The 142,125-nt window shown below is 52.6% G+C and overlaps 1 protein-coding gene and 1 pseudogene across 1 annotated transcript; one reads left to right on the top strand and one right to left on the bottom strand.

Moving 5' to 3' along the window:
- Positions 1-2,787: 2,787 nt before the first annotated feature.
- On the top strand, positions 2,788-3,119 carry LOC132671300 (selenoprotein W pseudogene; annotated as a pseudogene).
- A 35,416-nt stretch (positions 3,120-38,535) lies between these two features.
- DISP3 (dispatched RND transporter family member 3) lies at positions 38,536-96,517 on the bottom strand. Its single transcript, XM_060622655.3, has 21 exons — positions 96,104-96,517; positions 75,623-76,721; positions 74,478-74,697; positions 64,734-64,870; positions 63,725-63,859; positions 63,260-63,420; positions 61,624-61,763; positions 60,523-60,671; positions 60,139-60,300; positions 58,937-59,098; positions 56,618-56,731; positions 55,708-55,844; positions 54,449-54,633; positions 52,528-52,658; positions 52,276-52,448; positions 51,182-51,308; positions 50,520-50,665; positions 49,118-49,277; positions 48,434-48,547; positions 47,809-47,975; positions 38,536-47,015 (listed from the first exon to the last, which is right to left on the bottom strand). The coding sequence occupies exons 2-21, from the start codon at positions 76,716-76,718 to the stop codon at positions 46,653-46,655; spliced, it is 4,179 nt and encodes a 1,392-aa protein (XP_060478638.2). The 5' UTR covers positions 76,719-76,721; positions 96,104-96,517; the 3' UTR covers positions 38,536-46,652.
- Between the last annotated feature and the right edge of the window lie 45,608 nt (positions 96,518-142,125).

The following is a 142,125-nucleotide window of genomic DNA, read 5'->3' on the forward strand; positions in this document are numbered from 1 at the left end:
AGTTGGCCTTGGTAAGTGGAAGTCATGTTGCCGAGCCCAGAAACAACTTCCATCCATGCCACCATGGCCATTTTGTTCATGAGCCCATTGGGCAATGACAAAGTTGTCTAAGGAGAGAGGCTGACTGGTATTCATAGAAGGTGTTCTCCTAGCCACTTGGTCATTAAAATCATCCTCTGCTGAGATTACCTTTTGGTAAGCATTCATGTACAACACAAATATCTTCACATTTTTTTGCCCATTCAGAGAGGACTATCCACATACCTCTTCCTCAAATTTCTTTGTCACCAATTTTTATTTTATTTTATTTTATTTTATTTTATTTTATTTTATTGTTTGTTTGTTTTTGAGAGACAGAGAGTGAATGTGAGCATGCGTGGGAGGAAGGGGAGAGAGAGAAGGAAAGAGAGAGAGAGAATCTTAAGCAGGCTCTATGCCCAGCATGGACAGGGGGCTCAATCTCACAACTGTGAGACCATGACCTGAGATGAAATCAAGAGTCTGATGCTTAACTGACAGAGCCACCCAGCTCCCCCTGTTTTCACTTTTTTTTTTAATGTTTTTTAACGTTTATTTATTTTTGAGACAGAGAGAGACACAGCATGAATGGGGGAGGGGCAGAGAGAGAGGGAGACACAGAATCGGAAGCAAGCTCCAGGCTCTGAGCCATCAGCCCAGAGCCCGACGCGGGGCTCGAACTCGTGGACCGCGAGATCGTGACCTGAGCTGAAGTCGGACGCTCAACCGACTGAGCCACCCAGGCGCCCCAGTTTTCACTTTTTAAAATATTTTATTTTTAAGTAATCTCTTTACTCCATGGGAGGCTCAAACTCACAGTGCCAAGATCAAGAGTCACATACTCCTCCAACTGAGCCAGCCGGGCATCCTTCTCACCAGTTTTTAAGCCATGTTCATTCCAACCATCCAGCTAAACCATTGGCCACAGCTCATGAACCAGTATATGTGTGTATGGTCACACATCTGGCCATTTTTTCTTCCAAGAAAAGTGGACAACAAGATGCCATGGCCAAAATTTTGCCGTTTTGTCTTCCCACTTTGGGAGATTTTGCTTCACCATGTCCTTCGGGGATGTCCCAGGGAGGGGCGGTCGTGCTGCGGCTGTCCACTCTGAGTATTACCTGCATGTTGCACACAACCATCTGTAAACCAGGCCTATGTCTCCTCTTCCTCTGTCAACCCATCATAGGGAGCTCCCCATGAGACCATAGATGCAGGCTGGGTGAGAGAAAGTGGTGTAGCAAGTGGGGACCTGGGCATCTGGGCCATTTCTTCATGCAATTTGCCTATGCCTTCAGGGCCTGCTTGGTCCTGATCTTGTATATACCACTTCCATTTGATGATGGAGTGTTTGTGCACCCCCAGCTTCGTGGCTGGGTGGCTCACATCACTCCCAGAAATAATCTTTGCCAGTTTTCCGGGTACCCCCTTAGCCCAATTGACACACCAAATTAACCCATCACAATAACTGGAAACAAAAATTTATTATTAACTCTCACATTGCTGTGGGTTGACTAGACTCAGCTGGGTGGACCTCTCTTGGGGACTTTCATGTGGTTACAGCCCCGTGGTGTACAGGTTGGCAGGGCTGGATTCTTCATGCACACACCTGGTGCCTTATTTGAGATGCTAGAATACCAATCTCTCCCTCTACATGCAGCCTCTCCATGTAGCTAGCTTGGGCCTCCTCACAGCATGGAGGGTAGTTGGACTTCTTACATGGTGGCTGGTTTTCCCTGGAATGAGTGTTCTAAGAGTCTTAGGTAGAAGCTGCAAGGTTTCTTGTGACTTGGCCTTGAATGTCACACAGCATCACTTCCATCATGTTCTGTTGGCCCACGGCAAGTCACAGTCCAGCTTCGATTCGAAGGGAGGCACCACATAAGGGTGTGGATGTTAGGAGGTGTGGTTACTGGGGGTCATCTCTGGTCATACTGGGGACCAGCTATTATGGGGGGGAGAAGAGATGTGGTGAAGTAGGCAGGTCAGAAGACCTTGGTCTTCGCTCTACTGGTCACCCTTGGACAAGTCTCTGGACCTTTCTGGGACTCAGCTTCCCACAGTATAAATGACAGAAGCAGGCTAGATGATCTGGAAGTTTCCCCTGGTACCAAAAGACCTGGGCTTGCGTCCCTCAAAGCTCAAGGCTGGCCCCCCACTCCAGGCTGGGTCTCTGGTGGAGTGGGTGGGTCAGTTGCTCCCCTCCAACTCCCTTGACCCCCAGCTAGGCTCCCAGACATGAGAACTGGGAACAGCTGGAGATTTAAGTCCTCGGCTTGAGGAAAAAAAAAAAATCACCCTCCCTAGCCATCTCTGGGCACATTACTCACAAGTTCATTACTGTTTAATTTAATCACCAAATGTCATCCGAATGCCATTTATTTTGCCTTCTCACCAGAGATTTACCTATTTATTTTACATTTCAAATGAATTGCTCATTATTCTGTCATTTGGGGTTTTATTTTGTAATTCATTTGGCAAGTTCTGACAAGTTGAAAACGATGCTGTATTGAACACGGTACCTTCCGGGCCCCCTCTCAGGGGTCCCTCCCCTCAAAGCCCCCCACCCCGTGCCTAGCATCTCCCCTCAGGAGGCCAGCCCAGGACTCTCCACCTTTCTGACGGGAGAGAGACACAACATTCTGGACTTTCCTCCTCAGGTCCAAACCCTCTGTCCATGACACTCAGATGCATGCCAAGGACTGAGCTCTCCTGTCTGTGCCTCAGGTAGGTCACCTGTCTGTGCCCCTGCCCAAGCTGTGGTCCCCAGCCATGGCCCTTGCCACCTGAGTCATTTATTGTGGTGCTTGAAGCTACAAATCCAAGTACCTGCAGCACAAGAAGTTAGAAGATGAGCTCCCCAGAAGCCTGGACATCTGCAGCAAGGGGACTCCGCAGGCCACCGGCTTTGAAGTGATGGTAGCAGGGAAGTTGTTTCACTCCAAGAAGGGAGGTGATGGGTACACGGACATGGAGAGTAAGTTCCTGAAGTTGGTGGCTGCGATCAGAGCCGCCTTGGCTCAAGGCTAATGTGTCCTGAAGGCAGAGTCCAATGACCTTGGTCCAGCCCCTCACGACAGACACATCAAGATAGGAAGGACTGAAATGTCTTGTAGATGCCTGATCTTTCTTTGATGTCCCTGTGGTCACCAGGTGGGGCAGAGACTGACGCCCGTGGTCCTTGCCTGTGTGTGTGTGTGCATGTGTCCCTGGGAGTGTAGCCCTGCGTCCTGTCCTCCCTCTCCCTGCTTTTCTCGTCCCTCTCCCTGCATCCCCTATCCCTCTGGCTTCTCTCTGGCTCCCGGCTTCCTTCTCAGGGGGTGGCCAAGACAGGGATCTGGGTGGGTGAGTTGCAGATTTCAGCAGTGTTGGCAATGGTTCATTATCCAGTAAACATTGGATGAGTTTTTGAAAAAAAGAAAGAAAGCTCAGGACGGGCTCTGCAGTGAACAACCTTGATGAGAGTTCTGATTTTGCCACTTGGTTATCAGTCTTGGACCTTAATTCCCTCGGGCAAATGGCTTAACTTCTCTGAGCCACAGTTCCCTCATCTGTAAAATGGGACGGTAGGGCTGTTGTGAAGGTTTAGTGGGACTGGGCACATCGTTAGCGCTCCCTGAAGTAGTCGGGAGCTCATTTTATCCTAAACCCAAGGTAGACCAAGTTGACCCAAAGCAGCCCTTGCCACGAAGCAGGGGACTAAAGGTCAGAGGGCTTGAAGAATTAGTTGACTGCAACAGGCAGTTCCAGGGCACCGGTGCTGTGCAGGGGCCTGCCAGGGTGGTGCTGCCCCCCTCCTTCAGCCTCAAGTCTCGTGGGGAGGCTTTCATTCGTGGGCTTTGCCCCAGCAGCCCTCCCAGGCTTCTTTGCTGCTGCCTGAGAACAGGTGTGGAGCCAGCAACCCCAGAAGGGCCCTCAGTCTAAGACACTGATAGCCTCTCAGCCTGGACCCAGTACTCACATCTGTGTCATCACATCTGGTACCTCCAGGCAACTTTACGGGCTGCGCAGCAAAGCCAGAAAGGCTCTGAGCTTGGCTTCCTCCAAATAGCTGGGGAGCCCCCTCCTCAAGATTCTGATTCTTCAGCCTGGGGTGAATCTCCAGGGGACTCAGAACAACTGCCTTCTGTGTGTCCTTCTCCAATCCAGAAGCTCCTCAGGCCTCTTGGAGTCTTGAAAAAAAATTTTTTTATTTGCTTTTCTAATTACAAGATCAATACCTATCTGTTGGAGGACCCTGGGAAAGCACAGAAAAACCTGCACTGGGGAAAGTTCAATGCCACTCCTGGAGAGCGCTAAAGTTCCTAGTGATTCACTCCCAGTCTTTGTGTGTACATGACATAGCTTACAGTGTTCCCCTGCACTGTTCCAGCCTGCCTTTCCAGTTAAGGGAACAATGCTCGTAGGTATTCCTCTTCAGTGGGACTTTCAGCGTCTGTTTCTGTCCCGCATCCCCACTCTGGGACTGGTTCAATGTATCTTCCTCTCTCTGGAAGATTTGCCTTCCTTTTCGTGTATCCTAATCTTTACCCAGCATCTTCAGATTCCCCACCCTTAAATATGTCTCCTCTTCCCCTCCCCTCCCCCCAAGCCATTGTCCTTGTTCCCTCTTTACTGCCAGTTTTCTGAAAAAAGTTACCTTCCCAGCCCATCCCTGGATCTCCCTTTAGTGTCTTCATTTCCTGACCCCAAAAGTGAGGCTTTTGTCCCTCCCCATCTCTGAGATGCTTTAGGGTAGGGCCATCTAATCGAAATAAAATGCCAGTTACACATGGAATTAAAATTTTTCTAGCGGCCACCTTCAAAAAGTAAAAAGAGAGGGGTGCCTGGGTAGCTTAGTCGGTTGAGCGTCCAACTCTTGATTTCAGCTCAGGTCCTGATCTCACATTTTGTGAGATCGAGCCCCAAGTCAGGCTCTGGGCTGACAGTGCAGAGCCTGCTTGGGATTCTCTCTCTCTGCACCTTCCCCAGTCATGCTCGCTCACTTGCTCTGTCTCTTTTTCTCTCTCAAAATAAATAAATAAACTTAAAAAACCCAAAAAGTGAAGGGACAAGTAAAATTAACTTTACTTTTGAAATAAATATGTTTCATTTAACTCAATATATCCAAACAAGTATCATTTCAACCTGTAACATGTATTCATTAAAAAAAATTATTAGTGGGACATTTTCCATTCTTTTTTGGTTTTTTTTTTGTACCAGCTTTTTGAGATCTGATGTGTATTTTACACTTTCAGCACATCTTAATTCAGAGTAACCATATTTCAAGTGCTCAGTAGGCAGCGACCACTGTGGTATCAGATGACATATAGCTAGAGGACTCAGTGATGAAATCCAACCATCTCTTTTTAGGGAACTGATTGCTAGATGGGGTTCTTGTGTCCAGTGTAGCATCCTACACTGCCTTGTGTCCTACCTTCACACGTTATACCTTTATTTCTGGAACTTCTTTTATGATATCGGTAACACAGGGTAGTAAACATCAGAAAAATGCAAATATGGTGATCTAGATCTTTGAAATCAGATCTTTGTAGACAAGCTGTCCTGTTCAGGCAGACGGATCGCCTTGCGCTAGGATTAATTATGACCAGAGGGTGACAAACAGACTGGAATAGTCACTGTTGAGATTTTGGAGAATCAAAAGACCCCAAGGAAAGCTGGGTTTGGAGTTTCTGCCGTAAAATATGTGGGGCGAGGCGGGGGCCGGGGACACCCAGCTCCTCTGACGGGCATCACGAGGTGAGGACACCCAGGCTAGTTTCAGGGCAGAGAAGGGGACATTTCTCAGGGGACTCAGTTGGTCTGTAGAATCATCAGGGGCTGAAGAGCAGATTCCAGCTGAAATTTTCAGCATTGATTTCTACAACCACACAGCAGAGCTCGGCCACCAAGGGGGAAGCTGTTCTTCTAGAGGCCGGTGCCAGATCCACAGCACCGCCACCCTGACCCGGCTGCTGAATCAGGGCACGGCTGCCCCCATCCACACCAGCAGCCCTGGGGCCCTGAGCCCTGCCGGGTCGCTGGATTCCAGGGCACCGGAACTCCCCAGAAATGGAGCTACAGGCAACAGACAAGAATAGCCAAAGCAGCCAAGCCCCGTGGAGATCAGAGCATTTAGAAACGAAGTTTACCTTTAAGACATGAAAGGGAATCAGACTTCAGAAGTCTGGCTTGCCATATAAAGGATGGAAATCGTATCTGCACTGGCCCAGGCTGCTCTAACACAACACCACAGACTGGGGGGCTTAAGCCACAGACGTTTGTCCCTCATGGTTCTGGTGGCTGAGAAGTCTGAGAGCAAGGTGTTGATCTAGTTGCTGGTGAGGACTCTTCCTGATGGCCGCTGTCCTGCTGTGTCATCACATGGCAGGGAGAGGGTGAGGGGACGAAAGCTGTCTGGGGTCTCTTCTTACAAGGGCACTAAGCCCATGATGGGGCCCCGCCCTCATGACCTCATCTAACCTAATCACCTCCCAAAGGCCCCACCTTCAGATCCTGTCACACTGGGGGTGAGGGCATCCATGTATGAATTTGGGAGGACACAATTCAGTCCACACAAGTATTCAAAAGCTGTAAGGTCATTGAGGTGACTGAGATACAAGGGAGTCTGTGAGATATAGTGGGTTTTTTTGAGGAGACGGCAATTCCAACATCTGCAAAAGGGATGCACATTAGAAGGGGTTTGAGTGGTGCTGGCGTCACCTAAACGGGCGTCACCTGAAGGTCTTAATGGACCACATGGAGGCGATGCCCCACGGCACAGACACCCTCAGCATCCATCACCAAGAGGACCCCCCCACTGATACTGTGTTGCAGCTCTTGTATATTTTAATCAGTATCTACTTAACCAGAAAAAATATGGAGATCATCCTTGACATATAGCTCCATGATTTGTTTTCCCGTTGGCCGTATTTGTCGAATCTTCTCGCATATCAATAAACATTCACACCATCAATTTAAGCAGCTCTCCCGTTATTTCAGTCTTGATAAAACCATAATTTGTTGAACCAATATTGCTGGGATTCTTTTAAAGTTTATTTATTTTCAGAGAGAGTGAGTGAGAGAGGGGCAGATAGAGAGGGAGAGAAGGAGAATCTGAAGCAGGGCTCTGGGCTCCGAGCTATCAGCACAGAGCCCGACGTGGGGCTCGAACCCACGAACCGCGAGGTCATGACCTGAGCTGAAGTCAGAAGCTCAACCGATTGAGCCACCCAGGGGCCTCCCATTTCCCCCTGTTAGAAACAAAATTAGGAAGAACATTTCAAAAACGAAATCTATCGGTAAATGGACGAGAGAAAAATTGCTCTGGGATACACATGACTTACTATATTGTCCTCCAGAAAAGTTGTATCAAGTTACAACCACAGCTCATGGTAGAGATTGCTCGACTCCCCATGTCTTCAACAACACTGTGTATTATCATGAATTTCTTTTCCAATTTGATAGTGGAAAATCTCCCCACTCTGCCCCCATCTCTTTGATGTACTTCCTCTGACTTGGCTGGTGATTCTGTCTGGGTCCCTTCCACTTCCCTACTTGTCTTACAAAGGTCTGCGCTCCCAGCTGTCTGTCCAGCCACTTTCTTCTCTTCCTCTGCATTCCCTTGAAAATTTGAACAAAACCAACCTCTGCCATCTCTCTTTGGCTGACGCCCACCCTCAAAGCCACCAGCATCCTGTCTGTCCCTCCCTTGGCCCCAAATAAATGTGTGATGAGTAAGTGCATGAGCAATAACCCTCTTAGTGAGGGCTTGCAACCAAAAGTGGGGGGGCATCCCCAGGACTTGTTGAAACCTCATTGACCTTTAGGAGAAATTGTTCATGCTCAGTACAGTCATGATTACATCAGCAAGAACAAAACAGAAAGCCATATTTAAAGAATCAGCTTTTAAGAGCCTTCCTGTAGTTTCCCGGGAGAGCAAGGACAGGTTTGGAACAGAACCAGGTGGTAGTTCTTAGGAACCACATTCCCCACAAGAGGAAGAAAAGTTCACTATAGGTTTGTTATAAAGATCTCCTGTAATACAATACTTTCGGGAATGTACTTTGGTTCGATCTAAAACAGGTTTTGTTTCTACCCCCAACCAGGGCCTGACCAACTTATGTCTGTTTCTGTAAATCTTTGGGAAGTGAAAACCCAACAATAACGAAGCCCCCCCACCTCGTCTCTGCGGGGGATCCCCAGTGGTCTCCAGCCAACTCTCTTAGAGTCTTAGAAGGGACGCTAACTAGATGTCTGCTAGGATCTCAGCCTCAAGATGCTGCCATATTATTGGCCCCTCTTCTTCTTACTATTTTTTTTAAAACTTTATTTTTAAGTAATCTCTATACCTACCAGGGGGCTTGAACCTACAACCCTGAGATCAAGAGTCACCTGTTCTGCCCACTGAGCTGGCCATGCTCCCCTTCTTACTATTTTAATAGCCAACATGTATCGAGCCCTGTCTTAGGTTAAGTTTCCCCAGAGGCGGGCCCAGGGAACACTCATTGGGGGAAGAGAAGTGGGAAGAGGTAAGGGAAGGAACCCAATGTAGGGGGCGTTAATGAGCAGGTGATGGGCGTGGGCAGCTGGGCTCACTTCCTGGGGACCTCTGGGAACCTTCTTTGAGTGGAATTGCCCTCCGAGGGACAAAAAAGCCAGGTATGCCTCTGCCAATTCTTGACTGTCATCTGTGTGATTGCTGCAAGGGTCCAGGCAGTGAGTGAAGGCTCTGGGGAAGGACCTGCCAAGGCCTGTCTGTAGGAAGCCATTGGCTTTGGCAGGAAGGGTACGTGCCAGTGAGCTTCGAGGGGTGCCTGCAGCTTCCACTATGAGAGCATCTTATGTGCCAGGCAGGCATCGTGCTATTTGGTTGGCTCACACCATCTCCTAGGAAGTAGAGACTCAGGAACCCGATTCACAGATGGAGAAACTGAGGCCTGGAAATGCCAAAAGATCAGCTCAGGCTCACACGCACCCAGGAGGTGAGCAGGGTTTGGACCGCAGAACCTGTGCAGCCCACTCCACACCCTCTGCACACCGTTACATGGCTGTGCTCCCTGGGATCAGGCAGTTCCTTCCAGGGTGGCACCTGGGAAGGAAACGGAGGCAGATGGAAATCAGGCGCTTGTTTACCGCCCATGCCGCGTGTTTCCTGACATCACAGGTTTCTTGCAATTTTCGGAGCTGTCAGTTCCCCACTTGGCGGGATTTTAGACTCTATGGAGGGATTTGTGCTTGCGAAGTCCTGTGGCGGGGGCATGAATGGGGGCAGCATTCAGAGGCTTGGTAATTGCCTCAGCTTGATTTTGATGAAAGAAGATATGTGTGCATGTGTGATATGTTATAATGCTTGCTTTTTTTTTTTTTTTTTTGCTGGAAAACAACCATTTTCTTGTGCTTTGATATGTTCTTTTTTTTTTTGTTAACATTTATTTATTTATTGAGAGAGAGAGGTTGAGAGAGAGAGAGAGAGCACAAGCAAGGGAAAGGGCAGGGAGAGAATCCCAAATGGGCTCTCCCCCCGGTCAGCACAGAGCCCGTCGTGGGGCTCGATCTCACAAACCGTGAGATCATGACCTGAGCTGAAATCAAGAGCCTGTGGCTTCACTCACTGAGCCACCCTGTCTCCTCTTGAATGATATGTTCTAAATGAGATTTCTTTTCCATGTACTGGGTTCAAAACCTTGGTCAAGTGCATGAGACGAAAGGTATTTTTATTCTGATTTCTTTTACTTCCTCCCTCTGCGATTCCCTTTGGTAGAATGGAAATAGGAGTAGCGGGAAACTGGCAGGGGACTTATTGCTGTAAAATGATATCTATATGTGCTAAATTGTAGATGTGCTGTATATAAATACGCATATGCACTATTATACCTAAATATCTAAATGCAAATACATAAATATTATATTATTTCATGTCCACAATAACCTTGTGAGATGTGTATCCCATTTTTGTAAGAGCTGAAACCCAGGTTAAGATGGCCAAGCTCACTTAGTCCGGAGCCCGGAGCCTGGAGCGGAGATCAACTGCCCACCATCTGGTGCCAAAGCCCCGGGCCCCCACCCTGCCTGCCCGGCCTCCCTCTCGCCCACCCAGCATCCCTCTCGTCCTGAATGTGCTGCCTCTGTGTTTTTCAGGCTTTGGTTGCTCTGCCCCATTTTCCAGATGGGACCTCAGTGGAAGCTGGCACCGCTTCTGCTCCGGCTCATCTGGCACATTGGCACTGAGGCTGGGGTCTCCAAGGGTGGTCCTGTAACTTGGTCCCCTGCTCTGTGTCCCTGGAACCACTGTCCCCAGCCTCTGCCCAGAGCCTGTCATCACAAATAAATATGCCACAGTGCGATTTGTGAAGGATGTCAGGACGGTGGGTGATTTTTTTAGCTTCTAGTCTGATTTCCATTATTCTTGTTCTAGTGTAGGTGCACCGAGAAATGAGTAACAAAGGCATTTTTCTTCTCTCTGTCCTCTCCCCTGGCTGCCTCCCTTTTCCATCTGTGGCTTGTCTTAGATGTGAACAACCCTTCGCTGGCCCCAGCAGTGGCTTAGAGCAACTCCCCCACCCCCACCCCAAATGCTACTCCGCCTGGGGACCATGGTTCTCTCTCTACTAGTAGACAGTTGCTCCGTGAAAATCTAAATGTAAATGGCTCAGAAAAGATGTTTTAAAAATCTGAGCAGCCACAAAATAAAAGGCAGGGAGACCCAGATCATGTGCCCTCTTACTGAGCTCCTGCTGTGGGCACATGGAGAAACCATCCAGGGGTGAGAAGGGAGGAGGAAAGGAGCTGAATACGGCTTCTCTCCCTCCAAGCTCTGCTGGGTCATTGACTTGTTCAACATTCACTGGGCACCTGCTATGTTCCAGGCACAGTTTCAAGCACTGGGGATGTAGCAGGCCAGTATTCCTGCCTTTGTGGAGCCTAGATTCTAGTGGAGAAGAAAATACATTTACTGATAAGTTAGTAAATGGGAAAGAATAATAGTTTGTGAGACAGTGACGAAGTAGGAGGGGGTGAGGCTGGGGCTGGTTGGGAGTGGTTTGCAGTTTTAAGCAGAGTGGTCAGCCTAGGCCTCGCTGAGGAGGTGGCCTGTGAGCACAGACCTGAAGCAAGGGTAGGTGTGGGCCAAGTGGATCTGTGGGGGAGAGCATTCCCAGTGGAAGTGGGGCAGCAGGGTGGCGTTGGAGGGACATCAGGAATCTAGTGGGGCCAGAGTAGGGCGAGCGAGGGCAGAAGTTCAGGTGAGAGAGCGGCTGGGTGCCAGAGCACGCAGGAACTTGGGGCTACCATAAAGATTTTGGCTTTGATCTGAGCAAGACGGGAGCCATCGGAGGGTTTGAAGCAGAGCAGGGTCATGATCTGACTTACATTCAGCTGGATCCCTCTGGCTGTTGTTCCTGGAGAGGAGGTGCAGGGGCTAGAGGGGAGACCACCCCGAAGGAGTGCAGGGTGCTGGGGCCCGCGCGGCAGGTGGGGGCTGCGGAGCCAGCAGACTCCGGGTGCCTTTGAAGGTGGCGCTCGTGGGGCTTGCCACTGGGTCGGCTGACACTGGAAGAGAAAGAGCTGAGTCAGGATGACACTAAGGTTTGGGGCCTGGGCATCTGGAAGGATGGAGTTGACTGAGAGGCACAGGCTAGGGGAGCTGCCGGTGGGGGGGGGGGGGGGGAAGAGGGGACCGCTCTGGCAAAGCAGGAAAAGTTCCTGGCGGGTAGTAAGACAGCCTGGCTCCAATCTGCACCCCCCACTTGCACTGCAGGTGGAACTCAGCTCCCCAGCAGGACACAGGACACAGTCTCTTCCGCAGGAGTTATCACGGGGATAATAACCACACTAATGTCTATCATGGGCCTATGGTGTGCCAGATGCTCTGCGTGCTTTACGAGCCTTAACTCACTTACTTTTCATAGCAGTCTTATGGGAGGTATACTTATCATCTCCACTTTACAGATGAGGAAATTGAGGCACGGAAAGGTTAAGTAGCCTGCCCAAGATCACACGGCAAGTGAGTGTCAGAGGCAGGGCTCAAACTCAGGCAATTGGCTCCAGAAACGGCCCCCTTTCCTGCCTTCCTTCCTTGCCTTTGACATTGAGTAAGATACTGGGTGGAGTGCGCTGGGGGCCCAGGGGAATCCCCTTCTCTCTGTTCTTGTCCCTTCTTTTTTTGGGGGGGGGATTTTTTAATCAAGATTTTATTTTATTTTATTTTTTAATATATGAAATTTATTGTCAAATTGGTTTCCATACAACACCCAGTGCTCATCCCAAAAGATGCCCTCTTCAATGCCCATCACCTACCCTCCCCTCCCTCCCACCCCCCATCAACCCTCAGTTTGTTTTCAGTTTTTAAGAGTCTCTTATGCTTTGGTTCTCTCCCACTCTAACCTCTTTTTTCTTCTTCTTCTTCTTCTTTTTTTCCTTCCCCTCCCCCATGGGTTTCTGTTTGTTCTTGTCCCTTCTTAAACAAATGTTTATTTATTTTTGAGAGAGAAAGAGAGTGAGCAGGGGAGGGGCAGAGAGAGAGGGAGACAGAGAATCCCAAGCAGCCTCCACTGTCAGTGCAGAGCCCAATGCAGGGCTTGAACTCACAAACCATGACATCATGACTGGAGCTGAAATCAAGAGTCAGATGCTCATCCGACTGAGCCACCAGGGCACCCCTGCTCTTGTCCCTTCTGACACCCTCAACCCTCTTTCCGCAGGTTCCTGCATCTCAGATGAAGCTTGGACCGGTGGGGAGTGTGTGTGCAGGGGCAGGAACGGAGTGGGGAGGCCGGAATCTGATCGGGGATTATCAGCGGGAGTGAGTGTGTGAGGTTGCCCACCACAGCTAAGGGGACAGCTGTGTCATGCAGGCCTCACCCTGCAGGTGTATGTGTGCAAGAACACATTGTCTGTGTCCTATAATGAGAAAGGGAGTCAGACTGTTGATCAGTCAACTAACAAAAGGTCTCAGATGTACCTCGAGGCAGCAGGTGTGTGGGTGAATGTGGGGATGGGTGTGTGCACGCAGGTGCGTGTCTGTGTGTCCGTGTTTGTCTGTCTGTCTGTGTGTGCACGTGCACACTGGAGCTGGGGAGATGGCGGTTGGGGCAGACCTGAATATGGGATTCTCCTCTCTATTCCACCCGGCCTTGCTATATTCTAGAGAAAAATCACCATTTGACCATTCCATTATTTGGCCATTTCCCCTTTTTTTCTGTAGAGCCAGAACTCAAGAATTAATAATAATAATAATAATAATAATAATAATGAATATCGGGGCACCTGGTGGGTCAGTCGGTTGAGCATCCAACTCTTGATCTCAGCTCGGGTCATGATCTCACGGTTCATGGATTCGAGCCCCATGGCGGTGCTGACGGCGTGGAGGCTGCTTGGGATTCTCTCTCTCTCCCTCTCGCCTCGCGCCTCCCTCGCTCTCTCTCTCAAAAATAAATAAATAAACTGAAAAAAAACCCCACAATAAAAACCCACCACTGATGGAGTGCTGCTTCCTTAGTGCTGTGCTGAGTGCTGTGTCCTTAACACCTCACTCATGGCTCCCTGGAGGTCCTGTCCTGATGGCTGTTTTCCAGACAAGGAGGGTGTGGACATTGATCAACTTGCCTCAGGAGGAGATGCCAGGACCTGGCTGACTGCAGGGCCTGCTGGGTTGCAGTGGGGTCTCAGGGGGGGTCTGTGGGAGCAGGGAGATACACACAGCTGGCGGCGCTGGGCCCTCCACCATAGAAACACCTGCACACGCCTCCCACTGGGTCAGACCGGGAGGTGAGCAGGTCAGTGGCTAGCGTTCTGTTTCCCTCCCTGGCTGGGAGGCAGCGGTGGACAGGACACCAGGCTTGAAACAGCAGTGCTGAAAGTTTGGTGCCAGGACCAGGGACATCGGCATCCCTTGTTAGAAATGCAAATTCTCTCGGGGCGCCTGGGTGGCTCAGCCTGCTTCGGATGGTGTCTCCTTCCCTCTCTGCCCCTCCCCCGCTTGTGCCCCCCCCCTCTTTCTTTTTCAAAAATAAACATATGGGGCGCCTGGGTGGCTCAGTCGGTTAAGCGTCCGACTTCGGCTCAGGTCATGATCTCACGGTCCGTGGGTTCGAGCCCCACGTCGGGCTCTGTGTTGACAGCTCAGAGCCTGGAGCCTGTTTTAAATTCTGTGTCTCCTTCTCTCTGTGACCCTCCCCCGTTCATGCTCTGTCTCTCTCTGTCTCAAAAATAAATAAACGTTAAAAAAAATTAAAAAAAATAAACATAAAAAAAAAGAAATGCAAATTTTCATCTGGGGCGGGGCCCAGTGTTCTAAGGAGCCCTCCAGCCAGAAGATCCAGCGGCTGAGATCAAGACATCCACCCAGGACACGATGTGTGCTGAGCCTCACGTAGGTGACCTCCAACCCAATGAACGGTCGGTGTCTCCCAAACTCTCCCCCCCCCACTCCTGTTCTCTCTCTCCTTCTTCCACACCTGCTCCCGGGGGAGCCCGTTGGCAGTGGTGAGAGCTCCCATTCCTAAGCAGGCCCCCGAAATGTGACAGGTGAGGGTCAGCCCCAGAACCCTCGAAAATGTCAAGTCCTAGCTGAAAGCCACAGGACGGGGGAAGGTATCTGCAACGCATTTATCCTACCGACGACTCACATCCCGGATATACGAAGGACCCCTACAAGTCAGTACAAAGAAAGAGGCCCCCAAAATGGCCAAGGGAAAGGCGACAAGATGCCCCATTTCATTAATTATCAGAGAAGCGCAAATGAACACCATTAATAGGATCCCACTACATCCACCACGGTGATGAAAATGTGAAAAGGAAGTACGGGGTGCTGGCGGTGATGTGGAACGGCAGGAACGCTCTCACACGCGGCTGGTAGGAGTATAAATTGGTGAAACTCCTCAGGGAAATGGGCAGAATCTCCTGAACCCCGAACTCACATGACCTGGCGACTCTATTCTTAGGGACCAGGCTACCCTTGCGGTGTGCAAGGCCCAGGGCAAGTATTTTTTTGTTTAGATAAACAATTTTACTAAAAATATATTACAATGCCTCTAGGCCCACACGAGGCGTGGACATTTACTGGTGAAGTTTAGAATAACCGACAGAGTAACTTACGTCTTTGTTTATCACCTGTCAGTTTCTTTATAGCATCCAGGCACCGTCTCTTCCGTTTAGACCCAGAAACCCTCACTTCGTGTTCTTTTTCATCAAATGTGCTGTTCCTGGCTAACTGTATTTCTCCCTCCAGGAGGACAAGGTAGCAATGCTGTTATGATTCACAGTGCTGTGGTTTTCTGGAACTTGTCGTTCCTGGAACAGTATAGATCTTCTCATCTCTGCAGTCCCCTGATGCATTCCCTCCGTGCTGCTGGCAGCACGGCTCACGCTCCTGTATCGTCCACGGTGTCACCCCCGAATCCTGACTTCTCATGACTCTCTCAGAGGCTGTTACTGACCTTTGGCGACGATGCGCGCAGACGCAAGTCTTACCCAGCGTGCGTTCTCGGGAAGGGTTAGGTCTACGTTTGGACGTTCGTAGCATACGCGTGGCATAGCACATCTTCCGACCTTCTCTTCTTTCGAGTTTTTTGGGTTGTAATCATTGCGTTCCCAGAGCGCAGTCTCTGTCAGTGTTGACCGTGCTCCTCCAACAGGATGCCACGCCAGCATGGAGAAAAGTAAGGCGCGGGATCCAAGCAAGGAGAGAGGTCCCTTTCATGCAAGGAGTGTTGGCCCTCTGTCCAGCATGACTTAAGACCGGTGGAGCACAACATCCCACACTGGCAGAAAAGGGAAGGTGGGGAGACACCAGCAAGAGGGGTCCACTGGCCTCACGGAGTAACCGTCTCAGAAGCCCTCGAAGGAGGTGGGTGCAGCCACCCCCAGACTGCATGACACGCGAGGACGGGTGCGAGGCTACCCTCCCAGGACCAGGGCCTCGCCACTGAGCCACGGGACAAGCCATAGGTGTGAGTCCCAGAGCCCCATGGGGCGTCTGCCTCGTCCCACGTGCAGGATGGGGGGCCAGGAAGAATACCAGAGAATACCAGGCTGGTCTGGGTTTGGGGTGCTTTGTCCAGAAAGCACTGCTTGCCCTGGAGGTCCCAGCCACCAGAGGGGGCTAAAGAATTCCAAGGGAAGTTCTCCAAAATGTGAGTTTCACCCCCGCTCCCCAGGGCACAGGACTCTAGCCTGGGTCTGAGGGTAGTACGGTCAGGGTCTCCCCTTGGGGGTTGTTACTGGAAAGGGGCATGAGGGGGACCTCTGTGGTGCTGCTAGTCTCCTGTATTTTGATTGGTTGTATTTGCCCGGGTCTGGGTTTGGGAAAATTCATTGAGCTGAACGCTTAGAATGTGCACTTTTCCATACGCATTTTAAACTTCAATAAAAAGTTTATCGGGGCGCCCGGGTGGCTCAGTCCGTGGAGAGTCCGACTCTTGGTCTCGGCTCAGGTTGTGATCTCACAGCAGTGAGACTGAGCCCCGCATTGGGCTCTGCACTGACAGTGTGGAGCCTGCTTGGGATTCTCTCTCTCCCTCTCCCTCTGTCCCTCCCCTGCTCAGACACTCACGCTCTCTCTCTTTCAAAATAAAGAAATAAACATTAAAAAAAGAAAAAAGAAGAAGTTTATCGGCATGCCTGGGTGCTGCTTGAGTGTCCAACTTCGGCTCACGTCATGATCTCACGGTCTGTGAGTTCGAGCCCCGCGTCGGGCTCTGTGCTGACAGCTCGGAGCCTGGAGCCTGCTTTGGATTCTGTGTCTCCCTCTCTCTCTGCCCGTCCCCTGCTCATGCTCTGTCTTCCTCTCTCAAAAATAAATAAACATTAAATAAATAAATAAATAAATAAATAAACAAATGTTTACCAAAATGAAAAGAAAAAAAGAAATCCCAGTCGAGCAGTCTCCCCGCTATACCCCCCACCTGGAGCTCACCCTGCAGGTCCTGATGCCTGAGACATCTCCCAGACACCGGCGGGGACACCACACTGGAGGTGGCCAGGCTTCGAGAGTCAGAGGCACCTGACTCACTCCCAGGGGGCAGCTGGGGCCCAGGGCCAACTGCCTGGGCAATTAGAGACCCAGAGAGGGAAAAATCCAGATGTGGCCAGGTCTGCAAAGTTGACTCGTCTCTATAAGAAAGTGTTTATATACAGTCTGTGTATCTATTAAATGCCTCACTTGGGGAGGGCTTTTCTTTCTTTCTTTCTTTCTTTTTTTTTTTTAAAGCAACCCACTTTTGGGGATTGAAGAAGAGGAATTTCTTCCCACGGGGAAGGTTGTGGGGAGGGCGAAGGAGGAAATATAAAGGGTCTTGTACTGGTGTTGTCTCTGACCTTGAACCCGCGGTCGGGGCTGTGAGGAGGGAAGGTTGCCTCCGGGAATGTGGTCGGGCATTACATCCCAGGGCTGCCTTAACAAAGAACTACAAGTTGTGCAGCCTAAACAACAGAAATGTATCCTCTTACAGCTTGGAGGCTGGACATCCCAGATCAAGGTGTCAGCAGGGTTGGGACATCTGGGGCCTGTCTCCTTGGCCTTCTCCCTGTGTCTTCAGACGGGGTAAGTGGGCATGTGGCCAAAAGCAGTGATCCGTCACTTATAAAGCCCACAGACAGGTTGTCACAATTTTGGGAGGCTGTCTGTCTCTTACTTCCTAGCTGTGTGGTTCTCAGTCAGTTATTCAACCTCTCTGAGCCTCAGCTCCCTTCCCGGTTCTGTTCTCCCGGAGATCTGTTGTGAGAGTTTCAAGGATTAATATTTGTCATTTTACAGTGCCTGGCACATGGTAAGGGCTATCTAAGGGTTAGCTATGATTATTTTCAAAGTAACGCAAACTGCTGAAGAAAGTGTTGAAAACAGAGAAAAAAAATTTAAACCCCATTGCCCTACACTAATACACCAATTGATTTGCTTTTTAATGGCGAGACATGCCTAACGGAACATCTAGAGCGTCTCGAGGCTGGATGGGTTCAGAGACCCCTCGCCCCTTGACATCAAAAAGCCCCAAATCGGAGGTAGCAAGGGTGGGAGGGCAAGACTGGTGCTCTCACATGGGCCAGGATAGAAGCTCAGCTCCAGGTGTTCCAGAAGAAAGCCCCCCTAACCTCACCCCTGTGCCCCCGCAGTCTCTGAATCTTTTCAAGCTTGTAATTTCCTCTTCTCGCCATGGGAACCAAAGCCACCCCATTAACCCGCATTGCAGGTGGGCTTTTTTAAAGGATCTGTCTGGTTCTGTGCGGCTCTGACTTCAGCTCCTGGGCAAACGTGGCCTCCGTTGTGGCACCCGGATTGGCTAAATGGTACCCTCGGGAGCTCACGGCGGGACTCTATGATCCGGATCATGGTTAGAAGCATGGTGGCAAGGGTCATTTGCGCCCTGAAGTGTGTCTGCCACCCCCACTCCAGGCCAGTTCTCTGTGTTTGAAGAGGTTGTGTGTGTGTGTGTGTGTGTGTGTGTGTGTGTCACCCCCAACTTGGCCCCCCAGTACACGATCCTGCCACCCTGATGATGAAGCAGCCAGTGAATCGTCTCCACCCCCACCAGGCACGGAGGCCCTGACGTCTCTCAGCCGTCCCTGTGGACCCTCAGGCTCTTGGCCCAGGAGACCATGGTTTCCTTTCTGCTCGAATTGGCACCCCCAGATTTGTTGCCACCCTGCCTTTGTCTGGGCAGCAAACTGACAGATGAGGAAAATGCTCGCGAAGACCGTCACGAGGCCTCCTTGTGAGCAGGCCATGTGCCGCATCCTGAGTGTGGATTTGCTCACTGGATTTTCACAAGACACCTGAATGTTAAGTTCGGGGAGGGCATGGTTCCTGTCATCTCGCACGCAGGGAGCAATCCGTTAATAATTGTTGAATGAAAATGCAGGGCCCTATGAAGCGGATACTCTTGTTATGCCGTTCGATAGATAGATGAGAAAAACGGGCTCAGAGAGGTTGGGTAATGTGCCCGGGGTTGCACAGGTCAGACAAGGCAGAGGTGAGGCCTCTGAAGTACGACCCTGGCCGGGCCTGCTGCTCCCTGGGGAAGAGGCCTAGAGTGAGGAGGGGCTGAACCTCGGCCCTCCTGCCCTGCCCCCCGTGGGGGGCAGCAGGCTGCTGAAGTCGGGGCCTCTGGGGACATGTCTGGTCCAGTCTGTGTCTTGCTGGATAGCTGAGCTGCCTGCCAAGCCACACTGGCCTCCCGCATCCATTCTCCCAGGCACTGTGTTTTGGGTCACGGGCGCCAAAAACTAGGTGTGCTGAGGAAGCGAGTCCGCGAGGACCTTCCTTTAGAGAGGAGTTCCTGCTGCCCATGTCTGGAATATTCTCCTACCCACCCCCCCCTTGCTCACCCTGCCAATCAGCTGATTCCCACTCCCTCCAACCAGATTCCCCAGAACACCCCCGTATCCCTGCTGACATCTGATAGGCAGTTATCCTCACCAAAGCACAGATCTAAGAACATGAAGTGCCAGCAGTGTCTCTTAGATTTGCACAGTGCACAGCCCGCACAGCTGTACGTGCTGAACTCAGTGTACCATATATTTGTTAATGGACCCGTGGTTGTAAATAAAATGTGCTTCAAATGCTCACATATGTAAACTAACTAATTTAAATAACAAACTGAGTGTCTGCTTAGGGCTGAAGAGACTCCAACCTTTGCAACACAGGGAAGAGAAGTGGGTCGGTGATGAACAGATAACCATGAAGGGGCTGTTTAGAAAGCCAAGACCCAGAAGTGGGTCAGGGCTGGATCCTGTGCAAATTAGCAACTGTTTATTTAGCGACATTTCCCCCATTGTGTGTTGCTGCAGGGCTGGAGATTTAACTTATTTGGGGGATTTTGTTTCACGGTAGAATAACACAATTCTCTTAAAAAATACCTTTCATTCTTAAAGTGAAACATTTTCCGCTGAGCTGAGGCTGGCGCTCAGCGTAATTGGCACGCTGGTGTGGTGTGGGCCAGAAGGAGGACAGCAGAAACCTTTGTCTTGACTCGCTAATGACTTGGAGTTGCTTTTTTTTTTTTTTTTTTTTGGAGTTGCTTTTAAATGGGGCCCAGCACCCCGGGCACCTTCATCTGTGTGTGTGTGGGGGGAGGGGGTGGAGCTCTGGTGCCCCAGCGTGGAGGGCAGGCCGTGGCAGTCAAGGGTGTGTGTGCAGGGGTGAAGATGGAGAGAGGCCGCCCCCAGAGCGAGCGTCGTTGCTGCTGTCATTGAACAGACCAGAATTCTCAGTCTCGGGTCGGCAAAGCTTTTCTGCAAAAAAGCCAGATGGCAAATAGTTTAGGCTTTGAGGGCACACGGTCTCCACCAAACCTGCCTTTGTAGCATGAAAGCAGCCATGGACGGCGTGTAAAGAAGTGGGTGTGACCGTGTTCTAGTAAAACTTTATTCACAACAATAAGATGACGCGTGAGGGCTCAGCACGGCTAACCTGCCGCCTTGAGGTCTAACAAAGGGAACCATTCGGTGGATAAGAACAAGGCGGGTGGCGCTTGGATGTGAATCCCATCTCCTCCACTCATCTGCTGACCTTGGCAAATGTCATGACCTCTTTGTGCCTCAGTTTTGTCATCCGCAGAATGGGGACGGTATCCATACAGAGCTGCCACGTAGGATCATGCGAGGGTGCAACGAGCCAGAAAAGCAAGGTGCCTGGCACGTAGCTGGTGCTCTCCAAGAGTGGGTTCGAGCCCAGGGCAGTCTGACCACGAAGCCAGGGCATTTTCCCATGTAGGATCCCTCCCTCTCCACCGCCCTCCCCTCCTCCCCCCCCCCCCCCACTGCCCCGTGAAGAGGCCCCTGGCTGCTCTTGGGGGAGACCTCTCGGCCACTGGCTCCTGAAAGAAGCAGGAGGCAGGGGGGAACACAGCGGGAGACTCACCCCCAGCTTCCAGATCACCCCCCTCCGCCTCCTCCCCCTCCTCCCCTAGGGACCTGCTCTCAGCAACTCCATGCACTTTCTCCAAAACCCTCCAGCTCAGCCCTTTTCTCCTGGTAAGGATGGGGCATGAGAGTGGGGGCGGGTTTGTAATGAGAAGAATCTGGGGTCTTGCTCCCATGCCAGGGTTCTTTTCCCCCCACACCCGCTCCAGGTGACCCGCTCGGGAGGACCTCACGGGCTTTTTGAGAGGTGGGGTCGGCGCGAGGGGCAGCCCCCCTCCCCCCGACCCCGTTGCCGCTGTGTCGCTGCATCGTCCCGCCATTGGCAGATGGCTGTGCTCGGGGCAACTGTGAGCCAAGGATTGATGGGGTGAAGCGAGAGGGAGCCGTGCTGGTGGATTAGCTCCGCGCAGCGCTGTTCAGCATGGGGAGGAGAAAGAAACATAACAAATGAGATGCCGTCCCGGAGAGTCAGCTATCACAGCCCATATATTTCTGCCTAAAAGAGTTTTTATACAGCTCGGCACTTGCTCAGCAGGGCCGCTGTGTGTTTACAGACAGGGTTTTTAAAGGAATGTCTAAAGGAAGGTCTATAAAGTCACAATTAGCCGAACCCTAATTTACGAGCATAATTTGCTGCTGCCATTAGAGCTGGTGATGCCCTGGCTTGCTCGAAGCTGTGTCTGGGGTATGCTAATGGAGGGAGGTTGCACTCGTGCTGGCCGTGGCGGAGGTGGGTGGGGGGATCCCTGAGAGCAGACAGGGTGCAGAGGGTATCCCCAACACGGGGAGGTTATCCAGTGCAAATCTCCCTACTAGTTTTCAAATCCTCAAACGGCCCTGGGGGTAGTTCCTCATCGTCTATCCAACTTGCAGATGAGGAAACTGAAGCTCAGAGACATTCAGTAACTTGTGTGGGGTCACACAGCCTATACATGATAGAGCTAGAGCCTGAGTCTAGAGCTGGGGATCTGGACCGTTAGGGACTCAGGAGGACGGCAGCCTTCCTGCTCGGTGCTGTGTAACCTTAGGACAGTTGCGTAACCCCTCTGAGCCTCATTTTCCCTACCTGTCAGATGCGGAGGACGGAGGAGATTATGTCATTAGACAAACGGTGGGTGTAAGGGGCTTTGCCATGTCTTGCTTTCCCCAGGTTGCCCACACACATGACCACTAACTGGGGGGATTAAACAGTAGAAATTTCCTGTCTCGTAGTTCTGGAAGCCAGAAGTCCGAAATCAGGGTGTCGGCAGGCTGGTTGCTTCTGGAGGCTGGGCTTCTGAGGGTTGCCCACCATTCATGGCATCCCTCGGCTTGTAGACGTGTTGCTTGGAACTCTGCCTCGGTCTCCACATCACCTTCATCTCTGTGTGTCTGTGTGTCTGTCTTCCGTTGTCATAGGGAACGGTGTCATTGGATGCAGGTCCCACCCAGTTAATCCAGGATAATCTCATCTCTAGATTCTATTTTTTTTATATATATACTTTAATGTTTATTTATTATTGAGAGAGAGAGAGAGACAGAGCATGAACATGAGCATGAGAGGGGCAGAGAGAGAGGGAGACACAGAATCCAAAGCAGGCTCCAGGCTCCGAGCTGCCAGCATAGAGCCCTACGCGGGGCTCAAACTCACGGACCGCGAGATCATGACCTGAGCCGAAGTCAGACGCTTAACTGACTGAGCGACTCAGGTGCCCCTCATCTCCAGATTCTTAAGTTAATTACACCCACAGAGACACCTTTTCCAAATAAACCCACATCCATATGGTACAGGTGGATGTATCTTGCGGGGGGCGGGCACCATTCAACCCACTTCGGCCTGTGACAATGGCTCAGTAACGTTGCTTGTTATTATCATGACCAAGGGCTTCCTGAGAACATGTACAGTAGCTTCCGGAACTGCCCCCCTACCCCTCACCCCCACTTCCCCTGATGAAAACTCTTGAGTTCTGTTTCTTTTGTCTTTCCGTCTCTGGGTCTCAGGGGCTCAAGAGGCACAGATGTTCTGCTACCTTCAATTAGCCGCTGCGAATTACTCCAGCGGTGAGCGAGGGGTGTGGGCAGTTCGTCCCTGGGTGTAAGGGGTTGCCCAACTCGCAGGAAGCCCCCTCCCTTGACCACAAAATGTGGCGGTGGGAACGGTCACCTGCGCATCTGCCTTGGGCTTCCAGGGAGAGTCACGGGCTCAGGGAAGCAGCTCAAGTCAGGAAACAAGGGTCTGGGCCCTAAGGAGGCTGGGCTTCGGGCTGGGAAAGCAGGGGTCTGTCCTCGCTCTGGGGACGTCAGGATCGGAACAAGTGCAGGTGGTGAGTTAAGTCTTTGCATTTCAAAAATAAAAAGCAATCGTGCTCAGTATGGAAAATGTGGGAAAGGCAGAATAGAAGGAAGTAGAGAAGGGGATCCCTCAGCATCCGGGGACCACATCCTCACCTTTTGGAGTATTTCCTTCCAGTTTTTTTTTCCCCCTCTATGCGCAATTTCAGTTCACAGGGTTGATGCTGTTCATACTGTTTTGCATCTTGCTTTTCCTTGACTTAGTCTTTTTTTTTTAAAGTTTCTTTATTTTTGAGAGGGAGAGAGAGAGAGACAGAGAATCCAAAGCAGGCTCCGTGTCATCAGCACAGAGCTTGACGCAGGGCTTGGGCTCACAAACCATGAGATCATGCCCTGAGCTGAAGTCGGATGTTTAACTGAGCCGCCCAGGTGTCCCTTCCCTCACTTTCTCTTACAGCCCCAAAGTAGTCTCCCACGTAGGGACGAGTTCCTTGCAAATACAATTTTTCATGGCCAGATAGTACGCCGTGGAGGGGCCGCGGCATCATTTCCCCAACCGACCCCCGCTTGCCAGGCATCGTGGCTGTTTTCGGGCTGTGAGTAGCCAAGGAAGCCAGCGGACTGGGCAGCGGGCAGGCTGGGAACCCCAGGTGTAAGGTCTCAGGTCAGCGGAGCTGTGCTCACCGGCCACCTGTAAGGCCAGGCGCCCAGCCCGAGCTGCTGTAGCTATTGTCAGACCCGTTCACCTGTGAGCAGCTTTATCTTCATTTCTGACGGATCTGCGCCGGGCCTGGGCCCTGACACTTCCTCTTTATGTCTCTCGCTCTTGGAGCCTCTCTGTCAAGTAGCTAATGAACTGTAAATAGACACTCCGGTGCTCTGGGAGGTGGGGGGGCCCTCGGAGGAGCTCACGGCTCACAGCTGTACAGCGAAGAAAGCTTTGGGGAGGCAGGTAAGGCCCGGCCCTGCACGGGCTCCTCTCGGGGGCTGGACGGCAAGTGTCTCCGCCTGTGCTCTCCCTGCGGCTGGGCCGTGGAGGTGCTCCCCCCGCCCCGCCCCGGACAGCCTGGGCCCTCAGCTCCTCTCCCTGTTGCTCTGGAAGCCTCAGAGGGTCCCTGCCCCACCCCCTTCCTCTCCTTCCCCTCTAGCTCAGCCGTTTGGGAATCGGGTTCGTGACTAGTCTTGCTTGCCAAGAGAGCTTTTGGAAACTGCCGATCGCCAGGCTCTCCAGGATGGGGACTCAGCGGGTCACGTGGAGCCCCGCTTGATTAGATTATCATGTCCCATTGGGGGGGCGCCTGGGTGGCTCAGTCGGTTGGGCGTCCGACTTTGGCTCAGGTCATGATCTCGCAGTCCGTGGGTTCGAGCCCCGCGTCGTGCTCTGTGCTGACAGCTCAGAGCCTGGAGCCTGTTTCAGATTCTGTGTCTCCCTCTCTCTCTGACCCTCCCCCATTCATGCTCTGTCTCTCTCTGTCTCAAAAATAAATAAACGTAAAAAAAAATTAAAAAAAAAAGATTATCATGTCCCGTTGGGAACCGCTGGGTTAGGCTGGGGACACCCCCAAAGCACTGCTTGGCACTGCCTCTCAGGTTGAGCTTGGTACCGCTCGTGAGAGCAAGGAGTCCAGAGGTCACTCCACTCTGGGAGGGATGTGTCCTATAAACTCTGGTTTTAAAATCACTGACCTGATGCAGTTCCTTCACTTTATATCTGAATGAGCTAATGGCAGGGGTGAGAAGGGACTCATTCAAGGTCACTATAGCAGGGCTGAACTAGAGCAAAGCTCGCCCATTCCCCGATTCATGGCTCTGTAGCCCCGGAGGCTCCTGGCCCTACTCTTCTTCCTCAGTTCTCTAGCCCTCGTTTGGCTGTGTTTAAGGATGAGGACAGAGTGGTCCCCCCTGCTCCTGCCTGCCTCTCGTACTGTTTAGCTGACTCCTCGGGTCCCCTGCCCATCCGTGGCCAAGCTACTGCCATCCTGCAGTTTCCAAAGGCCGTTGGGTCCTGCTGAGTCCTCTGGCTGCTTCAGTTTCTAGTTGGTTCCACTAGTTGGTTCCACAAGGAGGGGGAAAAAGGCAAATGCCAAATCACCCTGCTGGTGGAGGGAGAAAATGAATAGCAGATCCCTTATCTCTGAGGTCCTTATCATGCTTGAAAATCCCCGATCTTGTCCTAGGCCCGCCTTCAAGGACTCAAGACGTGCTCCCCCACCCCGTGCTGGTTTGCCGACACATCAGGTTTGTGGCAAGCACCAGGTCCCTTGGGGGAGGTGGGGACACCGGGGTGGGGGCACGAGGGAGCAGGAGTGCCTTCCCTGGCAAGGGGGGGAATAGCTCTTCTTTTGGCCCATGGGAAGTGCTGGAAGGTGGGAGCTGGGCTCACAAAGGGGCCTGAGTGCATCATAGAATGTAGGTGCTGTGGGGGATGGGGTGGACTTTGGACAAATGGGCTGTCAGCTCAGGCCCTGCATGTTCCCTTTGGTCCGGGGCCTCCTCTGAGGCAGGGAGGCGTGAAATGGGCCCACTGAAGGAATGGACGGCAGCTGAGAATGCTGAATGCCTGAAATGAAATATGGATGAGTCTTTTCATCCCAGTAAATTGGTGGCCGGGGCTGTGGGCGGTGCTGGCTGGAGGCCATGGGGTTTGTCTAATCTGATAATGGCCATTTTCAGTGACACTCACTCCCTCACCTCTGGTCTCTCATTTTGTGAATTTCCAGGGGGGAGGAGGGTGGGTAGGGATGGGCGCCTGGAGAGAACTGGTTCTCTGGAGCAGAGGCCCAAGGGGTTGAATAACTTTGGCTCTGAGACAGGGCCGGGTGGGGAGGGCCCTCATATCAAACCCGGGAAGCTCATTCTGTCCCCATGAGGATGGGGACGGTTCCTGCCCTGATCGCCTGTATTTCAGTGCCTAGCACAGTGCCTGCATATAGGCTCCACCAGTATTTGCCAAGTGGATGAATGAATAACCTCTGTACCCAGTCCCTTCAAGAACTTACTCTCTTTACTCTCTGCCAGGTATCGGTAACATGATTTAACGTAATCAATGCTCTTTTTAAATTTTTATTTATTTTTATTTTTTAAAAACTTTTTTAAAATGGTTATTCATTTTTGAAAGACAGAAAGAGACAGAGCACAAGCAGGGGTGGGGTGGAGAGAGAGGGGGACATAGAATCCGAAGCAGGTTCCAGGCTCTGAGCTGTCAGCACAGAGCCCTACGCTGGGCTCAAACTCACGAACTGCGAGATCATAACCTGAGCCGAAGTTGGACCCTCAACCGACTGAGCCACCCAGGCACTCTGATGCTCTTTTTTTTTTTTTTTAAATTAAAGTTTATTTATTTTCAGAGAGAGAACAAGTGAGAGAGATCAGGGGAGGGGCATAGAGAGAGGGAGAGAGGGAATCCCAAGTAGGCTCCACGCTATCAGTGTGGAGCCCCATGTGGGGCTTGAACCCACAAACCGTGAGATCATGACCTGAGCCGAGATCAAGAATCGGATGCTTAGCCGACCGAGCCACACAGGAGCCCCTTAATCTATGCTCTTATGTCAGCAGACACTCTTTTATTCATTCAATCCATATTTATTGAGCACCTACTACGTGTGAGACAAAGTGCCTGTGGTCGAGAAGCTCACCCCAGTGCCAAAGGGTCCCTGCTTTCAGGGAATGTTTCAGAGGCAATTTCTTAAACTGAAGAATTAAGCTGAATGGTGGGTATGTCGGAAGCTGTGGTAGGTGGGTAGCAAGGAGATCTCTTGTTGAGGAAAGGGGAAGGGGGACTTCCAAAGTGCTACCTTGTTTGAGCCCCCCAGCAATCTGGGCCAGGAAGGGCAGGCAGGTGAGACCCCAGCGACTCATTCCAATTTGCACTGGGATTTGGTAGCAGGGCCAGCATCCTGGCGGCGGATTGGGATTCGAAGCATCACCAGGCTGTTTCCCAATGTGCTGTGATTAGCTGGGGCTGAGAGAAGCAAAACTTTCTCCCCACGGCAGCAGCCCCAACTCTGTGATTTGCTGCAGTCCCTGGTGAACCGGAGTTGGAGAGATGTATCATAAATGTTAAGTAGGGAACACTGATGTTCCTGGGACGAAGAGAGATACTAGTCATGGAGGGTCCTTGTCACGCTTTCAGGAGTGTGGGAGGACAGAAAGGATTGACCTGGGGGTGGTCCCAGCCTGTCCCTACCCCACACGATAAAGGGTGTTCTGGCATTGTCTACTGGGTTCCTTCCACCCTGTGAGTCCCCCTCCCCACTCCAGGGAAGGCCCTCGTGTTATCAGACCAGCTCTTTGGCTTTTGGGATATGGGATCAGGGAGAATAGGACAGAACAGCTGGAAAATCTGTAGCTCAGGAGGTGGAGTCAGGACCGGGGTATTTGGCAGGAAGGAGTCACCAGGGGAGCCAAATACTGTATGGACGTAGGTGACAGGGATAAGCAAATTGGGAAGTTTCTCCGACCACGTGTCCCCTTCAAAAGGTCTGAGTTATGCAGCTGAAGAATTGAAATGATTTTAAATAACGTTTTGGTTGCTGGACTATGTGCCATCATGACACTGACCATTTGCATTGTGGTTTTAGTTAGGGTTACATGTCAGTAAGAACAAGGACAAAAATAGTACCTACCATGTACTGAAGGTTATTATCCAATATGCCCACATTTCACTTAACAACACTATTCTGCTTTTTTCTCTTTTATATTTTGAGTTTTGACCCCCTCAAGACTGCTTTTTTTTTTCCCCCTTCTGTGCTGACTAATAGAATTCCAATATTGGATCTTGAAACTGTAAGTCCTTATAGCTGCTGGCGAAAGAGATCTCAGCAAGATAAGATGTAAAAAAAAAAAAAAAAAAAAAGGTCCCCACTTTCCCTGCAGCTATAGGAAAGCAGATTCTAGTCTGCATGAGAAATCCATCCTTGCAAATGTTATTTCTAACAAAAGAGCTTTATACGGGCACCCTGAGTTCAGAGGTGGTTGCAATCCTCCCTGGTAAACAGTTTTCACTCTTAAAGAAAACCCCCCATAATTCCAATTGATTGTCTTACTTAAAAATGTATCACCCTGGTGATAATATGTAAGTGGATATTTCCGTGTTCTGGAAGGTATTAAATACTTGTGAGCTGTCTTTGTGAAGCCAGAGGAGGGTGATGGGCACTGTCTCTTCTCCTGCATGAATGAGCGTGAACAAACCTGGCCCTGTTGGAATTTGTATTTAAACAAGGAGTTGGAGAGGCCTTGTGTCATTTCAATTAATAGGAGCAAGGTGCAGTGTCCTCTACCTGGGTTGTCTTGTTTAATCCTCCCAGCAACCCCACAAGATGGGAGCTTCTGTCATCTCTCTTTTACAGACAAGACAATGAGACACAGTGAGACTGACTAATGTGCTGGGGGACACACAGCGGGCAGGCAGCAGAGCCAGGAGTTAGAGCCAGGCTGGCTTGGAGACCACACTCTCAGCCTGGATGCTCTGTACCTGAGGGAAGGGGGTTTCATTTCTTCCTGTGGGTTGATGACTCTGGCAAGTAGTGGATGACGAAACTGGGACTGGTTGAGAATCCACGTGTTCAGAAAAGAGGAGAGTAGAGCCTCAGAAGCAGGGCAGTTTCACAGCACCTGGAAGGAATAAACACAGAAAAGAAAGAAAAGGAGGAGAATTGAGAGATTGTTCCAGAGTCAGAATCCAGGAGGCTGTAGTGAGAGCAGGGGGGTGGGAAGAGCCCAGGAATGGGCTGGAGGGGCTTGGAGAATGACTGGCCTGGGTTTGGCGGGTAAAAGGGACAGGGACCTCAAGGTCTATGTCACTGACATAATACAACTCGGGGCAGGGCACCATTTATAAGGAAAAAGAGGTGAGTGGTAAACCCTGGAATTGAACAACGGAGAGACCCCGCCTGGGGACACTTTGCTTAGAGGAGCAGCCAGCTCACCGCAAAGAAGAGGAGGGAATACACAGAAGAGCTTACTATGTGGTTTAACACTCTGCCCAAGCTAACTGGGCACCGTGAGGCCCAACACGGGAACAGACCCACGTGTACATTGTCTTTATCCTACAATCATTCCTGCCAGCGGTGAAAGTTGGTACGTTCAGAAGTGGTGGGCCCCCATAGGCAATTCTTCAGGGGTTAGATATAGTGCCTGTTTGTCTCATGTGCTTATCTGTCTGCCTTCTAATTCCTATGGGAAACAATCTCTCTAACACCAAACACACACACACACACACACACACACACACACACACACACACAAAGTTCCAGTTATCTTTTGTCGCATAACCTATTACACCTAGACTTTGTGGCTTAAAACAACCATTTTATTATGATCACAGATTCTGTGGGTTAGGAATTGGGAAAGGACATAGCAGGGATGCGTTGTCTTTGTTTAGAGGGTGTCTGGGGCTTTACCAAGGAGGACTCGCTATTGGGGAGGAATCATCCTGACGCGATGTCACTCACATGTCTGGTAGTGATGTTGGTTGTCCACTTTAACCTCCACTGGGGCTGTTCTAACTGAACACCCACCCTTGGCCTTTCTACATACCCTGGGCTTCCCACAACTTGGTGGCCTTGAACTTCTTAAATGGGGGCCCAGAGCTTCAGAGGTGAGTGTCTCAAGAGACAAAAAAATAGAAGCTTCCAGTTTCCTTTCTCTTTTTATTTTTTAAAATGTTCATTTATTTTTGAGGGAGAGAGAGAGAGAGACAGCATGAGTGGGGAGGAACAGAGTGAGAGAGAGAGAGAGAGAGAGAGAGAGACAGAATCTAAAGCAGCTCCAGGCTCTGAGCTGTCAGCACAGAACCCGAGGCAGGGCTTGAACTCATGGACTGTGGGATCATGACCTGAGCCGAAGTCAGATGTTTAATCGACTGAGCCACCCAGGCACCCCAAAGTTGCCAGTTTCTAAGGGCTGGACCTGGAAAAAGAGAAAGAATTACTTTTATCATATTCTAGTGCTCTAAGCAGCCACAAAGTCTGCCCAGATTCAAGGGGAAGGGACCAACGTGACCATGAGATGAAAGGAGTGTCAGTGTTACGTTGTAAAAGAACATGGGAGATACTGGGGGGGCCACGAATGGAAAAATACAATATACATATACTTAGTCTTGGTGTGTTCGTCAATAATGGTGTTCTTCTTGTCTGGGAGTATGAAATCTCGGGCCTGTGATGACCCTCTTGGCTAACTGGTTGGGGCAGGCCCACCTGCAGAATGACTCCAAGCAGGCATAGGCAGAGCTGAGAGTTGGAAAGAGACAGAGTTCTAACAAATTGCTTAATCCTCTGGGTAGAGTCATGCCCCCAGCCAGCTCTTGTCCAGGATTTTCATGTTTCCGGCACAACTGAAAGAATTCTTAACAATAAAGCGAGGGAGAGAGGGATGGTTGTACCACAAAAGTAGTACAAGGGCCAAGATTTTGAGCCCCAAGTCTCATTCTGTGGGGGAGAAACTTCTTCTAGATGGAGGCAGAACATCTCCCAGGGGAGAGATAGTGGGAGACTGCTTTGGGGAGGTTCCACCTCTCACGGAGTATTATCACCTCCATTCCTTCCTCTCCTCTCACCATGGCCCTAAAGAACCCAAGAATCACGGAGATGATCTAGAAGTTGGGCAATTAAAGGTAGCTGCTTTCCATTCCTGTGATATTGAGCAAGTCACTTAAATCTCTCTTAGCTTCAGTCTTCTCATCTAAAAGGTGGAGATTATGGGGTAATGTGAGGATTAAATGAGATGATACTCAGGAAATCCTGAGCACAGTGCTGGGTACACTGTAAGCTCTTGATGACTAGAAACTATTACATGAGCTCTTTTGGTAGTCAAGATTCTTCTGATGTTAACACAAAGATGGAGGTCTTTGCATCTCTGAAATAGCCTCAGGTCTGCCCAGCCTTCTCTCAGTGCAGCCTGTGGAACTATTAGAAATGACAGGATGCTCTCTTGCAGATTTATATGTATGCGTGAGCGGTAATTTCCATAACAAACGCAACCACACACAGGCGGGGCACAGATACCTCCAAGGCCCAGGAGCTGCAAAGGGAACACCTACTAAATCAGGACTGGTGAATAAAGCCCAGGGTGTCTTCCTCCCCTTCCCCATGCTAATGAGCTGGTATATTCCAAATTATGAGCCCAGTGGAAGGGCCTGGCCATGATGGGATTTGCCAGTAGCCTTGAAACTGAAATAGCCATACATACCCACCAGAGGCTACATGGAGTACAGGCATCTTCGTAGTACCAGCATACCTCCTGATGATGACCAGAGAGGTTGCAGAAGAGCCAGAGCCCAGCAGGGGCTTGAAGGGGCTGGGAGAAGGGGAAGGGGATGTCTGGAGTGAGGTGAGGAAGGCTGTGCAGAAGGCACTGCTGTGAGTTCCTTCTGGAAGAGTTAGGATTTACCTGAGTGAGTTGTAATTGCATCTGTGTTCTCTCTCATTCAGTTGGTAGATATGTGAATGGTTCTTGTGATCTTGAGGCCTCGGTTTTCCCATCCTGAAAAATGGGCACAATGATACATACTTACCATACTTTGGGGGGGGGGATTTGGGGAGTACAAGAGGAGATACAAAAGAATGTGGGAAATTGAGGCCATTGCAGATTTAGAGACTTCTTGAGCTAGAAAATCATGAGGTTCAAATAAACCCCTTCATTTTGCATTTGAGAAAAGCAAGGCCCAGGGAAAGGAAAGAATTTGCCTGACATCTTCAAGTGAATTAGTGAATGAGATGAGACCAAGTGTCAGAGACCCTGATACTAAGCCATGTGATCTTTGTTTTTCCTCTCCTTGCTCAGTTTGCTCCCTTCCTGGTGGTCATATTGGATTCCAGTTCCCATATTGGATACTTATGGCTGGTGAACCTAGTTGGATAGAGCATGGACTCACATATTATGCATTTGTGGTCTCTCTAGGTCCCGTGGCTGGTCTGGGAAGTGATATTACTGTTACATTAATGCTTTAAATATCATATACATTCATGCTTTTGTTCACTGAATGATAGTGTATAGTCTCCTCCATTGACATCCCATCAGCATGAGCCTACAATTCCCACTGACTTGGTAAAGCTTATTTCTCAGATGATGAGCTATGAGGAGTGGATTAAGTGCTCTGCACATCCTTTCTCCCCAACAAGTAACCCATGAATTGAGAGAGTGAGAAAAACTGGTGTAAAAGAGGTAATAGATTCTATTTCTAGATGAGACAGGTGGCTCTGAAGCCACCACTTATTCATTCTTTCAATGGAATGAGCCATAATATGTGACTATGTGCGTGTTCTCTCATAATATCTCACAATAACCAGTGTGTGGCACTGATTATAAGAGGGAGTAGAGAACGGGAACATGGATGACTCAGACAAGTGCATCCTTAATTTTGGAGACAAAATTGCAAACTGTGGGAGGTGAGAAGGGTTATCATAACCATTGTCTCTCAGTGGACCTTTGCAACAGTCCAACTTGGTCTGCTAGCTTCCTCTCCCACTTCCCCAGTCCACTCTCCACATAGGGGCTAAAAAGCAGGTTGTTTTAAACATAAATCGGATCACTCCCATGCTTAGGATCCAAATGTCTTATATGACCCACAAGACCCACGTGGACCAGTTCCTTCCTATTTCTCCAACCTTATTCCTCCAGGTCTTCCCCTCGTGCACTACACTCCATCCACATTGGGCTCCTTTCCACACTCTGAACATGCCACATTTGTTTCCACCTGAGCACCATTGCAGTTGTGGCACCCTTTTCTTGGATTGCATTTCTGCTAGCTCTTCATAAATCTGACTCCTTTTCATTGTTCAAAACTCAACTCATTCATCATCTCTTCAGAGCAGCCTTCCTTGACTATCTTAGCCAGAGTAATTCTCACCCTGTCACCATAGCCCATTTCTCTGCTTATTTTCTTCATAGAACTTACAACGAACTGAAATTATCCTAGTTACTGATATATTTATGTAATTTTTGCCTTTTCCTCCCACTAGCCTGTACACTCCATAAGAGCAGGGAATTTCTTTGGCTCATCACTATATGTCCAGTGCTTAGCACAAAGCCTGGCACACAGCAGGCTTTCAATAGTCAAGGAAAGATTTCTAAATAATAACCTCACTTTTCACTCTCTCAGAGAGGAGGTATTCTTGCATGTAGGTTTCAGAGGGAAAATAAGTTTGGTCCCAGGGGTTCTGCTCTTCTACCCATGTACTCCACTGACAACTTTAAAATATGAGAAACTCCATTTACCTGGGCATTCCCTGAAGTGCAGGTCCCTTGGGAAACACGTGGATTGGAGGAAGGAGGTGGAGGTGGAAGGGAGGTAAATGGTGGGTGTTTTCCAAACCAATCTTCTCATCACACATACATTTTTAATGCTGTCAGAATTTAATTTGTTATACAAAGCTGGAAGCAGTCGCGTTGTGTGTAAATAGCAAACTGTGGGAAGATTGCTCTCTGCAAATACGTTTTGCCAGCCCAGTCTATTTCCATACCCATTAAATGCACGAGCCCGCTGTCCCTGGTGCTGAAATAAGAGAACCAGCTGGGCACCAGGGCTTAGCGAGGGTCCTTCCCCTGTCCAAGGTGCTGAAACAACCTCTGGGAGCTACCCCTGGCGTATGGTCACCAAGCATAGCTGTATCACTGCAATGATAGCTGTTGGAAATCACAAGGCTGGACTATAATTCAATTCTAATTTAGTATGTCTTGAAATTAATCCAGGAGCTGCTGCGACAGCCATCCTATTCTGTTCTAGGGAGAGTGGCAGGGCTATGGGATGATGAGACCTTTTGGCAGCTCCAAGGGGCATGTCCAGCCTCAGGCGTTGTGCACCACATCAATAATGCCATGAGGAAGGACAAAGGTGTCACAGATCGTGGTTCACAGTCTCCACTCGCCATGACACCTGTCAGTCCAGCCTTACACTACGTGGTCTGTAGTGATGTCTCTGCTGGAAGATCCCATAGCTCATTATCCTCATCTGTACAATGAACAACTATGTTTCCATTTCCCTCAAGATGGAAAATAAAGAACAAAGGTTTGTAATTTTATAGCCCTTGAGAAGTGAATGACAGGTGATGATTTAAATTTTGGACTGAGGGAGTGGAGTGACCATTTGAAAACATTTATTAATCATTTTGAGGAATAACTTGTATAAAGTACACAAATCTTAAGTATACAGCTTAAAAGTGTGCATGTGTGTATAACCACTATCCAGATAAAATGCATAACATTTTCAGCACCACTTTCTTGTGATGCCTCCCACCAAGGGTAACTCCTTTTCTGACATCTGTCACCAAAGATTAGTTTTTCTTGTCCTTGAACTTCATATAAATGTATTCACTCTTATATATCTGACTTCTTTCATTCAACATCATGTTTTGAGATTCATCCATGTCATTGCATATCAGTAGTTCATTCTTTTTTTATTTCTGTATAATACTCTTTTGTGTGAATAAACCACAGTCTATTGATACATTCTACCATTGAGGGACATTTGAGTTGTTTCCAATTTGAGGCTGTTATGAATAAATCTGTGAACATTCTTGTGCATGCCTTTTGATGGACAAAGCACTCATTTATGTTGGGTACATACCCAGGAGTGAAATTGCTGATTATATGTATATTTGCATCAATTTACAGTCATTTTTTAAAAAAAGATGAATTTCTCCTTTGTGATTTTGCCTTTCTTCATTCTTTTGGTCAACAGAGAAGATGTTCTAGGGAAAACTCTGTTTAAATAATGTGGCTTTAGATTTTTCTGGGACATTTTATTGACTAATATTGATTAGTCAACTATTCCCTACTAATCTTTTCCTAGAAACCAGAGACATTCTTCCCTGAGACCTTTCTTCTCTTTGGTTATCATCATGACTGACCCCTGTAATGGAATGTGAATGAGATGATGCAGAGCTTATAATGAATAATCTTCTCCTTCCTCTGCATCCAGGTACAACAATGTCTGAGAGAAGAATCTGGCCAAGAAGAGCTAGGAGCATCATATTTACCTCCCCCCACCTCCCCGCCAGTGCAATGAAAGAATCTTGGGAGCTCCACACACTCAAAGGTCAATTAAAAATCTGCAAGGAGTTTTATGCTCCAAGAACAGAATGGGGATGGGTAGCAGGGAAAATAACAAGGTCCTTCTCCTTTGTTCTTCTCCATTCTTGTCTTTTGTCCAGATTTTATGAGATTTGGGAGCATTATATTTACTGCTAGTATACAATGTTTAGATAATTTTAGGGTTCAAATTTGGACTGTATTATAGACAGCTCAACAATCTCAAGGGCACACATGGAGTATTTTACAGATTTTCCTAAACATTGATCCATTCATTAGGAGACCAAATGCCCAGTCTGCCTCACCTCCCTGGATGTTCTCCCTGGCCTTGAAGTCACGAGATTTTCCATTACACATTTACTCCTCTGTAAAATTTCTCTCTCTCTGTTGCTCTATGCTCTTTTTTTTTTTTAAACACTAGGTCTGTCATTCTCCTCACTTCTTTCCTCTGGACTTCTCATTTTCCCTCTCTGCTTCCCTTCCCACTTCCTTCTGTCAGGCATACCCTTTGGACAAAAGATCTCTGGGTTCAGAGCAGCCAAAATGACTGACGAAGAATAAAATGAGACTCTGATGTTCTCTTGAGATGGAGATAAAGTTATTACAGCCCCTTTGGAGGTAGCAGTAGAGATGGATAATGGTTTGTGCTTTATGAAATGGAAGCAATCAGAACTATGTCAACAAGAACCAAAGACCTTCCATCCTGCCTTTCTGAGTTGGGGTTAGAGAAGCTCTCAGCTGAGCTGAGGGTTAAAGGACTTGAAACTTAGGATAAGGAAGGAAAGTAGAACACACTTGTGGTATACCTTGGCTTGGATCCCTTTGGCCTAGGGAGTTGGGGGTCAGGAAGTCATGGTGGGACAAGAGAGGGTGCAGTGTTCACCCTGGGGCCCTGGGAATCTTGGAGGGTCACACATATCTTTGACATGCCTTTAGGGAGTCCCTGTAGGACTGGAATTAAGGGCTCTGCCTGCCTCAAGGTTATTTAACTTCCTCATCAGCCATCAAGGCTACCTGCAGGTCATACAAAAAGTGATCTCCAAATCTGCCATAGCTGCAGGATTCTCCCCTGGCCCACCCCACCTCTCTGGCCTGAAGATGGTCACTGTCAGCACTTTCCCTCTCTATGTAGATCAATAGGGCCCTTGGATATGACCTCAAGTTCAATTATGGCTTCAATTATGGAATAAAGAGGCCGTTATTGCACACCTACCTCTTATTAAAAACACTGCACTGGGGGGCTGGCAGAGACTGGACCTGGGGGGAGTCATTAGCCCACTAATTTGAAATCAATTTAAAGTGTATTTGCTTAATGGTATAAGCATAGTGAATTATCTATAAATTGTTAATTTAGTGGAATGTCACACCAGATTTTCGTTTTATAAATTGCATTTTGGGGTTGGCAAGTGTATATGTCCTTTCTCTCCCCTCCACCCTTGCTTTCTCTCTTTTTTATAAAACAAATCTTGATAATCTGTCTTCTGGGATTCAACCCATAACAGGAGGGTTGAACACAATTCAGGCCATAATAGGAGGCCTTGTGCACTCCTGCTCATTCTTCAGGAACCATGACGCTGCCTTGTGAACAAGCCTGGTGAGTGACATATGGCCCTGTGACCCTTGTTCCCCCAGCTTGACAGCTAGCCAGGCCCCCAAAGCAAAACCACTCAGTTAACCCACAGCTGACTGCAGACGCATGAGAGAGTCTCTAGCATCAGAAGAACCACCCAGATTATCCCAGCGTAATTTAATTAGCTTACAGAATCATGAGCTAAATAAATGGCTATTGTTTTAAGCCACTAGTTTTTGAAGTGGTTTGTGAGGCGGCAATGGATAATTGGTATATTGAGACTCAGAGAGATCATGTGGCTTTCACAAGGTTGCACAGCTATAGGTGGAACCCATGCAGCCTGATGGTCTGATTACCACACGATGGGGAAAGGGCCTGCCTCAAGGTATCAGATGTCCCAAAGTCCCCCTGGGTCAAGGGCCCCAGAGTCCCTTAGTGGGACCTCTGGAGTTCAGTGATTCAGGGGGCAAAGATGGGAGGAGTCTTGCCTCAGCTCCGCCATTTGCTGTGAGATCTTGAGAGAAATCACTTCATCTTCCTGAGCCTCAATTTTCTCCTCTGTAAAATGGGGTGCTAATAGGCCTGCTTTGCAAAGTTGTGTGAAACTGGCGAGACAGCCTCTTGTGGGTTGCATAGTGTTATACGCATTTTAGGGTGTCTCTATTTTTATTATAATAATGTCTCCTATGCTCTCTGTTCCCTTTGGTGCTACCTGCACCACTGAGCCACACCAAGTCACTGCTCAGGGTGGAGGCAGTTGCATGCAGTAGGAACTGACCTTGGAGTCAGCCAGCCTGGGTTAGAATCCCACCACTAGGTAAAGATAGGTGACTCACTTTCTTCTCTGAAAAATGGGATACAATCTTCCTTTCAGGGAGGGTAGTAGGAATGACATGATTTCAAGGCATGTGTAAGGGACTCAGTTATATCTCAGCTTCCCTCCACCCCTCCCTGTAGAATTCTGCCTGTTCTCACCAAGGGAAGGCAGATCTGCCCTGAAGGCACTCTGGCAGGCAGAGTGGAGTGACTGTTGCGGCACAGTCTGGTCAGAAACCCTTCTCCTCTCCCCACACAAGCCAGATAAGTACAAGCAGCATCTCTGTCAGGTAGGCTTGTGCAGAACAAAGGCTCCACTGATCTGCTGAGAAACCCGTCCTTCACCTCGAGTCCCTTTGACAAGAGGTGGGGGAGGAGGCTGAAGGCAAGGAAGGATGCAGGGTTTCTGGAGAGTAGAAGGCATCTGTTAATTCATCCCCCTGTAGAGAAGCAGAGCAAGGGCATCCTTCTGCCCCAGTTCTGATGAAATAGTTCCCATTTTACAAGTAGGCAGATGGAGGCTTGAAAGGGACAGGAAATTCATTCAGTCAGCAAATATGTATAATGAATATACTCTATGCCAGGAACTGGGGATATTCAGTCTTTTGCCTTCATGGAATATGCCCTCGTGGGGAGAGAGAGACAAGTAGAAGGTCACTAAAAATATGGGGCACAAGAAATACAAAGGGCTGTGGGGTCACATCCCAGTACAGCCAACTCAGACATGGGGCAGTAGTGAAGGCTTCCTGGAGGAAGCTGAGTCCCAAAGGGTAGGAAAGAGCTATCAAAGTGCAGTAGGGAGAGGAGTATTCCAGGCAGGGAGAACAGCCCACAGTGGAGGCTGGAGGTGAGTCAGAGCACTACATGCATCAGGACTGAAATAAATTTGGTTCAACTGAGGCCCAAGGTACAAAGTGGAGTCAGTAGTGTGAGATAAAAATGGGGAAATTGTCAATGAGACCCTAAAAGAATTCGAAGACTACATGAAGGACCTTCAACTTTATTCTGGAAGTAATGGCCAATGCTTCAGTCAGCTACTGCTGCAATAATGCTGCAAAACAAATCTCCCCAAACCCAGTGGCATCAAACAACAATCACTTACAGTGTCAGCTGAGAGTCAGGTGATCTATGCTAGGACTAGCTTTGCTTGACTCTAGACAACAGCTTGGATCCAGTCTGTTCCACATATCTCTCAGCCTCCTAGAACAGGTGGGCTCCCTGGGACACATCTTTCTCTTGGAGAAGCAGAAGCTCAGAGGGCAAGTCCCCTCAGACAGATATATTTCAAGCCTTTGCTTGCTTCACGCCTGCCAGCATCCCAGTAGACAATGCAAAGTCATATGGCCAGACCCAGCATCAATGGGACAGTAAAAAACATTCCACTCACAGTTGGAGAAAAACTAATTGGGAAGCAAATAGTCCCTATTTATTGAACAGCTTTGCAACTTTAAGCACATAAATGCTACCCTGAGTTGGGAACAATGACAATGGTAGTGATGATGGTTTAGCAGATATCACTATGGCCAAGTCCTTGGCATTATATTATCTCATTTAAAATACAACAAGCATGCACCATGGACTATTCTATTTAATGGATGAGCAAACAGGTTAAGATAGAGCAAGTGACTTGCTCAAATTCACACAGCTAATGGAGGCAGAATGAGGACACAAAACCCAATTTCTAGGACTCCACACCAGCACAGACACATAGCCTGGCCCCGGCCTTTTTCTATCACCCTGTGCCCCTACCAAGCATCCCCTCTGCCTTCCCAACTATGAGGGGGAGAGGAAGAGGCATCAGGCAATGCCACACTCCCGGTCACTCCAAAGCCTCTGATTAAATTCTTTGGCTCCAGAGCAGGTGGTTATCCCATGTTTCTGCTTAGAGGAGGAGGCAGGGAGGCTGCCATTGGCCCCACCAGCTCCTGGCAGTGCCTGGGTTCAGAGCACTTCAGCTGATGTTTGTAGATGCTTTTTCTGGGTGGAGGGTGCTCCCCTCCCTCCTTCCTCACTGCTCACCCTGCCTCACTACACCCTCCTCCAGTCTACCCTCTGCCCTGCAGCCAGAGTGAGGTCTCTAAGGAGTAGATGAAAGCCACATTTCTCCTCTGCTTAAAAAAACAATCATCCAGGTACTACATTCCTGAAGTCAAAAAAAAATCCAAGAATGTGAAAAGATTTATTAAAAAAGTCTTCCTCCAGTGATTGTCTGCCATCTGCCTGGTACCCTCCCCCCCCGCGCCCCCCGCCGCCATGCCCACAGGTAACCAGTGTTTTAGCTTTTCTTGTTTCCTTCAGCATTTCTTTATGCATATACAAGTGAAAATGAGAATATATCCTCTCACCTACCTATTTTTTTAAACACATAAGCTAGCACATTTTACACACTGTTTTGCCATGTTGCCCGATTTGATGTAGTTTGGTGATGTTTCGCCTGTTGGCACTTAGCTTCCTTGTTCTTTCTTTACAGCTATAGAGTATTCTATTGTCTGAAGGGACTAATTTATTTCATTGGTCCCTGTGTTGATGGACATTTAGGAGCCCCCAGTCCTTTGCTATACCAGACAAGGCTTCAGTGATTAATGTCTACACTTGACCAGTGTGTGTTTATCTGCAGGCTAAATTCTCAGAAGTGGGTTTGCTTAGTCAAAAGGATCATGCAGTTGTGATTTTGAGTGTTACTGCCAAATCACCCTCCATTTTGAGTTGTTTCTACTCTTACCAACAATGCATAAGAGAGCCTGTTTCCCCAAACCTTGCCAACAGACTGTGTTATCAAACATTAAGATTTTTACCAATTGGACAAGCCTATAATGGTCTCCTGCTTTAAAGAACCCTTCATTATATCCCCATTCCCCTGGGATAGAGTCCAGCTTCCTTGGGCAGTCATAGGAGTGGGCACAGCTTTTTCCTTTTTAAGAGTACTTTGTCAGCCAGGAAGACAGATGTGGACATGACTCATGGTAACATGGAACATGGTGTTCCAGCAAAGAGCCATGCAAGAGAAGTGGAAGCCTTCATGGAGAAGATGGCATCTGAGCTGAGCCTTGAGGGACAGGCCAGAGTTTGACAAGTGCTAATGGGGGAAAAGTAAGGGGGACATGTGTGTATAGTCCAGAATGGAGATGGGGAATGTCTGGGGCAGATGAAGAGTCTAGGATAGCTGGAGGACCTTGAAGGAGGTGAGCTTGAAGGGAGGCTTAAGGCCAGGTCATTATGGGCCTTGAATGTTATGTGCAAGAGTTGGGGCTTAAGCCTGTAAATATTAGAAGCTCTTGAAGCCTTTGGTGGGGGGCTATTTAGTTAGGACTCTTGATTTAAAGTGAAAGAGAACCTTACTCAAAGTGGCTTAAGGAAAAGGGGATTTATTGGCTTAAGAAAGAAATCTAGGCATGTCTAGCTTCAGGCATGGCTGGATCCAGAGGTTTAAGTAATGTGATCAGAAATTTGACTTTTACCCTTAGCTCTGCTTTCCTCTGATCTGGCCTCATTTCGAGGCAGGCTCTGGGCTCCTCCCACAACCTGGGAATATCAGTCAAAAGACAGTACATCTTTCCCATGATTCCAGCAAGTCCCCAGGAAGACACTCAATGGACCAGCTTGGGTCAGGTGCCCATCCCTCCACCAATCACTTTGGTCAGGAGATGGAATGTGCTTATTGTCCAGGCCTGGGTTACATACCCACTCACCTGGTGGAGGGGTGGGGGTGATGTAAGGGGGTAATTGGGGGAGTGTGTGTGTATGGGGGAGGGTGGCCTCAGCCTCACCTGCACCACATGTCTGGGATGCGGGAAGATCCTCAAAGAAAAATCAAGGTGCAGTGACCAGAGAGGGAAGAATGGGCTTGTATGGGAGACAGATTACATGTGGGGAAGCCAAGAAGGAGACAGTAAAGTTTAGGAAGAGGGTGGGGGAAAGGAAGAGGCTCCCTTTGAGCCCCCTGTTGGGGGTGTGGTGGGGGGGGGCCCAAGCACCTCTTTGTGGCTGGGAAGCACGCTCTGCCATCTGCTGCAACCTGGTCTCAGGATGCAGACCTAGTCTCTAAGGCAAATCCAGGCAGCCTTGGAGGGTGGGGCTGGTCAAAGACATCAAGCCCCATGCCAGCCTGAGCCCCTCAGGCACAGTGATGTGTGGAAGAGGGAGGCTGGGCTCGTATTATTTCACATCCGCTGGGAGTGGCTGGCATTTCACAGGACTCTGCAGAGCCTTGAATGCCAAAGGCAATGGTATTTAGCCTGCTGGAGTGCGTGTGACCACCGCTCCAAACTCCTCTAGAGGCAAAGGAGACTTGGTTCTTCCTGAGGAACTTTCTGCAGGAACTGAGGCTGGCCTGCGAGGCCTGTGCAGAGGGCCACTCTGCGTGCTTCGCCCAGCTCCCTTTGATTCACCTGGTGGGTTGTGCGTGTCACTCTGAGCCAGATGTTCTCTCCTGGGCCAGCGTGTTACCTCTTTCCATGTCTGCTGCCCCCAAAGCCTCCAGCCTTGCCCCCTCGAAGATCCAATGAATCCCTTCTTTTATGCCTAACATCAGCCTACAGTAGGCTGTCCTTTGGCTCAAGAAGGCCTGTGTCTGGTGGGATCAACTCCCCGGAGGCAAGAAAACCGGTCCTCACTCCCAGTCCCAGAAAGGGCCCTTTCTCCTCACTCTTCTTCCCCACTGCCGTCTGTTTGTGGTTATGTGTTTGAGGGTTTTTTTTTTTTTAATGTTTTATTTATCGTTTGAGAGAGCGTAAGTGAAGGAGGGGCAGAGAGAGAGAGAGAGAGAGAGAGAAGGGGACAGAGGATCTGAAGTGGGCTCTGTGCTAACAATCTGACAGCAGTGAGCCCAACGTGGGGCTGGAACTCACAAACTGTAAGATTGCGACCTGAGCCGAAGTCGGACGCTCAACTGACTGAGCCACCTAGGCACCCCGAGGGGTTCTTTTGTTAATTTTCCCCACCTCCACAGTAAGGTCCAGGAGGTCAGGGTCTGGGTCTGTGTTTGTGTTACCTTGTATCACTGAGGCCTGGAATGTTGCCTGGCACACAGTAGGTGCTCAGCAAGGAAGTCGTTGGACAAATGAACACACAGCTCCAATGGGTATTCTTCTGCCTATCAGATGTGAACAATGATGGGAACAAGAGAGACTTGGGATGGCCACCGATGGTGGATGAAGAGGACAGCTGGACTTCAGGAGACTCAAATTCTGCCAGCATAGCAGTGGAAGGATTTGGAGCTCTGGACATCATTTTGTCCCCTGCCCCATTTCCCAAGGGATTATATCAATGTTCAGTGGTTTGTTCAAGGTCACCCAGTCAGGGCTGGAACTAAGACTCGGACACTGGGCTCTCAACTCTAGACCTGGTGTTCCTTTTTCTGAGAGTAGCATGCAGGCAGGGGACAGCAACTGAGGGACATTTGTCAGCTGGCCCTCGGGTCAAAGGTGGTGCATGCTGAGAGGCTGAAGGGGACAGAGAACATATAGTCAGGAGCCAACAGCCCTGGGTGGGAAGCCCAGCTCTGTCTCTCACAAGCTGTGTGATCTCAGCCCAGTTACTTTTTGTCTCTGAGCTTCAATTTCCTTCAGCAGTGAAACAGAACAAAAACATTCCCTCCTGAAGCTGTGAGAATTCCCAAGAATGCATGGATAGGACCTGGGACGCAGTCGGCACTCCAAAAAAAGCTGGCTCTCATTAATAAGTATCTCCTGGCCTCCAAAGGAAGGAGGGAGAGAAGCTGGGGCTCAGGGAACTTTTGCAGGTGACAAGGGTCTCTCTCTGCTGGGCTCCCCTGGTGTCCCGTGGCCCTCCTTGGCCTGCTGAATGCCTGCACATCTTCACAGACCCCAGAATAACTGCTGTGCCCGAGCTAATGAAGGGCATCTCATTAATGCTCAGCAAAAGCTCATTAAGACCGTGAGCTGTGCATCAGTAGCAAAGGAAGGTCAAGGTTCTTTTCATGGGAGTTAGTGCCTCTGGGACTCTGCGTGCGAATATTCACAAACAAGTTAAAGGGCGATTTACTTGTAGACAAGTAGACAGTCAGGTGCGTGGGCCCAAATAGTCACCCACATCCTTCCCTCAGCCTTGCCTCGGCCCCCGCCCCTGGTGAGGAGAGCATTCCTGGCCGGGAGCTGGACAGAGCGGTCACCACACAGGGCCTGAGGGACCAGGACAGGTCAGCTTTGATGAGGAAATAAAGATCCTAAGTTGAGAATGCCACCCACAGAGGGGGAGCCTGGCAGGGAAGCGGGGTGGGGGGGGGGTGGCGGGAGAAGCCTGGTGCTACCGGAAACTGCCCTCCCCTCTGCGTCCCAGGTGTTCATCCGTGAGACAGGAGCCGAGCTCACTGGAGAGCTAGAGGGGTCCCCAGAATAGTGCCCAGGCAGGGCAGCCCTAGTCAACTGCGGGGAGGTGACAGCGACGCCAAGGCCTGGCTGCCTGCTCAACACCCCCACAACACTGAAGAAAACAGAGGCCAAGGGGAAGGAGGAGGAGCTGTTTCTTAAAAGGAAATGGGCTGAGGGTTTCCTTACAAATGGGCATTATTGGACTGCATGCAAATGATATGCAAATGACTTTGCCTCTGCTTTAAAACTACGTTATTGGAGAGGCTATTAGACAGATGGGGCAGTCCTTTCTTAGAGCACCTTCCGGGCTGTCTTGTTGACTTGCCTCCCAGTCACCCCCTCCCACCTGGGCTTCACCCGGAAGCTTGCCTGCTCCTCCCACAGTGCTGATCACTGGAAGGGGCACAACCCCATAAGGGTTCCCCACGCTGCAGAGCCCTGGGTTCACTGGCCTGGCCTGAATCCCTGAGCAGCCCCTTCAGGGCTGTGTGGTCCCAAGCACAACCTGCCCCTGAGAGACAGTGCTCTTTGCTGGGCCTCCAAGGGCTCAGGTTTCACTTAAGGCTGACGAGAGAGTGCTTAAGTGTGAATATGGTACACATTCAACGGTTTCCATCCCAGATTTTCTAACCACAGGCCTCTCGCTCGATGTGACCACCAACCTTGAATGTCCCCATCATCGGGCTTTATTATAATTCTCCCACAGGCAGTATGCCCTTACTGGCCGAGCATACATCCTGGGGCAAGCTGGCTGGGGGCAAAGTCTGGCTCCACCTTAACTAGCTATGTGACCTAGCCAAGTCCATCTCTTAGAGCCTTGGTTTCCCCGTGTGCAAAATGGGTATGCTAGCACCCACTCTGTAAGGTTAATGAAGGATCTATGCAGGCTGAGCCCTGTTCTGGGTTGAAATGTCCCCCCGAAAGATGCACTGAAATTCTAACCGTGGCACCTACACATGTGAGCTTACTTGGAAATGGGGTCCTCGCAGATGATAAAGTCTAGTCATTAAGACAGACCCTCATCCGATACCACTGGTGTCCTTAGGGAAAATGACGTCAACATCACAGAGAAAAGACGAGCACGAGAAGGCGAAGGCAGAGATTGGAGTGATGTGTCCAGAAGCCGACGACCACCAAGGACTGCCAGCAACCAACAGGAGGCAGCAGAAAGGCCCAGAACAAATTCTCCCTTGGAACCTCCAGGAGGAACCACCCTGCCGACACCTTGGTTTTGGACTTCCAGCCTCCAGAACCGCGAGAGAACAAGCTTCTGTTGTCTAAGCGCCGCCCCCGCCCCCACCCCCGTCGGTGGCATTTTGTTATGGCAGCCCCAGCAGATTAATACAAATCCTCAGAAGGACGTCCAGCACGGTAACTGGTACCATTAACTGCTCAGTGTCTGTCTTCACCATAGATGGGGGGGTGGGGGTGGGGAGGGCAGCAGTCCAAAAGTCTGCTGTTCCCGGCACAAATACCGAGTCCCTGCTTGGTAGGACACTAAGTGGGAACATGGTGCTGTGCTGCTGTTGTGCATCCCTGGACCCCAGTTAATATTTACAGATGGCCAGGTGAGCTAGCCCGGACGCCACCCTTGACACCTTTCTCACCCTCAGGGCTCAGTTCCCGCTCAGTCTGTGTGCAGCTCCCCAAAGCCCAGGGGGCAGCGTCTGCCCCGAGGAAGGAGGCCAGTACCTGGTGCAGCACGCGGCATGCCAGACGTGCTCAAAAACGCCCCAGCCGAGGAGCCAGAGGAACCCCTTAAAAGAAGGCACATCTGAGCCCCACTCCCACAGAGCTACCCAAAGCCCCCAACCTCGCCCCTGCACGCAGAGCACTCTGGTACCTTGGTCCCTGGGGGGCCCAGGCCCACCCCCTCGCCTGCGAATAGTTATCACGATTTGAAGAATATGGGGGAGCCAGCGATGTTACGATGCTCGTGTTAATGGCGGCAGTTTCCTGTCACTGGGATTGGAACCATCTGCTGTGAGATGCCGGCAGGCACAATCAGCCCCCATCTCCCAGGGGCTGTCTCCCCCAATTCCGGCCCCAGAGTCGAGTGGGGGAGCTGGGGACTTGGATCAGTGAGGAAGGCTGTGTTGGGGCCCTGCAGCCCCCCGGGGAGAAGGAGCCTGTTGAGACTGGGGCCAGGGTCGGGCATGCAGAACCCCAGGCCAGTCTCTGTACTCTCTGGCCAGGACCAAAAGGCCTGGGAGGGACCACAGGACCACCCAGCACTGGCCGCCATAAAGCTGGGGGAAGGGAAAAATAGGATAGGGGGTGCAAGGCCCCTGCCCTTGAACCTGCTGTGCTCTTCCTGCAAATTCCCCGAGGGAAGCATGGGACTCAGGAGGCGGCTGGGCTCTGTCACCGACCCAGCTACAGGTCAGTCAATGTGCCTCCTGGTGCCTCAGTTTTCACATCTGTAGAACGGGGGCCCTGGAACACCCGCATGCGAAAGTTGTCAGCACTGAGGCAGTGAGAGAGGGACACCCCCGTGGTGACCCGGCATGGAGGGGTGCTGGACTCTTCTGCTATCAGGGGATGTCTGGCACGGTGGTAGCCAGCTTCCCATCCAACTCTGGCTGGGCACCGTGATGAAGGCAGTGCGGGCCACACAGGTGGGCATCGGCTCCCACGCTGAGCGACTTGGCGCCTTTCCAGCTCAGGCCTGGGAACAGAACGAGTTAGAGCCGAGCCAGGAAACATGTCTCTGGGATCAGAGAGCAAGGGCCTCGTCCCACGCCCGCTGGACAAAAGGTGCATTAAGTCAGGACCCAGTGCCAGCGCTATAGGGAGGTCCCAGTGGGCAGGGGGATCTTATAGCCACTCCGGAGGAGCATGAGGCAGGCGGCCAGCCCCAGGGCCCCCGCCAGGAGCACAGCGCCCAGGGCTTTGAGGAAGGAAGTCCTGGTCCGGGTGAAGGAGCCGGGGGCCATGATGCCGAGCAGGGCCGTGCTGACCGTGAGCGTGTAGAGGATGGAGACACCTGTGTTGAGCGCGACGATCTTGCCGAACTTGGCAAACGGGGCGATGATGCAGAAGAAGAGGGGCACCGTGGCGATCACCGTGGTGAGGGCACTGGAGACGATGGCCACTCCCACATGCCGCACGGCCTCCAGTGTCCTCCATTGGCGCTGTGAGTGGGTGTCCTGGTGTGGGGTGAGGGCAAGAGCTGGGGCCAGGGACGGACATGCCAGCGGGATCCCTCCCCGCCTGGGGCCAGCCCGCTCCTAGAGGCCCCCAATTCTGCCTCCATAAATGGGGCCAGTAACAGCACCTGCTCCCCAGGGTGGGTGTGAAGATGAACCAACTCCCTGAAGAGGGCGCACAGGCAGGCGCTTAAAGGTTGCTATGACAACCAGGCTAAGGCTGATTTGCACAGTAGGTCTTCACAAATGGCCCTGATTGGAACGGAGCTCTTTCTTTTGACCAAAAGCACCTAAACACATAGCTGATTCGCGTATTTATGAGCGTTTTCACACCACCACAACTCCAGGTTAGGAAACAACGAAAACTTTACGAGACCCAGAGCTGGTGTGGGCACAGAGTATGTGAGTACATTCTCACTAAGCCGAGAGGTCCAGACGGGTGGTTGGTGGCCTCAGAGTCACGACTGGAACAGCCCGCCCTGCTCCCCAGGCTGGAGAATGAGACTCGACACAGGGAAGCAGGAAGGGCCCTTGGGCGTCAACGGGTCCAACCCCTTATGCTCATTAGAGAAACAGGCTGGGGGATGGACCCGCCCAAGGCCCGGAGCGCTGCTCGGTGGAAATGCCTTAGGACCCAAGTCCCCTGGGCGAGGAGACTGGCCGTGGAAACCTCAGCCCCTGGAACGCAGTCTGATTGGGAGTTGGGCACCGGGGATGTCCAGCTGTCCTGGAGGATCCCTCCGCTGCACCGGGGATGGGAGATGCGTTGGGGTAGGACTGGCAGGTCGCTCACCTCAGCCTGGTGCGGGGGCAGGTTCTCTCCGGCCAGCAGGTAGCCCTCAACCAGATGGACACAGTAATCCACGGAGGAGCCGACGAGGATGGACAGGGAGATGGCCTCCACGGCACCCATCTCCCAGCCGCTCCAGTACATAATGGTCACCACAAGGCAGACGATGCCTGCAGGGGGCAGGGGGGGAGGCAGCTTGGACCCAGCCTCACCCACACAGTCCTGGAGGGGTCCTGGGCGAACTCGGAGGGCCCCTGGGGAATGGGGCCAAGCCTAGAGTGGAGCCCCCACTTCTAGACACAGGAGGGACAAGGAGGGCCAGGGCCAGAGAGAAGCGGACGCTCCAAGGGGGGGACAGGTGCGGCAAGGGGTCACTGGGCCAGGAGCTACTACCTGGCGACACGCGGCTCCCTTGTGGGAGCACACATGCCTGTGGGGCACCGTCCTATGCACGCCTGTGGCTGAGGGTCTTTCTGCCTGGGAGGGAGGTGGGGGTGGTTGGGAAACCTTCACCGAGGAGATGTGACAGTTAAGGGTGGAGAGAAACCCGCCGACCGGAGGCCACTAGCAAGGCCCCTGCCCATTCCTGGCCCCACAGCCTGATGCCTGTTACCCCTCTGCCACATACCCAAGATGCTCAGGAGCACAGGCAGCAGGAGGAGCACGTGGGTGGTGAACACGGCCACGGCGGCCACACAGATGAGCAAGGACAGGGCCAGGCCGTACAGGGCGCTCTGCACCCCTGGAAGGCAAGAGCAGACGGTCCTCAGCTGGGCTTCGTGGGTGCAGCGCCTACAGGCCCCCCTCCCCTCCGTGGTTCCGAGGTTACTGGGGTTCCACGGGTGGACATGGTCACCACTAGCTGTGTCACTCTGGGTAAGCCACGACCTCCCTGAGCCTCACCCGCAAAAGAGGGCAATCACAGCCCCTACCCCACAGGCCTTGTTGGGAGTTTAGAGAGAACGTGGGTCAGGCCCTCGGCATGGGGCGTGGCACCAGGAAGGCCCAGCATGACAGAGACCTGCCATGTGGCGATCACTGTTACTTTCTAGGCGGCCAGATTCAAGATCAGAGAACGTGGCTAGGTACCCCAGAGCAGGAGACACCAATTCTGGCCTCCGATGGGTACTCCTGGCCACCGTGCTGTTCTGGTTGCTGCAGGGCTCTTGGCCAGGACTGAGGAGATGACAGGCTGTAGCTCAGACAGGCCCTGCCCTGCCCTCCCCACCCCAGGTCACCTCCCTGCCCCTGCCCCCTCCCCCACCCGTTGCCACCAGCCCGGCCCCGGCGTGGGGGCAGGGCTGCCACTTGCCTATGATCTCCATGAAGATCTGTTTCCAGTGCTCGCAAGTCTGGAAGCCTCGGCGCAGGGCTGAGCCCTCAGGGAACGTCTGCAGCTGCTGCTGTAGGAAGCTCTCCCAGCGCAGGTAGTCGGAGTATGTCTGGAAGGAGGACTTGCCCTTGTACGTGGTCTGTGGGGCACATGAGTCAGTGAGACGGGCAGGGGGCGGTGCCCACTCACCCTTCCCAGGTGACAGCTGGTCTGCTCTGTGGCAGATGCAGCCGGCCCTTGGCCACCTGCACACAGAGGATGCTGTGCGTGGGGGCGGAGGGTGCCACAGTCCAGGAATACCTCCCACCAGCCTCTGCGTGCACGTGTGATCCTTACAAGGGCAGCAGGCTCTGATGTAACCACAGTCCCCGTCCCTTTCTAGCAGAGCCCGCTGCAGCTCCCAGAGCCCCTGCGCTCTCACGCCGCGCCCTCTGCACACGCTGTTCCCTCTGCCTGCACAGCCAGCTCCCACTTGGCCTTCAAGGCTCTCACTAGGGTTCTGTCTCTTCCAGGAGCCCTTCTTTGATTAACCAAGACAGGCCTCTGCTGGGCTCTGCAAGGCCTCGGTGCTTCCCCATCATAGCTGTTGTCACTGCCCAGCAAGTTGCCCGTCTCCTGGCTGCAGCGTGAGTCTGCTTCACAGCCCCCAGCTCTGAGGAGCCGTTCGGGGGAAGAGGCAGGCACTCACCCTGCTCTGGGACTTTCACGTGTATCCTCACTGACCCCGTTCTGCAGAGGAGGAACCTGAGGCCGGCGGGGATACGTGATTTGTTCAAGGACACGGAGCACACCAGGATCAGAGGTGGAGCCGGACCCTGGGTCTCGGCACAGGGACAGCAGGGGCGGGCTTGGGAAGCCTCGTGGAGCGAAGTGCCAGGGCCCTGAGGTCCGCAGATGCCCAAGTCAGGGCTCTCGTATGCTCACGTGTGCGTGCGTGTGCGTGTGCGTACGTGTGCACGTGGGAGTCCAGGGAGTGTCAGGATGAGAGAGGAAGTAGTGATGTGCGTGGATGGCTGGTCCTTTGGCTTCCAAGCTCTTCCGGGGCAGGCCCAGCACCTGGCTCTGCGACCCACAACCAGGCCCCCCAAAGGGGCCCTCAGAGGGGAGCATCCTAGACTCTCACCAGCCCCCAACCTCGTCTGCTCCCCAGCCCAGAGGCTGCAAAACGACACACACCCTGGGCTGGTGGGAACCGGCGGACAGCCGACATCAGAGAAAGGGCAGCGCCCTGTGGTCAGGTGGCCCTGGTTTAATACCCGATGCTGACACTCATAACCACGTGACCCGAGCAGCCCCTCTGGTCTGGGCCGGGGGCGGGGAATCAGGGGACACACGTGAGGCGAGCCCTCGGCACTGTGCCCGGCTGGCCACGGGAGCTCACCGACTCAAAGGCCATGGAGATCCACTGCACTCGGCCTTCCTTGACGCCCACCGCCCCGTGGGACAGCTGCCCCGGGAGCAGGTTGGGCTCCGGCAGCTCCTTGCATTCAGGGTGCAGCATCTGCAGGACGGAGGAGGTGCTGTAGCCTGCGGGGAGAAGGGGAGAGAGGTGGTCAGGGAGGGGACCCCGGGAGAGCACCCCTGCCCCACCCCATCCCCCCCCACCGGACGTGTGTCCTCACCCGCCGGGTGAGAGTGTGGGAGGGGTGCACGCCCTTCCCCCACCCCCCCTGCTTTCAAATGTGTCTGTAACCAGTGGCAGTGCCATCAGGCAACTTACAACAGTCACTTGCCATTGGGGTGGAAAAGGACATCTTGTGCTCCCTTGAGCAGAGCCCTGGCAGGGCCTCATCTGTGTCAGCCCCGGCCCTGGCTCCCAGTTCTGGAAAAGCTATTCCTGCAGGTGCCCCCACACACGTGCACGTCTGCACCTGTTCACGTTCACGCATGAGCCCACTCGGGAAGAGTCACGCACCCCTCACCCCAGCGCGGATGCAAATTCAGGCACAGATGCCTGTCTGCAGGACACGCGCCAGGCACACGTGTGTGTGCTCACGGCTGTCCACCCGTGGAGCCTCCCCAGCCTGTCCTCCCCCCGCGCACCTGAGGGAAGGCACTGGGCCCCGCCTGGCTTCACCAGCTCCGAGTTCCCCGCGATGGCCTTGCAGAGGCGACACAGGTGCCCAATTTCTTTGAAGAGATCAAAGCTGCTGTCATAGATGACACTGCCCTTTCCCAAGGAGACACAAGCGGGCACAGGCTGCTCAGTGAGTCAGGAACTCGGCCCTGGGCCCTGCCCCGGGACCAGAACCTCTGAAGCTCCCACCACCATCACAGACACTGTGCTGGAGCCCCGGGCACAGTCGCCTGAGGTCCCTGCCCGAGTCCACTCTGTAGGGCTCCCACCACTGCCCACCCTGCACGGTGAGCCCCCCGGGCTCACCCCTGCTTTTACCCATAGGCTCTCACGGGGGCTTCCTGCTCCCTCCCCTCCCTCTGCACATCCAAATCCCTCACCCACTTTCCCAGTGAGCTTTGTCCCCTCCTCACCTCCCCACCCTCCTCTAAACACCTCGGGATCCTCGGTCTAGACTGATCACACAGATCTCAGACTGTTCTGGCTCCCGAATTACTTCGGGAAAGATTCCTGTATACTCAGCTGGACTGGCTTCTCAAGGCAGGAGCTATGACGGTACCACATCCACAGCCCTGCCTACCACGTGCTCAGCCCCCACTCTGTGCCAGGCGTACCCAGCCACGGCTCCGTCCGTGTCTCTCCCTTGCAGACACCTGAGAGCCCAGCACAGGGCACAAGCGTGTACAAGGGAGGAGACAGAACGGAGGGCCCCTCGGTCAGGCACGCAGCAAGGGCTGTGGGTGTAGGGAGGGCCTCCTGCAGAAGGCGGGGATTTACACACTTGCATTCTCCCTCAGCTCTGTTCCAGCCCCTCATGCTGAGGGGGCAACCAGCTCAGGCCCAAAATGTACCCAGATTCCTGGGTGATTCTAAGAGCTCAACCCTGATCACTCCTCAAGAGAAACAGTGCCCTCAAGAGCCCATGGTGGTCCCGTCTGAGCTCGGTGAGCAAAGGAGCCAGGAGGGGGTGTGGGGAGCAGGGCTAGTGGCCGCCCGAGCCTGGTTTGTGAACCTGGTGCAGTCGGGTCCTCCGGCATCTGCTCAAAGTGGGCCCACGTACCGGGTCTCCGATGACATGGTTGTCCACCTGCCGCGTGCGGTTGATGCCAATAATGCCAAAGACCACGAAGACCATGGCCCCGGTGTCCACCAGCGGCCGCACGGCTGGCTTCCCGCAGCCGGTGTTCACGCAGGGGTTGAAGCCGAAGGTGGCCGAGAGGCGGGCCTTGGGCACTGTAGAGGGAGTCACGTCTGTACAAGAGGGTGGGGCCCGGCCTCCCCAGGCCCCAAGGCAGCCTCCCCGTGCACGTACCTTTCTCACTGGGCACATAGAAGAAGCCTTTGGTCGGGCCGTCGGGGCTGGAGCTGAGCAAGCAGCCCGGAGGCGCGGCGCACACACGCCCGTGGAAAGGGGGCTTGTGGGACTGAGCAAAGTACACTTTCCTGTGGAGGCAAAGGAGCCGGGCTGAGGCTGGGAAGGCCGGGACGAGCCTGGGAGGTGAGGCAAGCACAGCCATGTGTGGCTGCGAGCAGGGGCTAGAAGAGTGCAGGGGACAGACTCGGGTCCCCCAGCACAAGGATGTGGTCTCAGGTTGGGCTGGGCTCTGGAGGCCACTTCTAGTCTGGCCACTGCCAAGGCGCTCCCCAGGGCTGCCTCGCAGCCTTCCCCTCTGCGTGTCTCCCCACCTGCTGCATGAGGGGTGAAGACCAGGTTTCCAAACCACCCTGCAGGGGGTGCGAGAGTTCACAGAGGGGCCCCCCGGGCCAGCCTCAGGGTTCCTGCTCAGAGGCACCCTCACCTTAACCTGAACAGTCACTGAGCCTCAAGATTCTGTCTGAAGCAAGGGTTCCGCGGTTAGCTTGTTCACCACTGGACCTGATGGAGCTCAAGGTTCTTTCTAGAATGTTCTAAGCTCGTCCAGGCAGCCTGATCCCAGTTGCCGTTGTGTCCTTGCAGAGCAAGCCCAGCCCTGGCCTCAGGGGAGAGCGGGCAGAGGGACCCCCACTGCCCGAGCCAGGGTACCCGAGGCTGGAAGGACCCAGGGAACCCGTCTCAGTCACCTCCCCACTCCCCTCCACCTCTGCACCACTACCCTCTGCCTCAAGTGGAGTCCAGCCTTTGTGGGTGCCTGGTGCCCTGAGGCCAGGCTGTCAGAGACCTTAGTCCCGTGTGTCACCAGCACAGGGACCGCACTGCTGCTCTCTGGGCACGTATCATCATTTGTAACGACATCGCGGCTGACTCGTTAGCTGCTGTCTCCCGCTAGCCGGCCTAAGGGCAGGACCCACATCTGTCCTGTTTACCACCGTATCCCCAGGACTAGCACGGTGCCGGCACACAGTCGGTGCCCCATGTTTGTTACATGAATGAACGAGAAATACAGCTTCAATGGGGAAATGAATGTGGGGTCAGAACACAGGGATAAAACCTGGGAAAGAGGTGCCCCCAGCTGCTCAGAGACCCGCCCCCCACCTCTCCAGTGCACAGGCACAGAATCCCAACACTCATTAAGTATTTTGGGGCACTTATGTCATACCAGGCACTAGGCAGGGCCTGGGGATACGACAGGCAAGTATAATAGACACAGTCCCTCTCCTGTCTCCTTATGGTCGGGGAGGGGGATGGCGGTGTTTTCTGAATTGATTATATTGGGAGAGAATGTGAAGAGTGCCTTCGAGAGGACGTACGGAGCGCACACGTCCATTCATTCGGCAAGCGTTAGCCGAGTGCCCCCTGTGTGCAAGACATCATGCCAGGTGCGAGGGACGGAGCAGGGGAAGCAGTCAGGGCGCCCGTGGAAGGATGCCTGTGTGCTCCTGACACAACACAGCTTATAAACCAGCCAGTCAGTGGTTTCCAGGTGGTGATGGGGCCAGACTGGGAGCAGGGGGTCCCTCGCAGGGAGAGAGAGCGGGTGTGGCTCTTCTGGATGGAGGCGGGGTGGGGGGACAGCCTCTCCCCAGGGGGGGCATCTGAGTAGACCCCTGAACCCTGGAAAGAGGCCAGCACATGAGGCTCGCGAAGGAGCTGCGGAGCCAGCACGAGGCAGAGCGGCAGAGCAGGTCACGGGCCGTCCTCTGCGCCCACGTTCCCCGCGCCCCGGTCCCGGGCACAGAACCACCTGAACGCGTGTGTGCACGCGGACAGGGGCTTCCTAAAGGCGTCTGCTGACATCCCTGGCGAGAAGGGGGCCGGGCTGGCGGACACCGGCTTATCCGCGATGCTCTGTTACCGGGTGTGCTGCTGCTCCTTGGCGGCCGCGTAGAAGCTGAAGTCAAACTTCCAGCCCCGCTTGGCGTCACAGGCCAAGGTTGTCACCATCCACTTGCGGGAGGGGCTCGCCGCCTGGAGCAGCCCTACTGTAGACATACAAGCGGTCAGCTTCTTGGTGAAGTTACCCAAAGGCGCTCTATACACCTAGGCAGTGGAGCGACAGAGACAAGACACGTGACTCCGGGGGGCTGCCTCGGCCTAGGCCCGGCCTCAGGCTCCGCGCCCTCCCCCTGAGGCTGGTTCCACCCCGTCCCCGCCCCCACAGCTGGGGACAGAGGCTCAGGAGGCCTGGGTTCGAGTCTGCACATTGGGCAAATCCTTCCCTCCCTGTCTGAGCCTCAGCCCTTTTCTGCAGCTGAGCACCTACTGTGTGCCAGGCCCTGAGCACACAGTAGTCAGCAACATGGGCTTGGTCCCTGCCCCCCGGGGGGCTGACGATCACCATGGCTTTGGGTTCTTGCAGGGGCCGTGAATTAAAGAGTCAGGATGATAAGACACGGGATAAACAGGCAGGGGAGGAGGAGGGCGAACCGAGAAGTGCCCCGGCACAGGGCCCTATGAGGAGGTGACAGTTACGCTGAGGCGTCAGTGAGGGGCCTGCCATGCATTAAGCTGGAAGGAAAGCTTTCTGGGCAGTGGGAACAGGAGTGCAAAGGCTCAGGGTCAGGAAACGCCACAGGCATCTTTCAAATGGAAATATAAAGCCTGAACACAGGAACTGACGTAGGTAACTACGTCCCCCAGGGGGTGTAACATGTCAGAGAAACACAGAGGACTCCTGACAGGGCCTGGGTTGGCCCTCAGAGGCTCTTTGCTGGGGTGCGGGAGCGGCTGCCAAGAACCACATGTAACTTGCCGAGCAGCACTTGCTGCGTCTTACGTGCTACATGCCATGCAGGCCTCACGTCGTGGACCTCCGACCCTGGCTGTGCTTTACACACCCTGTTTCACAGATGAAGAAACTGAGGCTCAGAGAGACTAAGTAAGCTGCCCGAAGACACCCAGATTACAGACGGCAGAGCCTGGACTCGAACCCAGGTCTGGCTGACTTGGGAGCCCATGCTGTCCCCGCTCTGTAGGTGCCACAGACCTGGCTGGGAGAGGGTCCTCATCTGCCTCTAGCAGCAACGTCCTCGCAGACCCCGCCTCCCCCTCCCTACATGGCCAGTGCCACCTTCCTCGGCAGCCGCGGTTCAAGTCCCGGCAGCCCGGACTCACCTGAAAGGAGGGCACCTCCCCGTCCCCGGGGGACACGATCTGCCAAGGGGCAGGCAGGCTGGCGTTGAGGGAGAACCTGTACACGGCCGGGTGACCCTTGCTCTTCACCTTGGAGACATACACGGTGCCTGGGGAGTCTGGGAGGCAAACGAAGGATGGAGGAGGGGTGGACAGTCACCCTGACCGGCTTCCCTGACCCCGGAGCAGCCCGCTCTCTGTTCCGCATCAGGGCTCAGCTCTGAATGCTGGCTCTGCGCCTCTCTATTGGACCGAGCCCACGGCAAGCTGGGGATGCTGGTGGTGGACGCGGGGATGGGTTGGTGGCACAGATGAAAGGGAGGTGGCAGTGGTCACCAGGATGGGGTGGCGGCATAGGTGGAGGGAGTGACGGCGATGGTACGGATCGTGGTGACGAGGTGCAAGCAATGTGGGCAGTGCCACCCAGGGCGGGGCGCGGGCTGAGCGGCGGGGCCGGAGCTGGGAGTGACAGTGGTAGGCACAGAGGGGTGACGACAGCCAGGGGATGACGAGGACACACAGAACTGCCCCAGGGTGGGGGCTGATTCCTACACGTGTCCCAGCACCCCATCTGTGACAGAGACCCGGGCAGGGATGAGCCACCCTCCAGGGCTCAGGACACCCCTGCCTTCCCCCAGACACTCAGGGTGGATCTGGTGCACAGCGGGTTCCTAGGGCACCAGAGCCTGGCTGTGGTGCTGGCAGGAGGGGCCCTGAGGTCACCCCCCCCCCACAACCCAACCCCTCCTCAGTGACCCCAAGAACACAGACTGTTGTTCTCCCAGGAGACCCAGGGAATGAATGTCATCTATCTCCACAGGACCTCCACACCCCAGTACCAGGCAGGATCCCCCAGAGCCCCCACCCCAGCCAGAACACATGCCCCACTTACCCTGTGGGGTGGCCTCAGGCCGGCTGGCCCAGGAGACCCCTGAGCCCCGCTTCTTCTTCTCCAGGGACGTCCGGATGTTGTTCTGCAGGCTGTGGGGCTTCTCCTGGAACAGACCTGGCCCCCCCCCACCCCCACATGTCATTAGGGACACAGGGCCTCCCTGGCTGAGCCTGGCAGGGGAGGGCAGAGACTGGGACGGATAACAGCCCCAGGGACGTGGGCCTCAGGGCTCTCAGCTTAGGGGGAGGGGTGTCAGGGGTCTGAAAGAAACAGGATGGAACTGAAAAAGTGCCAAATATCGAATTTGCAGGAATCTTTATTTAAATTTTTTTTTTTGTTTATTTTTTTTGAGAGAGAAAGACAGAGACACAGAGTTCTAGCAGGGGAGGGGCAGAGAGAGAAAGAGAGACACAGAATGTGAAGCAGGCTCCAGGCTCCGAGCTGTCAGCGCAGAGCCCGACGTGGGGGCTCGGGCTCCTGAACTGCGAGATCGTGACCTGAGCCAAAGTCGGATGCTTAACCGACTCAGCCACTCAGACGCCCCTGATTTCGCAGGAATCTTAAGGCGAAAGAAAGGCACCTGTCAGCTCCACCCAGAGAAAGACATGCGGACGCATTCCCTCGTCCTCCTCGCCACGCCTCACGTCCCTGCTCTGGCAAACGGGGTGACCCTGAATCTCCAGAGGGTGGTGGAAGGACCAGACGGGGTGCTGCATCTCGTGCACTTGGCTACATGTCTGGTTCGTGATAAATGCTCAATTAGTGGGAACAATTAGAAAAGGAACGTCATCAACTAGCACAGATGACAGGGGACTGTCTTGTTTTGCCTCAACCACTGCGGATGAATTTTCTGTTTTCTTCGTTGTTTTCTAATGAGAGAAATTTGACACCTTCAAAGATGCAATCTTCACAATAATTCTAGAAGGTCGCTATCATTAACCCCGCTTGACAAAGGAGAAAGCAGAGGTTCAGGGAGGTGCCGTGACCCGCAAAGGAAGTGAGAGGCAGAGCCTCATTCAGATCCAGTCTTGTTGGCCCTGCAAGCCCTTTTTGGGACAACATGAACAGGTCCCTCTGAGAGGCAGTTCAGAATGCTGAGAGCTACAAGGGGCTGGGGGCTGGACTTGGGCCGGCATCCTGGCCGTTCTCCAGATGATTCCAGGAGTTTTGGCACTATCCTGGGTTTTGTCCATCTGTGAAATGGTAGTGGATGTGGCTTTTTGACTCCGGGCCCTGAGGGACGGCAGGTGGCCTCATAGCGGCAGTAGTAATGGAGTTTGATGCATGTGCCCGGGCGGGCAGGAGAGGAGCCGGGGATGTGGCGGGAGTGGGGGGGAGGGGGTTGGCTCCAATTTAGGAGGGGCTCTTCAGGCACCTCCCTGAGCCACACTCGATTATCATGCATTTGGCTAATGCCAATACCAAGGGGAAGGCCAGGTTAATACGGACACCGCCCTAACTAAACGAAGGCAATTAGAGCAGTCAGCAGATCCTCTCCTAGGAACAGGAAGCACTTGCCCAAGCATCTTCTCCTTTGGTTCTAACCGACTGGCCAACTTCCCCTGCCCCCAACCCTGACCTCAGGCTCTCCTCTGGACCAGACTACCTCTAAGGCGAGGAGACATCTTTAACTCACCTCTTTGCTCATCCCTGACACCAACTCCATCCCCAAATCCTATGGCTTTCACCTCCTAAAAACCTCGTGGCTCTGCTGCCCCCATAAGCACGCTGGCCTCAGGCCCACCATCTCAAGTTCAGATGAGGGCACCGGCCTCCTACCTGGTCTCCCAGCCAGCTTGCACCCTGGCCCTACCGTTCACCTCCACACAGCGCCCTCCATCACAGCCCTACTCTGCTCAAAACCCTCCACTAGCTCCCCCTGCCAATTAGAATAAAATGCAGACTCCTCGCTCTAGCCCTCCAGACCGTGGCCCCACCTACCTGGCTGGCCTTAGCTCCCGCGGCTGCCTCTCTCAGACTTGGCCCTGGTCTTGCCCACCTCTCTTCTCTTCTCTCTCGAGCTCCCCAGGTGCCCTGTTCTTCCTCCATCACAGCTCAGATCCACTATTACAACGCTAGCCCCTGGCAGGCGAATGAACTCCCTGAGTTCAGGAAGCCTGTCCTGCCCACTGAGGTCTCCCCAGCACCCAGTAAATACCTGTTTCAGGAAACGCGGAAACACTCAGGCTCAGCGGTTTGCTGAGGTTGCACGGTGACGGACAGCCTGGACACGTCACATCTCTCAGGCTGACAGTCTTGGAGACCCGAAACTCCAAAGAGAGCAGGGAGCCACAGGGGACACCCCGACGGAACTCTCACCTGAACAGGTGATGCACGATATGCCCTCAGCGCTCAGGTTGTACTTGAGATCCAGCAGCACCTGGATGTTGGTATCGGGCCGGAAGAGCAGGGGGGCCCGGCTGGCGGGGCGGAGCCGGCTGGCAAACACCAGGGACAGGATGAGGACTGAGACAAAGAGCCCTGCCAGGAGAGGACGCCGCGCTAGGTGGGGCCAGGGCGCAGGAGGCACCCACAGCCCCAGGTGAGAGCTGTTCCCTTTGTGGGGTGGCAGGGTGGGGCGGGGGCCCAAGGGAGCTGGCAGAGGTATGGTGAGCCGGCCTGGGGGTGAAGCCTTGTCAGGGACTGGTCCTTGGTGCGGGGTGGCGGGGGGTCGGGGGGGTGGATGTTATTTGTGTCATTTGGAGATCAGGCTATAAGCTGCAATCTCAGACTCCTGGATAAGAATTGGCCACTACCTTAGGGCACTTAACAGTTGGTAAAGAGCTGGCACATGCACTTGGTTATATACAACCTTAAATACTCTCAATCATTATCATAACGGCAGCACTGAATGTTTCTTGAGCACTTACTGCACCCCACACACCCGGCTGAGTTCTCTACTTGCCCCACGACTGCCTTATTAGATACATACTGTTCTTTTTTTTTTAAGTTTATTTATTTATTTTTGAGACAGAGAGAGAGAGAGACAGAGAGAGAGAGACAGAGAGAGAGAGAGACAGAGAGAGAAAGAGACAGAGAGAGAGAGAGAATCCCAAGCAGTCTCCACGCTGTGAGTGCAGAGCCGGACGTGCTGCTCCATCCAACCCAGGAACCGTGAGATCATGACCTGAGCTGAGATCAAGAGTCAGATGCTTAACCAATTGGGCCACCCAGGCGCCCCTAGATAGATGCTATTCTCCTCCTCAGAAACAGGATAGGAAAGTGAGGCTCAGACTGACTCACAGCTCAGCCTTACTGGCTGGTCACCCAGTTGGTGGCTGACTGGTCTGACTGGGTGGTCTGACTCTGGAGCCCAAGCATTGGGGGCTCTGCTCTCCCACCCAGCATGATGACTGGCGCATAGTAGATGCTTAATAAACAACAGCTGTTGTGGGACCGGCTCCATTCTACACAGGAAGTGGGGAGGCCCAGAGAGTGAGACACTAACCCAGGTTCGTTTGCAGGAGGGGGCTGGGATCCCACCGCAAGACACAGGGGAAGGAGGGTGGAGAGCCACTTACCCACGATCACCCAGCGGCTCTTGACGGCTGACCACAGAGCCCAGTGGTACAGCAACTCCTGCAGCTGGGCAATGAGCTGGCCCCGGCTGCCCCTGTCGGGTGCTGGCTGTAGGCTCTCCGAGGGCACAGACACCAGGGACACGTCTCCCAGCTCCAGCGACACTGCCAGGCAGAACAGCGGCCCATCAGAGGCCTGGCCCAAACACCCATCAAAGCCCACCCACGTCCCCGCCCTCCCTAGGGAAGCCCAAATGCTCGAGGGGGATCCCCAAGGGCCATCAGGATCCGCCTGTCCTCAAATCACTTCGTCGAAAGTGACCTTCCTGGCAGATACAGCCCCGGGTCCCGCCAGGGTCAGCAGGGCAGGCCTGTGCCGGAACTCACCTGGCTCCTCCTCCACATTCAGCAAGGGGATGTCATCATCGAGGTAGGGCATGGGGCCCTGGGTGGGGCTGCCCCCAGCCCGCTCGGGGGCGGCAAACACGTCCCCGGGGAGGTGCAGGGAGCTCTTGCGGCCACATTTCTGGTGGCAGCTACGGACAGAGTCGGGGAGAGGGGTGAGCCCCAAGGGCCCCGGGTGTGCCAGGAGGGTGGGGCAAGCCCCCCCTCACCTCCAGCCTCCGCCCACCACATGAGCCCGGGCCTCAGACTGCTGCGGACATCTCCCGAGGACACGCGTCACAGACTCCCAGGAGCCTGTTGCCTGGTTCCTTCCTGGTGCCATCTGCCCCCCAGACCCTCGGTGCCCCCCTTCCTCTGGACAAAGGGTGACAGCAGCCATGACCCAGGGAGAGGGACCCCCGCCCTGGTGTGCCCTGCCCCAAGCCCAGAGCCCCTGTCATTCCCAGCACCCAAGCCCAGCCAGCCACCCAGGCCAGACCCCATGTGGCCTCCCCCGCTCTCCCTCCTTGCCCCACCACTCGGGCCGTGAGACCCCAACCCCCCGACCTCTGGCAGCAACCGTGGCCCTGACCCGTTCACGTCTGCACACAGCTCACTGTGTCTAAATATGTTTCTCCACCGAGAGGAGAAGCCTGGGGACATTTAGTATGGCACCTGGGCATGGGGTCTGGTCAGATTACGAGGTTTTAATCTCAGCTCTGCTGCCTACTGAATGGGTGAGCTTGAGAATGCCACCCACCCTCTCTCAGCCCTTGTTTCCTTGTGGGTAAGACCAGCAAAACAAGGGAACCCAGCTCCGAGGGTCCCGGGGACGGGGAGGCGGTGGGAATAAGGTCTTGTGCAAAAGTGCTCTGCCCACTTCCTGGCACGGAGCAGGTAATCACAAATGGCGACTATCAGGGAGGGTTCTCTTCTCCTTCCTTGGTCCCCCAGTAGCACCCAGCATAGAACTGGGCATACAGAAGGTGCTCAATAAAGGATCACAGAGCTTGTAGAAGAGAAGGTGGTATGCTGAGTGGCCCCAGAGGACACGCCTCCTCCCCCTCGCCCCCCTCCCCACCGCGCCTCTGCCCACCTGCTCACCTGGTCTGGCAGGCACTCTCCAGCGGTGCCATGTAAAGGCTCCAGATGCCCAGGGCAGCAGGCATGGTGAACAGCACAGCCAGCCAGCAGCAGGACACGATGAGAGACATGAACAGGCCAAAGTCATGGACGGCCGGGATCTGGCAATGGAGAGGCAAGGGTGGGATGTGAGGCTGGTCAGGCCTGGAGCCCAGGGAGTCTGAGACCCTGCAGCCGGACCACCTCCAGAACGAGATGGGATGAGGAGGCTCAGGCTGCCAGGCTGCCAGCCACGGGAACTAGGAGGACGTCAAAAGGCAAGGGCTGGTGTCAGGGGACCCAGCAGGGGAGGGACACTCCTAGCTCTGGGTCGGAGGCTGGTGTCCATGCTGCAGCCCACTGGCCACAGCGGTGCCTGACTCGGAGCAGGTGCTCGATAGCAGTCATTCCAGGAGCGACTGACGATCAGAGGAAGACAGCACGTTAGACACCAGGCCGTGTGTTAATGAGGGTAAGGAAGAGAATGTTCACATATGCTCCTGGGGCCGAGGAACAACGGGTGTGCTCCAGGGTGTCCAGGGACCCTCACAGGGATGTGGCGCTCAGAAGGAAACTGTAACCAACAGCAGACAAGCCTTCACTGTTTGTGAAAAACTTGGGACAATCATCTCCTTTTAGTCTCTGAATAAGCTACACAGGGGGGAAGTGAGGCTCAGAGAGGTCTGGAGGTCACGTGGCCCATCACAAAGGTGGAACTAGAGCCCAGCTCTGCCTGTGTTCTGGATGCAGTTCTCTAGCACGGCCTGGATAATCCCAAAGCATCTAGTGGTTTCTCGATGGGACACGCGGCCCAGGTCATTAAATGTTTTTTTTTTTTTTTTTTTAATTTTTTTTTAATGTTTATTTTTGAGAGAGAGAGAGACACAGACAGAGCGCAAGTGGGAAGGGGCATAGAGAGAGGGAGACACAGAATCCAAAGCAGACTCCAGGCTCTGAGCTGTCAGCACAGAGCCTGATGTGGGGCTCGAACCCACAAACCGTGAGATCATGACCTGAGCTGAAGTCAGACGCTCAACCAACTGAGCCACTCAGGCGCCCCTCATTAAATGTTTTGAAGGCTCAGGTGGGCTCACTGCCTTTCAGGTTCTGTCAGCACCAAGGCCCTGGCCCCAACACAGACCCTTCTCCTGAGCCCAACTCAGAGGCCTGAAGGAGCATGGGGCCAGGGGAGAGGGACGTCAGCGAGAGGGGTGACAACACAGTGTGAAGCCGGTGGTTGGAAAAAGCTCTAGACGGAGGGTCAGGGGACTTGATAGGCCACCATTTACCAGTTGTGTGACCTTGGGGAAGTTGCTCTACCTCTCTGGGCCTCAGTTTCTGTATTTGGAAAATAAGGATGTAATTGTACCTTCGTCCTATGTCTTGAAAACTAAATGTGGAAGAGCTTTGGAAATTGCCACATACCCTTCAGGGCAGAAGTTGGATGACTACCATTTGTTAAGTTCTGGTAATGGTGACTAGTAGCCAGAATGGTGTCTAGGGACATGGCAAGTGCCTTGAGGCAAAAGCTATGTGGGGCATGTGGGAGGAGCAGAGTCCAGGGCTCGTGGTGGGGGGGAAGAAGGAGGCGGGGCTAGGGACAAAGGCAGTCTCGCACCTGGGAGAAGACATTAGCTGCATAGGCAGCGGCCGTGGTCAGGGAGGTGAAGAAGGTAGCCTTGCCTGCCGTCTGGATGGTGTGGATCATCCGCAGCTGTGGGTCTTCCAGGTGGGTGGCCTGGCGGTAGGTGTTGATGAATACAAAGACATCGTCCACACCTATGGGAGGGAGTCCCAGGCCAGCAGGGGCAGGCTCAGGATCATTTTGCTATATCCTGAATCAGGCCCAAGCTGGGCCTAGCCCAATCCTGAGTCTGCCCCAAGAGGTCAGGCTTCAGGGGAGTCCTCCTTCTCAGTCTGGAGTTTGGAAAGACCCATCCAACTTTGGCTCTACCCACTCGAAATCCAAGCCCTGCCCTTCATTCTCCCTGCCCTCCCCAGCCCCCGTCTCCAGAACGAGGCCCCTGTTTCCAGATCTTGGCCTCCTTTCCACCTTTCCCACCATGCCACAGAAACAACTCACCAATGCCCACTATCACAAAAGCAGCCACCCCGTTGAGGATGCCCAGGTACTGGATTCCAAAGACCACATGGTACAGGAAGAGAGCCACCAAGCAGCTGAGGCCGATGCTGGCAATCCCGAAAAAGGACAGGAACACTGGGCAGGGCAAGAGGGGATACAGTGGGAGGATCCAGCAGAACACACACCCTTCAGGGACACAGCTGGGTCCTGTGGCAGCCCTGCACTACCCTGGGTGTGCCCTGCACAGTTCTCACGCCCAGAAAGAAGGGGCCAGGCAGGAGCCCGAGTGGCAGAGGAAGCCACCTGAGTAGGTGGTTCATAGGCCCTCATCTTTGCAGAACCTACCTCAATCGCTAGTAGGGAATTATTATATGTTTAACATCTGTCACCCCAGTAGACTAGAGGTTCCGTGGGGGTAGGAAATGTGTTGGTGATATTCACCACTGTATCCCTGGCATCTCAGAGCATCTGACACATAGTTGGTGCCCAATTAATATTTGTTACATGGACGAATGAGTGTCTTTTCCATTTGTGAAGGTATTACTAATCTGTTGTTCACCTGGGCAATAGAGAGTACCCACTGTATATGCAGTGAGAAGCAGCCAGGGTACATGGAAAGATGATGCTGTTAAAGTGACCTTGGGGACAGAAGGGCAGCTGCACTGGGACTGTAAAACAGGCTACAGAATAATCCATAAAGAAGGGTCCAGTACTCCAGACTCCCCAAAACCAAATTTTTAGCAAGAAAACGATGGTCAAAGGGCAAAAGGTTAACCACGTGAGGTCCCAGGAGCAGGGGCCCTCAGGTATGGCCCAAACTGCCTCTGGACCTCAGTCCACCAGCCTGGGGTTGGAAGGTGATTTCTGAGCACCCTTCCCCAGAATCCTTTGACACAATGGATTTGAGATGATTTCTGGCATTCTGGAGAAGGCAGGCTTTGGCCGGACAGGAGCACACAGGAAGGAGAGAAAGGGGCTGGCTCCTGCTGGGCCTTCCAAGGAGGCCTACCTGAGCAGGAGGTGAGAATGTAGACGAGGGCAGCAATACAACTGCTGCTGATGAAGGCCAGGAGCATGTCATTGTTGAAGGTTCTGCGCACCTCGTAATCAAAGAGGTCTGTCCCCCCATACAGAACCTGGACTTTGCTGGAAGGGGAGAGGAAAGACAGAAGTGGGTTGTACTGGGGCGCCTGGGTGGCGCAGTCGGTTAAGCGTCCGACTTCAGCCAGGTCACGATCTCGCCGTCTGTGAGTTCGAGCCCCGCGTCAGGCTCTGGGCTGATGGCTCAGAGCCTGGAGCCTGTTTCCGATTCTGTGTCTCCCTCTCTCTCTGCCCCTCCCCCGTTCATGCTCTGTCTCTCTCTGTCCCAAAAATAAATAAAAAACGTTGAAAAAAAAATTAAAAAAAAAAAAAAAAAAAAAAAAAAAAAAAAAAGAAGTGGGTTGTACTGTTGATACTTGGAAGAGGAGCAGGAGCTACCCACCTCCACAGGGCTCTTTACCTTGGCTCCATGTTAAATCACCTGGGGGCTTCCAAAACTCCTGATGCCCAGGCCGTATTCTAGACAAATTAAACCAGAATTTCTGGGGTGGGGCTGAGTCATCAGTATTTAAAAATCTCCCAGGTGATTCAAACATACAGTCAAGGTTGAGACCCTGCTCAACACAGATAATAATCAATTATAATCAAATACTACATCATCTCCCAATACTCAATTATTCACTGCAAAATTCTAAATTCAAACCAGCTTCCACTTATGCAGTTTTACACTGCTATTCAGTGTGCACTTAACACAAGCTATTCTTCAAAATAACAAAAATGTTAACCGGGCTGGTCAAGTAGAGTTTTAGAGTGATATCTGCTTCTGGACACGATGCAGTGATAAGATGAAATCTAGATTTACCCTCTCCATAAAACTAACAAAAAAATAAGAGAAACTATATAAAACAAGAATCGGGACATGAGACAACACAGGATGATGATTCTTGAGAGATGAGAAGCAAAATGGGCCCTATGGTTATCCTGACTAACGGCCTTGAGAGTTGCTGGGTCTCAGTGTAACCTTATACATGGGTTATGGGGCTCCCCAAAGGAGGCTGAAATTTTTCCAAACTTGATGGAAAACTATAAACCCACTGATTTAAGAAGCTTGAGCAACAAACTCCAAGTACAAAAAAAAAAAAAATGAAATGAAATGACAACAATGCACATCATAACCAAATTTTTTCAAAACCAGTGACCAAAAGAAAGTCTTAAAAGCAGCCTGAGGAAAAAGGTGCATCACATACAGAAGGACAAAGATAAGAGAGACTTCTCATCAGAAACAAGTGCTAGTGAGACAATAATGGAGCAGCATCTTTTACCTATTGGGAAAAACATCGACCCAGAATTCTATACCCAGCAAAAATATACTTCAAAAGCAAAGGGAAAATAAAGACTTTTTCATTTTTTATTTTATTTTAATTTTAAAGTTTATTTATCTTGAGAGAGACAGAGACAGCATGAGCAGAAGAGGGGCAGAGAGAGAGAGAGAGAGAGAGAGGGAGAATCCCAAGCCTGATGTGGGGCTTGAACTCATGAAACCATGAGACCATGACCTAAGCTGAAACCAAGAGTTGGCCACTTAACCAACTGAGCCACCCAGGCGCCCCAGTAATACATGAAAGCAGAAGGAATTAATCTCCAGGATCCCTGCACTATAAGAGATGTTAAAGTAAATCCTTCAGGTACAAAGAGAATAACAGAAGGAAATATGGATCTATACAAAGGAATAAAATGGATTAAAAATGGTAATGACATGAACAAATATAAAATATTTTCTTATTGCTTATTTAAGTTTCTTTATAAGATAATTGACCACTTCAGCAAAAATAATAATGTAGTGTGGTGTTGATAACACACATGAAAATAAAATACATGAGAACAATACATAGAGGCTGGGAGGAAAGAAATGGTAGCATACTACTGGAAGTGTCTTACACTATACACAAAGTGGTAAAATGTCATCTGAAGGTAGCCTGTGATAATCTAAGATTATATACTATAAACCCTAAGCAACCATTAAAATAAAAAGTTATAGCTAAAAGACTAACAAATGAGGGGCACCTGGGTGGCTCAGTCAGTTAAGTGTCCTACTTCGACTCAGGTCATGATCTCGTGGTTCATGAGTTTGAGCTCTGCATTGGGCTCTGTGCTGACAGCTCAGAGCCTTGAGCCTGCTTCAGATTCTGTGTCTTCCTACCTCTTTGCCCTTCCTCTGCTTGCTCTCTGTCTCTCAAAAATAATTAAATGTTAAAAAAACTTAAAAAAAAGACTAACAAAGGAAATAAAACATAATAATAAAAAAACACGGAATCAGTCCAGAAGAAGGCAAAAGAAAAGAAAAGGGGAACAAAGAGAGACTTAAGTCTAGCCATATTAATAACTGCATTACCTATAAATGGTCTAAACACCCCAATTAAAAGGCAGAGACAGACTAGATTTTAAAAAAAGCAAGACCTAGAAGCTTACAAGAAACCCATTTTAAGTATAGAAACAAATAGGTTAAAATATTTAAAAAAGAAAAATATATGACATGCTAACTCAAATCAAAAGGAAGCTGGAATGGTTATATTAATAACAAATGAAATAAATTTCAGAACGAAGAATATTACTAGGGATAAAGAAGACAATTTCAAAATGATAAAGCGTTTGATTCATCAAGACAACACAATCAACCAACTTGACCTGACAGGTATTTATTAAACACCCCACTCATCAACAGCAGAATATGTATTCTTTTTAAGTGCACAAGGGAACATTTAGTAAGACAGACCACAATCTGGACCATAAAACAAGACTCACTAAATTTAAAAGGACTGAAGTCATACAAAGTATGTTCTCTGACCACAAATGAATTAAATTAAAAATCAGCCACAAAATGATATCTGGAAAATTCCCAAATATTTGGAAACTAAATAACATACTTTTAAATAACACACAGGTCAAAAAAGAGATCAAAGGGGAAATAGAAAGTATTTTGAATTGAATGAAAATGAAAACACAACATGTGAAAATCTGTGGGATATGCTAAAACAGTACCAAAAGGGAATTTATAGCAATAAATGTCTGTATTGGAGAAGAAGAAACATTTCAAGTTAATGGCCTCAGCTTCTACTTCAAAAAAGTAGAACAAGATAAAAATTACATGTAAAGTAGGCAGACAAAAGGAAATAACAAAGATCAGAGAAGCTAATGAAATACAAAACAAAACCAATAGAAAAAAAAATCAGAGAAATCTAAAGCTAGTTCTTTGAGAAGGTTAAAAAAAATTTGATAAACCTCTAGTCAGAATGATCATGAAAAAAGAGAAAATACACAAGAAAGATGTGACATCACTACAGTTTTACAGATATTTAAAAGATAGCAAAGGAATATTATGAACCACTTCCTACCAACAAATTTGACAATTTAAATGAAATGGACAGATTTAATGTTAGACTCAAAACTACCAAAGCTCATGCAGGAAGCAATAGCTAACTTTAATAGCCCTATCTATGTATATTAAAAAATTCTTCCCATAAAGAAAATTTCAGGCCCAGACAGTTTTATTGATGAATTCTATCACATATTTAAGGAAGAAAGAATACTAGTTCTATGCAAACTCTCCAGAACACTAAAGAGAAGAGAATACTTTCCAACTCATTCTATAATAGCAGAATTACCCTGATACCAAAATAGGACAAATACATTACAAGGAAACTACAGCCCAATATCTATGTTGAACATATTGTGCCCATGAACACAAAATACAAACAGAATACAAAATACAAAATAGAATCTAACACTATATAAAAAAGAAACTATATCATGACCAAGAGCTGGGGGGGCTTGGGTTGCCCCAGGAATGTAAGCTTGGCTTAACATTAAAAACTCAATCAATGTTATTCACTACATTAAACTAAAAAAGAAAAATTGTATGATCTCTCTTTAGACACAGAAAAAACATTTGAAAAAATTCAATATTCATTATTGATTAAAAAAAAAAAAGCTACCAGCAAATTAGGGATAGAGGGAGCCTTTTTAACCTGATTAAGGACATCTACAAAAACCCTATGTACTTTTGATTAGGAATAAGACAAGAATGTCCTCTCTCATTACTTTTATTCAACCTTATGCTGGAGGTTCTAGCTAGTGCAATCAGCCAAGAAAGAAAAATAAAAGGCATCTAACTTGGAAAGGAAGAAGTAAAACTGTTTTTATTAGCATAAGATATAATTAACTATGTAAAAAATCTAATGTAATTTACCAAAAAACTTCTAGAACTACTAAGGGAGATTAGCAAGGTTACAGGATACAAAATCAATTATATTACTATATACTAGTATGAACAATTGAAAATTAAAATTAAGAAAATAATACCATTTACAACAGCATAAAAACATGAAATAGGGATACATCTGACAAAAGATGTATATACTACATTCATGGGTAAGAAGACTCAATATTGTTACGATGTCAGTTCTCAAGTTGATTTATGGATTCAGCACAGCCATAATCAAGATCCCAGCAGACATTTTTTTTCCTGGAGAAACAGACAAGTGAATTCTAAAATTCAAATAGAAATTCAAAGGACCTAAAATAACTAAAATAATTGTAAAAAAGAATAAAGTTGGGAGGCTTAACAGATTTGGTATAAAGACAAGATATGGTATAAAGCTACCAAAATTAAGGCAGTGTGGTACTCATGTGCAAATAAAGAAACAGATTGATGGAACAGAACAGAGAGTCCAGAAATTAACTTATATATCTATGAACAATAGATTTTTGTCCTAGGTACAAAGGCAATCTTTGTTGAAGGAATAATCATGTTGACAGGTGATGTTTGAACAATTGGATATCTGTATAAAAATATGTGGCATCTTGGGGTGCCTGAGTGGCTCAGTTTGTTAAGCAACCGACTTCAGCTCAGGTCATGATTTCACGGTTTGTGAGTTCAAGCCCCGTGTTGGGCTCTGTGCTGACAGCTCAGAGCGTGGAGCTCACTTCAGATTCTGTGTCTCCCTCTGTCTTCCCCTCCTTTTCTTGTGCTCTGTCTCTCACTCTGTCTCAAAAATAAATAAATGTTTAAAAAAATTTAAAAAATGTAGCATCTCCATACACTGGGTTACTGCTCAGCATCTAAAAATAATAAACTATCAATGGCTGCAATAACATGGATAGAACTTAAAGTAATTAGGCTGAAAGGGGTCAACCAAAAGAGTGTATACTATATGATGCCATGGATATAAAATTCTAGAAAATGAAAACCAGTATGCAGTAATAGAAAACAGAAAGTGGTGCCTGGGGTAGGGGTGGAGAGGCAAGAAGAGGCAGGATGGACTCATTAGCCAGGGGACATGAGAAAACTTTTGGGGGTGATGGATATGTTCACTATCTTGATTATGGTGAAGGTTTCATGGTATATACATGTGTCAAAACTAATCAAACTGTAAACTTTAAGTATGTGCAGTTGGTTGTATGTCAATTACATCTCAATAAAGCTGTTTTTAAAAACAGAACACTTAAAAGTAAAATAGAAAAGATCTCTGAATTATCTACTTTTTAAGTTATATAGATCAATTGATCTTTCATTAGAGTAGACAACTGAAAATTCAAACAATTTTTTTAATGTTTGTTTTTGAGAGAGAGAGAGAGTGAGAGTGCACAACTGGAGGAGGGGCAGATAGAGAGGGAGACAGAGGATCTGCAGCAGATCTGTGCTGACAGCAGAGTGCCTGATGCAGGGCTTGAACTCATGAACCATGAGATCATGACCTGACTCCAAGTTGGACTCTTAACCGACTGAGCTACTCAGGAGCCCCAAGAAATTGTTATTCATTCTACTCATTCATTCGTACAGCATTTATAGAGTGCCTTCTAAGTTCCAGGTCCTATTTTAGTTGCTGGCTATAAAAAGACACAGGCCCCAATTTTCACTCTCAGGTATAAAGGAATAGTTCATGGAAGACAAGTATTCCTGCCAAGAACTACTAAAAAGATAAAATTCAGAAATCATCTGTTTGATGACAGTAGAAGGTTCCTGAAGTAATGAGAAGTAGAGGGACTCCAGAAAGATTCCATAAAGGGAAGAACCTAGGAAAGGTAAGCTGTTCTTCTACAGCTATTTTCACCCTGGAGGCATCTGCTGATTCTGAACACAGGCAGAAAGATGTGAAAATCAAGGCTAGGAGTCAGATGAACTAGCAGAGTTCCCCCTCAGCACTTTGGTTACATACTGGAGCTGCATGAAGCATTAGGCTAGAAACCTAAGCAGAAAGCTTCTTTAAAAACGTGGCATGGAGTTTCTGTTGGTTTTTGTGTGTGTGTGTGTGTGTGTTTGTAGTTTTGAGAAACAAAGATTAGAGTTTGGAACTTGTTAGGGGAAAGAGTTCTGCAGAATACACCAGACTCCCAGTAGAAAGTCCTAGAGAACCAAGGGCAAACAAGGGGCAGACTGAGACTTTCCAGGGCTGCAAAACAGCCTTGACTCAACAAAATGGTTGGTTACTTAAGGTGATCAGTCACAACTCTGTCTGCCTAGTGGAAGGAATGATAGACTTTCTGTGCAGGAAATAATATCACCTGGACCTGTTTGTTTTTTTATACATAATGTTTATCGCTCAATAAAAATTACCAGGCATACTCATAGGCATGACCACATGACCAAAAACCAAGTGAAAGAACAGACTACAGAAACAAATCCACAGCTTATCCCTATGTTGAAAGTCGGCTGATAAGGACTTTAAAATAATGATAATTTAAAAAATAATAATAATATGTTTAAGGACAGAGAGGATACTATGGACAAAATAAATAAAATGATGAATTTCACCAGGGATTTAGATAAATAACAAAGAATCAAATGGAAATTCTCCACAGAAAAACATACCATTAAAATGTCAACAGACATTAAGTGGCAGATTAAATATAACAAAAGACTGGATCAGTGAACTAGAACATCTAAAACACAGAAAGAAACGAAACACAGAAAGTAACAAAAACCAAAACATAGAAATGAAAAATAAAAAACCTAGACAAGATCCCTGAAAACACATGGGACTCAGTGAAAAAAAATCTAACATTTGTGTAATCAGAATCTTAAAAGGAAAAGAAACATAGAATGAGGTAGAAGCAATATTTGAGGCAGTGATAGCCAGGAAAACTCCCCAAACTGATGAAAGTTATCAGTCTACAGATTCAAGAAGTTCTGTGCACCCCAAGCAGAACAAATTCAAGGAAAACTACACCTACATAACTCATGGTAAGACTGGTGAAGCCAAGGAGAAAAATCTTAAATGCAGCCAGAGAAAAAAAAGACAATTTTTCCAAGGAACAACAAAAATATTTACAGCTGACTTTTCCACAGGAATGATGGAAGTCAGAACACAATGGATTGACAGCTCTAAAGTACTAAAAGAAAATAACTACCAACTTACAATTCTATACCAGCAGAAATATACTTCAAAAATGAAAGTAAAATAAAGATGTTTTCTAGGCAAAAACACAGAATTTATCCTCAGCAAATATGCACTTAAAAAACTATTAAGAAGAGGTCTACAGATACAAGGAAAATGATTCTAGGGGGAAACATGAAATTGTAGAAAGTAATGAAGAGCAACAGCAAAAGTAAATATGTGAGTAAATATAAATGAGTACTGACTTAGTAAAATAATAATGTGATATCATGCGGGGCTTCAATGTATCTAGAATTAAAATGCATGCAACAAAATGCAACAGGCTAAAGGGTATAAAAGCAGCGAACATGTTCTAAGATTCTAATATTATCAGAGATGTAGTGAAAGTGATCATTTGTATTATTCTGTAGTTAAGTCAAGGTGCATGTTGCCATCTCTTGGGTAACCAGTCATAAAGTAGTAAAAAGATCCAATTATTCCAAAAGAAGATACTAAACTCTATAGGGACTCTGCTTTTCATTGCTCCTATGAAGCTCTAGAGTGATGGGAACGGGAAGAGAGGCTTTTTTACCCAGGCAGAGGTTTTGTCTTAACAGCTGAACATATTACGCAGTGGTAGTTTTTGGTATTTGAACCCTAAAGATCCTCCTGCAGGCAGCCCCTCCCAGTTTCCCACCCTAGCCAAGTACCTTTCTCTGGAACACCTCTATTTGTTCATCCACCCCCACCCACCCACTCATTCATGCCCAAGATAAATTCCTACTAAGGGGTTCCTGGCACTGTCCTAGGGACCAGGCCTATAGAAAGAAGCCAGGAACAATCCCAGCCCGCAACAAACTCACACTCTCTTGAAACATAATGAAACTAGACCTTCCTCAAACTTTAACATGCAGACAAGTCATCTAGGATCCTGTAGGTCCAAGAAAGGCCTGGAGATTCTGCATTTATAACAACCCCCCAGGTGAAACAGATGCTGCTGATCTGAGGAATGCACTTTGAGTGACAAGGAATTAAACAGCTAAAATACAGACTGACAAGTGCCATGATGAAATTGTAGCTCAGAGAGGTGAAAGAGCTCACGGAAACTCCCAAGTGGACTAAGTCACTGGTATGTGACCTTAGACATATCTAACTCCAAAGCTCATGTATGCTCTTTCGTTCCTCCTCTAGTGAGAAGGAAGGGCATGGTGGAAGGGGGGTGGAGTGGGCTTTCAATCCAGCTTCAGGGAAAAACTGCCCAGGCTGGATCTTAGTGGATGAGCAGGGGTTTGTTTAGCAAAGAAGCAGGGTCAGAAGAAGGTTCCTAGTGCAGCGACTGGCATAAAAACAAAAGGGGTAAGGGCTCTGGATTGGACAGGTTGGCTTTTAGTGCCAATCCCACGACTTATGGGCTTTATAATTTGGACAACTCACTTAATAGGGCTGTGCCTCGATTTCCTCAACCATAAGATGGAGATGATCATAATAGCACCTGCCTCATTGGGTCGGTGTTGAGAATTAAATGAGATGGTGTGTATAAGGGGCTTATACCAGCACTGTGCCACATAAATGTTGGTTCTGATTATCATAGTTGTTGCTCAATGCAACGAATGAGTAATGGAAGGAACAAGGGTATTTCAGGCAGAATGATTCATTTGCCTGGAGCTGGCCTGTCAGGGCAGGGGACTGAGAGGCATCACAGTTATTGCCCATCAGGACTGATAGATGAACTATTTAATGCCCTTTCTGGGTGAGGAAGGGCCTACGTGTATTTTTAGACACATAGCCCAAGGTTTGGAGGACAACCAAAGCACCCAATACCTGAGAGCACCTTCACATCTCTTGGCTCACCTCCTCCTAATGCCTCCAGAAGGTATCGGGACTCATCATCCCCATTCTACAAGTAGGGAAACTGAGGCCCAGAGAAGTAGAGGCATATTTGCCAACTCTCTCTCTGGGTAGAGGAGGCAGACAGGCCAATACTCCCTGGTCAGTACTCTTTCCAGAAAGCCCTCTAGGCACCATCTCAGGAGAAAAATCAATATCCAAGACTTCTTAGGCAAAAGCCCTGGGATTTCCTACCTCCTCCAAAGCTTTCATGTTCACTAACCATCAGCACTGGTCAAGAAAAGGGGCTTTTTGAGCTGTCAGAGTGACAGTGAGGATGTATCTGGCTCTGCCCCTGATTCAGGAAGAAAGACTTCCTAGGGAGAAGGTTCAGGGGAGGTGATCTGGGTTTATGAGAAAGAAACACTCGAAAGACAATTTCCTACCCTAACACAGCCCTTTCCTGATATACACAAGGACAAACAGACACTGCATGCAGCTGGACCTCCTACCTAGTAGACTGCTTGGCCAGCATGGCCACGTAGGTGACCACAAAGCTCTGAAACTTGGCCCGCTGCTCCTCCCAGCGATCGTCCACTGAGTAGTAGTTGGGCAGGGGTGCTCCAAAGAGGATCTCGCTGCGCAGTAGGGAGCTCTTGAGGTTTTCTGCGGAGAGGCCCTCGTCCACATACCAGTAGAACTCGGGGTGAGTCATGGCCAGCTCTAGGGAGCCTGCAGGGGCAGGGGTGGTGGCCCAAGGAGCTCAGAGGGCAGCTCCCCACAGCTCTCCATCAACATCATCCTGTCCTTCTTGCTAATCTCACTCCTTTCTAAGGAGGTGGCACTCCCCCTCAGGCTGCCTCCAGCTGTCTCAAATGGAACAGAGCAACGGTTTAAAGAACTCACTGCCCAAGAGCAGCAGTCCCCCAGACCTGCTCAGGCAGCCCCCAATAAATTCACATTTTATTTGCATGTGAACCTCACCTAATTCCAAGGCTCAGTCTTTGCAGCCCTCGAGTTCCACCTTTCCATTACAGTCCCCATTCATCTGCCTAGAATCTTGCCCGTGTGCCCCTTAGAAGGCACACCCAAGCACCCAAGCCCCACCCCACGACCATTCTCTAGCCCCACCCCACCTTTCAAGTCTCATCCCTAAATTACTACAAACTAACCCCGCCTTGGTCTCCCTTCAACTTGTCTCTCTCCCTTATCTTCCTCTGATTAGATGCCCGGTCCTCTAACCACACCTGGGTTTCCCTCTAACCAAACTCATGCCCAAGCCCTACCCCACCCATTCTTTAACTGGCCAGTTTTCCACAATCCAGCTCTGCACCCAAACCTTCCTTGCCTCTCTCAGATCCCATCTCACATCCTACCCTGCTGCCAGTCTTTTGCTGTATCACCTTCAGGTCACGCCCAGCAGGCAGCTCGAGCCTGAGTCTGCCCACAGCGGAGTCCCACCCCATTCTCCTTCAGGTGTGAGTCCATGGCCAAATTTCCCATGGGTCTCTAAAGTACCTTCTCTCAATCTCATGAAGACCCGCCCTCAGCCTCACTGAGGCCCCGCCCCTTACAAGCCCCACCCACCCAAGGGCTCCACCCCTTACAAGGCCCTCCCCAGCAGGCTGTGTCCCCAGCCACACACAAGGCTGCTCACCCCGGATGTCGGCCAGGTCCTGGCCCATGCCATCATAGTAGATCTTGCCGCCTCTCTCAGTGGGGAAGAAGTAGGTCATGAGCGAGCTGGGTGGGGAGCAGTAGGAGTAGGACCCTAGTGGAAGGTCCTTGAGCACCTCATGGGGTTTCCAGCAGAACTCCCGGAAGCCCGGGTGGTCCATGATCTTGCGCTCAATCTCGTGGATTGTGACCAGCCGCTCACTGGTGAAAATGTTGCGCTCTGCGTCCCCACGGGCCAGGAAAATGAGCTCAATGCGCCAGTGCGCATGCGTCTGGGTGTTGGCGCTCACATAAGAACGTGAGTAGTCCCAGCGCGAGGCACCCCTGCGGACTCGGCTCTGATTGGCCGCAGCCACAGCACGGGGCGGGGTGCTGGGTTGGCACCGTCCATTCTTCTGCATGCCCTGGTTCGTTGGGCCTTCACTCTGGTTGGCTGCCAGATCCACCAGGGTTGGGGCCTCCCGCCGAAGACGCCCACTCCGATTGGCTGCTGGTTTCTGGTCTGCGGAAGTGTCAGGGGATATGCCTGGGCCATGCCTTGGGGCCGCAAAGACTGCCCGTGGGGGCCTGGTGACCAGTCGAGAACGGTTGCCCAGATGCAGCTGCTGCAGCTGCTCTGAGATAAGGCGCTGGAGCGTCTCAGAAGTGAAGTCAGCCAAGTCGCGCCGGTTGCGCCCCCAGGAACCAAACTGGGACTTAAGCGCCAGCGCGAGGGCATCAAAACGCTGGGAGGCCTCATGGTTGCGGATCTCAAAGGCGTTGTAGGAGATGTCAATGTCCAGCGGCGGGTAGTAGAGGAACATGAAGGCCGACAGGGCCATGGGGATGCTGCAGCCCAGGAAGAGCACCAGCCCTGCACAGCAGGGATTTGTGAAAGCCCAGCCCAGGGTGCTCCAGAAGCCCGAGGCAGGCGGCCGGGAAGGCAAGGTCCAACGCCTCCAGCAACACTGCCCTCCTTTCCCAGCTCGGGGCCCTGGCTTCTGGGCCCTCCTAAAGGCCTCACCTGTTGCTTCCTCCTCTTCCTGCTCCTCCTCTAGCCACACGTCTTGCAGCAAGGGGTCATCCTCCGAGTCCATAGCCTACAGGAGAGGGAGAGGGTCAGCAGGCTAGAGAGAGGGAGAAGACGGTGTCCTGTGGCTGCAGTCGCCCAGCCCTGGGTATTAGCCCCGTCCACAAATACTGCGATGGAATTGCATCGCGTGGGCATGTAACTCAACTGAACTTCATCACTTGTACACGAAACAAAGAAAAATATGTTACTGGTCCATCACCTCCCCCAACTAGATCTTGGCTTTCGAGGCCACAGGAAAGGGAGAATCACAGCCCGTTTGCAAACAGAAGAGACATTCCTCCCTGTGTAAGGGATACTGGGGCGGGGGGGGGGGGGGGTGGACTCTGACTACACACGATTTCTCAACTTCCTCTTCATGCTTTGATTCTAGAACTCATGGCCAACAGGAGGCGTTACTCCACTGCCATCACGTTTACTTATAGTTAGCAACTCTAAAGTAGATCTCCCCTATGACCCAGCAATAGCACTGCTAGGAATTTACCCAAGGGATACAGGAGTGCTGATGCATAGGGGCACTTGTACCCCAATGTTTATAGCAGCACTTTCAACAGTGGCCAAATTATGGAAAGAGCTTAAATGTCCATCAACTGATGAATGGATAAAGAAATTGTGGTTTATATACACAATGGAATACTACATGGCAATGAGAAAGAACGAAATATGGCCCTTTGTAGCAACGTGGATGGAACTGGAGAGTGTTATGCTAAGTGAAATATGTCATACAGAGAAAGACAGATACCATATGTTTTCACTCTTATGTGGATCTTGAGAAACTTAACAGAAGACCATGGGGGAGGGGAAGGGGGAAAAGTTAGAGAGGGAGGGAGGCAAACCATAAGAGACTCTTAAAAACTGAGAATAAACAGGGTTGATGGGGGGTGGGAGGGAGGGGAAAGTGGGTGACGGGCATTGAGGAGGGCACCTGTTGGGATGACCACTGGCTGTTGTATGGAAACCAATTTGACAATACATTTCATATGAAAAATAAATAAAATACCTTCTGAAGTATCAGGGTAGGAGGAAAGAACGTGGTCTTTGGAATCGGGAGTTTGGGTCCTGGTAAGGTGAACATTGGCAAGGCAGTAAACCTCTCTGAACCTCAATTTGTCGTCTATAAAACAGAGGTGGCCACTCCTGCCTCACACAGTTGTGAGGAGGGCTGCAGTCTGGGTAGTATATTAGTTACTATATCTGTCACGTAAGCAGATTTGTTTGCTCCCCTCTGGGGGCTGTAATGTGCCTAGCGGTCGCCCATGGATGGGGCTGTGCCAGAGCTGTCATAGCTCTCCTCAAGAACTCTCAATAGCTCCCCACCCCCTCTTTGGGACACTGCAGCTGCAGCCACTGTTTGTCAGGCTCAGGCCACTTAACATGCAGCGCCAGCAACATCAAACCTTTGGGCACGAGCAGGGGCCAGGCATCTGTCTCCCCAAGACTTGGGCACAAGCAGCAGGAGGGCCTGGCAGGAGAGGGCAGCCCGGGCAGCCTGAGGACTCCTGCAGGGTGGCCCGAAGGCAGGAGGCCTTCCGGCATCCCCGGGCATGGCCTGTTCCCCTTGTCCCTCCTGTCCTCAGTTTGGACGGGGAGAGACTCATTATCCAGTTAGACGCCAGACAGCGAGAAGAGGAAGCTAATTATACCAGAGCTGGCTAATTAATGCTGCCTTTCCTATTAACATTCTCTAGAGTGCTCCATTTCAATTAGACGGTCTGTCCGGGAAGAGAGGGGGCTGCCGTCAGCCCAGAGAAAGTGAGGAAGAGAGGGTGAGGGGAAGGAGGGAAACAGAGACAGAGAGACAGGAAACAGGAGAGATGAGAGACAGAGACAGCTGGGAAGAGGAGACAGAGAGGAGAGGGGAATTGAGTGGGGGGTGGGCAGACAGAGATGCAAAAAGGGAAACAGAGAGGAGGGTGGGAGAAGAGGAGGGCAAAGCAGAAAACTTGAAAGGGAGAGAGGCCTGGAGGGGATGGGAACCGCTCCTGTAATATGCAAGAGTCCTATCCTAAGATGAGATCATTAAACTTCCCATTTGCGATGCCCTAAAGCATTCTGGCCGAGGGGACGCCATATGCTCCCAGGACCAATTTGTGTTAGCAGGAACTCCTGAGTGTGAACCAGAGGCAGCTCAGACTCACCCCATGTCCAAGGGGCAGAACTAAGTCTGCATGTGGAGGTGGGGGCAGGTGGGAGCTTCGCCCCCACTCCCAGCCTTGGAAGGAGGATGCTGATGGCAATATGGTGGAGAGGGAGGGACAAAGGCCACTTCTGCCTCTTTTTCTGGGGTCCATCCACCCTGCCCCCAGCCTCAGCCTGCCTTTCAAGATGTATAGTTTACGGTATGTTGATATGTGAGCGGGGGTCCAAGGCCAGGATTCTGGGTCACGGCAGCACTTCCTGAGGGATTTGGGGGATCCTGCTGTTGCACCGGCGAAGCCATTCCCTTCCCTAGGAGTCTAATGCATCTTTCAAGGTCTTGCTCAAGTGTCACCTCTGACAAGAAGCCTTCCCAGATCTGAAGCCCCCAGCGACCCATCTAAACTTCTCACCACACTTAGGGGGTACAAATTACTCAGGGACAAGGAGGGAGAGGCAATATAGTAGGACATTAAGAGCTAAGGCTTTGGAGGCAGACAGATCTGGATGTCGGTCCCAGCTATACAATTTAGAGCAGGCGATGTATCCTTTCTGACCCTCAGTTTTCTCATCTATAAAATGGGGCTACCAGTAGTCATCATCACAGAGGTGATCAGATGATGTACACAGCAGGCTGACCACAGTGCCTGGTACATGTAAGTGCTTGGGAAATGACTGCTTCTGTTCTTTTATATATCTGCTCCTCCGCCAAGGCTGTGAACTGGAAGACTCACATGGCTCATTGCATTTGCCAAAGATGATCACAGCAATATCTCTCGTCTCATGTGCTTTTCTCATGGTATGACTGAGACTTCTCCCATCAAGAAGTAATGTCTGCATTCCTTCCCCTTGAATCCAGGAGCGTGGGGGCTGTGACTGCAGCAGAAGTGGCTCTGAGCTTGGCAAATGGAGAGGCAGGCTTCCCCCCTGGCTCTCTTGGGATGCTTTGTCCTTGGAGCCCAGCTGCCATGTGGAGAGGAGGCCCAAACTAGCACAGGAAGGGAGACCACATGCGGGAGCTCCTGCTGACAGCCAGCATCAACCATCAGATGTGTGAGTAAAGACACCACTGGCCAAGGAGTAACCCAAGCCTTCGTGTCTTCCCGGCTGAGACCCAAGTACCATGGAGTAGAGCTAAGCCACCGTCTCTTGTACCCTGTCCTGACCCACAGAGTCCAGGAGCATAATACACTGGTTGTCATACATCACTAAGTTTGGGGGATGATTGATTACATAGTAACAGTAACTGAACGATTATAATGGGTCCCTGTCCCCTACGTTTGACTCTGTGCCCTGCAGACAACATTTTCTGGATTGAAGTGCCCAGAAAATTGGGCACAGCCATTCTGCCTCCCAGTGAGAGCCCCGCAGCCGGGTGGACATGAACTCCAAGAGAGCAGGGACTTGGCTGTCATGTTCCCTGCTGGGGTTCTGGGTTTCGGATAGTTGTCGAATGAGGAAAGGTAAAGGAATCTCTGGAGAATCTGGGTTAGGTATTAGAACTTCCCCCCGGGACAGAGGATGATCACCAAACAATATACACATGCAGCCAGGAGTATGGTTTCTTCTGCCTGGGGTGGGGAGGATCTTGAAGAGGGTGAAATGAACAAACAAGAAGTGGACTCGATGAGTTCTTTGTCTCTCATGCCTCCCGCCCCCACGCTTGTCTTCTCTACCTCTGGGAAGAAAAGCTGCCACGTGGGAAATGACACCAGATTGGTGGTTGACCACCACGGCTGCAGGCCTGGCTCAGCCATCAACTTTCTGTGTGGCCCTGGGCCTGTCCATCCGCTCCTGGGGCCCTGTCTCCCCCATCTGGCATTGGGATGGTAAAGCCTCAGGTCCCTCTAGTGGTGACTCCCGCTGAGCTGCAGAGAAGCCCTGGTCTGCAGGCCAGCAAGGGTGGGTGGGGTCTGAGAGACCCTCAGCAAACCCAGGGAGGCCTCAGCTCGCAGGTGGGGTCTGACAGCAGCACCTCAGTGGACAACCACCTCCTCGGGCTTTTCCACAGGGTGGGCAGCAAATTGCACATTTCTTTTCCCTTCTCAAATGATGGGAATTGATTAGCCGAGCAAGGAGCTCCAGCTGCTCCATGGAAAGGCACTAAGGACAGCTTATGAGGGACCCGTCATGAGCCGACTTCCATTATGCCTTCATGGTCTTCATCATGGTAGGCCTGCTCAGTGCCCAACGTCCTCTCTGTCCTCCCCTGTCTCTCTCTGCCTCTGTCTCTCCTACATACATACACACACACACACACACACACACACACACACACACACTCAGAGATGGTCAGAATTGAACTCTGAGCCTCTCAGGGGCCCAGGAGACAAGGTGGAGACATCCACAAAAAAAGGTCTCCCTTCTCTTGGGGGAATCAAGAGGGGCAGGTGCCTGAAAGGGAATGGTAGGCCCTGGGGGGCCCAGGGAGGAACCTGGCTCAGTGTTAAGGGCCAGGCATGGGGCAATCCAAAGCCACATTTGAAGCATAATCTCAATATTATAACAGAAAAAACAAAATTCCACATGCATTAAAAGAAAAAAAAAAACACTTACAATGGTTATCTCTACCTGGGAGGATTATGGGTAATTTTCATTTTCTCCTTTATACTTGTCTATTTCCAATTTTTCTGCAATGATCAGGTGTAGCCTCACTTTTAGAATGAGAAAAAAAAACCTTATTTAAAAATAGAATGTGTGTGTATGTGTGTGGAAGGGATTTTGTGAACAGCCTCCAACTCTTTGAGGAGTTAGGATAATAGGGCCTGGGAGGAGGGTTCTGTCCCCAAAGGAGAGCAAATGCGGAGGGGGGGTGACTGAGTTGCAGCAGGAGAGACCCTGGTTAGAAAACAGAAGGTCCTGGAAGAGAGGCAGCTGGCAAAGGCCAATGAGTGAGTGAATGTGGAAATCTCCTGTTCTCCTGAGATAAAGAGAGGGGTCTTTTTTTTTTAAGCTTATTTATTTTGAGAGAGAGAGAGAACAAGCAGGGGAGGGGTAGAGAGAGAAGTAGAGACAGAATCCCATGCAGGCGCCACACTGTCAGCGAGGAGCCCCAAGCGGGGCTCAAACCCATGAACTGTGAGATCATGACCTGAGTCAAAATCAAGAGTTGGAGGCTTAACCGACAAGCCACCCAGGTGACCTGAGAGGGGCCTTTAAAATGAACAGGGAGGGGCACCTGGGTGGCTCAGTCGTGTCTGACTTCAGCTCAGGTCATGATCTCATGGTCCATGAGTTCAAGCCCCGCGTCGGGCTCTGTGCTGACAGCTCAGAGCCTGGAGCCTGCTTCGGACTCTGTGTCTCCTTCTCTCTCTGCCCCTCACCTACTCGTGCTCTCTCTCTCTCTCTCTCTCTCTCTCTCTCTCTCAAAAATAAGTAAACATTAAAATTTTTCTGTAATGAACAGGGAGTAGATCATGTCCCAGAAGGGGCATCAGAGCACAGGCAGTCCAATCCCTTTGTCTTCCAGATAGGGACACTGAGACCAGGCAAAGAGAAGGGACTCATCCAAGGTCTTATTTCAGTGGCAGAGCCAGGACTCCGGCTTGAAGGAGTGCTCAGTCTGCTCCATCGGCAGATTCTGGGGGGACTTCTTGGCAGTCCCTGGGAGCCACCAGGCCCGGAGAAGACGGCACGTGCTCCCAAAGAGCCAAATAGGGAAACGACTTTTAAGGTCTAGGGAAAGAGGCCTTCTTCAAGTCCCAAGCCAGATGGACCCGCCCCCCAACCTGGACAGGATGGGGCTTTGGTGGGAGGTGATGTTTTCTCAAAGACCCCCTTGACCCAGTTCTTGCTCTCCTGCAGCATGGCTCCCAGGGATATGGCCCCACGCCAGAGCCTGCCTGCAGCGCTGGTTACAACGTCCCTCCTTCCCGTGATGGGTGACAGAAGCATTCCTTCTTCATTCCCTTATCCCAGCCAGACTACTAAAAGTCACATTAGACATGCAGATTCAACTTCAAATACATACATGTATATATAATTTAACGGCAATTAGGAGCTAATCAGCTTTTTCTTCCTGTCTCGGGGTGTTTTGCCTCCCTGGTGCGGCGCTGGTCCTCAGAAACATCTTGGGGTGTTTGATTCTTCTACCCTTCGGCTGAGAGATGTGCGTGCAAGTTCAAAATGAGACAGTTGGAGTTGAACGGTCCCATTCTCCCCTGACACTGAAGTGGGGGACATCGTGTCCTTCTCTGCTTCCTGGTTCTGGGTCGGCGCCTTTGGGTGAATTCAGCTCATCTGAGGCGGAGAAGGGCGGACAGGAGAAGGGAGAGACCTCCTGGGCAGCAGTGTCCTAATGCCCTATCTGCTGATGCCCCGTCTTCCCTCCAGATGCCCCAGCTATGTGCCTTCCATCCTGAATCCCCAGCCCTTCTCCAAGACCTGGGCACTCCATTTCAGGCCAGGAGGCTATAGGAGCAGTGGAGACGTGGTGGTAAAACTGGGGCCAAATCACCCAGATGGGGTGAAGCTAAAAGCCCCACTAACTCACTGCAGAAACTCTGCCACCCATTAAGATAATCACAATCTAATAATTAGCTGTGTGTCTGCGAGGTCCAGGTACTCTCTCCACCCTCCCTCATACACCAGCCCTGCGAGGGAGGCAGTAGGAGCGTCCTTATTTAACAGAAGAATAAACAGAGAGGTTAAGTGACTCCCTTACGGTCACACAGCGAATAAGGGGTGAAACTGGAGTTTGAACCTCAGGTCTACGGATTCTGAAGCCCATGATCATTTCTGCATTCCAGGTGGCCCGTCAGTTTCTTGAGAGCTGAGATGGCAATACCCATTGAAAAAACCCACTGCTCTTTAGCAAGCCTGCACCAGCACTGCAAGACCTAAAAATCACTCTGCTTTCAGTACCTGTCAGCTCAAGGCATGACTTAAAGGAAGTCCCCATCAGTCTCGGAAGCCTAGCCTTCCCTCCAATGGGAACATGGGTGTGTTGGTTACCTTTGTGTGGCTGGGCCATGGGATGCCCAGACGTTGGACCAAACATGATCCTGGATATGGAGCCTGAGGAAAGCAGAGGACCACCCCCCCACAATGTGGGCCTCATCCCATCAGTTGAAGACCTGACTAGAATAAAAGGGCCGGGTAAGACAGGGCTTCTGCTGACTGCTAGAGCTGAAGCATTAGTCTTTTCCAGCCTTCAGACTCAGTCTCAGACATCGGCTCTTCCTGGGTCTCAAGCCTGCTGGATTTCGGATAAGAACTTACATCATCTGCTTGCCTGGTTCTCAGGCCTTTGGGCTCAGATTGGAACTACCATCGGCTCTCCTGGGTCGCCAGCTTGCTGCCTGTGGACCTTGGGATTTCTTAGTCTCCAAACTCATGTGAGCCAATTCATCTATCTATCTATCTATCTATCTATCTATCTATCTATCTATCCATCCATCCATCAGCCTACATCCTATTGGTTCCATTTCTTTCTAATACAGTTTTCTCAGAGGGAAAGTGGGGGTGAGGCAGGAGCCCCATCCCAGCAGTTAGATCCTAGAGGTCTTCCTTCAAGAAGACCCAAGTCCTACCCAGAATCTCAAATGAAAATGGCAAAAGAGCCAGGCAATGCCCTCCAAATCCGTAGAGGGTGGGGCATGGTTGGGAGGCTCTCAGGGCGTGTCTGAACCCTTCCCTCAGCAAGAAGTTCCCCCATCTACCCCCCCAACCGCCCCCTCCCCCAGCCCTGAGGAAACCTGGCTTTGCAGCTGTAGCTGAAGCTCACACGTGCCCCTACTCCCCTTCAGACCCCCTGCCCCTCAAGAAACACCATATCCTCATTAGCTAAATGTGCCAGCAGAGGGCAGGAAGTTCAGAAGGACACACATGACCACTTCTCACAAAGCAAATCTGGGCTTATTTATAGGGAGGCAGAAGGGGTGGGAGGGAGGGAGTCGGCAGGGGCTCTGCGGTGAGCCTGTCCAGGCCCCATGTTCCCCAGACCGGGGCCGGCTGCGGAGACAGAGTACATGAAGGACAGCCGGCCTCCCGGGGTTGACAGCTGGTGAGGAAACTGGGCACTGACTTGTAAGCCCAACAGCTCAATATATATCAGGCAAACAAGCTTTGCTCTGGTCAATATATCACCCGGGGAATGTCCCAGCCAGCACCAGAGGAATCCAGTATTAATGGTCACCAGAGCATTGCCACCTTCCGCCGTTCTGTGTGTTCTCTCTAGTGGGCTCAGGGGAACAGAACTGGCCTCCCCCCAGCACTAAGAAGGATCTGGGGTACCAAGAGCATCAGGGCCTGATTTTGGCGGGGGGACGTGGGGAGCTAAGCATGGATTTTGCGGTCAGATACACCTGGAGTCAGACCCTGGCTCTGCCGCTGGCTGGGCGCCTGGGGTTTCGGTTTCCCCATCTGTGAAATGGCGATGGTGACACCTGCTTACTGAGTCACACAGCTGCTGGTGCGATCAGTATGGGCTTCAGAGATGGGGAGAACCCTAAATCCGGCCCCGGCTCCTGTGCAGGGCTGTACGTTGGCCGGAGCCACCTCTTTCATTCTCTACGACCTTGGCCCTCAGATGTTAACATGGGTCATTCACCAGGTGCGCTTGTTCAAGTGCAAACTTCTCAGCCAGACACCAGATCCAGTCATTCAGACTCTCGGGGGGGGGGGGGGGGGGGGGGGCGGGGCGGGCAAGGCCCAGGAATCTAGTGACACCACCTCCCCGGGTGATTCTGTTGCAGGCGGCCCGGGAGTATTCCTTGAAAGACTCTGCTGTCCTGGTCACCTTCCCCAGCTCCCCGTGGTTTCTTCCGGCAGGTGGTCTAGCCTTTGGCACTCCCTTTCCTGCGGCTCATGCTTGCCTCTCTGCAGGCTCACCACACCCCCAGGGGGCCCTGTGGATGGACTCAGGGCTCACTCCTCTAAGCACCTCTTCCTCCAGCCATGAGGAGGGAAGAGATGACAGCATCTGGGCCAGGAACAGGACTTTACATCCAGAGAGAGGGACACAGGCCGCCCAGATCTGCCAACCAGCTCTTCAACCAGCAGTGAAAGAAAACAGCAGGCCAAGGGCTTACTCTCTGGCAGAAGCTGTGGGAGGGGCCTGGGCAGGGAGCTTCGCATCCACCAGGCACTGCTGTGTGCCCAGCACTGGGCACTTTACTTATGTCCTCTCTGGTCCAGCCTTAGCTCTATGAGGCAGTGTGCAGGGGTGGGGCGGGGATCCGGGCCTCTGCAGGCCCAATGTCAGAGCCCATCATTTTAGCCTCTGTGCTCTACTGCTAAGAGGGATTCCACACAGACTGCCCCACTCTACACCTCTTGCCCCTCCCCCACACCTCTTGCCGCCTAGGAACTCAGACCTCATAGCCCAGACCCATCAGTCCGGACTCCTGGAGCCCTCCAGGCGACCTTGGCATCTCTGAAGAAGAGGCAATGAAAGCTTAATAAAACCAGCAACACTTACAGAGGCCACAAAATACAGCCAGGCCCCCAGGCGTCCCTTGCTTGAAGGGTCAGAAGGTTCCTGAAAACCCTCACTACATGCTCAGGCCAACCTGTCTGCCTCCCACCACTTCTTCCCCACTCCCTGGTCCCAAGTCCTGGCTGCTGTCTGGACTTCAGTGTCCACAGGGCCCAGTAGCCAATCAGCTCCCCAGCCCCAGACCGCTAGGTTAATAAAAAATAAAAAGATTCCCACAAAACACGACCAATAACCATGGCCATAAAAGCCAAATTGGATTCCTTCGTGGATGATGAGCTTGGGGTCCTTCTCTGTCTCCGAGACCTGATTAACAAATATGTAAAACGATTCCCCTATCATCTCTGGCTCCAGCCAGCTCTCCCTGCAGCTCCAAGCTCAGGGACAAGGAACGAGGCAGAAGCGGGGGGATGTGTATCTAGGGCAGAAGAAGCGGCCCTCTGGGCCTCGGCACTGGCCTGCTGTGTCACTCAGAACAAGTCACTTAATACCTCTGGATGGCGGTCCCCCACCTGGGGAGAGACGCTCTCACACCCTCGCGCTTTGTGTTCTCGGCCTCTGCCCAAGAGGGGGACACAAAGGAAAGGCAGAGGGCTGCCCTTCACCGCATTCAGTAGCTGTTGTATGACTGGGGGAGGGGGAAATGTTGGGAGGGTCCTGCTCTGACACCAGCCAAGCAGTACGTCCTAGGTGCCATCAGCTTTGCTGGGACACAGCAGGTGGCTGGCCACCTGTCAGTAATCAGCTCTGGGGGAGGCTTTGGAAACTGTATCCCTTCCCACCCCCACCCCCCCAGAGCCCCCAGACCCCATCTGTGGGCCCAAGGACATTGCAAGACCCTTCTCAGCCCCACACCACGAAAGACAAGCATGGAGGTAAATTGGAACACCAAAGATAAAAAAGCACATAATACGAAGTGCTCAGACCACAGAGAGGCCACCACGACTGATTTGGGATGGAGCTCCAGGGAGGCTGTACCCCAGCCTGACTGCCAGGAAAAAAACAGGGAGAGTCCTTAGGGTAAATGTCCCCTCTGAGCACTCTGAGCTTCCCCAGCCCCTGCTGCTGACGCTTGCGGAGGGCCAAGGAGGCCAGCACCGGCCGAAAGCACAGGGGGGAGATGCTGGACGCTGCTCAGACCCTGCATCCCCAAGACAGAGCCAGCCCTGCCCCTGTCCCTCACATCCTGGGGGATGTGTCTACGCAGCATCTTACAGCTTGTAGATCATTTTCACGTGGGGTTTCAAGTCCTAGGAATTATTTCCAATTTGCAAACAAGAACTGAGGCTAAAAGAAGTAAACGGATTTCTTTGAACCGGATTTCTGATAAGCTCGGTACTCTCCTCACTATATTGGACTTTATTTGAGCCTTACATGTTTGAAACTCTCCGAGTTCTGGAATCAGCCCTCCTGATCCCTGCTGGTGCACACACAGGTGAGCGCCTTCTCCATCTCCCTTGGTCTTTCTCAGGGTCTGCACCCCCCCCCCCCCTCAAAGAGTCATCCTGGCCACAGCCTAGGCACAGCTCAGGCCCCAGGGAAGGGAGGAGAGGAGGATCTGGGACTAGCAAGTGAGTTCATCGACTTGAGTGTCTAGGTAGAAATGCACCTTCAGTGCCCACACCGGTCAGTGGCTCCGGGGAAGGGCTTCCTGGCTACACTGATGATGACAACTCGGGTGCCTATAGTGGGGAGTGGCACAGAGGCCCCCGACAGGGTGGGGAGTCTGACACGGGCTCTTGGCCTCACCCCACACCCCGTGATGGTGCAGCTGTCTACAGAGACAGGAATTAAGGGTCCACGCTGAGCAGGCAGAGCAGAGTACCCGGGATAAAGAGCAGATCTCTAAGCATCCTTCCTCAACTCCGCTGCCTTTCCCAGGAGATTCTGGGCCCCAGCAACTGGCTGTGGCTCCCAGCTGCGGGGACCACAAGAGACCCCAGTGAAGTTACCTGGACTCAAGAATCCCAGTCCCTTTCCGCCCCACCCCACCTCTGCTCAGTGGTGCAGTATCACCCTAAGTCAGTGGGAATCCCCACCCCAAATCCTTCCACAGTAACGGGGCTCTGTCTCCTCCTTGCTTGTGATCTCAGGCTAGTCTTCCTTCCTGGGTCTCAGTTTGCCCTTTGTCAAATGGGAGGGCTGGTCGCAATGAGATTTTAGATACCTTCCAGTTCCGTCATTCGGAGACCCCACAAGGCCAGGACACAGAAGTGTGACAAGAGAGCAAATAGGGTGGCTGAGGGCTAGGGGAGCAGCTGGGAAGGTAAAGAATGCTACAGATTTCACAGGGTGCTGGGCTGCAACCCCCATCGGCTGTGCAGCCTCTGGGTTTCAATGCCTGCCACGGCCAGGAGCCAGAGGACACCTGTGACCGGAGGGTCCTGCAGAATGGGATGGGGATGGGGCACGCAGTGAGGCGCCAAGGTTCAAGGACTCAGACTATCTCTCCCTGATCCTGTGCTGAAGGGTGTTCCAGGGGACAAGAACAGGTCCCTTCCCCTTGTCAGTACTTGAGGTCAGGCTCTGCCAGATCAAGGTCCTGGCTGTCAAAGTCTGCCAGCCCCACTTACCAATTCTACATTTACCCCTTCATTCATTCATTCATTCATTCATTGTCTTCATTCATTCACCTGATGGTGCTTGCTGTAAAATAAAGAGTTTCCAGGGCACCTGGGTGGCTCAGTTGGTTAAACGTCCAACTCTCTTGGTTCCGCTCAAGTTATGATCTCACGGTTCATGAGTTCAAGCCCCACATCAGGCTCTGCAATGACAGTGTGGATCCTGCTTGGGATTCTCTCTCTCTCCCTCTCTCTCTCTCTCTCTCCTCCTCTCCTGCTCTCTCTCTCTTTCTAAAAAATAAATGAATAAACCTTTTAAAAAATGGTTGAAACAGTAAATTAAAACTAAACTAAAGACTTTCTGTTAAATTACCTTTATCTTGAACTCCTTTTCTCCAGAAGACTCTATGAACCTTCCCACCCCGGATCTATTCTCATGGTCATTAATGCCCAAGAGTACCTCTTGGCTGACATGTTCCTGCTCATCACAAATTCCTGGCTCTGTTACTCTGGAACCATCTGCTCAAAGCCTCTGGAAAACAGGGTCAGAAAGTCAGGAGCCCTTGCAAGGAGCGTGCAGATGTTACTAGCCTGCAATGTTCTTCACCAGTCAGCTTCCCCCCAGCTTCTTCAGTTGAAGAAGGGAAGGAGGGGTCTTCTCTGGCCGCTGACACTTTTCCAAAGCCTGACTTCTCTCTAGCTTAGCCTAATGTGTCTCAGGCCTGGATGGCAGAGAGGAACCAAAACCAACATCCTGCCTTTGTGAAGCCACAAGATGATGCTTTAAAACCAGCAAATACTTTTCACCCAGGGATCTCGCACATGCAGTCATGTCCAGAGGGATTTGAGTCCCAGCTGTGTCTACACGGCATGAAAAGGGGAAACATCTGGAAGAAAGGCAGGCAAGTCCCGCCAGTCTGCCAGATGTGGCACGCATATGGACATCTGAAACATGGCCTGCTTGGCTGTTTGGCAGTCAAGAAGCAAGTGGTCAACCCATGTCACCCTGTCAACCGGGACACGGCCCCAGTCCATACGTACAAGTTACTCAGATTACTGAAGGATCCGAAAAGTATTTTGGCTGCAATCTTTAGAGACCTACATCAAGATAAAGGCCAAAGAAGGGCCTCGATCATCATCTGGGGTCTGTGCTGAGCCCAGCTTGCCTGTGTCTCAAGCGCCATCACTCACCAGCAACTTGCTTTGTCTCTCTGTGCCTCACATTTCTCATCCTTAAAATGAAATAATAATAGTAATGCTTTGGGGTGCCCAGGGGGCTCGGTCAGTTAAGCGTCTGACTCTTGATTTTGTCTCCAGTTATGATCTGACAGTTCGTGGGTTTGAGCCCTATGCTGACAGCACGAAGCCTGTTTGGGATTCTCTCTCTTTCTCTCTCTCTCTGCCCCTCCCTGGCGCAGGTATGAGGATGAAATTATAACACCCCTTAAGCTCTAAGCCCAGTGCCTGGCAAGCAGTAAACACTCCAAATATGTTGGCCATTATTAGAATCACTGTCATCAGGGCTCCTGGGTGGCTCAGTCGGCTGAATGTCTGACTTTGGCTAAGTCATGATCTCACAGTTCGTGAGTTCGAGCCCCGTGTTGGGCTCTGTGCTGACAGCTCAGAGCCTGGAGCCTGCTTCGGATTCTGTGTCTCCCTCTCTCTCTGCCCCTCCCCTGTTCATGCTCTCTCTGTCTCTCTCTCTCTGTCTCTCTCAAAAATAAACATTGAACTAACCAAATTTTTTAAAAAAAGATTCATCATCATCATCATCATCATCATCATCATCAGACGGGTCACTCTGGAGAATTCTCCCAGCTAAGAACACAAGAAACCACCCCCAGGACAGTGCAAAGGCCAGTATGGGAGGGAGGGACACATACTTCTCCCCACAAACATCCAAGGACCGCCAGTTTGTCAAACCCTTTGCCCAGCTCAGCCCCATTTAAGCCGCCTTCCCCAGAGACAAGGAGATCTCCACATTCTGCTCCATGATACGAATAGCTTCCAGCCGGCAGTCATGTGTCCTCTAGTAACAAGGTTTGGCAAAGGACATGTCGTCCAGGTGCCAGTATGTGTGTCGGATGCCTCGGGCAGATGGTTGGGCGGGGACAAGCTTTCCCTACATCCCATCTTCCACCAAGACATCATGCTAGGAAGAGCACCCAGGTGTGCTGTGGGCACCACCGGTGGGAAACTTTCCTCCTGACCCTGGAATGACTGCTTGTTTGGATCATGTCCTCTGAGCCCCAAAGGACAGACACCTGGGTTCCTCTTCTGCTTCTAGTGGGGGACCTAGAGGAGCCATCACTTTCACCCATCACCTCTGCTCCAGGGAGGAGACGCCAGGTGAGGATGGGAGACTCTGGTGAGCCCTCCAAGGACAGAGACAGGCTTTTCCACTTCTGCGCCCAGTGCCTGGCACACAATGGGTCTGCCCAGGCAGACACTTGTGGGATTGCAGGAGTAAGGAGAAGGCTTTTTCTTGTAGAGGAGGTTTCAGCCTCTGGCACACGGTCAGCGTTCTGTATTTGCTAATGTTGTTGTTCATGATGATGCATAGGTGGGGACCTGGGCAGGTCGGCAGGGTCAGGCTTGAGCTGGGGGTGCAGGGTGCGGGGGAGAGGACTTGGTGTGAAATGCAGGGAAAGCCAGCTGCATTTCACCCCTGCACTTGGAAGAGAAGTATTATCTTTCCCGTCTGTATCGGCTCAGCTCCTTCTTGGAGGCCACTTGGATGCTTCCCATACTCAAGGCGGCCAGCCTGGCTCCCTGGCGTTTGGGCCTTACCACCAATGTGCTGCATGATGCTGGGTAACCCACCCCCTCTGAAGTAACCTCCCCATCGGTAGCCCTGGCATGTCACAGAGGTCAACCGTTTTCCTAGTCCAAGCCTCACCGGGGGCTCCTGCCTGAGCCCCTCCACAGGCAGACAGGTTTGGGCTCCCATGGTTGGTGACAATCCAAGATGCAAAGGCAAAGCCCCCAGTCCCAGCCCTGGAAACCCATTCTCCCTGAGACAGGGCCAGAGCTAAACTCAGGGGACAGCCCTGCACCTTTCACCCTTGGTGGGGCCAGCAGAGGAATTTACATTCTTTTCAAAACCATCATGTAAATGGTTTCTTGACAAAAACCATTCATTCAGTGAATGAATGAATGAATGAATGAATACCAGAAACAATGCAGAATCCTGGACAAAGTAGGGTCTTTTGCTTTATTTGATTAAAATCTGACCCCAGTGTGGCCTCTTTTAGGTGTACAGCTTTAGGAAAGCTTCTTCACTTCTCTGAACCTTGATTTTCCCATATATTAAATGGGAATAATGATCCGTACTCCAGGAGAGATGCTTACAAGGTTAAGTGAAATAGTATCTACACATGCTTAGTAGGTAATCAGCAAACGGCAGCCTCATTATCAGCATTGTTATTCTCAGCCTGCTGCTCCGTTTGTAAGGCAGAGGACTGAGGCCATTAGCCTTGAATGATGCCCATTTCCAAAGAGCTCTGATGAGCCTACAGACACACATTAATTGCAGCCCTCCCACCCGTGTGCCTTCCAGCTGGAAGGAGCAGAAGCGGCCGTCTGGTCTCTCCGTGGCCAGGCAGGGAGCTCACTCACCGGGGGAGGCTCGGCCACCTTCTCTGGGCTATCCCGGCAGCACCCGTGCCTCTGGCTTTTGTCGAGCAGCTGGAGTGTGAGCCGCACTGTCTGCCCGTGAAATGCGACTTTCAGAAAACATGCATATTTGTGAGTTGGTGCATGTTTCTATTTCGGGCCGACACTGCCCTCTTTATTTATTTTCCCTGGGCTTTGCATTTGGAACCCGGCTTGGAAGGGTGTTTTGACAGACTTTGACACCGCTCCGGCTCCTCTGGCAGGAGACATGCTCTGGTGGGGAAGGAGGATTTAAAATGACAATCTTTCTCTCAGCTAGGGTCCATTGACAATCAGACACTCCTGCCTCCTGGCCCAGCCCTGGGTTTCCCCATATTTGGGTGGGGGGCGGAGTAGAAGAGGTACAGGTGGGGAAACAATTTCAAAGAGGGGGAAGAAGCCCAAAGAGACTAATCATTGAGCTTCCAAAATCATAATAACACTGCCGTCATTATCAACACCAGTACTGTTACTATCAACTGCTGTCACCACCACCACCACCACTTTTCGGTTCTTATTTTTGTGACTGACAGTGGGCTGGAAGACGGCCCTTAGGGAAACCACCTCATCTTTCAGCATCTCACTGTGCTCATCTGTAAAGGTGATTTTGCAGTACTCAGCTCATGGGGCTGTAAGAAGTGGCCGCTCAGTCAAATGGCAGCGGTGACTGTCTTGCCTCCTGGTCTCAGATCTTGGCCAGCTGCCCACGGACAGCCGACTTGGTCAAGTCTTAGGGATTTGGGGCTGATTGCCAAGACCCTACCCACCAGGCAGCCCTCTAAAGCTGCTCTCAGCTAGTCCCCTCTCTGTGGTCATTTACAAGCAGCCCAGAATTGACCTTAACTCAAGGAGGAAGGACCTTCGCTCAGACAACTCCATCTGCCTTTGGATGACCAGGTGAGTGGAAGGGGTGATGAAGAGACCAGAGAGATGTTTAAATGCTTAAACTGTCAGACAAAAGAGCCTAAACCATGATTCCAAGGCTCCGAAGGGCAGGAGGTCCAGGCTTAAGTTCCTCCGTTTCTACTCATTCATTCATTCATCCACTAAGCATCCACCAGCAGAACCAGTGGTTCACGTACAAGATATACTGACAGGGGAATCAATGTCTGCCCCAATGGCGATTGCACTTCAGCAATGTGACCTCAAGGAAATTACTTGACATCTCTGGCCCTATAAAGGAAATCATCTTAACATCCACTGCTCAGGGGACAGAAAGAATTCACCAGTGGCGGGTGCTTTGGGCAGGGGGGAAGGTACCATAACCCCTGAGGTTAGAACCATGTTTTCAATCCCACCCACACCCAAGAGTGAGTCGATGTTCCACATCACTAGGACCAAACAGGGACTCTTGAGGATCCCTTCAGCTAGCCCTGCACCGATGGGAAGCCTGAGGCTCAGGGAAGGGAAGTAACTTGCCCAAGAACACACTCTGAGACTGTGGCCCAGCTGAGACTAGAACCCAGGTCTCCCCACTTCCACTCCAGTGGTTCTTCTACCACATCACACTGGGATGCTTCCTCTTCCAACAGAGTTTCTGGAGTTTAAGGGCAATAGCAGAAGAGGTATCAAAGGACAAGCCAGAACATGGGTACTGGATGCCTCAAAATCCCCATGGAGTGAGGGCTTGCTGTAATTCCACAACAGAGGAATCCCAGCCTGTTGGAGAGACTGTGGAGGCTCTGGGGCATCCAGTCCTAGAAACATTCCCAGGGAGGGGCTGGAAGCAGCTGAGGCCATGGGCAGGGAGAGGGGTGCTGTCAGACTTTCAAAGGGAGGGGAGTGGAGGCATGGAGTCTGCCCAGGGAATGGAGTCAGCTCCTCCTAAGGGTCATCTGTGTCCATATGGGAGCAAAGAGTGACTGGATCAGACCCAGGCTGAAGGAAAGTTGGGGAGAGAGTGAAGGCAGCTGGGAAGGAGGAACTGGTGAGAAAGACAAAAAAAAGGGGGGGGGAGGGAGATACACATGGGAGAGGAGAACAGAGCAGGGAAACAAAGAGAAAGTGCAAGCAAAAAATGATGCAGAAAGAGGGGTGTGTACCCTGGTTGTAGGAGATTTGTCTGGAGTACATTTGAGGAAGGGGAGCAGGCATGGGGGCGGTGAGCAAAGCAAAATGGATTCTGAGGCTAAAACCAAGATTCTGTTAAGGCCACGCTTCTGCCCAGATTCCACTGGGCCACAGCCTCTTCCTTCCATTTGGCAGATGCCGGGTTTTCTGCTCAGGTCTGCATTGGTGGGGGGGGGGGGCGGGGGGCAAAGAGGGGGTAGCTGCTCCTCTACCCCACCCTCCACCCCACCTGGAAGTATGTGTGTGCACGGGGAGCGCAAGCAGCTCTGTGAATTGCTGGGCACCGCTGTGAGCACCCAGGGGCGAGCTCCGGAGTCTGGGGCTTAGTAAGATGTCGGGGAACAGCAGGATCCGGAGTGAAGATGCCCGCCTGCATGCTTGTGCTTGTGGGGAGACCTGAGTGTGTCCACGTGCGAGTGGATCTTCCCTCTGTGTGTGGGCTGTGAATGGATGTATGTTTGCGTGAGTGGACTATGAATCTGTGTGGGGATTGTTTGTGGTCTGTAGATTTGCGTGGGTGTGCGCATGGACTGTGGGTCTGTGAGCTTGCGCGGGGGTTGTGGGTCTCGGAGGCCGCCTCGCGGCGCTGTCCGCGGTGCTGACCCGGGGCTTGGATGGGAGGGGACCTGAGCCCAGCCTCAGGGGGACCGCGGGAATCTGGCGCCGGCTGTGTAGCAGACAGGAGACGAGGAAAGGAAGCCTCCAAGTCTTTCTTGGAGGCGCCTTCTTAGTCCACCTGCGGGTCCCCCCCCCCCGCACCCCCAGGGGAGTTGGGAAAAGTTCTGCCAGCGGCGGGGTTGGCTGGGGGGACTCCGCGCCAATCGCACCAGGAATCTTACCCCAACCCTCCGCGCCGCTACGGCCCCGCTGCCCATCGCACCTCCACCTTCACTCGCGTTCTCGGCAGGGCACGGGGCTCCCCTATCGCGCTCGGCTTCCATCGCCTGCCCGGTCTGCCCCAGAGCTCCCGCGCGCCCGGCTGGACCTGCAGCCAGGTTCATTGCTTTCCAGGACTCGGGAAACGTCTGGGTGAAAGCATGAGTGCGCTAAGGTAGGGAGTGGATGGAGAGGAGGTCAGTCACCTTTTCCTCCCTCCCACTCTAGCCAGGCCGAGAGCCGGATCCGGGGCGGCTTCAGACTGACTCAACTTTTACGGAATCAGTCATCCACCCGCGAGGACGAGCAGGGGACCGGAGTGTGAAGCCTCCCCGGAGATCGGAAGCCTCGCCCGTTGTGGACCTCAAACTGGCCCGTGCAGAACGAAGCTGCTCCGGCCCCGTGAGGAGTTGGTGCGGAGCTGGAGCCCGGCCACGGGGGGCCAGCTCCGGGCTCTGCCCACTACCGGCTGGCTTTCCCGGCGGGGGCGGGGCGGGGGGCGCCAAGGCCTGCACCCAGGGCTGGTTGGAGAGCGAGAGAACTTCACACACAGCCCCGCGCAGGCCGGGGTGGGAGCGGCGCGGAGGGCTTGTCCCTTCCTCCGAGCGATGCATCCCCCCAGCCCCGACTCGGATGGCGCCCAGGGGCAGTCGCACTCACCTCGGCTGGCCAAGCTGGGCTGGCTGAGCCGCGGGCGCGGGAAGGAGGCGCACCGGAGGGGCCGGGGGCTGCGGCCACCCCGCCGTGAGGACTTGTCCCCTCGCGGAAGTCGCAGGGAGATGCTCTTCGTAGCTGCAGGAGGCCCGAGTTCCCCGCTACGCTCCAGAGAGCGCAGACCTCGCACAGCCTAGTGCTGAGACTGGTCCCCAGCGCGCAACCCGAGCGCTCGGCACCGCCGCCGCCTTTTATTCGCCGCCCGCCTTTGTTTGGGTCCCGGCTCCTACCACGGGGTATGGGGGTGTCGGGCGCAGGCTCTAGAGCCGCGCCGCCTCCTAGCCACTGGCGCCTCAGGCCTCCACGCCGCCTGGCTTTGCATCAGTGGCCGGCAAGGGCCTGAGCTCCGCCGCGCACTGCTGTCCCTGGAGCCCGCCGCCAGGCGCCGCCGTGGCCGCCGCTCCCCCTGCGGGAGCCGCGCGGTGGTACAAGCGGGCTCCCATTGCCAGCGGGCGGGGTTGCGGGTGGCGCAGCGACCCCTGGGGGTGGGTCCATGCCTCTGCAAATGGCCCAGGCTGTGCCTCCTGCCCCGCCCCCAAGTTTCGTAGGTTCCCAGGTCTCTTCCCCAGTCTTCGCTCCTCTCCCAGTCCTCGCAGCTTTGGCAGATCACCAGCCGCCTGGACACTCTAGGGCGTCCCCGGGTCTCCTCCGGAGGGAGCTGCCAAACTCGGGCTCCTGGCGCCGTCCCTTCTTCCCTCCTTCTCCATTCACCTCTCTGGCACCAGAGCCCAGAGCCAAGCCAGCCCCTGGGACCCGGCATCCCTCCAGCTCTAGCACATGGTCTGCCTGACACCCCTGCCCGAAAGGCCACAAGGAGAAGGGGCTGGGGAGCAGAGACCGGTGCCTGACCCCTTTCTCTTCATCGGGGCTCAGAGGGCATTGGCACTGCTGTCACCAGGGGAGAGCGGAGGGGGATGCCTCAAAAGCCAGAGAGCTGTAGGACCCCAGATGCAGGATGGAGAGGTTTTACTTACAAAAACCAGAAAGAAGGGAGGCCACTGCCACTGTTGTGTGAGGGGTGAGCCGGGAGTTTATCGTGCATCCTCAGACTGTGTGCTGGGAGGAGCAGGGAAGACAGAGATGGGGAATCAGAACCTCCTCCTGCAGCAAGCTCCCAGCTTAGAGGAGAGATGAGAACACCAGAGAGTTCCAAAATGAAACACTAAGCCCCGCACCCACAGCGGGTATTCAATCCAGTTTCTCCAGCCCTTCTCTTTAAAAGAGGAAAGCTGAGTTGAGGGCATGTCTAACTTTAAGGCGCTGTGTGGCACTCTGTCACTCACCTGCCGTTCCTGCTCTGTCTCTCTGGTGTGCAGTCCCAGGGAACTGTACCCACTGGCTCGTTGCCAACTGGACACATTGGTATTTATGACCCTAGATGCCTCGAGAGCTCATCTATGCAGAAGCAAATGGCCCGAGCCAGTGTCCCTGCCCCGGCACTCACTCCCCATGTGCTCAGGATCCTCAAGGGAACCATTGCCAGACTGGCCAAGCCTGTTAGAAGACTCCCGGTGGCTTCATCTGGCCTTGAAGACTTTGGGTTGGAGACAGCTCCTGACTCGAAGGATGCCACCCTGAGCTATAAGGGAAGAGAGAGACAGAGACAGGAGGCATCTTCTGAGAAGTGGGGAGTGCGTATGTTGCTACCCCAAGATCAGAGGTCAGATCTGACATAGGAGCACAAAAGAGCAGACCCAGGACCCCCTCCCCCCCCCCCCACACTTCCGGTCTCTATTGCCACATCCCAGAGAGAAGCCAGAAAATGTGGAGCCATGGGAGAGGGCGGGAGGAAGGAGAACGGGGCAGATTGGTTTTTAAGGGAGCAACACAGGAGACATGAAATGTGTTCCCAAGCCCAGCTGAGAGCAAAGGGTTTTCTTTGCTGGGGGAATGGCTTACTCTTCTCATCTGGTTGGATGGCTGCTTCCAGGAGCCTTCTCAAAGTTCTCTGAGGCTCCTGCACTGTTCCTCTCAGTCTGACAGATCCACAGGGAATGCCATTGTGTGCCCCATGGTGTGAGCCACCCTCAGCCCATCCTGGGGACACAGTCCCCTCTCCCCTGGGGAAGATTTTTAGTGGTTTGGGGCCCCAATTTCATGCAGCCTAGCTAGCCACAGCTGTGGCCACCTTGGCCACACTCTCCCCCGCACCCTCCCTGCCTCTGGGGGCCTCCAGATGATCTCTAGTGAGGGGTGGGCTTGCTCTGCCCTTGGCCAGAGATTTCTGGGTACCGAGGATGCAGAGGCGGAGGCCAACGGAGTGGGGGAAGAGGGAGGGAGGAGTGTGGTACCCAGGAACATTGAAAGGATGCAATTTTCCCAGGCCATCAGCAGAGTTTTAAAAATGCAAATGGAACCGGGCCTTTGAAATATGCCTGCCATAAAGTGGGGCTGGTAGTGGCAGCGGGAGCTGGCGCGGGTGTGGAAAGTCATGAGAAGCTTTCTCGCGGGACCTCATCCTCAGACTTCCTTCCCCCCGCCAACTCCCCACTCTGCCTGCAGGATGCCTGTTTAGGGGGCGACTGGGGACGCTGGAGTCAGGGATTCCCCAGCCCCCCAAACTCAGGGTACCTCCCTGAGGCTTCCTTTACCTCAATGATCTGCCCAACAGAAAGGCTGCAGAGAATGAGATTCTACACCCAACCCCCAGCCCCCCACACCAGTGCTGTCTGCTGGAAGTTCTTCCTGAGTCTGATTTAAATGCCTCTTGGTGCCGATAAGCAGCTTCCCTTATACTCTATCTTCACGACTAATTGAAAAGCTTCTTTTGTAAGGGGCTTGAGCTATAAAAGGCTGCTTTGTCCTTCGTTCCCGACCCTTTATTTCTATTTTCATTTTCTCTCCAACGATGTCTGAAGGAGTCAGCTTCTGACTCCACCACTCGCGAGAAAGCTGTATTTCTGTTCCACCCCTTACCAGCTGCGTGACCTTGGGCAAGTCCCTTCACCTTGCTGAACTCAGTTATTTCGTCTATAAGATGGGGATGGTAAAGTACTTACCTCATAGTGGTGGTTATAAAAAGTTTATTAGATGAGTAAATCTCAGTGTACAAATAGCATTTAGCACAGTGCATGGCACAAACCAAGCTCTAAATAAATATTAGGTGGTGGTGATGATGATGATAGGTTCCTGTTGAGCAAGAGGTCACCAGGAGGTGACCATAACACTTCTCACTTCTTTGCCCCACCCCTGATGAGGCGGATTGTGTACAAACCATGTCCTCTCACCAGATGGTTGAGCAGCTGAGGGGAAGAGTAAATGGGAGGGCTGGAGGTGTTTATCCTGAAAAGTATAGTAGATTAAGACTGCTGCTCCATTGTTCCAGCATCAGGGAATTGAATAATTACATTTAAAAGTAATTCTGTCTTCCATCCCTAACACTCTGATTTTGGAGCTCTTGGCCCCAACCTCCTGTCTCACCTTCTCCAGGAAATCAATGATGAGAGGCAAGTGAACTAGGGTGTGTTAGAAAGAGCTCTAGATATTGGGGTCTTTTACTAATTGTATGACCTTGGGTAAGTCACTTCATTTCTCTGAGACGCAGTTTCCTCAACTGCAAAATGGGAGTATAATGCCCTGTGCCTGCAATATGCCTGCAAGTATCTTTTCAGCTGAGGTGGAGCACAGATTTATAGGCAACAATCTGATAATTAGTCATATATATAGTTACATGTTGTTATGGTTATATACAGTTAGAGATAGATAGAAAGATCAATCCCTCTTTCCATGACTTTCAGGGTTGACTGCACTTCGTTTGATATAATGGATGCAAAAGAGCTCAGCAAACTTGCTCCAGTTCATGGTGGATGAATTTCTGACTCAAGGTCATATAGCAAGTTAGTGGGAGAGTTGGGTTGGACCCGGGCCTCCCTGGGTTCAGTCCTGAGCTTCTCCCAAGGCATCATCTTTCTTCTCCCCAGCCTCCTTCTGCCTGGAGCTCTGTTCAGGAGATGGCTGTGAGTTCATGGGGGGCACAGGATAGAGGGGCCAATAATTCAAGAGAAGAGAGAAAAGTCTGGGGATGGGGGTGCTACAAGACAGGGCCTGGGGGAGGCTGGACAGATGGCAGCCCTCTCCTCCTGCCTCCAGAATTCTGAAAGCAGCCAGACCCACCACTTCTTTTGCAGCCCTGCCTGCCTCCTCCAAGGAAGCAGACAGCCTGCGCCAGAGTGAACACAATCCAAGTTATTAATTGCCTGCAACAATTAGCCCCAGTGCTTGGGCCTGCGGACACCTAGGCTCTGGAAAAAAAAAAAAAAAAGCCAATTACAGCTTCACCAATATTCGCTCTGCTGCATAATCCTCCCCCAACTTTACAGGCCCACCCTAACCCCCATCCATGTTTCTAGGGGGCCTTTGCTCTGACCCCAGCATCTGGAGAAAACCATGTTTTCCTGAGGTTTTCAAGAGTGGAAGTCACTGAAGGGTTAGACCCTAAGGGGGCATGACACATAGCAGGGCAGGGAAGAGAAAGACCGTGCCAAAGGTCTGGACAGTGTGGCATTAGCCAAATGCTGTCCCATTGTGTGGGAGGGAGTACAGCCTCCAGGTTGAAGGTTTGAAGTTCGCTGAGTAGTGGCAAGGGAGAGATCAGAAATACACCCCAGTCCAGTCACGTACTAGCTTCGTGGCTTTGGGGAAATCCCTTCATGTCTCTGAGCTCATTTCCTTATCTGCAAACTGGGGATGGTGGTCACGCCTCTCCATGAAGGGAAATGCTGTGCAGAAGTGCATGGCCCTACAGTGGGTGGCACGGAGTGAGCTGGAAATAAATAGGAGCTATTTTGTTCTATATGGACAGAGCCCTGGCAGGACATTCTGTGCTGCCTGTGGGTCCCCTTTCCCTTGGCAGGGAAGCAGAAGTGGGAGGCAACAGGGAATGAGGTAGATGGGGAGTTGGGAGACCTGGATGCTGACCCCAGGTTTGCTCTAACTTACACTGTGGTCCTGGTGCCCTCCGCACTCTGGCCTCTTGTTCTGACCTGACAAATGAGGGCACAAAGCTGGATGAGAGCCCCTCAAACTAATTTTTTTAGGAGGGTGTGAACAGAAGGAATGAGCTTAGAGTGGTAGGAGGCCATGGGGAATATAGAACCCCCAATTTTTCAGGGGTGAAAGGCAGCAGTGATAAATGTAACGGACCCACCAAAAGAACATGAAACCGGTTACATAAATAAAGAGTTAAGCCTAGAGTCACCAATCTGTCGGTTCTGCATCTGTTAAAGAAACCACTTACCTTTCATCAAGACAGGGAATAAAGATCATCACCTGGTTCAGAACCACTTGGGAGAGGCTGAGTAGAAGTTCCCAGCACAATCCTGATTGGGTGGGTATTTCAGGACCATGGACAGCGGCGGGTGCCACCCTCCAAACACCTGGGCCAAGGTTGAGGGGAGGGCAGAGGGATAAGAGACATGGACTTGGCCACTGAGCTGGATCCTCAGAGATGGTGTGCTGCTCAGCGTGAGCAGTGCTGAGCTTCAGGAATAACTCGGTTCCGCATGGTGTGCATCTCTGTCCAGCAGGGTTGCCCAAATGTTAGAGCAGGGTCGTGTATGGGGCCTGTCTCCCAGCCCCTTCCCAGAAGCATCTAAGGCTCTCAGTGCACCTGCCTGTGTGTGAGCTCTTTCATGACTCAGCACAGAACTCCAGCCCCACCTCCCCCCCACCCGCGCCTTACCCTGACCCTTTGTCCCTCTGGCCTCGGCTTCCTGGCACAAGTTGGCCAGTGCCTCCCTTTGCCTCAGTCAGCCTGGCTGGCCCACTGGCGCCAGGAGCCAAGCCAGCCTTAACCCTGGCCACCAGGATCCATCTGGGCCTCAGCAGTGACAGCAAGAAAAAGCTTTTCTGGCATTTTCCCAGTCAGAAATCTGCGCGGCTTTGATGGGCTGCTCCCATGCCAGCTCCTATTCCAGCACGTCCAGCGTGGGCAGGGTGGGGAATGTTCTGTGCCAGGGAACTCTGTGGCCAGGACCCCTGAGCTGGAATGAAGGGCTGGTAAAGAGATCATCAGTGCACGGGCAGTTAAAATACATTTTAGGCAGCAAGGGAATGCCGCTGACAACATCAGCACCTTTAATAATTAGTGGCTACCATTTGTTGAGCGCCCGGCTCCATAGACACATTACTTCATCGAAACTCGCAACCACCCCAGGACGTGAGGAGGTATCATCCTCCTGACCAGGGGAGGAGATTGAGGCTCAGAGAGTAAGCTGTTTCAGGTCACACCGCGGGTAAACACTGAGGACTCAACCCCAGGCAGTCTGATTCTATAGCCCAGACTTTTCACCACATTATTATTCCCATTTTTCAGAGGGAGAAACTGACGGTCAGAGAGGTGAGGGACTTGGTTAAGGTCACGGAGGACTCAGTGATGGAGAGGATTTGAACCAAGATTTGCCTGTTGTTGGAGATACCACTTTTATCTATTCCACTCTACTGCTCCCTGATGAATAGATCCCTGTTCGGTGCCCACTCCCAGAGTCCCCTGATGTGGCCCTTGGGGCTCATCCTAGGTCTAAAACACAAGTAAGCCAATCTCCCTGTTCTTCCTTAGGGAAGTCACTGCCTCTCTGAGTCCCAGTCTGCAGCGGGAAGCATGCTAAGACAGACCTCACATTCCAATGTGAGATTTGCTTTGTCTGATAACATTCTCCCACGGACACTAGATAGGGCCATCGTGCAAAATGGCAGGATGGTCCCCAGGACCCAGGAGGACAGGGTCACAGTCATCCCTTCCAGGACAAGATGCAGGGGCCAGGGCCGCTGGCTGTGGACACACTGCCTGACTGCCATCACCTGACGCCTCCCAGGTTCTCATTTATGAGGAGAGTAAGGCCCAGGGCGAGTGAGGGCAGTGGTGTAGTTGCCTGTGGACAGCACGGTCTCTTTGGCCACCCCTCTAAGACTTCTGTGTCCTTCCCAACACCTCTGAGTCCTCATTCTGCAGCTGGGCACGTCTGGAGACAGCTGTTCTCACTGGCATCCGGGACCCCATCTGGCAGATGTGGCAGCAGGATGCAGGAGGAATGTATGAATAGTCTTAATGGCCATGATGGGGAGCAGTCCCGGCCAGGACAGCATGGCTTAACTGGTAGCAAGTCCCCACAGCCTCCTCCTCCTCCTCCTCCTCCTCCTCCTCCTCCTCCCTGTCCTCCTCCCCCTGGTTTTCCTTCCTGTCTCTCCCCTCACACCCCCAAACGCTCCCACGCTCCCTGCCTTACCTCCTTTACACTTATTCCTTCCCTTGATAACGAACACAGCCAACATTTGTTGAGCACTTACTATGTGACCAGCCCCGTACCAAGCGTCTTTCCTACACCCTCCTATTTGGTCTTCATAACAGCCCTTGGGAGAATAATCCTCTTTCTTTACACATAAGGAAAATATGGCTCAGAGAGGTCAGGAGGTGAGGCTTGACTTCCAAGCCCACACTCTCCTGTCTCTTGGCTCTGCCGGGCACAGTAGCCCCTCATCACACACGGGGCAGGAAGGCCAGAGGTGGTGTGAACCGTTCCCTTCAGCCTTGGAAGGATTGTTTGGTAGAGGCTCTTTTTTTTTTTTTTTTTTTCTGCCTTTTGATTTTCCTTTAAAGCTCTAAGCTGATTTCATCCTCCCACCCACCCACCCCCCCAACCTGGATTGCTGTGTTCTCTGCACCTTCCAATCCTTCCCTTCCCAGAGTGTGCATGGGCAGCCCAGAGTCAGCTGTTCGTCATGCTTTTGCTAAGTCAGGTAAGTGCAACAAGACCAACACGCACACACACACACACACACACACACGCACATGCACAGGACCAAGGGTTAGTGGGCCAAGTGCAGAGGACTCCCCTCATCCCCTGGGAATTTTGTGACCATGGTCATTTCAATCCATGGATAATTAAGGCCTACGGGGCAGGTGGCTAAGAGCATGGAGTCTGGAGTCAGACAGGCTGGAGTCCATGTATTTATTTAAAAAAATTTTTTTTAACATTCATTTATTTTTGAGAGACAGAGAGAGACAGGGCATGAGCAGGAAAGGGGCAGAGAGAGAGGGAGACACAGAATCCAAAGCAGGCTCCAGGCTCCGAGCTGGCAGCACAGAGCCTGACGTGGGGCTCGAACCCACAAACCGCGAGATCATGACCTGAGCTGAAGTCGGACACTTAATCCGACTGAGCCACCCAGACGCCCCTGGAGTCCATTTATAACGATGCCACTCACCAGGTGATGGTGGCCAAGTCGCCTCAAGTCCCTGAGTCTCAGCGTCCTCACCTGTAAAACGGAGACTTACCTCAAGCAGAGGTTGGGAGGACCCAATAAGAGAGTGTGTGTGATATACCTGGTATACAGTCCTCAGGCCATTGCCTTATCCCATCTCATTTTGGGTCAAGGGAATAAGAGAAACATACTCCCTCTGGCCCAGGATGTTCCCCCTGGTACTCATTCCCCAGAAATTGTTCTTCCAAATACTTTTTGATAGGATTTAGGTAACACGGTCACAGTTGGCATTTTTGCGCATGTCCTTTGTGTGATGTGCGAATTGCTCATATCATCTCCTATAGAACGCATGCGTCCCCAGCCTAAATCCCGGAGCAAAACAACCTGTGTTCGAATCCCGGCTCTGCCGCCTACTAGCTGTGTGACTTTGGGGAAGTCATCTAACCTTTCTGTGCTTCACTTTCCTCAGCTGTAAAAGGAGCTTATAATAGCACCTACTTCCTAAAACAGTGTTGAGGAGTTAGGGGTGCGTGGAAAGTACCGAGATCAGCGCTTAGCCATGATAAGCGTGCAGTATAAATAAATGTCAGCCATTATTATTTAACCTCCATGACAATCTCAGAAAGTGGATAGTATCCTTGTTTCACAAAAGAAGTGACTGGTAGAGGTTAAGTCACTGGTCCAGGGTCATATAGCTAGCTAGTGGCAGAGACAGGGTTTGAGCCGAGTTCTGAATGATTCCCAGGCCTACAGGTTTCACACTGAAGCCACAAGCCTAGGACAGAAGAGGAGACTGGGGCTCTGAGGCTCAGTCAGCCCCTCCAATGCTGTGACCCAGATGAGCTCACTTCCCACCCTCTTGCTTCCTCTCGTCATTCCCATTCAGTCATTTATTTCAAAAACACTCCTGTTTTAACTCTGACAGTTTCCTGATTGTTCCCGTTCCAGACCAGCTCACTTTGCAGGGCTCCCAGGCCGTGGGAGCCTGCAGGGGCCCTGAATCTGGTCTTGCTCTCCCTCCTGCCTGGTATGAGCTCTGGGAAGCCAGGAGGGCTCCCGGGTATCCAGGAAGCCCCTAGGACTTCTGTTCCCTGCTGGAGGGTCTGCTGATCCAAGAGCTCCACGGCCCCACCCTCCCCACTGCCCTGACCCAATATGGCACTCAAGGCCCTTTCCTCCCCAATGGCCTCTCTCCAGCCCTGTCACTGCAGCCCCTCCCCACCCCAAAGAGCCCCCTACCGTTCAGATATGCCTCTCAGTCTTTCTCACGTCATTCCCCCCCCCCCCCCCCGAAAGCTTCTTTCTCTTCTTCTCTACTAACTGAAATATTACTCATCCTGAAGGCCCAACTCATCCCTTTTCCATGATGGAGCCACCCCCCAACCCTACGCCTACTCTTCCCCCGGAGTCTTCGGCTCTCTCTCTTCTTTGCTCCCGGAACAATTTCACACATCTATTTGTGCATTTATCACTGTGTGACTTGTTTTCTACATAGAGTCTGTTGTGTGGGGGCACAAGAAGACTCAGCAGGGGGGCCACTTCCCAGGCAAGGGCTGGGGGCCTGGCGGGGTGGGCCACGAGCAGCAGCAGAGCCTGGAGTTCAGGGACCACCTGCTCCAGGACCCGGCTACCGAGGCCAGAAGCTGGGGTCACATGTTACATTCCCATGATCACATGGCACTTCGTTGAGGAGCCATAGAACCTGGGCCCCCAACTCCTGATCCTATCCCTTAAAAGTCCCAGCTGTACACATGGGCTGATGCACTCTCACCGCCACCCCCCGCTCCCGTCACCCAGGGCCTCCAATCCTCCTTGCTACCTTTATTCATCAGCTATTGCCACAATCACGCTGCCTACCAAACCACCTCAAAGTCTTGGTGCCATTTAACATTAATGTGTGTATTTTGCCCATGGGTCTAGAATCTGACTGGAGAACTCTGCCTCGGGTTGTGGTCTAGCTCATGTCTGCTCCACGTGGCCTGTAAGGGGCTGCAGCTACCCTGATTAGGTTTGTGGGCATGGCAAAAATGCAGGAGCATGAGCACAAGCAGGTAAATGCATCCCAGGGCTCTTCTCTCATTGTATCTGCTACCGTCCCATTGACAAGAGCAAGTCCCCCGCCAAAGCCCAAAGTCACGTGGTGATGAAGGAGCCTCTCGGCTCACCATGTAGCCATGGCAAGGGTGTGAAATGTAAATTACCAGTCTGGGAAGCTGAGCATTAAGACCAATAATTCAGTCTTCCATGCCACATTTATGCCTCCACCTTCCTTCTTTACAGATTCAAATTGATCACTGACTGCCCCCCACCCCAAGACACTAGACGGGTCTCTCCAGCTTCCTTCCCTGCAGCCACGACCCACAGAACTTTCAGCTGAAGCTCCACCCTCTCTACCTGAAGCTTAGCCATGCTAAGTGCAAAATAACCATGGAAAAGAAATGCAATGAGAATGCTCAGGCTCCAAGAGTTGGATGTAAGGAAAGAGGAACGAGGCGCATAGTTTGTTTAACTTTGGAAAGGTGGAGAATGGGGGTGATTTATCTTCACCCCCGTCTTCCAGCACTACCCATTGTCCCAAATCTGAAAGGTGAACTTTAGGGAACTCTCAAAGCTTTGAGTCAGGTTCTCATAGGACCACTCATCCACATGGCTTCAGAACCTCAGTGTGGGGCTTTATTTTTATCTATTTTCATCAGTTCACCATTTCTTTTTTTGATAGCAGCCCATCAATTTCCAATGGAGAACTACCATTTCCCCTTTAGATCAAGTGATTGGGAGGAAGATGCACATGTGACCGAGGCCTAAGCCAATCAGAGCATCCCATCATTTCCTTGGCTATAGTGATTGACTCAGGGATAGGGCCATGGCAAATCCAGGTCAATGAAAATTCAGTCTTGGACATTTGTCAAATTTCTGGGCATGACATGAGGAGTTAGAGGAAGTCAGGAAGAGACTATTTTTCTTGCAGGGCCTGAATCCGAGAGGCTATAGACTTTGCATTACTAGCACCCATCATGGCACCACGTCAATTCCAAGAATAAAGTGCGCCAACCTCACCATGAACTGAGGGACAAAGAGGGACTTGGCTTAAGCTCCTGAATCAAGCTATGCCTGAAATCCTACCTTGAGACTTTTGAGCAATGAAATCAGGTAGAACAGGCTTTCTCTCACTTATAACTGGAGGGGTCCTAATTAAACAGTCTTGGAATTCTATAATCATGGGATTTGGGGCACCTAAAGCCGAGGATGCTTAGAACTATACATTTGTCGAATCTCAGAGTTGAAGCCCTTGGAGACTAAGCCTAACTGAGAGGAGTACGGAGAGAGCCTCAAAGCTATGGGCATGGAGCAGGGCAAGACCCAAGGTGCATGTATGCACCCCCACTGGTGCCAGCACACTTGTCCTGTACCTTCAACTCCTGTAGACTGGCCATGTGGGGTGAGATGTATAATCTTTGTCTCCGCAATGGCCCTTCGCGATGGTGTTTGTACATAACACCTTCTTATCCTTTTGTCCGAGGAAGCGATGGGGTCTGAGCTGGCAATGTAAGCGGTGTTGCTAGGAGAGGCTGCTGCAAACAAGGGTCTGAAAGCACAGGACTGCTCAGAGGGAGAGGCGGATGGTGAGGACACCCCTTAGAAGAGCTGCATTCGGCCAGCAGAGAAGCCTGCCCCAGACTGCACTGCTCTGAGCCAGGCACCTGGCCCAGTGTGCCAGCCTCCATCTTGGCACCGGCACCCACCCTTGCTGGCTGACCTTTCTGAGCAGATATTTCAGGAAAGGGAATGGAAGCTCACACCTCACTCTGGCTTCCCCACCTGCTGAGACCATCTTCAAAGGTGCCAGTGGCTGAACTGGCTCCTGGGTCACTTCTCTCTGCCAGGACTGAGGCTGCCATTGGCTGTGTTCCACTCCAGCCCCCAGGGCCTCCCTCCTGGCCGCAGCTCCTGGATCCGGCTTCACTTCTGGCCTGGCCGCTCTTTCCCAGAAGGCAAGGGGCCTCTGCATGGAGGTTCCTGAGTATGATACACTGGGGTTCTAGTCCCACTGTCTCCGGTGACTTGTTACTTGTATATATTGGCCTCAGTTTGTCCACTTGAAAACCGAAGTCTTCCCCCAGTAGTGATGAGCCTCACTACACTTGTATAAAATAGGCCTTCTCACTCCCATTCTACAGGCAGAGAAGCCAATCAAGGCTCTGAGAGGTCCTGACATTACTCATTAGGCAGCATTCATGTAATAAATACTAGTTGAGCATAGTCTACTTGCCAGGCACTGTACTACCTTCTCAGGACATCAGGGTGACTGAGACAAGGTCCCGGCCCACAGGCTTCTCAGTTGGGGGTGGGTAACACACTTGCTGAAGGGCATAGAGTGAATTGTCATCTCCTCTGCACATGTTAGGTGCTCAATCAATGCATGAATTGGCTGAAATACCTTATGGGCAACTGACAAGGAGCAATTGTGGGCAAAAAGATAGCAGGATGCAAAGGATATATCTGGAGAAAGCGAGATGTCAATTTCCAGCCTTGGGGCTAGGTTTGCAAACAAAAAATCTATCATATCTGATGCAGTTTGCTAAAGACTAGATATGGAGATGAAGGAAATGCACGTGGTGGATGGTGTGCTTGGATTCTGCCTGACAAAGCAGCTTGGGGTCTGCAGGGGCTGCCCTTGGGCGATGAGCTCTAGAATGGTCCCATCCCCCCCACCCCCACCCCCCGCCCCATCAGGGCTTCAGAGAGGATGGAAACAGTGCAATCAGAACGACATGCTGGTCACACCGGTAATGGGCAGGCAACAAGGTTTGCAAATACGAGGATGAACCCAACGGATGAGAGTCTCAGAGATGATGACGGCAGGTTCTCTTTCTCCTCTGGACCTTGCTTCTCAAAGTGTGGTCCATAGACCAGCAGCGTTGGCGACATCTGGGCGTTTGTTAAAAATGCAGACTCTCAGTCCCATCTCTCACCTACTGAATGTGAGCCTGCAAGGTCCGCAAGGTTCTCCTGTGTTTCCCAAGCCTGGCTGCATGTTTGACTCCCCTGGGGAGGTTTGGAAAACCCTGAGGTCTGGATCTATCCCAGAGATTCTGATTTAATTGGCCTGGGCTGTGGCTGGGCAGCAGAACTCTACCGGGATGTAACTGACATTTACCACTGTATCAGTTTAAAGTATACAGTGTGTCGATTTGATGATACACTTCTATCTTGCAGAACAGTCCCCACCAGAGCATTAGCCAACAGCTCCATCACATCATGTAATTATCATTTCTTTTCAAGCAGGACTTCTTAGTGTTCAGGAGGTGATCCTGACGTGCAGCCGAGGCTGAGGACCGCTGCTTTAACTTTACAGAAGACATCCCGAAACTTGACCTCATCTGCCGTTTACTATAATCCTGGTAGCTCAGGAGGGGTTGTCCCCATTTCTCAGAAATGGCGTTATGCTTATCTTTCAGCCTGGCAGGTTGGCGCATATCAGCGGTTCTCAAAGTAAAGTCCCCAAACCAGCAACATCAGCATCACCTGGTGGCTTATTAGAAATGTGCGCTCTGGGGGCGCCTGGGTGGCTCCATCAGTTAAGCGTCCGACCCTTGATTTCGGCTCAGGTCATGATCTCGCGGTTTGCGGGTTCGAGCCCCGCGTCGGGCTCTGTGCTGACAGCTCGGAGCCTGGAACCTGCTTCGGATTCTGTGTCTCCCGCTTTCTCGGCCCCTTCCCTGCTCGCACTCTGTCTCTCCTTGCCTCTCAAAAATAAATAAATATTTTTAAAAAATAAGAAAGAAAGAAATGTGAACTCTGGTGGTTGGGCCCAGAATCTGTGTTTCAGCCGGCCTCTCAGATGATTCTGGGGCAGGGTCAAGTTTGAGAACCACTAGGAAAGCACCCTGAATGGGGAGAGGAGTTCTGGCATCTCTCCCTGGCTCTGTGTGTCCTTGAGCAGGGGACTCTCCCTCTAGGTGCTTCCGTTTCCACTGTGTAAAAGGGGGGGCGGGGGGCGGGGTGGGGGACGGACCAGGTCGGCGCCGTCACCCCCACAGCGCCCCCTGGCGGACACTGCCAATCCGCCACAGCTCTGCTTCCCAAGGCGCCAGGACTGACCCCAGGCTTGCCTCAGCACTCCCTCCCAGTCAGTGCAGCCCTCCAGCTGAAATTTAAGTCTCTTTACTGTCATCCCAGGTGCTGGTTGATCTCTGAAGCCCCTCCACCATGTTAGTGGCAGGTGCAGGCCTCGGACCCTGGAACCCAGCGCTTTCTCTCTCCTCCTCCTCAGGCTCTGAGAAATGGAGAAGGGGGTGTATCCACATGGGCTGGAAAGATGTGTCAAGGGGGCCGGTGACCCGTCCCCACCTTCAGGCCCTTTCGCACCCCTATGCTTTGCACAGCCCGTTCCCATTACCTGATGCACTCTTTTAAAAAATCTGTTTTTAAAGTTTACGTATTTTATTTTTAAGAGAGAGAGAAAATCCCAAGCAGATCAAGGGGCTCGATCTCACAAACCCGGAGGTCATGACCTGAGCTGAAATCAAGAGTCAGACGTTTAACCGACTGAGCCACCGGGGCGCCCCCCTCGTTTTAGCCTCTTCCTCTGGACTAATCCTAATGCAGCCACTGAGGCCCAACTCAAATGTCACCTTCTCTGTGAAGTCCCCTGTGCCTCCCGGCAGGAACAGCTAAATGTGCCAGGAGAAGGGGTCACTTCCTGCCTGCATTTGCATGTCCCTGACAGTCTGTCTCCCCAGGGGATCTGTGGCTCCTGGAGATCAGGGACCCGTCAGCATCCCTAGCGCCAAGCCCTGGGCTTCATAAGGATAAATGCTCAAGATCCATGTGCCTGGGTGCAGTGCCCAGATTCCCAGTGTCAGGGGCAAGATGTCCTCAGGAGCCCCCAGCACCCTCCTGGTCAGGGCACCTTCTGTGCCTCCCTCTGTCAGCATATTGACCAACTTCCCGCCCGCCTACCCTCCAGGCCCTCGGAATCCAGTGCTGCCTGGTGTGGGGCTGAGGGGTGTGGGGCCCGGGAGCTGCCCCAGTGCCCTGCACAGCCTGTCTGGCCTGACTCCTTCCCGGGAGAGTGGGAGGGAGGAAGGAGGAGTGAGGCCCACTCAGTCCACATTTACTGAGCACCTACTGTGCATTGGGCCAGGGGTGGGACGCAGCGGGGCACAGTCCCTGCTCCTAAAAGGGGGATGAGAAGGGGAAAGATCCTGGCATCGGATGAACCCGACTCTATTCCATGTCTTCCGTGAGGGAGAAGAATGTATATAGCAGCACACCTACTATGTGCCTACACTTTCAAGGGGAGTATGTAGTCAGCACGTGCTCTGTGCCAAGCCCCATGTGCATACGCCCTAAGCCCGGGGCCCTGAGAAAGGAACACGGACCGAGTACCTACTACGTGCCAAGCTCTGTGTGAGGAGCCTCGTACACAATTAAACCTTCTACCAATCAGGAAGTAGGCTTTCATGGCTGTGTCTCCCTCCGCTACAGGAATTCAGCCCCTCCTCATCCAAGGCCCAGCTCGAAGGCCATCTCTTATGGGAAGCCTCTCCTGATCTGTTAGGACTCTCGGCTCTTTTCTCTGCTTTCCGCCCGCAGCATGCCAAGGCGGTTCTCATTTCCTCTGCCTGGGATTCCTCAGCCAGAGAGCCGTGTGTCCAGCCCTTCCCATGGGCCAGAAGTGATGCGGAGCCCTACCGGGCTCCCCCTCAGTCCTCGCCACCCAGCTACTGGCTAAGTACCACTGTTACCCATTTTACAGCCAAGGAAACTGAGGTCCTGAGAGGCTAAAGGGCTTGCCCAAAGCCACACAGCCAGCAGGCAACAGAGCCAGAGTTTGACCATAAGCCTGGGCATTTCCAAGGCCCTGGGGTGAATGACCCAGCCCAGTCCCTGGGGCCCTGGGCATGGGTATCCCCAGAGGACATCCACTGGCCATTTTAGCAGTAGTAAACAGGAGTGTTGGTCCTGACTTGGCTGCCGCTCACCCCACCCCCCCCCCCCCTCCAGCACCTGCCGTGGCACGCAGAGACCCCTCCTCTGGAACTCACCAAGATGGGACATTGTATTCCCAAACTGGGGCACACGCTGAGGCTTCTGGGGAGAAAAGACCGATCTGCAGAAGCCGGGCTCTCACCTCCCCGCCTGGGAATTTGCGTACTGCAGTTACCCGCGATGCTCTCCTCCACTTCACAGAATAATTGCTGAACAGATTGCACCGGAAGGAGAATTCCTGGATTATGGAGTCATGATTCTAAATGGCTGTTTATCTGTGTTTTGCTTCATTTCTTAAAAGAAAAATGGCTAGGATTTAAGTATGTGAGTTGAATGCCAGGGAAACGGAGGCTGCGTCCATCACCCCGCGGAGGACGGCATGGAGCGCCGTGGAGGAGAGGCGGGGAGGCGCGATGATCACCGCCAGCTGCCTGCTCTGCTCCCCTCCTCGTCTGTCACAGCTTCCCCATCGCCTTCCCCGCTGTACATGTGTGAGGCAACGAGGGCCCAGAGAGCTCAAGTGACTGGGCTGGGGTTGCACAGCTGATACACAGCAGAGCTGGCACGGAGGCACCAGTCGGTCTGACCCCAAAGCCAAGCTCCTGCTTCCGGTGGAGAATCAGAGAGCTTTCCAGCCGCCTCTCTCTGAGACTCACTGGGCGGCTGCTCTGGTGTGACCGAGGACACAGAGGCCCAGGGGGTCAGACCCACGCCTGGAGATGCCAGGCTCGACCCAAACTGGGTGGGGAGATACAGGGGGAACCCTCTCCTGCCCCCCAGGAGCTCTCAGTCTTGGAGAGGATGACGAAGGGCCCCGGCACAGTGAGGTACAAGAATAAAGCCACCTCCTCCATCCAAGGACACACCTGTGGGCCCTGGCCTCCACAGCATCGGTGCCCTGGGCCTCTTCTTGGACCCTGAAGTATGTGATTTTCTCCCTGACGCTCCGCTGCATGGCCCTTCGAGGCAGAGGGTGTAGGGTCCTCGCTCAGGCTGCTGGATTCAAATCCCCACCTCTGCAATTGACCAATCATTAGACCTTGGACAAGTGGCTTAACCATTCTGAACTCAGCTTGTTCATCTATAAAATGGGGACAATAATCGACCTACCTTGTAGGATTATCGGGGGGATCAAATGAGTTGATTCAAGTAAAGGGCTTAGAACAGTGCCTGGCAGGAAGACGTAGTAAGTGCCCAATAAATACCGGCTGATAGCATTCTTCGTTCAATAATTTATTTACCGGGCACCCGTGCCCAATAGGATGCAGAGTTGAGACACAGACCCTGCTCATTCAAAGCCTACAAGCTAAGGCCTTGAGGAGGAGTCCAAAGAGATAAAGACTCCCCCACCCCCCATCCATGGGCTGTGAGCTACAAGGCAGGTAATCCCAGGGCACTAAGGGAGCCCAAAGGCAGAGGGTCAGTGAAGGCTCCTGGGAGAGGTGATAGCTAACCTTAATCTTGATGAATGAGGAGTTATTCACCAAGGAGTCCCCCAGGATGGCCAATCATGGCAGCAGGTGGACAGTTGGACATGAGTCAGGCATCCAGGCAGCAGGAACAGCACACTGTCTCCCAGAAGAAAGAGAAAACTTTCTCTTTCGTCTAGGGACTCGTAAGTGGCTGGGGATGGCCAGATATCAGGGTGTGAAAGGCAGTGATGGGAGATGAGAGAGACTGGGAGGAACCAAACCACTGGGAGCCTTGGAAGCTCTTATGGTTTGAATTGTGGATACAGGAGCACTGATGCATAGAGGCACATGCACCCCAATGTTTACAGCAGTGCTATCAACAATAGCCAACGTATGGAAAGAGTCTACATGTCCATCAACTGATGAATGGATAAAGCAGATGTGGTTTGGGGCACCTGGGTGGCTCAGTCAGTTAAGCATCAACTTCGGCTCAGGTCACGATCTCATGGTTCATGGGTCCGAGCCCCACGTCGGGCTCTGTGCTGACAGCTCAGGGCCTGGAGCCTGCTCCGGTTTCTGTCTCCCTCTCTCTCTGCCCCTTCCCTGTTCACACTCTATCTCTCTGAAAAAATAAACATTGAAGAAATTTTTTAAAAAGACTTAAAAAAAAAGATGTGGCTTATATACACAATGGAATACTACTTGGCAATGAGAAAGAATGAAATATGGCCATTTGCAGCAACGGGATGGAACTGGAGAGGGTTATGCTAAGTGAAATAAGTCAGGCAGAGAAAAGACAGATACCATATGTTTTCACCCATACCTGGATCCTGAGAAACTTCACAGAAGACCATGGGGGAGGGGAAGGGGAAAAAAAGTTACAGAGAGGGAGGGAGGCAAACCGTAAAAGACTCTTAAATACTGAGAACAAAGTGAGGGTTGATGGGGTGGGGGGAGGGGAAAGTGGCTCATGGGCACTGAGGAGGGCACCTGTTGGGATGAGCACTGGGTGTTGTATGGAAACCAATGTGACAATAAATTATATTTAATTAAAAAAAAAGAATTGTGTACCCCCCCCCCCACAAAAGAGACCCGATACCTGTGAATGTGACTCTATTTGGAAATGGGATTGTTGCTGATTTCATCAGTTCAGATGAGGTCATACCAGAGTGGGGTGGGCCCTTGGTCTGCTATGACTGATGTCTTTACAGAAGCAGAGAGAGAGACAGGGAGGAGAAACCCATGTGAAGACAGACACATGAGGGGAGAAGGCTGTGTGAAGCCGGCGGGCGGGGGGCAGGGAGGCTGGTGTTAGGTGGCCGTGGGATGCCACGGAGTGCCAGCCCCCACCGGAAGCTGGACGAGGCGGGGAAGGATGTTTCCCTCCAGCCTTCAGAGGGAGCGTGTCTCTGCTGATACCCCAATATCGCGCTTCCGGCTTCCAGAACTGTGAAAGCATAAATTTCCAGGTATTTCTATTAAGGCCCCAGCCTGTGGTACTTTTGTTACAGCAGCCCCAGGCGCTAACCCAGGAGCTGAGCTACTTAAAGCTCTCAGGTCGAGAGGGTTGATCCCCACATGCCTGGCCACGATCGCTTCTCTGAGGCCCCCGTGGTGCGTGGTACACAGTGGCACCTCATGGGGACCTGGCCTTCTGCTACCTGCCTGGCGCACCCACGTCACCTCTGCCTTCATCCGTTGTGCCTTCCTGCCGCGCCCAGGCCACCCGTGCCCACCGCCACCCACTGGCCACAGCCCCAGCGGCTCATCACCGAGATATACAGCCAGCCTTGGGCGTGATGACAGGGCCCAGCCGGGCAGGCATGAATCATGTTTATTGCAAACGGGAAACAAAGGGAGAAAGGGAACAAAGCCCTGGGAGAAGGAGATGGGCAGGCAGGAGTGAGGCACCCGGCCGGAGTGGGGGCCAGCCTAGACACGCTGCCCATGGAAAGACCCATTCATTTCCTGACGTTTGCTCCAGGACCAGGAGCTGACAGCCCGGCACTCTGTTGAGGTTTATCTGTGCGCCTCAGCTGTGAAGCGTGCTACGTGCCAGCTTCTTGGGTACTTTGGAGATTTGCCAGGCCCGGGGGGGGGGAGGTGGAAGGTGGCAGGAGGCACCAGGAGCAGCTTCTGGCCCGTTGATGACCCCAGTAAAGGCCTGGCTTTCAGCACTGTCCATGGGTGAAGTTGCATTACCTCCTGCCCTGCAATGAGGTTCTGTGGGCCTCGGCATGGGCCCAGGACCTGCTCCGGCCACCGGCGCTGGCCCTGGTCACCCCCAGCCCAGACTGGCCTGGCCTAAGCCAGGATGGGGAGGAGGAGAGGGTGGAGGCGGAGGGTCACCCCCAGGAGACCAAAGGGAGCAGAGTTTACTGAGCACCACTGTGTACCCAGACTTGTGTTGAGAGTTTTGGCTTCCTCCGAACAGTGTGTTAGTTTCCTACCCCTGCTTTGACAGATTGACACAGACCGGGGTGCTTGGGACAACAGAAATGTGTTCTCTTACCATTCAGGAGGCTGGAAGTCCAAAATCAAGGTGTTGGCAAAACTGGTTCCTTCTGGAGGCTCTGGGGGAGAGTCAGTGTGATGCCTCTCCCCTAGCTGCTGACGGCTGCCAAACCCTGGTGCCCCCTGACTTGTCCACACCTCGTTTCAGCCTCCGCCCCCAATGTTCACGCAGCCTTCTCCATGGCGTCTGTGTCTGTGTCTGTCCAGAGTTCCCTCTTTATTGTTTTTATTTTTTAAATGTTTTATTTATTTTTGAGAGAGACAGACAGACAGACAGAGCATGAGCAGGGGAGGGCAGAGAGAGAGGGAGACACAGAATCCAAAGCAGGCTCCAGACTCTGAGCTGTCAGCACAGAGCCAGACATGGGGCTCGAACTCACAAACTGTGAGATCATGACCTGAGCTGAAGACAGTCGCTCAACCAACTGAGCCACCCAGGCACCCCAGAGTTCCCTCCTCTTTTAAGGACACAGTCCCTGGATCCGGCCCACCCTCATCCAGTACGACTTCAATTTAGCTCAATCACCTCTGCAAGGATCCTCTTCCCAGATAAAGTCCTGTTCACAGGTCCCGGGGACTTAGGACTCCAATATATCTTTTTTTTTTTTTTGGAGGGGGACACAATTCAACCCACAACGAAGTTAACATTTGCTGACAGCTTACTTGAAGCCCCACACTCTGCTAGGAACTATTCACGAGCTGTCTAACTGGATCTGCACAACAGAAATAGGAGGCAGCTACTGCTGCTAGGCCCACTTTAGAAAATATATTATCGTTGACGAAAAAATTGAGGCTCAGAGACGCATAGCGGAAACGTGGCGGGTCCCCAGGGCAGACCGAGACCCAGGGGCATATCGCACAGTTATGCCGTAGTCGGGACGTCACAGCAGTGAGGTCGGGGATAGAGGGAGATGGGCGTCTGGAGCTCTGAGCGCATTCAGGAGGCGCGTGTGCACCTCTCTGGCTGCAGCCGGCCAGGCCTCGGTAAACCTCAGTGTCTCTAAGGTGGGCATATGAGTGGCTCCCTCCTCGGGCTGCCGCGAGAGGGTTGGGAGATGTTCGTGCAGCATTTAGCACTGTGGCTGGTACTATCGCTATAAGTTGGAGGAGGTGGTAGCCCCATTACACCAACAGAAAGGAGGGACGGGCTCGGGGCAGGGGGCAGGCAGGACGACAAGGACTTTGGAGTGACCTCAGAGGCAGGGTCCGAGGACAGGACCCAAGGGTCCCTGCCTTCCGCTGGCACCAACACTTTGTCTTCCCAGCTGCACCCCAGGTCCTGATAGTATCACCAGCCTGCTTCCTGCGTTCAGACATCCAGCCACTTGCAGGGAGCGTGTTCAGGATGGTCCTGACCTTCCTCTCCCCCCCTCCCCACCTCCCCCTGCCTCCCAAACTCCATGCCGGCCAACCTCTAGGACTGCAGCACTGGGATTTTATTTCTGATCCCCAAGCCTAACACGGGACATGTTTCTCTATGAATCAGTGAACGGAAGGAATCACTGAACAAATGCATCGGAAAGGAACAAATGAGGGGGTCACCAGCCCTGGCGGCCTCCCCCATAAGGCACCTCCCGTGCTCCCTGGCCACTCCTGCCTCCTGTGTCCCCCTTGTACAGCCCAGCCCACACCCCACAGGGGAGCTCTGCCCACCACCCCCAGCCGAGAGACCCTGGCCCAGAATGCCAGCTCCATGGGGCACCAAGAGCGTCTGGAGTCCTGTCATCTGCATCTTGCCTCTTCCTGCAGCCTCAGCAGATGGGGGGGTGGCGGGGGTTGGGGACGAGAGGGAGGGGCTTCGTACCTGGCTGGTCACGGACAGGTGCGGTCCTCACCAGGGGAAGGGGTAGCAGCATCCCAGCCATTGTCCCCACCCCGGACTCACTGTGTCCTCATCCACTGGGCAGGATCTCCATCTTCCAGGGCCCCTGATATTTAAGGAAATTAAGGTCAGGTCTGGCTGCTAAATATTTGTCTAAGCCGAATAGAAAATGGTGCCAGAGAAGAAGGTCTTCAATTTTATGAGCAAATAAATCATATGATGGGAGAGTGGGCTGGGAGGAGGGGGGTGAGGCAGGATGCTCAATTATTTAGAACAAAAAGTGCTTCCCAAAGCCTGGGGCGGGGGGCGTCCATGTTCCCCTCCCTCCTAAAAGTGTGAATCTTGCACTTGGCTCTGTGCACCAAGGCAGGGGACAGGTTACGTTTGCCGATCAGTTGACCTTGAGGTGGACAGATGAACCTGGACGACCCATGTGGGCCCAGTGTAATCACAAGGGCGGTTTGAAGTGAAAGAAGGAAGCAGGAGAGTCTGTATCACACTGATGCAGCGTGAGAAAGGCTCGACCAGCCGTCGCTGGCTTTGAACGTGGAAGGACGGAACGCAGCCCCAGTGGTTTTCACCCCGAGTGACCCATCTTGGACATCTGACCCTCAGGACTGTAGGGTAATAAATTTGTGTTGTTTTAAGCCACGGGGTCTCTGGGAATTTGTTACAGCTGTGATGGGAACCGAACTTGCCCCTAACTGCCCACACTACGTGGAGCAGCTCCCCTCCGCTCTCCAGACTCAATTTCCTTCAATTTCTTTTCTTTTTTTTTTTTAAAGTTTATTTATTTATTTGGTGGGGGGAGGGGCAGAGAGAGAGGGAGAGAGAGAATCCCAAGCCGACTGTGCACTATCACCGTGGAGGCCCATGTGGGGCTCAAACTCACAAACCATGAGATCATGACCTGAGAGGAAGTCAGGTGCTCAGCCGACTGGGCCCCCCACCCCCACCCCCACCCCGGGGCACTCCCACACTCGGTTTCCTCACCTGCAAACTGAGAGGATTTGGGTTACAAAGGATCTTCAAGGTCTTGCCTCCCGATCCGAAACATTTTCTTGTTACAATTGTCCCCGGAAAGGTTCTTGTGTCCCCGCCCCACGCCCCTCCTTCCCACCTGCCATCTGCCCCCGGCTCCCGGGCCACGTCCAGGCTGGAACTGGCAGAGCCAGAGGCCCCCCCGGAGGAGATAGTTAATAAAGGCGGGAGGAGAAGAATCAATGTGAGCTGACATCCCTATGACAGATTGGTGAGAGCGACAGATTTAATATCCTGCCGTTTTCCTTCCCCAGCCTGGGGGCCGGAATTGATTAAATAAATTAAGGCTCCACAGCGCAGGATGCTCTGGGTAAGGTCGTCTAGTTCTCCTGCTGTCCCTGTCCGGCTGCACAGCTCACCCCACCCTGGGGCTCGAACCACCCGGCGGTCCTGAATAGCCAGCCAGGAATATGGAGTCCTGAAAAGGGCAGGTGCCTCGGCCTCTCTTGGGACCACACAGGAATGCGGATGGACCATGGGTCAGGTGGGAAGCAGGGGATGGGATGGGGAGGCGGGAGGGGAAAGGTAGAACACAGAAGGCAAAGACAGGCTGGAACCCCACAAAGGACCAGGTACAGGGGCTGCAGCGGTGAGCCAGGCGGGTGCGTGGCTTGCTGGGTGCCTGGGTATGTGCAGGGGGAACCCTTGGCAGAGGCCCAGGACAGGAGACGGAAGGGACTTGCCAAGAGGATGTGTGGCCAAACTGGGACTGAGCCCCTATTCCTCCCTTCCAACCTGCTGAGGCCCTCGCCCCGGCACACTGTGCCAGCATGCACAACCTTCACAGCGGCTCCTTTGCTGTTTCGAACTGTGATTGCTCAGAAAAGGCAAGTTCATCTCAATAGCCTCCTGAGTCTGAAGGCTTGGGGGTAACTCAGGTGTAAACAATGACAGTGGATTGCATCCTTCAGGCTCAGCCAGAGTGATTGGCTGTCTGGGGCCGGTCCCTGAGCCGCTCCCCGTCCCTGGTGCGGAGTCAAAGCCACCTGTAAGGCCACAGAGATTTGCTGGGGGGACCCTCCCACCTCCCACAGCCTCTGCTTACGTCTCGGCCATTCACGATGGGGGAGGTATCTTTTGGTCATCTCCCTTCTCACGGTGCTCAATTTCATCAAGCCAGTTGAATCAAGGGCAGATCCTCACTTCGCAGATGAGGAAACTGAGGCCAGAAAAAGGAAGCGGTTACGCAAGATCGTGGTTGCGGCCTGGGCTGGAGCCCAAGATGCCAAGATGCCCAAGATGGCGGTTGCCCGTATCAGTTTGTTCCACATCAGGGGAAGTATAGAAGGAAAGACTGGCTAGGGGCTGGGACTGGACAGGGGTGATAGTGGGCAGGGACAGGCTGGGGATACAATGATGATGTTGGCTCTGGACTCAGGAGCAGGAGCTGAGAAGTGGGATCCAGGGACACCTGCCCCCCCTTCTATACTCTGCCAAAGACGTCACCAGCTTCCTTTAGCCCATGTGACCGGGCAGCACGCTGGCGAAGGGAATGGGCTCTGGAGTCCAATCCGCCATGGTTCGACTCCAAGCTTTTCCCTTGACCCTGGCTCCTCAGACAAGCCGTCAGCTCCTCAGAGCCTCAGTTTCCCTGTCTGTAAAATGGTGATGGTGAGAAGTGACCTGTCCAGGGAAAGCCACAGAGCTGACATTTGAACTCAGGTCTGCCCAGTGCTTGCCCAAGCCCGAGATGCCCCCCGACGTCCAGGGAGGATTTCAAGCACTCGTGCAGCCCAGGCGCACAGAAAGTGCTCAGCAAGGGTTAGCCCTGTGCGAATCTGTGATGACACCCCCCCCCCCCTCAGTAATTTCCTGAGGTTCGCTTCATGAATTCACTTGAGTTTGGGCTGTTGATGGAGCCAGCAGTTGGCAGATCAGCCTTCCCCTTTTCAGGAGGAATCTGGTCAGCCCCCACCTCCAAAAAGCACACTGTCCCCAACCACCGAGATCTCTGAGCAAGGTGCTCGTGGCTAACGGTTTGGACCCCCTGCCTATAGCTTGCTTTCCCTTGCTTCATCCTGTGCTGCAGCTCTGGGCAGGGGCGGCCTGCGGTTCTGTCTCCGCCATGAGCCAGTTCTTAGGTCTCCCGAGGGCCATTTTCTCTCTCTTGCAGTTGAGGTGAGACAAAAGGCAGCCAGGCACCCAGGGAGTCCCGCCATGTCCCCACTTAGCCATCAGCTTGTCTGCCAGCTCAGACTCCAGCTCCTAACTGCAGCCCATGGGGCAACCTCTCTCTCTCTCTCTCTCTCTCTCTCTCTCTCTCTCTTTTGCTCCAATTTAAATCCTTCCTGGGGAATGTTAAGCAGGGGCCCTGCATCCAGATGGATTCTGGGAAGGAGGCAAGTTGGAGCATGCAGAAAGCAGGTCAGGAAGCCTAGAGGTTATGTCTGGGATGACCAGTGGAGGGCACTTAGGGAGGCGAAGGGGCTTGTGGCCCATTTCTCACATTCTGCTTCTGAGGCCAGAGCCAAATTCTCCACCACCTTCCGGCCCACCCCTGCCTGCCGTCACCCTTGTCCAGTTCCGGCCCCGACCTAGCTCTTCGTTTTTCTCCAAACGTGCCTCTAAAACCCAGGTGTCTAGGCATCCAGGCGTTGAGGCTGAGCCCATCTGCTGTCCCAGGGAGCAGCCCCACTGGCAGTGACAGTAACAACCCTCTTCCTGAGCGCCCCCGTGATGAGCAGGTACGAGCGCTGGGAGCTTTGCGCCTTCATCGCTGCCCCCCCAGGTGGTAGGTGTGTGTTCACTGCCGGTTTCCCGTAGGGGAATCTGAGGCTCAGAGAGGAGCAGTGACGTCGAGGCCGGGCAGGGTCCCTCATCGCCCGGTGGTGGGTGCTCCTCTCCACCCCTCCCGTTCCTGCCCTCTTCTCCCTCCAGGTGATGGGTCTTTTCTTTCTTTTGCTTTTTTAAAAGGTTATTTATTCATTTTGAGAGACAGAGAGAGAACAGGAGGGGCAGAGAGAGAGGGAGAGAGCGAATCCCAAGCAGGCTCCGTGCTGTCAGCTCAGAGCCCGACACGGGGCTCGATCCTACAACCATGAGATCATGAGCTGAGCTGAAATCAAGAGTCGGACGCCTAACCGACTGAGCCGCCCAGGGGCCCCTGATGAGTTTTTTTCAATCTACTTCCCCCCACGATCTGCTTCCCACTTCCCACCCCGAGCCCAGGTACTCAGCCTCTCTTGGGAGGAAGTGCTATGGTTCTGTCCTCTCATCTGGGCCCTCACTCTCCCCACTCAATCGCTGCTCAGCAGAGCCTTGTCCTGGTGGAGGAGAAGCCACCCTGACCCAGGGGGCTGGTGACCCAGGGTCTGCTTGACATCATGACTACAGAGTGGAGCCACCCATGACAGGTGGCTTCCCTCCCTGGGCCCCAGTCGCCCACCTGTACAGAGGAGGACACTCACACCCCAGCAGCAGGCGGTCCGTGGAAATGACACCTGTTTCTATCTCACTCAAAAGTGCTGTGTGAGCAGGTGGTGGCCCTAACCCGCCCTGAGGAGTCACAGGGAAGCTGGAAATCAAAGCCGCCACTTGGGAAGGCAGAGGGGCTCGCCTCCTCTGCTGCTGGGAGCGGGGGACAGATGGGGCTTGGCAGGGGCTGGAGGGCTCGCAGCTGAAGACAGCGGCCAGCTCTTGGAGCTGCAGTGGCCGTGGCAGATGGCTCAGGCTGGCTCCTCCTTCTCATTACGGCACCCACCTAAGGGCCACCGCCGGCCTCAACTCGCAAGGGCAGCACATCCAGTCCTGCCCAGGATGCTCTGCCCGGCCAGGATGCCATCCGTCAGTCCTTGTCCTGCTCAGGAGCGCCACGGAGGCCGCTAGTCCAAGGTCAGCAAGGGCAGGACTGGATCCAGCCTCCTCTCTGCACAGATGGGGAGGTGGACTGAGGCCCAGAGAGGCCCGTACCCCCACCCCACCTCCCTCGGCTCGCACCGAGGCAGGAGCCACAACGTGGGCCCCGTGCCACAAACACACCGCATAACGCTGACCTCTACCCCCCCGCCCCGCCCCCGGGCCCTGGGTGGATGACGCAGAGTGTGGCTGGTGTGGGCTAAAGAGGAATCTTGGAATCTCCGCGGCAGAACTATTTTCGAAATACATTCTGTAATGTGCGTATGTTGTTTTGTATTTTTTCAAGTTCAGGCGGTGTGAACAGACAGCCAGAGTGAGTTTCCCCTCGACCCTACCCCTGCCTCTCTTCTTCCTTCTTTTTATCGTGGTAAACTGTGCATGGCATACAATGGAGCGTCTTAGCCCTTTTTAAGTTACGGACCTGTGATATCAAGCCCACTTGCATCCTGGTGGCAGCTGCCACCACCGTCCGAGGGGGACCCTTCGTCCTGCAAAAGTGAAACGCTGCCCCATTAAACAGCCCCTGCCCCCAGCTCCTGGCTCCCACCATTCCGCTTGGCTTCCGTCTCTAGGAATTTGGTGCCTCCAGGAGCCCCAGATGAGTCCTTTCGTGACTCAGCCTCCCTTCTCGGGGCGGCCACTCTTCCCAGAGCCTGGCGTCTCCTTCAGTCTCTCAGCGCATCTTGGTGATGATTCCCTGCACGTCAGAGCCCCCTCACCCCTTCCCGCACTTTGTTGTGACGCTGCATGGCTGGGCCTCCATTTGTCTAACCCGCCCCCTACTTATGGGCATTTATTTCGTGGTGTCCAGTCCCCCAGCAGCTCTTGGTGCACGCGCTGAATCTCCCTGCAGGTGCATTTCCTGGAGAGAAGCTGCTGGATCCAAGGGTTTGTGCGTTTCCAGTCCTGAGACAGGCCCCTCAGGACCCCTACAAGCGGTGGCTCCGCCCAGGCCAGATGCTGCTTTGAGGACAGAAAGTGCCACCTGCTGGGTGGGGGGACAGGTTCTAAGGGACTGAGCCTAACTTGCGTCCCCCTGAGTCTCCAATGGCTTCTCCTTGGCTTTGAGGGGAGCAAGTGGTGACTCCCCATCCACCGTCCTCCTTGCTGACATGGATGTCTCTGGAAGCTCTCATGACTCTTGTCCCCGAGCCAAAAATCCAGGCCAGGAGCCAGCCCCTTCTCCAGTTTGCCCCAGGGGGTCTCAGCCTCTGCCACCGCTGCCAGAGAGGCCTGGCTGAGTCACAGCCCCCTGCCTCCTTCTAGAGCATTCGTCCAAGGGAGTTTAGATGGGCCCTTTGGCCCTTTCTTTCCCCGAGATAAGCTGAGAAAATTCACAGCCCGCCATTGCCATTCGTTTTCCAGGCAAGCCAGGAGTAAGGAAGCATTAGGGGCCGGGAGGAAGGGTCTGGGGAGGGGGAGGCACAGAGAGACACCAGGGAGGCATGGGTTGGAGGGTTCATGTGCTGTGAGGGGGCACAGGGACCAGCAAGGGAGGGGCCCCAATCCACTTGCTCTGTTCCCAGCAAAGTATCCTTGGCAGAGAGTGTGGGCCCCTCGGGAAAGACCCCCTAACAATAAAACAAGATTAGCAGCTGCCACTTACTAAGCTTTCCCTGCAAAGCGGCCTTATGTTTACATTTTCTCACTCAACTCTCCCTCAAACCCTGCACCCCAGAAATGATCTCACTTTACAGAGGGGAAGCTAAGTGACTCACCACATTCACACAGCAGGTGCAGGGGCAGGGTGGGATCCTAAGTCAGGCACTCTTGGGCTCTACAGCTGACTCCCAGCACCTCTCCTCCAACGGGAGAGGACCCCGGCTTTCCTGGCAGAGACCCGGGTCCTGCCTGTATAGGGCTCCATGGCCCTCCCTTCCCCCCTCCCCCAGATTCTCTTTACAAGTCCAGTCCCGGTTACACACAGGGGTGTGGAAGTTTCTGGACTGTTCCTGTACCGGTGTCCTGGCTATCATGGCCACTCGGCCATTAGCCCACCTGTGCCGAGGCAGTGAACAATGCAGACACCTCGCCTGTCCACTGCGACCCATCGGTCCAGCGGTGGAAGCTTCTGGAAACCAGTGTCTGGGAAGTCAGCTTTGGCCTCTTCTCCATACCACCCACCTGCCCCAGCCCATTACCCCCCACTGACAGCACCCACACGGACCCGTTTTCTTTTCTCCAAAAAAGCACAGATAGCACAAAATGCCAACTTCCCCACTGAGATCTCTCCCAAGTGGGCTGGGGGTCTCCCAGGAGGTTGGGCCAAGGGGTCAAAGGCCAAAGACCGTTGTGAACGTCTCAGAGTGTGAGGCATAGATGTCCCCATCCTCATGGGTGAGGTATTAGGAGCAAGGTCCCTAATTATGAGGGTGGTTAGGAGGACACAGAGAAGGCATTCGCCTCCTCTGAGGCATCTGGGATGGCCCACAGGACCAGTGGCAGGGGGCCCAGCCCTCGGGCCACCCGATGCCTCAGCCCCATAAGCCATAGGCCCCGGGGACCTGTCTAGCTCCTCTTCCCCAGCCCTAATCCTGTAGTCTTACAGGATTCATTGCTGACAATAATTAGGTCTCACAAGGATGAAACTTAAACAAGTCCGAAGCCTTCAGGGATGGTATTAGCACGCTAACTCTGTTTGTGGTTTAAATATTAATGTCAGAGTGTAATTACTACCCCTTCTGTCGAAGGCAGCGGTTTGGAAACAGTTTCAGCCCAGCAAATGGGACCCATCCATCCTGGATGGCAGTGTGCATAGGGGAGAGTTTGGCATTCTGGAGAATTCTGGAGCATTTAGAACCCAGGGCATTTAGAACAATGCGTACCAATTGACAGCCTGGGGGCCAAATCTGGCCTGCATACCTGTTTATAAATGTTGGCCCGCTCTCTGTTTAAACAAACAGAATAACCCAGATTTACAATTTCTCTTGAACGAGGGAGAAACTTGGCTGTGCTAGACCACAGCCCCACATGGGGACAGTGGCCGAATTGAATGGAGGTACTTCCCCCGGAGACGGGCTTTCTTGGGCGACGTCCAGCCCACCTGGCCCACCTGCTTCACCTGTCCAGGCCCTGGAGGAATCTGAGTTTGCAGCTCCCAGTTTAGGACTTTGGAAAGTTTAGAAATGAAGAGGGTTGGAATCTCACAGCCAAGAACTAGGATCCAGGAGCTCAGGAGGGGCCTAGCTGGTGACCCAGGAGAGGGGGCAATGCTGGGGAAGGGGTAGCTCCTACCTTCTCCTGTCTGGCCACACACAGACCTCCTTGGTGGGGAAGCCCCAGACCCCTGCGTTTTCAATTTTTTTTTAATGTTCATTTATTTTTGAGAGAGAGAGACAGAGACAGAGAGAGAGACAGAGCGTAAGCCCAGGACGGGCAGAGAGAGAGGGAGACACAGAATCCGAGGCAGGCTCCAGGCTCTGAGCTGTCAGCACAGTCTGATGCAGGGCTCGAAATCATGAACTTTGAGATCAAGACCTGAGCCGAAGTCAGAGGAATCGAGTGAGCCACCCAGGCACCCCAAGACCTGCGTTTTAGTTTTTTAAAATGTTTTTATTTATTTTTTCTTAATTTTTTTTTTTACGTTTATTTATTTTTGAGACAGAGAGAGACAGAGCATGAACGGGGGAGGGGCAGAGAGAGAGGGAGACACAGAATCGGAAGCAAGCTCCAGGCTCCGAGCCATCAGCCCAGAGCCCGATGTGGGGCTCGAACTCATGGACCGCGAGATCATGACCCGAGCTGAAGTCGGACGCTCAACCGACTGAGCCACCCAGGCGCCCCTTTATTTATTTTTTAGAGAGAGAGACAGAGCAAGTGGGAGAGGAGCAGAGAGAGAGAGGGAGACACAGAATGTGACGCAGGCTCCAGGCTCTGAACTGTCAGCACAGAGCCTGACGTGGGGCTCGAACTCCATAAGATCAAGCCATAAGATCATGACCTGAGTGGAAGTCAGACTCTCAACCGACTGAGCCACCCGGGTGCCCCCCACCTCCGCCATGTTTTAGGTGATGCCCAAAGCACACTTGTCCTAACAGGAGCCACCGGAAGGAGCGGGGCCAAGCATTTTGGGTCTTGCTGGACATTTTCACAGGTAGTTCAGCTCCTGACTTTCCAGCACCATGAGCCCTGAACCCTCCTCACCTCCAGCCTGGAGTGAGGGCCGGGCTCTGTGGCCCCTGAATGGAGCAGGTGCCGTGTGTCCAGCTGGGGGGAGGGTCACTCAGTGCTCTCCTAAGAAAGAGACCCTGTGGCGTCCCACACAGTGCACTTAATCTGATGACAATAGAGAAAAGCTCTGGAGCCCGGCTGGGACATGAAGCTGGGACACGAAGCAAACGCGTCCCGCTCCTCCTCTTACCAGCCGTGTGAGCCGGGCAAGCAACTCAACCTTCCAGCCCCAGCTTTCCTTCTCTGTAAAGGACAGAAATGGTGCCAACTTCACAAGGGTGTTAGAAGGAATAAATTAAGCCCCAGGCTCAGCACTCTGCATGGTACAGGTACTCGGTAAATGCTGGACAGGATCTGTTGAAATGAACTCAGAAGAATCAAGGTGTTGTGTGAATGGAGAATGCCCCGGGGGAGGGGGAGGGGATGCTGGGGGGGATGGGGTGGAGACGGGGGGGGGGGGGGGGGAGGGGGACTGTGGGGGGTGCAGCAGGACAGGATGACAGTGACAGAGGGGCCCTGGGAACAGGGGCTTTGCTGGGTTCCCTGTACAGTCACCAAGAGACCCAAGTTCACATCCAGACACCTACTCGTGCTGACCTGGGCAAAAAGGGGGATTTGTTATTCCATCTTAAAGGTAACCTCATGCCCCCCACGGGCAAGGGGAGGGGGGCGGGGCTGAACGGCAAAATGGCAGGATTCCGGGGGCTGTTTCTGTGTCTTTCTCTGTGTGTTAAGCCTTCTCTTTGTTCTCTTCGCTGTTCCTCATTGCTTTTCTGTTTCTATGCCTCTGTTCTTTTCTTTTTCCCTGTGTGTGTCTCTCTTTCTCTCCCTGCCTCTCTCCCAATGTCACTCTGTTTCTGTCTCTCTGTGTCTCTGTTTTTGTCTCTCTGCGTCTCTCTGTCTGTCTCTGTCTTTCTCTCTCTGCCTCTCCGTCTTTCTCCGTCTCCTACTCCCCTGGCCCGCCTTCAGCCTGCAGGGCAGACTCTTCTGTGCCTCTCTGCCCACACAGCTCTCCCTTTGTCCCCGGCGGAGGATTAGATGTGGCCACTGAGGCCCCAGCTTCCCACCACATCCAGTTCAAGTGTCTGCCCCTCGGAGACATCGGAATCGCTAGGTGCCCAACTCCAAATCTCTGCACGGGAGATGCTCAGGACCCAGCCTGGTCTGGCCGCCAAACCCCTGGTCCCGCCCACCTAGGTGGCTGGGTAGGACATGGCGCAAAGCTTAGTTCTCAGGTGATAGTGCGTTTCTCAGAGAGGAGGGGTCTGAGCTGGACCAACTCCAAGATACGTCTTCTTCAAGGTCTCGAGAAGCTGTGATTGGGGGTCAGAGTTAGCTCCCAATGGGTTGTGAGCCCTGTGAGTGACCCTGACATGTGGCTTGCAGTGACCCTCACATTTAAGGGGTACCACAGGGCCAGCTGTCCCACCATAACCATCTGAGCTGAAATGGGGAGGTGGCGCTCAGATCTAGAGAGAGGGCCCCCACTTTGCTCCAGGGGAGTAGATGGGGCTCCTGGGGGGCTCCTGGAGATACCTAGCACCTTCATCACCTGACTCGGGCCCTTCTAATTCTTCTCATTCCTCTGCCAGGCAGGATGGCATAGAGGAAGGCGGTAGCCGGGCAAATGGCCCAGGGCACATTCTCTGGTATGCAGCCGGTGCTCCATGAGTGTTTGCTGAATGGTCGCATGAATGGGTGGCTCGCGTGGGACAGAGTCGCAGATTTTAACAGTGGAAGGAGAGAGCCACAGAGCGGGGAGGCAGAGTCTAAGAGAGCAGAAGCAGAAGAGAAAACCCGGGCAGAGGAGATGGTGGGCGGAAGGCTGGGGGGCTGGCTGGGGGATACTGAGGAGGCAGAGAGAGGAAAAGAGGGGAGCGGGTGGGGGGTGTGGGGAGAAGAACAGACTGTAATTCATTTCACTTCATCTCTGTTCATTTTGGACAAATAGAGCAGAAACCGCAGTCCAAGGAAGGAGGAAACAGCGCATGAAATTGCACTGTGCCTTGTAATAGCTCTGCCGGCCGGAAGCCAGGGGCTAATAACCCACTGGGTCAGCCTTGACCCGCCCAGGAGCGGAGAGGTGGGTGCCCCAACCCCCACACGGCCCAGCCGGGCACAAGCACAGTGGTGCCGGGCGGAGAGGTGGGCGCCCCATTCCCACCTGGGAAGCCCCTCTCGAGTCCACCCACCTCCCGTGCCCTGAGTGGCAGCAAGATGCTTCAAGGAGCCAGGGAAGGGACCTCCATTCGGCATCAGAGAAAAATCCCTGTGAGTTTAAGGGATTTGGTGAATTAATACAACGTGGATTTAGATGATCAAAAGCATTTCTGGAGAGGCGGCCATATGGAAGCCGCTGGAAGCTACTGGCTGGATGTAAACTGCAGGAAGGCTTCCTTCCCCTCCGCAGGGGCTGGGTTTGGGATGGAGGTGGGGACAGGGACCCTGCCAGTGGGGGGCTCCAGAGGGCAGCGAGATCTACCGATCTACAGCCTGTTCCCTGGTGCCCAGTCTGGGCCAGCTCACTGGGTCTGTGCCCATCAGCAAAAGGGTCAGATGTGAGCGTTGAGAATAAGAACAAATTCCCTGCCGACAAACTCTGGGACGCCCAGCTTCCTGAGTGGGTCCTCCTCTGAGGTAGGGAGGAGGGGTGGCGGGAGGAGCACCAAGCGTCCATCTCCTCCCAACCAGATTGGGTTGTGGCAAGTGGCCTCCTGGGCACCCAGCTCCAGGGTCTGCGTCCTTGGATGCCACTTATATCTCCCTGCTTGTTAGCCTATCTCCAGCTCAGCTCAGCTCAGCCCCAGGTCTCCCCTGCCTGGTGGGCCCTTTTGGCTCTGGAGAAAGTGACATCAACCTAACTAGCAAGTGCCACCATATGTCCTGTTGTATCCTAGACACCGGGCCAAGCCTTTGACGTGCATTAGCCCAGGGGGTCACAACCCCTCATACTGCCTGCGTTTAAAGACCCCTGGCCATCTGCTCTGGAGTTTACGATCTCCAGCTGGGCTGGTGGGTTGGGTGGTGGGTGGGTGAATTGATTCACGTTAGTGAGGTCGATTGATGGTTTGAACAGTGGGTTGGGTGGTTGGCTCACGAGTTGATGGATTGGGGGTTGGGTGGGTTGGTGGCTTGGATGAGTGTGCTAGTTTGGTAGGTTGAGCGGTGTGTGGGAAGGTGGTTGGTGATGGGTTGCGTGTTGGTTTGGTGGGTTGAATGGGTGGATTAGGGCTGGACAGAGGGGCGGGGGGGGGGGTAGCACGGAGGGTGGATTCATTGACCGTAAAGACCCGCGTGCATTTTGCAACCTCCAACTTTCAGTTTTGGCACTCCTTCCCTCCTCTCCTCCCCTTCTCTCACTCCTCTTTGAAGGCTCACCCCAAATCCTGTGCCATCTTCTCATGCTGCCACAGCAAAAAGCAAGTTCATCCCTGCGGACAGACTAAGATGCTTCTGTTGGTACGACTTGCCTTACACCTTGCTGTCTGCTGTCCCTGGCCATGGTTCCTTCCACCTGCCAAGGGAGACCAGAAGCTCTTGGAGGGCAGGCACGGTGCAGCATTCATCTTGGTATGAGTGATGGTGCCCCCATAGTGCCAAGTACACCCAGGGCGGGGGGGTGAATATCCGACCAAAAGAAGGAAACCCAGGGGCCATAGCCTCATAACGGCCCTGCGTATCTCACTGCAGATCCTTCCTCCGCAGGGTGCTGTCAGCTGGGTAGCTCTCAGCCCCGGAGAATGGGTTTCACAGGGTGAGGCTACACAGATCAGCTCGGGGGCCCGCTGCCCTGGCAGCCGGTCCGAGAAGCTTCTAGCAGCCTCTGGACCAGTGTGGAAGGGAAAGCCTGTGGCAGGGAAGGTCTAGGCCAGAGTTTCTGGCAGCCTTTCACCAGATCAGTCATCGCTCCTATGGATCCTCACTCTCCTCTGCTGGTGCCATTCAAGCACAGCCTCTCCGCTTTGTTTACCTTCTTTCAGGGGCAATGGCGGGGTGGGGAGGCGGGGGGCACTGGAAGGAGAACCGGCCTCCCTCTATCAAGGCAAATACTTTTTCTGCTAATTGGTATTTGCATGGCAAATCTCGGGTAAAGACGGGATCATTTGCATGTTCTGAGGGTAATGATATTTGATGTTGTCAACTTACTACAACCTTAATCACCACTCAATTTCCGCCTTTCCAAGCTCCCGATCACATTGCCACCCAAAATAACCACCTCTCTGAGACTCTGTCAGGGCCCCACTCGGAGGGAGCCACGTGGGGATCCCGTAGCTGAGGGGTTTGAATGACATTTCGACCCTGTGGTGATGCTCCTCCTTCCTCCTCCTCCCTCCCTCCCTCATCCCCTTTCCCCTTCTGACCCTCTCCCTCCTCCCTACTTCCTCCTAGTCCTCCTTCATCTCCCTCCTCCTCCTCCCTCCTCCTCCTGTCTCCTGTCCCTTCTTCTCCCTCCTGCCTCCTCTCTTTCCGCTTCCCCTCTTCCTCTCCTTTCCCTCATCCCCCTCTCCTTGCTTCCCTCCTCCTGCCCAAGATTCAGGGAGCCTCACTTTGCTAAGTCTGCTCGTTCTCAGTGGGAAGGACAAGGGAGCGGGTCTCCGTCGCAAGGACAGGGAAAGAAACTCCCTTGAAATGGGCAAGCATCCAGTTAGGCTCTTTAGGTTGTACTGGGACCCCACTTGGCCCCGTTATAAACACAGTAAGTATTTTATGGGAATAACCAAGAATAACATTTAGCGGGCACTGCGTGTGGTGAACACTAGGCTCAGCCATTCCCTGGGACTTCTCACTGTCCCCATTGCACTCGGAGTAAAGCCAGAGTCCTCCCCAAGACCCCTGCAATCCTGCCTGATGGCCCTTGTCTCCCGTGCCCCTCCCTCTCACTCTCCCCACCCCAGCCACACTGACTCGAACAGCAGGCATGCTCCCTCAGGCTTTGAGCAGACTGTTCCCTCTGGCCCAGACACTCTTCCCCTGGACACCCGCGTGGCCCACTGAGCTCAGTCTCTCCTCCAGGCAGCCTGCCCTGACCCCCTCCCCCATTTAATCCTGCAACTGGTTGCTCCATCGTGCACCAAGTGCATGCACACAAATACACACACAACCTCACCCCTGCCTCCAACACTCGAAGATCCTTCTTGTCCTGCTCTTTTTTTTAAAGTTTATTTATTTATTTTGAGAGAGAAAGAGAGTGAGAGAGTGGGAGAGGGGCAAAGAGAGAGAGAGGGAGAGAAAGAGAATCCCAAGCAGGCTTCTCACTGTCGGCGCGGACCCCAATGCGGGGCTCCATCCCACGAACTGTGAGATCATGTCCTGAGCCGAAATCAAAAGTTGGACGCTCAACTGCCTGAGCCCCTTATCTTGCTTTTCTTTCCCTTGTCCCTCAAACAAACCATATTATTAGCTCACTTACTATGCCTACAGTCTCTCTCCCACTACTAGACCAAGGCAAGGATAGTATTAGGCACTCAATTAATATCTATTGCTTGAATAAAGGAATCGTCACAATAACCTTAGGAGGTAAGCAATGTCATTATATTTACTTTACAGACAAGGAAACTGAGGCAGAGGGCGGTTCAGTGTGTTGCCTAGGGCCACACGGGCATTAGGTGGCAGACCTGGGATCTGAACCCAGTCTTCCGGACCCCGGAGCTATGCTCTTACAGCATCCAACCCTGCCCGGGAATGACGAGCCTGGGTCCCAGGCTGGAGTCGATGCAGAGGTGTTCTGCCAGGTCTAACGAAGCCATCCCTGTCGGTGGTGCAGGCTTGGGGTCAGACAGACCCGGGCACAAACCCAGCCTTGCGACCTAATACCGAGGGACCCTGAGCGGTTACGTAGTCTCAGCCCGCCTCAGTTTACTCATCTGTGAACCTAGAACCGCGTGAGGATTCAGTGAGCTAATGCTTCTAGACTACGCAGTGCCTACATACGCCCAGTGTTCAGGGAATGCCGGCTGCTCTCATGATCATTTCTGAGATGCCTCATAAGTATTTCCCAGCGTTTAGAGGAAGACAGGGCGACCCTGCTGGGCTTCCTGCAGCGGGTGATAACCCGGCCGGTGAGTAGGTCCAATGTGCTGGTTAGGAAGCCCGTGTGCAGAACACAGGACGATGGGCCGGGCCAACCGAGTCATGGGTCCCAAGGCCAGGTTTGAGGCCCCTGTCGCGTCCCTGTCCTTGGGGAGGTGTGCCCTGGGTAGTCTGCCACTGTTGCCCTAACGTTCCCAAGTTTGTACGGCATCCGCTTCTTGTCAATGTAGTTGGCGTTGTGATGTCACCACATTCTGTTGTACTTCCCTGTGTGGGCGAAAAATTAGAAGTGGACACAACCCCGGGACACACTTGTGGAAGTGTGGAGCCACCGTGACTCGAGGGGGCTCCAGGAGGGGGCAGAGGAGGAGGGCTGGACTAGGCCGTATACACCTCTCCTTGTCCACAGGCCTGATGGCAGGAGGAAATGGGGCTCATGTCTCCCAATCTTGAGAGGCATCCTACACATCCAACCACTAAGCCCAAACTGCGTTTTTCCAGAGCTCGGGAAATTGGGGAGGGGTAGGGCTCCAGCACACGTACAGGTGAGCAGACAAGCCCATCCTGGGGATCGGGGGAGAGCCGCTGGGCTGGGAGCTCCTGACACAGCCGGCCCTTCCCTGGTCCCATGTAGCCCTATTGGAGAGGAGCCCCCCTTGGGCACAACTATGAAGAGGACGGGGACCCCCAGATGCTGCTTCCCTAGGTCCCCTCCTGGAGACAGCCTGGTGCCGGCACCACCCCCTGCCTCAACCTTGTGGAACCACAGCCCCAAATCAGCATCATTGGGTAATCAATGCCCTCTTTTTTTTTTTTTTTTTTTTTTTTGCCTCTAAACAACCAAGGAAGATGATCATTAAATACTCATGTAATTCGACAAATCATGGCCTTTTAAACCATCTCAAGGAGGAGAACCTGGGCTTGCACCCAGCCTCGCTCATTCCCTATGGATTTCTAGAGCTGAATAACAAATCACCTTTAGCTAGCAGAGACGCTCAGCGAGAGGCAGCTTGGCTCGGCAGAAAAGCAGGGAAACAGCCCTCGTGCCGGGAGGGTTTCCCGGGAAAGCACTTTGAAGGAAGGAGGTGCTGGGGGTGAGTTGGGGGGACCAGCTCTGAAACGATGAATTAAACATTCACGGAGCTCTTTCGAAGCAGCTGCTACCAAAGAGGGGAAACGCTTTAATTAATAAAGCACAGTCAGGGAGAGGGAGCTGTTTTCCGACGCCGCACCCTGGGGCTCCGAGAGCAAGATAAACAAAGCAGATGCTGCAGTCCCCGTATGGTACACGCACTGGGAGGGGGGATGCTCCCACCTCAGGGTCTGGACTGAGCGACTCAGGTGCCCATGCAGCCCCAGGTGGCGGGGAATGTCCTGGCCTGGCCTCCGGGCCCAGCCCCGAGACCCTGGAATTGTGTCGGACGAGCCCTTCACTGACACTCCATTTTCAGGGCTACATTGCTGTGTGACCCTGGGGAAGTCACTTCCTCTCTCTGGATCTTGGTTTTCCTTGTCCAGGTTTCTCAGACCGGGCTCTGTGGAGCCATTGGGTTCCTTGAAGAGTGTCTCAGGGCTGCCTCTGATGGTGGAGGTGCAGGCAGGTGGGGGCCCTGGGCCCCACACCAAGCACCAGCCGGAGCCGCGTTGCTTTTTGTCTGCTAATATATCGTGGGCTTATTGTAAGATGTCCTTTGAAGAAAGAACGCTGCGGGTTTAAAAAAAAAAAAAGAAAGAAAAGAAAACCTTTTTGGCTTAGATGTTTTCTCCCATCCCTTTAAGAGCCTGAGCCTCAAAGCCGAGCGGTTCTAGCCAACAGCAGTCATGACCAAGCACCTAGAATGCGCCAGGTGCTATGCAAAGGAGAATAAGAAGGCCCCACCTTCTTTCAAGGGGGTTTCTAGTCCAATCCACGGGTGGCAGATAGGTGGCCCTCTCTCCTGCAGAGGTCAAACATGACCTCAAACTCTTTCTTGACCCAGTGCTCCGGGCAGCCACTGTCCAACCGGTGGCCTTGATACAAGAAACGAAACCTTTCCTGGCCATCTCTGGTTGGTTCTGACAAACAGCAGTTTCCCAAAATGCAATGGGCTGCCTCCCCCGGGGGTGAGAATCCCATGCCTTTTTGTTCATTCAGTCAGTCGGTGTTTACTGAGCACCTCCTCTGTGCCAGACCTGGGGACAGCAGTCTAGGGACACAGCAGCTCTGGTGGCTTTTACAGGAGGGGAGAGGTAAGGACATAAAACAATGAAAAACCAAGACTATCTCAGGTGGTAAAAGTACCCTCCATTAAAGCAGGGCAGTGACGAGAGAAAGAGACTGGCTGGGTCACTACCTTGGGTGGACAGGGCAGGCTCCTCTGAGGTGACAGGTAAGGAGACATCTGGATAACGGGAAGGAAGCGGTCGTGCGAAGGTGTGGGGAAAGGACATCCTGGACGGAGGTGACGGCCAGTACAAAGGGCTCCTCCCACTGGCTCCTCCCGACCTAAACCAGCCATGGACCCTAAGAAGCCACAGGTTGGTTACGAGGGGGCCACACACACATTCGTGGGTTGCCTGCCGATTAAATAAGTAATATGTCTTATTAAGACCATTTCCAAGGGCAGGAAGATGCGGTTGTGGTTCCTAAGAATAAATTTGTGCATTGGCTGGATTCCTACTTGCTGGTGGTCGCCCAGAATGTTCTCCATCAGTGAGTGGGGAAGCACAGCCGACCTCGGGTGAGACCCCCCTGGACCAGGTGGATGTGGAATCAAGAGTCTTCACGGAATGAGGTCGTTATATACTGTGAGGCAGTAGAGAAAAGCTGCTTCCAGAGAAACCCGTTTAGTCGGAGCCCGTGTTTGTAAATATATAAGGAGAAAGGACCGGGAAACTACAAAGCACAAGAAACAGTGAAAGGATGTATCTAAATTTTCCTCTTTGCGTTCAATCTCTTTTCCCAATATTCTACCATGAATATGTGTCACTGAAACCAAGTTGTCTAAGAGGAGGGAGGGTGGGACACCAACAGAGAATCCTACTCATCCTTCCTGGGGTCCTGCTGGGGGGCGCCCGGCCCCGGCCCCCTGGTCCTGGACCTGAGTGGGAGGGAACGGACCCAAGGAGGGACACAGCCCCAGACAGCTCCGGAACAGGAGGCATCGAGCCACGAGATCACTCTGAGGGGGTTCTCACAGGCAGCCCAAGAAGACAGGGAACCCTCCGGCCACCATGGGGGCTCTGTGCAGCCAGGCCCTCCCAGCCCCCATCTGCCCCACCATCAATCTCTCTTGTCCTCAAACTGGACTTCTTGGGGGCAAAAGGGCTCACATGAAAAAAACAAAACAAAACAACCTAAAACCCTGTGTTCTCATTCCTATCTGAGGAATGAAAGTCTATATAAAACAGCTTCTTATCGGCGGCTTCGATTCTTTATATCTTCAAGGCTCTTTATTTCACTCCGCTGGCAAATTTCTCCTGACAATGACTGCCTTGACGAGCCTGCCAGGCTGCCGCGGGCGGGTGGGGAAACTTGTCCTTCACACTGTGCCTGTGGGAGACACGGAGCCAGGTCCCCGTTCAGAGGCAGGACAGAGGATGGGTGAGGGCGCCGGGAAGCTCGGTGCCCAGGCTCCCGCCTGCCAAGAGGAAGACCACCTCGGGCCGAGGAGCCTGATGGGTCTGGGGCTTTATCTGTGAGACAGGCTCTGAGCCTAAGGGTTTGCTGGAGGAAAAGAGGAGCTGGGACCCCTCGCCCCGTCGCTCCCCGGAGTGGGTGTCTCGTCTGGCTCTGGACCTCCAGGCCCAGTGCTGCGGGGGATGGGGCTGCCTCAGTTTTTGTGGGCATCAGTGTTGCCTGTGGGCCCGGGGCAGGGGTGTGTGTGTGTGTGTGAAGGAGGTGCCCCCCACGGGCAGCCGCAGGGAGAACCGTTGCTATGCCGCAGACATCTGCTCCCTGCTCCCTGGGGGCTCAACCAGGCTCCCAGCACCTGCCTCCGTGAGCTGCGGGAGAAGGTCCCTGGGGAGCAGGCAGACCTGGCAGCGAGGCCAGGTCAGAACTGCAGGTGGTGGAGGGGGTGACACATGACGCGCTGATTCGTGCGTTCCTGGGTGAGAGGTTGGGCCCTTAATGGATGGCATGCGCTTCAGTCTGCTTTTCCTGGCTCGACAGCCTGGCAGTCATTTAACGGGGCTTCCTCCGGTTCCAGGGCCACGATGGGCCTCCTGGCGGGAGCGGGCACGTGGCCGGCCAGCCGGGGCCACACGGAGGGCCACCTCCACAGCGGCCTGGCCAACCGGCCCAGGGGTCAGCCAAGCCCGAGGATCTGCGCTGCTCAGGGCCAGCCCCGCCCCCAGCGGGGACATCGGCTGGTTCTCAGGGGAATCTGCTGCTGAGACACCCGGACAGAGTCCCTGCATTCATCCTGTCCCCCTCCTACACCTAGGGCAGTGGGCTTGCCATGGACCCCCGGACTCCTCCACCTGGGCAGGCCGATTTTACAGACCAGAGACTTCCGTTTGGGGCCAGTACTCAACCCTCTTGATTAGCCCCACTGTGCTGTCTCAGGTCCAGCCATTCATTCATTTGACAAATCTTTGCCGAGACCGGCGAGGTCCTGGGAACAAGGGACACGGCAGTGGACAGAACAGGGTAGGAGGCTGCCCCTTCTGAGTCACACCTCATTTGCCTCTGAAGACCGTGCTGCAGCTTCAGGGACACCGATGGGAGGGACTCCGGGCAGTCCGGCTGAGGAAGATGAAAACCCACCTCTGCCCCCTCGGCCAGCGTGCCATGTGCTCCGTCGAGGCTCGCCCGTCGGAGAGCAAGCAAGGCCCGCACCGAGGCCGCCCCTCATCCCAGATGGCGAGCTCCTGGGCTCCCGGGGAGCACGGGTCACATCCGTCTTGCCGCCTTGTATGGCCAGCCCAGCAGCCTGCAATCTGTTCGCTGATCCCACAAATGGTCTTTGAGCCCCAACTGTGTGTTAAGGATTATTTGGGACATTGGGGATATACCGAGGAACAGAGCAGAGGAAGTCCCTGCCCTCATGGAGGTCCATTCTCCGGGGTTGGTGGGGTGGGGAGGGAGAGAAACAATAGACAAATCAGTCAAGCAATACGTGTTAAAGGCACTAAGCGCTGTGAAGGAAAAATAAGGCCAGGAACAGTGCAAGGCTTGTAACAGGCCTTAACCAGGGTGGCAGGGAGGCTGACATCGGAGCAAGGCTTGAAAGAAATGAGGACAAGAGCTGCAGGCAGGTCCGAAGGCTGGGGGCAGCCTGGGGTGGGGAAGGGGAAGGAACAGCATGTGGGAGCGCCTGGGTGGCTTTGTCAGTAGAGCTTCTGCTCAGGTGGGTGAGTTCAAGCGCCGCGCACATCAGGCTCTCTGCGGGCTGTCGGCAGGGTCAGAACTCGGGACCTCCATGGTTCACAAAGCGAAGCTCAGGGGCGCCTGGGTGGCTCCGTCGATTAAGCGTCCGACTTCAGCTCAGGTGATGATCTACAGTTTGTGAGTTCGAGCCCCACGTCGGGCTCTGTGCTGACAGCTCAGAGCCTGGAGCCTGCTTCGGATTCTGTGTCTCCTTCTCTCTCTGCCCCTCCCCCACTTGCACTCTGTGTCTCTCTCTCTCTCTTTCAAAAATAAACATTAAAAAACAAAACAAAAACTCTAAAGTTCATTCATATATGTACGATGTCCAGTCACAAGAGATACCTGTCAGAGCAGCAGGAACCACGGTGGGAGCTGGCCAAGGGCGGGTGGAAGGCACCCCCTCCGGGCACATGGAACTCAACCCTTGGGTGGCAAGAGGGCACTGGGCATCTGGACCCAAGTAGAAAAGCTGAGTCGTCCAGTGCAGCCCATCCTGCCACCTGAATACCAGGGTCTTTGGGTGCTGGCCCAAGGCGCGTCCACCTCCGCCAGGCCCTCCACCCAAGCCAATGCAGCCAGTGAGAGCCAGGGGCCTTCAGAGAAAGACCAGCAGCCGAGCCAGGAGCCACCCGGGTCTTGATGACTTCCATGGCTCCACCTCCCCAACTTTTCCCCTTCTTCCACATTAATATTATCCTCACAGCCTGAGCAAAATTAGCCACATGCTGGCAGCTTATTTTTAATTGTTTCCAAATACACATGCTAATTATTATGCAGTTCTAAATAGGAAGTGATGGCAGGAGCGGAGACTTGGTTTCGGTGACACGAGGAATGAGGGATTACACGTTCTCGTTCTCGGCAGCTGCCTCGGGGACCCTAGCCCCCGCCTCTCGCCTGGTGTTTTGTCTCTTCTTGTAGCTGTTCTAATAACTACATCAGGCCGGAGAGTGGAGCAGGGAGCTGACACCTTCCATAAAACAACCGTGGAGATCGGGCCCTGGGGAGGCCTGGCTGACGGGCAGGAAAGAAATGGAACATGGCATGGAGGCGGGTGGAGAGTCCAGCCTGTCGGGTGTGGGAGCACACACGTGTGCCCAGCAGGGCCCCATGATGTCCACGGGCTGCGGTCATGGGACAACATGTCAGCAGAGATGGTCAGGGGACAGGACAGGAAGATGAGCAAAGTGGGTGTCTGTCCCACCCAACACCACTCCAGCAGGCTCCTCTCTCTCTCTTTCACACACACACACACACACACACACACACACACACACACCCCTCCTTTACTAAGCTCACCTCCACCACTATCCTCATAAGTAACCACCCAGTTAATGTCACACAGAACAGTGAGCCTGGGGAGCCTGGGTGGCTCAATCAGTTAAGCGTCCCACTTCCGCTCAGGTCATGATCTCACAGTTTGTGAGTTCGAGCCCCACGTCAGGCTCTGTGCTAACAGCTCAGAGCCTGGAGCCTGCTTCAGATTCTGTGTCTCCCTCTCTCTCTGCCCTCCCCTGCTCACTCTCTGTCTCTCTGTCTCTGTCTCTGTCTCTCTCTCAAAAGAATAAATAAGCATTAAAAAAATTTAAAGAAAGAACAGTGAGCTTTAGTTTGGGGGGGGGGGAACGTTAGATCATTTTGACAACCCAGTGAAAGCCAGAGATTCTCTCCCCTGAAATAAATGCACACATGTGCAGTTTCTGGGGGGTCACAGTCCCCCAAAGCCTATCCAGGTTCCCCAGTGAACTTTGAATCAATGACATAACACCATGGTGAAAAGCAAGGATTTGTGGGCTATTCAGCTGGGTTGGGAGGTAGGGAGGTTGGCTCCATCATTTCCTGACTAGGAAAAATCTTACGGCCAGGGGTGTAGCTTCTCTAGGCTGTAAGTAGTACATTTGTATGTGGGGAGGAAACAGTAATATTCATACCTTTCTTGAAATGCTGTTGACAAGCCAGATGAGCTCATGTATCTTGGTGTTTAGTACAGACCCAGACAAACAAAAAGGTGCTCAATCAAGGTTGGGTATTTCCAAAATGAGGGGAAAGGATGCTGGAGAGAAGCATTTCAGTCCTGGTTCTGCCACCAAACTGCTGTGTGACCTCAGGCAAGTTATAGACCCTATCTGACCTTCCATTTTTGAGGCCATTCTGGGGACGAAGAGAACTAGAGACCCGGCCCCCAGCCTCCCGGAGCCCTTGCTGTCTCTGGCTCATCGCTCACACGTGCAACAGAGACCCCAGGAAGGAGAGTTGTCAGCCGGGCCAGTCAGGGAGGTCTTCCTGAGGAGGGGGCATTTGAAAAGCAGGAAGAGTCTGAGTCTGAAGGGAAACAGGGAGAGACCATGGAGAGAGGAACAGGCCTGACGGTGGTGTCGATGCCTCTCTCAGCTCACCAAGTCACACTTGGGGTGAGTCACCTGGGGTGAGTTTGGAGAAAGGGGCCCGTGCCTTGTTTAGCGCTTTCCTCAGCACGATGCACATGCCGTGCACTTAGTAGGGGCTCGAGAAGTGCTTGCCGACAAGCCAATGGGCACACCCGTGTTTCCGGGCCCCCCGGCCTCCCCGAGGCTGCTGGTCCTGGCTGTCCAGTCTCCACCCCTCCGATACAGAAAAGAGCCAATCAGCTGTGGGTACAAAAGGCTGAACAGAGTTATGACTTAACAAGCAGTTAGCACGACCGGGGCCAATTTAACTTACTCTTCTGCGTTATGCTCAGAATGAATGGTGCAGGTCGTGGGGCCCGGGGCCCTGAAGCTGACGTATGGAAAAGACATTTCCTCCGAACTGTCCCCAGTGTGGGCCTCTCACAGCTGAGGCTCAGGGTTTGGGTCCCAAAGGCAAAGGGTCTGAGGGGCTGGGTCATGGGCCTGGGCACCAGGAATGGGGGCCGAATGCTTGGGTAAACCTTTGCTCCGTCCGGAGGGTAAATCTGGCCGAGCCCCAAATCATCCACATGATGGCCGGGGGTGAAGGAGGGAGAGGGGCGTAGCAGGGAGGGCACTAGAGGCGGGGACTTGGGCAAGCCACTTCTTCCCTTCTCAGAGCCTCAGTTTTCCCATCTGTAAAATGGAGATGAGTCATTATAAGCACTAGATGGTGTTTGCAGCCTGGCATAGAGTAGCTGTCATTCTGGCCCTTCAGATGGGAAGTCAGGTGCAATGACGGATGAACTCCAGACCCTGTTGGGTGGGTGGGGGCAGGGAGGGTAGCCGGAGACGGGGAGAACTCCCATTACTGAAACTTCACAAGCCTGAGAAGGCCTGGCTATAGGGTGTATCAGGGTCCTCACAAAGCCTCTTTTGAGAGTCCTCTCTGAATAGTTTATCTTGGACCTTAGATAACACACATCGGTGGGGCACCTGACTTCAGCTCAGGTCATGATCTCGCAGCTTGTGAGTTCAAGCCCCGCATCAGGCTCTGTGCTAACAGCTCAGAGCCTGGAGCCTGCTTTGGATTCTGTGTCTTCCTCTCTCTCTGCCCCTACTCTACTCACACTGTCTCTCTCAAAAATAAAAATAATAAAAATACTGAGAAAAAAAGATAACACACATTGGCCTCAATCAAAGTTAGCTTGGGA

The sequence above is a fragment of the Panthera onca genome, chromosome C1 (assembly GCF_046562875.1).
Source record: "Panthera onca isolate mPanOnc1 chromosome C1, mPanOnc1 haplotype 2, whole genome shotgun sequence".
Taxonomy (NCBI): domain Eukaryota; kingdom Metazoa; phylum Chordata; class Mammalia; order Carnivora; family Felidae; genus Panthera; species Panthera onca.

What these genes read in the sequence shown, in the direction of transcription:
- DISP3 (XM_060622655.3), bottom strand. Translation starts at nt 76,718, where the DNA reads ATGGACTCGGAGGATGACCCCTTGCTGCAAGACGTGTGGCTAGAGGAG. An exon ending in GGACCTGGCCGACATCCGGG is followed by an intron (nt 74,698 to 75,622) that starts GTGAGCAGCCTT and finishes CTGCCCCTGCAG; the next exon opens with GCTCCCTAGAGCTGGCCATG. An exon ending in CATTCTCACCTCCTGCTCAG is followed by an intron (nt 63,860 to 64,733) that starts GTAGGCCTCCTT and finishes TGCCCTGCCCAG; the next exon opens with TGTTCCTGTCCTTTTTCGGG.